This window comes from Ptychodera flava, unplaced genomic scaffold (assembly GCF_041260155.1).
Source record: "Ptychodera flava strain L36383 unplaced genomic scaffold, AS_Pfla_20210202 Scaffold_28__1_contigs__length_4768798_pilon, whole genome shotgun sequence".
Lineage (NCBI taxonomy): Eukaryota > Metazoa > Hemichordata > Enteropneusta > Ptychoderidae > Ptychodera > Ptychodera flava.
In genome coordinates, this window is record NW_027248350.1 from 1,016,179 (window position 1) to 1,130,714 (window position 114,536).

The 114,536-nt window shown below is 37.4% G+C and overlaps 3 protein-coding genes across 6 annotated transcripts; 2 read left to right on the forward strand and 1 right to left on the reverse strand.

Annotated features, from left to right (window-relative positions):
• Positions 1–25,144: 25,144 nt before the first annotated feature.
• On the reverse strand, positions 25,145–36,372 carry LOC139126951 (uncharacterized). Its single transcript, XM_070692871.1, has 4 exons — positions 36,143–36,372; positions 26,987–28,258; positions 26,012–26,068; positions 25,145–25,590 (listed from the first exon to the last, which is right to left on the reverse strand). The coding sequence occupies exons 2-4, from the start codon at positions 28,080–28,082 to the stop codon at positions 25,145–25,147; spliced, it is 1,599 nt and encodes a 532-aa protein (XP_070548972.1). The 5' UTR covers positions 28,083–28,258; positions 36,143–36,372.
• Positions 36,373–50,862: 14,490 nt separating this feature from the next.
• On the forward strand, positions 50,863–72,534 carry LOC139126952 (SID1 transmembrane family member 1-like). The gene is made up of 7 exons (XM_070692872.1): positions 50,863–51,099; positions 63,860–63,981; positions 66,799–66,948; positions 68,961–69,006; positions 71,006–71,104; positions 71,352–71,435; positions 72,460–72,534. Exons 1-7 carry the CDS (start codon positions 50,863–50,865, stop codon positions 72,532–72,534), a joined length of 813 nt encoding a protein of 270 aa, XP_070548973.1.
• On the forward strand, positions 71,352–105,929 carry LOC139127001 (SID1 transmembrane family member 1-like). 4 transcript variants are annotated; one of them, XM_070692927.1, is made up of 21 exons: positions 71,352–71,435; positions 72,460–72,591; positions 74,297–74,368; positions 74,913–75,006; positions 75,412–75,461; positions 77,007–77,018; positions 78,329–78,391; positions 79,134–79,232; positions 81,603–81,778; positions 82,550–82,690; positions 83,593–83,666; positions 84,721–84,844; positions 85,320–85,437; positions 86,039–86,175; positions 92,440–92,542; positions 93,627–93,700; positions 94,208–94,254; positions 94,980–95,085; positions 95,756–95,866; positions 102,891–103,004; positions 103,369–105,929. In XM_070692927.1, the coding sequence occupies exons 2-21, from the start codon at positions 72,570–72,572 to the stop codon at positions 103,429–103,431; spliced, it is 1,800 nt and encodes a 599-aa protein (XP_070549028.1). In that variant the 5' UTR covers positions 71,352–71,435; positions 72,460–72,569; the 3' UTR covers positions 103,432–105,929. The 4 variants fall into 4 exon arrangements, with proteins under 4 accessions (XP_070549028.1, XP_070549029.1, XP_070549030.1 ...); XM_070692928.1 differs by having other exon boundaries at positions 79,134–79,217; XM_070692929.1 differs by lacking the exons at positions 77,007–77,018; positions 78,329–78,391.
• The last annotated feature ends 8,607 nt before the right edge of the window (positions 105,930–114,536 follow it).

Here is a 114,536-nt window from a genome sequence, read left to right on the forward strand (position 1 = left end):
ACTCTCCCACCTTTTTTATAACCAGCGTTCTCGCTGGTCAAAACGAGTGACGAAGCATGGCGATAGTTGACAATTACAATCTACTTGAATAAAAAAAAATCACATTAATTGTAAGGGAGTGTGGTCTTAATACGCATAAATCACATATTTTACAAGGAAGCATATAGTGTCATCATTCGTATACGCTGAAAATTACAGACTAACATTAACGCGTCTAAAATACTAATACATAAATACATAGATACTATAAAATCACTAAATATACATCCAATTAAAAACTCAAAGTTCAACAACACTACCTAAAATACAGGAAAATCGACTAAAATCATTCGAAATTGTGCCGTATATCAATGATAATTTGCTTTTAATTTGTTTGAAAGGGGAGTTAAATGGAAGGGGGTGGACTTTGGCTGCAGACGACTCACGGAACACAGCGACCTCAGCGAAGTAAAGCCCGACAAAGTAGCAATATTAATTGATGACCAGTTGATGTACATAGACTTAAGACTGTTCCGTCGATCGACGTCGCTCCAAATTACAAGACTCTTTTCCACGAAATTTGGTGGTGTTTATTCCACTGGCTGGTGTTAAGATGCTCGTCAAAGTGTCATTAATATCCTAAATGATGCCAATAATGCAGACAGTATATCTTCATTCTTGACTTATGCTATGAACTACAGTGTAAACTAAACTATTCCCGATTTTGAGTGAACTTGAAAGCCATGTATTCTATATTTATCTTAAGTAGCTATAGATTATAAATATTTGGATGTGAATGTAACTGCATCACAAACAAAGTGGGGATAAACTGTTCAAATACATGTAGTTCTCAGCAAAATCTTCATTGTTTCCGCAAAGTTATTGGTAATACCAAGGTATATAACGTAATGGTGTTAGCAAGAACATTATAAATTATCTGTGTGTGTGCCAAGTTTGGTATGTATCTATATACATATTTTGTGTATGTGTAAAGGTTTTCCTATAAGGTAAAATACAATTAATTCAAAAAACCGATGTTACACCTACCTTATTTTGGTGTTGTATCATCCTGTTCTAGTTTGTCGGACCACACACGGTGAAATAAGCCACTGCTCAAGCTTGTAAGGCAAGACAGCTATCGCAAGGTTTGGTAATAAGGTAACATTTGATCTCTAGAGGGGAGGATATGGTCGTGGGATAAAATCTGTACATTACTTGCACAGTGTAGTGTGCAAGTCGCAATAAATATCATTTTACAATACGTAATTCTGCTATCTGGATTTTAGATAGAAAAGATAACTGGAACAAATAAATTCGAGGCTGGCCAATCAGCAGAGTGCTGTACTCTTGATCCCTCTGTGTTCCTCTCTATCCAATACAGCTGTCATAATACAGGAACAGGAAAAATATATTGCAAGAAATTATTTACAGAATGATTTATTGCTTTCAAAGCTACTTTATTGAATCCGATCACATGTTTTTGCACTAAATTAAGGTGAGTTGAAAGACATCTTGGTCACCAACATGATATTCCCATCACTTCATCAAAAGTTTGGCAATGCTTCTTGTGATTAGGCCCACGTGGGCCACGTTTATTGATCAACAATTTTGAATAATATTCCAAAGGAGATAGAGATATAAGTGTAAGACGCAGATTAAAAATGGAAATCTTCTTTTGTCACTATACTGACATGTATTTTCTTATTTTGTTTTGGCTTCAGTATATTTGTTCAATTTCTCTGATTTTTGTAAGAATTTAATTTGTTGACACCACCAAATTCATTAGCAGTTGTGTATTGCTAATTCATGGAAATTACTACTGGCGAAGTTTGACTACATTAGTTGGATCACAACTATTTTTCAACCTTTTACCCACACATTTTGCTGTTTATTTTAGTTTTCACTGTATATAAAGTGTTTTGTCTATGTTGTAGTTGTTGTATTTCATTTATTTATTGTTGGAATAAATTAAACTAAAACAAAAGAACTAAAAGCAGCACGGAGATCTGCGGCATGTTACGTACGATATTGTGTACGGCACCACCACAGATGCTGCAGACATGGATGTACATTTTGTTTTCATAGTACAGAAATTCTAACATTCAAATAAAATGACCAAAATACCTTCCAGAATCCAACAGGAAAACTCATTGTTTGACTCTACTTTAAACCTCGTGGATCGTTAGGCAATAATTTTGAAGATGTATTTCTCTTTACTTGAACGCCCACTCTGCAAGAATGCACCACAGGTGGCGCTATACAGCACTTCCGCCAAAGCAGCAGCAACAATCAAAGATTCCCTGTCGTACAGGAAACGACGATTTGAGGAATAATGACCTTTTCAGCCTCAGTTATGCCAACCAAAGCTCAAAGCTAGCCATTCTGAACTGTATCAATAACAGACTAATGAAATGCAAGTTTAATTTATTTGGCAGTTATTTTTATCACTGTTGCTGTGGCTGCTAATATCATACATCTAACTCTTGTTGCTGTATAGTGTTAAAACGGGCTTTGACAATATGGTTATTGTAATATGTACTTTTTTGCCACCGTTTTGAAGAAAGTAATGCTCTTTATCTCGTAAATTCAAAGCAAATTTTTCAGCTCTACTGTCAATGAATTTCTACTATTAACGGACTTTTAATTCTCAACGACGATTATTTGTACAGGAAACCAACTGCTTGACTTCTTTTGTATCGACTCGTATAAAGGCGTCCGCCCCTTTTCCATAATAGAAATGTTGTCTTACATATCAGCCTGTCGTTGTCACGTGGCAATTAAGACAATATTGGTGAATGTAAGACATTTGTAATCTCATGTCTTCTTGAAGTTGCTACTTTATTACTGTTGGAATGTTTAAAATTACTTTCGAATCAATCGATTCATTATTAAGTGATTCAAACTTACATTGATAATTGTACGACAGAACCCTGGGATGCGGTGATCAAGTCATTGTGTTCAGACATGCCAGCGACGTAAAATTACACTCGCTACCGCTCGATCACGACCGTGCGGTTTTTACTTCAGTGCTTCAGTGGTTTTTACTTCAGTTGTTCACGCTGTAAGGTGCCTTGCAACTTGAAAACAGTCGACAGTTCTGCGGCTGGCACCATCTAAAAGAAGTCTAACTTCATAGTAAGGTACACCAGTCACAGCTGAAATATACATACTTGTGCCTTACATAAATTTAAGTATTTGCTGATTTTGAACCAATTTTGAGAAAGGTAAAAAAATCGGGTCTTTTCACAGACCTTTAAATATTATGATCAACTGACGGCCAATTTGAGGAAAACTAACACCTACATGTTTAATGCGACGAGTATCGCTACAGGAATTAATCAAGAAATGGTTTTCAGACAGTCACATATTTCTGTACAGACTTATGCTTTTTTATGTTATTTACTTACTTAAACATCGAAACGAGAAGTTGTTGCGATAGTGATGACCGCGCCTAAGTCTCCCCGCAAAATTTCTCATGCCAAAGCTTACACGTCCTGTCTCTTCGACACATTTTAGGAACGCAATTGTATTTGTAATCGATGCAAAATCTCTGCAAATTTTTCTGTCCTTGATCTTTTCTTCCAGACGGCGTAACGAACTCTTCCGTCACCGTAAAGTTACATATTTTTAGGTCCATAATTCTCAAAAGAAATACAAAAATGAACTTTAATAGAAAGAAATGATAAATATTATTGCCCTAGCTGAACAGTAGAAAAGATAGATCGTCATCGTCACTTCCTCTGACAAGAACAACGACTTACGTATGCCGATTGGACTTTCTGTGGTGTTCTCATTATTGTACAAGGAACTTTGATTGACATATCCGAATATTCTCTCTCTCTCTCTCTCTCTCTCTCTCTCTCTCTCTCTCTCTCTCTCCCCACGCTATCGTTCATACTCGCAAGGTAAAAGTGCATTAAACAATAACCAGACATGAACTGAATATGCTCACGTGTTTTACAACAGGTTCATTACTAGAAGTACGCTTCACAGAACAATGAGATATATGTTATCACTATATGTAGCAGGTTTTTTAAAACTTCGCACAGTACTCTCAGAGTTTAATCACTAATTACAAAACTTTATTTAATATGCGAATGAGCTGTCAATTAACTTGACACTGCTCAATGCTTTATGGGACAATTAGATATCCATCAGATCAACATTTGTAGCATGTTTTATTTAATTTAATGCTGTAATTTTAGAGTAATGTCACTTATTACAAAGTTCATTAAATATGCAAATAAACCCTACATTAACTTGACACTGTTCAATGATTCATAGCACAATTAAATATTTATCAAATCAATATCTGTAGCACGTTTCACAAAATTTTAGTCCCAAATTTCAGAGTTATATACCAAATTACAAGTTTATTAAATATGCAAATGAACCCTTAATTAACTTTATACTACTAAATGCTTTACAACACAGTAAGATATCTGTTGTAACAGTATGTGCAGCAGTTTTATCAAATTTAATGCAGTTATTTCTGAGTTATATGACTAATTATAAGACTTCATTCCATATCTGTACCTAATTTCACTGACTTGGGTGCCGTAATTTCAGAGTTATATACCTAATTACAAAGTTCATTAAATATGTAAATGAACCCTTAATTAATTTAACACTACTAAATGCTTTACACTACAATTAGATATCAGTCGGATCAGTATCTGCAGCAGATTTCATCACATTTGGTGAAGTTATAAAGGAGTTATATGACTAATTACAAACCTTCATAAAATATGCAAATGAGCTATTTATTAACTTGACACTGTCTAATGCTTCAAAGTATAATTAGATATATATCAGATCAATATTTGTTGCAAGTATCATCAAGTTTGGTGCAGGAATTTCAGAGTTATCTCACTAATAACAAAAGTTCATTAAATATGCAAATGAAAAGATAATTGACATGAAACTCACAGTATCATGATAATGTTCTGAAATTGTCATCTGTGAAAGGTTTCATGAAATTTTGTGCAGTATTTCTTGATATATATCTACACTGTCATTACCGTCTCCATAGGGAAACCATTGTATGGAAAAAAAAAACGATATTGCATAACTTCATTAATATGCAAGCCACACTAACCAAAATCTAATCAGTTCTTGCAAGTAGCATATGGTACCTGTGTACCAAATCTGACTTGAATCCGTTCAGGCGTTTTTGAGTTATCGTGTAAACAGACAGACAGACACACACACACACTAACCACACACACACACACACACACACGGACAGACAGACAGACAGACATCGCTATGACAATAGCCCACGTGTTTACACACGTTAGCTAAAAAGGAGGGCGATATCGTTTTGATTGGAGCCACAAGCCTTGTGTTCCCTTCCAACTCCCACAATGTGCAATCCTATATCGATGATCTTGCTTTTTAATGGAAAATGTTCTCAATTTTATGTTCTACCTATTTGACTTAGAGAATGATATGTCGCGGGTGTTACATGTGGGGCAGGATGCGCTTACTTTTTTCGAAATACCTGACATCACCCAAACACAACACGAGGTCCATATATCTTGTTTCCCGATTCTGACTTTGTTGCGTGTACCGGTGCTGTTTAGTGTCTGTGTTTGTAACAATTGACTATGTATTGTGCATTTTGACCCAATATTATTGGATTTTGGTTGGGTATGATTGTGATTATTTTTATACCCGCAGCGGGTTACTTGCCTTGTGTAAGCACATTTTCACTCGCGCATCCTTCCTATCCGACATGGATAGTTATACAGCAATCTTATCATCAAAATTATCATGACGGTCGTCATACTAAGTAATGTTTAATTAATTCATTTTTTCCTCAAACTGATTGAGCAAATCAACATACAGATCTACGACAAAAAGACGAACAAAATGAACACAACACGTGTACGGATAAAACAGAACTATATCAACAAGATAAAATCTCCCATGAAGAGAAAAAGTACGATGAAAATACGAGGTGTACCTGATAAAACGGATATAAATCTTTACAAGGAAGGGAATAGATAATATTTCAAGAGCATTGAAAAGATTTTGTTGAAAGCTGTCATTATATCTAATAAAAGCTAGTTTCTTTTCAAATTGACTGTGCTACAGCTTGTTTGCGTGTAGACCAATCGTGAATACATAAGTTTGTAATATTGCCTAATATACAGAACAAGTTCAATTTACCAAAAAAAAAAATATACAATAAATATAATACAAAAGTCTAGTTAAGTACAGAAGATATATCAATGAAGAGTCATATATTTCAGTCGACAACGTAATATTAATATTTTCAAAAGCATAATAATAATATCACAGCATCGCTTAAATGGGGAGGCAAAAAACTACAAAACTAAATTGCTTATACCCCAAACCAAAAATACAGCTTCTATCAATAGCAAAACTAGACATATTCAACAAATCGTTATATTTTAAAAAAACAAAATATTACTATTCCTGAAAGTTGTGCCTAATTTGTTGCCATCACTTGAATCGTTTCTTTGATTTTATCAATTTCCCGAATGAATATTTGTAGTTTTATTGGTTTTTGTTACGTTACCAACTTAAGTGACAAAAAATAAGACGTCGATAAGTGACAGGGCTTTGCCCGAGTACAATAGCTGCTGTGTCGCCTAGCAACAAGCTAATCCATTGACGGTGGTGCGGTGTGGTGCAGACAATGACCTTTATGACTAATTTGAAAGAGTTCACAAACTGGCGTACGACTGTACTCTCGGTTAACACAATCTTGGGCTTGATTTTGTATTAATTGATCGATATATAAAGTATTAGCTCACTTAGCTAACATATAAAGATCGCCATTTTTTCATGTGCTCTATTTTTACGGTGGATGCAGTCCGTCGTTACGAAGAACAAACCTCACGCCAAACTTGGCATCAACCAGAGATTCGATTAAATTTTGATCTCCATGGAAATAGTGAAATTTGGATATATTTACTGACTTTAGAAGAACGATTTTCACTAATGATGGTAAAGTGTGGTAAATTTAAAAGAAACTAGAGATAAAGTTTTAACACTGTATCTATTGATTTGCGGCAAATATGACAAGATTTGACAGCGATGCTTTGATCAATGGTTTCAATGAATACAACTGTCAATGCAATCATGTATAAAATTATCAAAACACAACTTGTAAAAAATATGAAAATTTCAACCGATCGCTTTGATTTTCACTTTCTCAGCTTCATTACATTCTGACGTGAAATTCTAACCCCAACATGCCATGGAAATTTCAAGCATTTCCAAAAAAACCATGATAATGTTTACATTTTGCAATGCAATCATCTCAAACCATTGAATACAAACAATACCTTCATCAATTTTCAAAAAGATTCTTTTAAACAAATAAATTTTCAACTTATCATTAAAATTTCCACTTTTCCAAATCAATTACATCAAGACGTAAAATTCTAACCCGAACATGCCAGGCAAAATATCAACAATTCTCAGAAAAATGAGAATATTTGTATTCTTGTATTCATTACAATTGCTGTTTAACAAATCAGTACACAATTTCTTGACTAATATACAAACAATTAAAAATACAAAATTTCAACCAATGACTTCAATAATTTCTTTACGTCTTAAGTGAAATTCTAGCCCAAACTTGATTGAGAAATATTGTTCTGGCGAAAAAAAGGAATTTTCACTTTGGATGGTGTTGTTGTGTTGTAGATTTGTATTTGCTGCTATATTTGCATAAACTGTCTTCTCATATTTCTTACGTGTATATTAAACGCACAGTGTAATCAATGTCATCTGTATAAACGATTCTACCGTCTGCAAACACTGAGATGAAGGTAGGCCTTCCACCTACAGTTACATCTGTCAGGTATTCACCCCGTGCACTAAAGATCTTTACTTTATTCTTATCTGCTACATAAATATTTTCTCCAATTGCATCAACACTGACTCCATATGGATCTACTAAGTGTTCATGTCCAAATGTGTGCAATGTGTTGAGATTACTGTTGAGATCACTGTCCAAAACATGATACAATGTTCATCAGTACATGACACTATGAGTTGATATTTGCTATTCATGGTCAATACCAGGGTTTACTGAGTTGTTTACTTGAAATCATTTCACCAGCCTTGCTGAATTTTATCACACGGCCACTCCAGTCTGCTACAAAAACAGTGTTGTTTGGACCAAGACATATCTGAGGTGTGTCGACTTCACCAATATCTATTATTTGTTTCAATCTACTTTTTGCATCGCACACTAGAATGCAATTATTGCCATCGTCGGCAATGTAATACAAATTGTTTCTATACATTTTTACATCTGTTGGTCTGAAAATATTTGGCAAGCCATGAAAAGTGATTGTTGATATGATCTGTGCAGTGTCTGCTGTTGCTGTCTTCACACTGCCAGGCTGGTACTAGGTCCCTCGTCACTGACAACTACTTGTCCACTCCTGTTTAATGTCAATCCCCATGGATACCAGACTTCTCCTGGTCCATTGCCTTCCCTTGACAATATTCTGACTGTATCTTTGGGCACAAGACCTGCCATTACAAATATAGGTAAAAGGTCAAGAGTAGTAAAACAAAAAATCTTCCGGCAGAATTTCTCTTCCTTGTCAGAAAATATGCACAGTTTGGAAAAATTGATGAAACATTGAGTGAACGTCTCTGAAGCTACTATAGACATTGATTGTACAGGGGATTTAGAGAGCATAATAACAGATATAGTGAGTGCAGAGGTTCCGTGTCATATGATAACATAATTGAACCTATCGTGGTCATCAAACATACTAATACATACCCCTATATACACAGACGTTCTTCAAAAGCCTGTATGTCTAATCCTGTGCATTAGTCATGCTTGGCTTGTCCCCATGCTGTGAAAATTTACTTAATCAATTAATGACCTGACAGCTGCATGTATGTTGATTAACACAATTGGAACTAAGATAATACTGGAGTCTGTATTTTCGGTAGGGTGTCTCTTGCCACATGGAATTCATCAGTATTTTGGTTTCCTTTATGAAATATTTGCTGAAGTTGGTCCGTAACGTAAAAAAGAGTCTCACATTTTTCCTAGATCGAATAGGCACTACGAATTGATATCAAATGTGACTACAGTACTTTAAAATTTTTAAAAAAATGTCTTGCAAGGTTTGAACAAAGTTCATGGCTTGGGTCGTCCATACGGACCTGTATAACCAAATGCAAAGTTATCAGACAAGCAGTTTTGAGAAGACTTTCTCACCAATATTGGCCAAAAATTGCCTCAAAATACATTATGTCCTGAGTGTATGAAAGTATCTCACTAAGGGCGTCTTAAGGTAGCTTTCCACCTTTGCGACGACCTATTTTCAAACGTGAATTTTGCCATCAAGATGTGTACTTTTACCCAAGTATTATATATCACCTGAAAGCTATTTCTATGAATCTTTTTGTTTTATCGAGAAAATTAGTGTGCGATGAATTTTTTTTGAAAGATCTTAGTGAAAGTGTAAAGAAAATGGGTGGTCTCACGTAAAAAAGTTTAAGTCTGAGCGGATAGGGGCTATTGTTTGGGTGTTAACGGGCAATTGGTCTTCGGAATACTGGCTACAAAACCGTGTCTCAGATTTTTGAAAAGGCCTTAGTTTTTTCACATCGTTGAGTCAAAGTTTATCCACCGATTAGTCTTACAATGCCGCCTAATTAAGCAGCAATAATTCGACTTTAAAAATCTTCATAAAAAAACTGAGACACTGTTTTGGAGACAACCTACTCGACAAACGTCTGTGAAAAATTGGTGAACTTCCGTTCACGTGTTCTCGAGTTAAACTCTTTTGAACGTGCTGCAATGTGACAAAATGCCGAACTGAGAAAAAGGCGATTTAGTAAATTGGTTCGGGCTTTTCCTTTTGAATGGCAATAAACAATGTACTCAATCGACAAAACACTAAAACCAGATAGTGAAATCAAAGTGTTCAACTTCAACAGTATATTCACTCATTGAAATCAGTGTCAACGGTCGAAATGAGGCTAAAATGGGTGAATTTTGGGAGCGTTGTACTCTTTTTAGAGCGCAATCTACACAGTAGCTGATGAGTAAATAAACTTGGGGAGTGCCAGGGAAGGGATTATGCATAATCTGTTGACTGATTAGTTGTAAGGCTTAAATAGAGTATTAACTGTTCGACCTAACTGTCGGAACTGCTACGGCATCTCGATGCCGTCTACACGAGCGCTTGGACTAATTACCTCCATGACAAGCGTACACTGTAGTGTAAGTTTATGGCAGCATTCGATTCGACCTCGGAAACGACTCACGGCTGCGGAATGAAAGCGAGCCCGATGAGTGATATAGAGAAAACAATATTGGCTGACAACAAAAATATCTGCGTTTGTATGTGGATGTACATTTGCGGTGTCTGTGATCATGGAGATAAAAAGAACAGCTCCATGCTGTGATCCATTACGGTTAGAGTAACCGAGGATTCTAGTAAGCAGCCATTTTTTAGATCTTCACGCGCCTTGAAAACCGATTAACACTAATCAAACTACGAGAATTTCTGAGACAATAGTTCGTCCTCACTCTGTACAGCATTTCTGTGGGTGAAGACCGTTTCTGGAGTCATTTATGCTAAGATGAGCCAATCGCCTGTCGGCGGCATAAAAGTCAAAGGAGAGAAGTTGAGAAAACATGAACATAGAGAAAAGTACGTCATTTCATCAAGCGCAAGTTGCATGCCATAGACCGCTCGTCAAGCGTCATACGTCACAGATAGATAACTCTCTGCTGTCGTTCGTATCCAACATGAGTACCATCGATTCCAGGCGAATATGATATCAGACCCGTCTTCATTACATGTAAATTTCAGGATTAGGATGGTGTTTTGCACTGTATTCAAGTAGTTAGCCCGTAAGCGTCTCATTCAATGGTTTACCGACCAATGATGACATGTTGATGAAAACTCAGGGCGATTACGTTATTACGTTGTGACGGTCAAATTCATATTGAAATTTGTCTTCGGTCCTGCAGCATTTTGGCTACTGCCATGATACTGATAACAATGTTGTCGTGTCCATTCCCATAAAATCATTTGATTCACATTCGTCCAGTGTGCGATGAACATTTGTTAGTCGACGTATTACCTTGTCAAGGTCGGTAACGAAATTGGACAAGGAAAAACGGGACCGCGGGATTGAAACGACTTCGACATTTCAGTTCACTGCCGTTGTGCCAAAACGTCTGCAAACCAAAGCAGCTATAGTAAATTGTTTTGTGGCGCGTGATTTCTGCATTGCTGCGTATTTTGCCTTGGGAAAATTTCCTGTCCATGTCTTGAAGCCCATGCAATTTGTTTCCAGCTTGTATTTTCTAATCCCAAGTAGTTCAAGAGCCGCGGTTTCTGATATTTCATTTTTATTCATAAATTGTTCAACTCACTCAGTATTCTCATCGAACGGACAATGTCGGGTTTCTAGACCTTTTGGCGCAAAGTCGTTTCGGCCGCACAATTTCCGACGCCAAGACGTTTAGGCAACGCGACCAAAGACGTTTCGGCACTACCTGGTTGGGGGAACTCGTGCCAAATGTTACAAATCAAAACACTGAGAAGTATAGTGTCAGCATTCACATGCTTTAAAGTTTGTGAGAACATGGTGAAAAACCGTGAGGAAAGAGTTTCATATCATTTTCGATAGCAATAGCCGCCGACACTGTCAAAGTTTGAAAAGCGGCGCCTAAACGGCACTGTAAAAGTCATACTGGTCAGAACGCAAAGGTCACTCTTATGAATATGACTGGTCTGTCAGTTACTTATAAGTTTGAAGGGAAAAAAATAAATCGTAACGGGGGTGTCGAAATGTCTTGGGGCCAAAAGAAGCCGAAACTTCGGCCGAAAGAGGCCGAATGTTGCTTGAATGTTGAAGATGTGAAGGGTGTCTGTTGCGGTATTCAAGTGTTCCCGCTGTCACTGAGGCCGCCAGTGGAACGTACCATTTATGTATACGGGACAGCCTCTTCAAAGATGTTTAACATTACGAAACTTATCCACCACTCCTTGTGCTTTTACAAAAGCACGAAAATGTCCCAGATAAAACATTTAGTGTGTGGGCCATTTTTGTAATCTGAAATTGTACCGTCAACAATGTCATAAGTCTGACCTTGTCCGATTGTGTCGATAAATTATGATCTTTTGGAGCGGCCACCCCTATGAGAAAAACGGTAAGACCCACCTTTCGCCAGGTACACTCTATGGTCTTGACCCCCGCAATGAACGGTAGGTGTTAATGGGATTTTCACAGCGGATGTTGTCCAAGTGCATGTGAATACTCTGACGCTGCTTGCTTAGCGTAATCCCTTGTCAATCAAGACTTAACGGTAGTCTCAAATGCCAAAATGTACACCTGTGCCTCTCGTACATTTTTATTCCAAAATTTCACCCAAAAACAGGAACTTCACGACCAAGATATTCTACACACAAGGAAGATCAATATTATAGGAATACTTTTCAGGGATAAAAGAAAAATCGTGTTTTTATCTCAAAATACCAAAACAAAGGCAGAAAGCTACCTTAAGGGAGGCGTATACTAAATATCAAAGTTTCCTGACCAGCGATTTTAAAGAACAAGCGACCAAAAAGCTGACACAGCTCTGCTGTGTTACGTAGAGAATAATTATTTGTAATACATGTTGATGAAAAAGGTGGATATCTTTTCAGGATGGCCTGACGAAAAATGGCAAAAATAGCTGCAAAAATAGAAAAATACAAAATTGAAGATTTCACAAAAATTTCAAAATATTACATTAAGATAAACCCTAGGACATGTATAAAATTATCAAAGCTATTAGACGGGTAACTTTTCAGAAACAAACTTTTTGACCAAAAATGGCAAAAATTGACCAAATATATAAAATTGCGGATCTCATCACAATTTCAATATATCACATTTAGTGAATCCATAGGAACCTATATACCAAATGTCAAAGCTATCAGACAATTAGTATTTCCTTAACAATTTTTTTTACCAAAAATGGCAAAAATTGCCAAAAAATACAAAAGTGTAGATTTCATCATAATTTGAATATATCACATTTTGATCATCCCTATAAAGCTGTATGCCAAATATTAAACCTAGAAGACAAGTGATTTTGTGCAAAAAATACCAAGATGACACAAATTGCCTTAAAATACAAGTTTGCATATTTCTACACAATTTAACAAATCTGAAAAAGGGTCATCACTAGGAATCTATATCCCAAACATCAAAGCTCTCTGACCAGCAGTTGTGAAGAAGATTTTTTAAAGATTTCTTGATCAAAATGACAACAATTGCCTTAAATACGAACATATATTTCATCACCATTTGAACAATTCTATGATAGAGTAACCCTTGGGACCTGTATATCAAATATCAAGCTGTCAGAGGAGCGGTTACGAAGAGGAAGTTTTTTACCCAAAACAGTTTTTTGAGTTTATTTGCATATTTCCAACAATATCAAAAAACGATAAACAGACAGTCTGTCATAACCATATGTTGCACTTTCACAGAAAATATCAAGTCTGCAACTACTGCAGTTCTCAAAATATTTGAGTGGACGAACATCCTCACAAACCGACATAGATATATAAACAGATACATAGATACGTAGTATAGATAGATAGATAGATAGATAGATAGATAGATAGATAGATAGATAGATAGATAGATAGATAGATAGATAGATAGATAGATAGATAGATAGATAGATAGATACGTACGTATCTGCTGACGCCGGATACCGGACAGATACCCATCCTAATGGCCTAAAGTGTATATAAAATGTTTCAAAGATTTGAATGGCAAAGCCTCTGTTTTCATTGCAATCTGCCAATTCTTTGATAATTTTACTTTTCAATGATTATTTCAATAAGAATTGGTAATGTTGGTTTGCGGTGTAAAGTTTTTTGTTCCTGGAGTGTCGTGTTTCAATATGAATTTTCTATCGAACTTATAATTCGTATGTCATTTACATATTAAATGAATTTAACTTACTAGTTTTGTCAAAGGTTAGTAAAATGTTTCTAATATTTGATGACTTCACAAAGTAAATAAAATATATGGGCATAGTCATTACTGTTCACTTTGTTTCACTTATGTTGTGGTTGCCATGTATGAGTTCATTATGGCAACCAAATATTTTCTGATGGTGCACATGATTGAAATTTTCAAACCATCACAACAAACCCGGCATGTGACATTCTAAGTTCGTCATGTAAGGCTGTGATCATGGCAATATCAGTGCAATCATATCATATTGTTCGTTTCCCCGATAACTATGTAAGTATTTTATCTATTGGGAAACTACTGTGTCAACAAAATGTTTGAGATTGCAATTCTTTGCATCAGGTCAACTTGCAACGTTGATATGAAAATTTAAATACCTGGTAGTCATGTATCAAGTAGACTTCTCCTTTTGGTAAAGAGTCATACAGGCTGAAAGGATGATACTGTGTAGGATTGCTAAATATTCTTCTATTTGTTTACATAAACATTACAGCTGATTTTACAATGCAACCATTACAATAAAACGCTGTTGTTTACCGGATATAAAGCTAAACAGCTATCGGTGTATGAACACAAGTAATGCATGTTCAATTCTGTGGCATTAGAGTTTGTAGGGAACAGTGACAAGTTGGCCATCAGTAAGCCAAGAACAGCATTAGATTTGTTTGAAATACATGGCTGTTAGCTAATTAACTGAAACAGAAAAATGAAAATTTATACCAAATTATGTTTGGTCAAAAGTAGCTCAAAAATGTTTCTGTGAGCTCTCGCCTTTTGAACTCCCAAGGATAAGTATACTTTTGTGTTTTTAGTCACACCAACTGAGGCGCTGCTCATGAATCTCTTACATGCTTACATGCAAGTAGTATTCATCAAGTAGTATTGCTTCTTTAGGGAATGAAATTTCAGCAGTTGGATAAACTCAACAGTGCTAAATATTGAGAAGTATGCAGTAGTCAGAAACTGCTTTCATATCTTTGCAAAGACCTGCTTCTCTAAAAGACAAGTTTCTATTTCACAATATTTTGCATTGCATTTAGACACTTCATCTCATCATCATATCAACTTAAACTGACAAACAGGTAGAGTTTCCACTAGTTGTATATATGCTACAACATCACATACGGCAATTAGGGACTGGCAATCTCTTCTTCCGGGAGGGATTGGCAGTGGATTGATTGAGGCACTCATCCTGTTTTCGACTTTGGTGATGGCATCACCATGCGTATGAATTGCTCAATAAAAGGGGTCAGAGTAGTTTTCCAATAAAGATAAGGGCTCATAATTGCCTAAAATGCTATCATACCAGCTATAGTCCGTGGGCTGGAGGGACCCACCGTGCACCCCCAACATCGCGACTACATTGGTATTTTTTGGGTCTTTATGATCTGCTGAACAAGAAAAAAAGGTGTTAACATTGGATATTTTGGGATGCACCACCTCTCTGGGCTGGTTTTTGATTTGCATGTACTGCGAAAAATGACGAATATCGGGTGAGGGTAGGGTTATATATTCTCCCCTACATTAAGTAAACTAGCATGAAATAGCACAAACCTTACATTTTTGGAAAGTTCAGATACTGCTCCTAATGAGAAACATCAACTTAAGCAAAATAAATATGTGTACATAGAATAGCACGACTTTAAAATGATTTTTTGTTTTTACAATTTTGAAATGTTTTACTCAAAATACCATGTAGCAATGTGATTTACTTTTTATGAAGCAAAATTTTGACAGCGTCTTGTGTTTAAATTATTTATTGCTACAGATTAAACAAGAAAATAAGTGTTACATTATATATTTAACAATACACTACTTCTCTGGAGTCAATTTTGAATTGCGTGTATTGATATGGGGTGTACAAAAGCAAGAAGTAAGGGCAAACATTCTTTACTTAATGAAGTAAACTGACTTGAAATGCCATATACCTTATAGTTTTAGAAAGCTTAGATACTGACCTTAAAAATGCATGTTTTTAGTAAAAAAATTGACGTCATAGAATAGGATGACTTTAAATCGATTTTTCTGGTAATTGACTAATACAGTATTTTGAACCGGAAGAAAATATGACTACGGTTTCCTTCCAATGAAGCAAATCAAACAGATTTATGGATGTTATTTACTAATTGCAATGTGCTGAAGAAGAAAGTAAATGTCAAAATAGTATTACCATGCATTATTGTCTCAGGTCACTAAACTTCCACGTTTTGCTATACTGGTATATCGTGAATGAGCGTTTTATTGGTATGCAATGGACTAATGCACAGCTTTAAAAGAAAACTTTAAACAGGAACTTCCCTATAACAGCAGGCTTATCGTAATTCTATGCAAATGTAAAAACGCCACGCTACTGATCGGACATGCCGTGTTTGGTCCCATCATACAATGATTTTGCCATGTTTTAGGTGTTGTACTGATCTTGCATATGATGTTTGTGAATATATAGCAACTACTCTTCAGTTGAAAATAAACTGAACAAATGTTCCGGGTTTTTTTTGGAGAAACGCATATGTTTCAAAATGTGTTCCCTGTACAGCCATTGGACCCCTCTTTGCATATGTCCCGAAAGTGCCGGTCATGATTATTCAAATTTATCGTACGCTCAAAGTGATGCTCTGAGAATTCAAAACTCCCGCTAAGGGTATACAATTGGCTGTGTCATCAGTAATCCCCTATTGTGCGCCCACGGTCCTGTAACTTCCTGTTTAAATGTTTCCACATAGTCATATTGTTATTTTCTCCTTAAAGTTATATAAACTGTTGATGACTTCCTATTTTTATAAATTTACTTTTTTAAATATTTTTCTATAAATAATTTTGATTAGACGTATATTGAAAATTTTCTATGCCTCCTTGTCTTGCTGATACAGCAAGCATCCCTGTCAATCTATTAGGCCGTCGGCACGTGCACCCCCACCCCACTTGATAACAAACCTGTATTTTTCAGGAGCCTTGAGATCCCTAGAATAAGAATTGGAATTCTAACGGAAAAATATAGGGACTCAATAGCTGTTAAGGTCATGTTTTGAAGGGTACCGCAAAATCACGATTTGCGACCCATATGTATTTTTGTAAAACATGTCTTCTTGTAAGTCATCTGCTGAGCTTACTTTTTATCATGATTTAGCTTACGGGTTTCATTTCTGGTCTTTGATGGCATGCAATTTGTAGTATTGAATCAGGGAGTTTATACTAAAATTTACCCATACCACAATGGAGAGATAGCCCTTCACTGCACAGAATTGTGTTGGGGCACCTCATTTTTTGTTACGTTTGAAAAGCGATTTAGTTTTACTTACATACGACCGCAGCTATCTTGCCAAATATGAAGTCGTGACAGGTACATCGTAACATTTCATATTTCCGCATTGACTGTTTAAGGGTGGCTGTGTTAAACAGGCAGACGAAGAATCATTTGTTTTTGAAATTGGATAACCTGGTTGGTCAGTGTTTATGTTGAACACGTTTGTAGAGGTTTACCCAAATTATTCCAAGCAAAAATATTTTGGATCTCCTGTTGCAAATCCTCCATCGTCGATCTGTTCTTCAAAATGCAGTGAACAAAGTCTGGAACGTTTTGAGATTTTCAAGACGTCCCTAGCAAAGTCTAAATCGTTTTCTGAACGTTTAGTACTTCTACCTTCTCGACGTATTAGCCTCTTCCACCGAGCTAAAGCTAAGCGATTGTGAGGCCATTTGACCAATGTAATACCTGATATCCTTGGATGTTTGTTTAAATATTTCAGTTTCAGTGAATGAGAGCCGGCCACATTCTGCTGCTTCATATGTAAAAACCATTTTCCCGATAACGTTCACATCACACACACACAGCAGACGAACGAACAAGATGGCCGCTCATAGTCGACTTATTACCCAGAATGCATTTCTGTAACCTGTTATTGACTCCCTAGCACGAAGAGGAAGCCCATTCAAGGTGGCAAGAATTGCACATCCAGGAGACGATGCGCTCCAAATAGATGAACCTTAGGGCAATATTCTTGGGGTTCAATGTTGATGTTACCATTCTCCCATCATAAAAAACCTTAGATAAATGCCATTTATGTCTTGTACAAGGAATTGATGAAACAACTTCTTTATGTCACATGTGACTGCTATAGGATATTTCCTGAATCTGCACAATACACCGATCAAATGGTTTATCAAGTCTGGCCCTGTGAATAAATGATCATTCAAGGAAGTCCCTCCATGGCGTGCTGAACGATCAAACACTACTCTTATCTTCTCAGGTTTGTGAGGGTGGTACACACCATGGTGCAGTATGTACCAGACTAGTTCTACGGTAACTTTGGAGTGTGTTTTCTCAGCATCACCTTTCTCAAGGATCATCCATGAATCTTGAATAGTTAGCATATACTTTGAATCCTTGGTGAACTTCTTATTCCAATGTTGCAGCAAGTTGCTGCTGCTCTCTTGTTGTCTCTCTGTTACAATGGTTTTGCAGACTTAAATGCTAGTGGCATACCGTAATGGCCATCTTCTCTCTGTTGTATGCGTGATTCTAGGATATTGAGGGACTGGATATCCTCCGTGGAATAGCTTTCTTTTCATGAGCCCTTTCCTGTGAAGTCTGGTACACTTGCCACCTCCCAACTCAGCTTTGCATGACACTGCTGATACCTCTGAAGTGTCATTGGTTTCTTTGGGAGAATTTGATCCTTGGAGTCATCAAGAAGACTTGTTGACTGTCTTTTCTTACACATTCACATGTCAACTTTCGTCTACAGTCTCTTGAATTATGTCCTCTCTTGAGACAACTGAAACATACTTTCTTTTCTTGATTTTTCTTCTTATTTTCAGCGATTCTCTCTCAAATTCTGGGCATGTGCGGAATTGATGATGAGGCTTATTACAAAACAATTGTGGTTATTGTGCACGTGTTTTAGAGTCCAACGTTTGTATAACACCAGGTGATTCTTTGTTGACTTCTCTGGCCTCTATTGTGAATGCGGTACCTTTTTTTTACTACTGACTCTTCTTCACTTATCACTGGATTCTTTCTTTTCTGTAAAGCTTGATCCCTTCATGACATACAACGACGAAATTGGATTGCAAGCAATACGTGCTTCCTTTATTACAAACTTTAAGAAGTCGTCAAAGCTTGGATACTTTCCAGAACTGTCTTGTGTTTGTGTCACCTCACAATTCCGATATGAAGAAGCCCAATCTGGTAGTTTCTTTAAAATCACTGATTCTCTTCACAGTCGTTCAGAATTTTCAGTCCAGGTACGTGTGGAATTGCGTCCTTGCAAGCTCTGAGGAAATCTGCAAACTCTGTAGACCAGCTGAATCTTTGGGCCAATTTTCTGCCATTTGGAAAGTTTGTCACTGAAAGCTTTCTGTACTTTGAAGTATGGCTATACCTTTCTTCAGCAAGTTCCATGCGGCTGTGTTTGGTTCCTGAGAGCTACAGTTGAAAATTCTTCTCCTGCTTTCTGTGCTTCGCCTCCCACATACATCTTCAAATAGTACATTCTTTCTGCTGCTGTCTACCTTTGCTCCCTATAGACCCTTGAAGTCAATGTTCCATTGAATATACTGCAGTGGGTCCCTGTTGAATATAGGTGGCTCTGGCAGTGGCAATCTACTATACTGAAATGTTATTCTGTAAAATGCAGTCTAGGGAGGAAGTATCCGTTCAGTGGTGTGCAGTAAGCTGTGGTGTGCTATCATTTGTGAACACAACAGATTTATTATATTTTGTAAAAATGTCCTTCTCAATATCTTCATCTCTGTGGAAATCCTGACATAACTGGTCATACGCTCTGCACCTTGCTCTGGCCTTCTCTTTATTTTTCTCTTTCTCCATTTGCTCCATCTCTCTTTCCTTGTTCTCTTGTCGGTAATGTAGGAGTTCTTTTTATGCTCTAGTTCTTCCATCTCTGCTTGTTTAATATCTCTGACTCTTCACATTTCAAACTCTACTTCTGGGGCTGTAATTTCAGCAGCTGCCTCCGCTCGTTTCTCTACTTGAGTCAGGATAAATGCGATCATATTTTGATAGCTCTGTACTGATATGGACCTATTGCAATCATGTCGCAGCATGTCACATAGTTGCTGATCAAAGTTTTCTTCACTGGTATTGTCTTTCTTGTTTATGATCACTTGGAGTAATTGATTTGTAATAGCGATACAAGAGTCGTCTGTCGCATCATTTCTTGTTCTGGGACACAAAAGTCACGCAGAGCTTCATAATATATGTTTTGATGACTTCATCCCTTCCTGTTCAGTGACATATTAAGACTCTCAAGCGTATCTGCAGTACAATTGCTCGTTAGGGTTGCACCTGCAAATTTAGTAGCTAATTTTCAGGCTCTGTAATTTTCAGAGACGGCCTTTCTCTGTGGATTCTCTTTCTTCGCTATCTCTGTTTCCTGAAATTCTACCATCTTTGACGTGGGGTTACGAACTCTCTGTCTCCTACGAGGTTCTCTGAAACTGCTCTCAGCAAACATGCTGAGCTCTATAATTTCATCGTGAATTTCTTGCATATGTTGCAGAATTCCATCTCTTGCAGCTTCACTAGTCTCTACTTCCAAAGTGTCTTGGAGTTCCTCTAATTTGTGTTCTAGGTGGGTAATTCTTTGCTCTTTCTCCATAATTGTTTTGAGGTAACATTGCTGTTTATTTGTCTTAGTTTTCTCTGACATTTAGCTTGTACCTTCACCTTGCTATGTACCTCACCTTAGCTCACTTGGGTTGATACTCCTTACTCTGAGTACATCATCTTGGAAGGCAGAGATCTAACTGTAATTGGACAAACTAATACTCAATACTTAGCATATACAGACTTGACAGATGTGGCACATCTCTTTTATTTCTCTGCTTTACATACGCCATCACTGAACGATCTAGTAAATAGAAACACAAGCAAACTGCTAGTCTTAACAGGGTGTGCTCAATGTACAAAACTGTTCATAATGTCTCAACTGAAGTGGTGCCATCATTACAAAGGAGCGCATTCTCTGTCCGATAGTATACAACAGACATAGCTATGGTCCGAATGCTGTGATAGGGAAACTGTCCGCATATACTGCACGCTCTAGAAAAAGATATATTCAATAAATACTCTAAACTGGTTTAGCATTCAATAAACGTTTCTCATAAACTCGTGCAATACAAACTATGTGCACATATTACCTCGTGGGCCTATTTAGTTGGTACTCTAGGTGAATTATCAACGAACTTGTCTTACTGCCTTGGTTCAACCGAAACACAGAAAAAGATGGCTACTGCTGAATCCTGGGAACAATAAATTGGCGGTAAAATACTACTAAACACTAATGTTCAATGAACTGATTTGAAATAACTTTACATCGATTGATATGCAATTTCCATCTTTTACTAATAAAGCAAATATCAATAAATCTGACAAGAACTCCATGATCTGTAGTATGACCGACATCAACACTAGGGGGCGCTGTTGACTCTAAAATACTCTTCTGCATCAAGTCCATTACACACAAGAGTAACCTTTAAGTACTCCTCAAGACTATGGTGAGTAGAAATCCATATCATCCATTTGTAATTTCTGTAAGGGAGATTCAGGAGAAATGAGCCACTTTGTTGATATTTGGCTGTATTTCCCCTAACTTGCATTGTCAATAAGCTTTGAAATCATTATTTCATTCCAAAGTATAATATTGGTTTAAAAAAAGATGTAAAGTGGCTCAAGTCTCGCCATCTTCTAAATGGGATATGGATAAATCATGTTTCGTTTTTAGATCGGTTTACATGGTCTAATGTCAAGTGCTAGTATGCATGATTTGTGCATATGAAAATATAATGACATTAAATTTAAATACATGCCATGAACTGTGAAATTCAGAAAGCAAATTGATCGTTCTCAAGGCTGTAGACACATCTTTGATACATTGAAGTAGCAGGATTTATAGACACGTGATCATCGGCGATACGGTGCCACACTATGCATAAGTTAGACTAATTTGTGAATGCCAACAACAACTAAGCATTCGTGGGTATAAGTTATCTTTAGCTTATTGAAACGTTCTATATACGTTATTAATACGTATTGTATATGTCCAAATCGTTATGAATACGCTATTTATGCAGTCAAAGTATAAAATACATCGTTAGTTCATCGGGAACCAGCGTTGTAGAGAAACTTTGATATGTCGGCATACGCTGGCTAAATAGTCAAGGTGTAACAGGGCCATTAGATCAATAGCTGTGATTACATTTAAAAATTCTGTAAATGACGACAAGATACGTTAACACGTTGGAAATAATTTGGAATAATTTGATGGAGAAGTGAGATTGTTTTTACCTGCAAATGTAAGCTCATCTGCTTTTCTTTTCAAGTTACACACTTGTTTCATGAGTAATAGGCATCAAATCAGGTCCAATAATCGTTATCATTCAAGGTAACTAAGAAATTTACCAGGTCCAAGGAACATATTGAAAATGACAAAGGCAATGGGGTCATCTTGAACCACAAAATAGTGGTGGTACCAGGTGTCCGGCATTTGTAAGCGTACCCTGCCAGCCAGCCGCACCCGTCAAGATTGACCCAAAGCGACAAATCCATTGTTATTTGGTGAATTCACCAAATTACTTTTGTGAGTCAAAATTTGGTATGCTGTCACTCATCATTTGAATAGCAGACAGGTCATGTTTTGATACAACATCTCCGTATCTACCGTAGAACTTCTTAAATGATTTCACTAATCTACTTTCTGAGAATCCTTGCCTCACTAACTTAACATTCAGCTATATAGCAAGTAAAATTTTGAGTAATTTGGAAAATATGAAGATCCAATCATCAAAAATTGGTTGCGATAGTGTTAGTTCCTGATCACTACATCCTGTACCAAATGAAAATTGGTCCCACTGTAACCATTACAACTGTGTATTCTGGAGTTGTGGTGCACAGTTTGAAGAAAATAATTCTGTTTTATTGTGCGTCGTTAGTCCCATAAAATTCGTCATTATTCTTAAATCAACCATGCAAACAAAGGAGAGTGAGTGCATTTTCTCTGCACAGGGAAATAAAGTGATTGATTTTGCATTTCCATGGGGCCAAAATATCAAAATTATGAAAAACCGACAGTTTCTTTGCTACATCACCAACTCAGACTTGACCAAATTGCATTTAAAGTGTCTTGATGTTGTACTATAATATGTAATGCATAGCATTTCCCAAATCAGTGAGCATAGCACTTTATTGGCCGTACAAATTATAGCTTGAAATTAGTTTTCTAATACTGTGCATGATAACACTCTCGGCTTGGCAACAATGGTGGAAAGATAGTTTATAAGGACGGATGGATGATATCTTCGAACGAATCATGAACTCTAAGGAAAAAACGTTTTCGACAAATGTCATGTGACTCGACGACCTTTGACCTCAAAAACACATATGTCCATAATAAAGTAACCATAAGTTATATACCCTTATATTTGGTATGATGGGTGACCTAATAGTTAAGCTGCATACGTAAAGGGCAGGTCAAAGGACATTGAATAAATGTGAAAAATAATAATTTTAAAAATCTTCTTCTGAAATCGACATATCCTGTGACCTTGAAATTTTGCATGAAGGAGCCTTGCCGTATTGTTTTCAAATAGTCGTAAAACAATTTTGATTGATTAGCTTTTATGCAAATGAGATGGATTTAATATTGCATTTGAAGATGGCTGCTTGGTCATGTGACCAGTCGGTATGGTAATGAATTTTAAAATGTGCCATATTACAAGTCATTCAGTGGAACGATCAAAGGTCATCCAAGGTCATCTGAAGGTCATCTAAAGGTAAAAGGTCATTCAAGGTCATCAAAAATGGTAAAAAATTGTCTCATACTGACTCCCATAAACAAAGAACCATAGCTGTCCTTTCCAGTAGTCGCTGAGATACATTGATTTGTTAGTTATGTAAAAATATAAATTTAATTGCTTAAAAAAATCTTCTTCTCAAAAACGACACGGTCAATGACCTGAAATTTAGCATAGGGCACCCTTGTACTATGCTACAAAAACTGTTGACATTTTTTTGGTCAGTCAAGTTTTATGCAAATAAGGTAGAATGAAATATTTGAATCTAAGATGGCAATCTGATCACTTGACCCACTGATTGAAAGGGTCATGTGCACTTGGAACTCAGTGGGCTTAGTAAACCCCGCAAGTTTGAAAGTGCTGCGTGCAGCGGTTTTGGAGATCTATCTTGGCAAAAAGTTACAGAAGAAGAAGAAGAAGAAGAAGAAGAAGAAGAAGAAGAAGAGGAAGGGAGTTGAACCCCAGTTAAACCAATTGGGGCTAAAGCGCCAGAGGACTTGGACCCTACTGAAAAGGAAGTAAATACACTGGGGGCCAAAGCCCTAGAGGGCTTGGACTCCTAAATATTACCTCTCGTCACCTGGTCGAATTGTAATTGAAGCTGAGCTAGCTGTTTGTCTTTGACGTTAAGAAGGTACAACAGGTTGGTTTTCTTCTGATAAATTGTCCGATTTGTTTTGACAGATTACGATTCGTTCCCTTTATGGCATTTCTGGTCTTCCTCCCTTCTTGCACTTCCTGCGTCAGCTGAAATTTGTTGAGGAAAAGAGATTTTTCTAGAGCTTCCCTTGTAGCACTACCTTCATGATCATGAAGCTGCTTTTCACATGTCTGCTTTGTGTGAATTCTTTCTGTCTCCATTCCACGCAGAATCATTACTTTTCCCACTGACCTGTACTTTTGTTCATTTAATTGTTTATATCTCCGACAAAATACATGTACTCCAGTATTTTGCTGCAACACTGCTGACACATTTTGCACACATGCATCCCCGTAGAGCCTTGCAGTGATTGCCCTGTTATTTGCCCATGGATTTGGTCCGGAACAATCAAGGAGGTGTTCAGATACCGAGCTCCCAGCTGTTGTGGCTGGTTTCTTTGACTTGATCTCGTAGACAGATGAAATACTATTTCGACGAGGTTTCTTCTTATGAGTTTCTATTGGAAACATGCACAGATAATGTATAAGGAAACACTGTGTACATAAACATTCACTTAAAACATACATGTTACTTTGTCTATAGCTGATTTATCCTTATTCAGAAAAGTTAAAAAAAATCATGTGAACTCAACAAGATCAATTGTACTAACTGATCAAGCAATATTCTCTATTGCAATGGCACTTATCAACTTTACTTACCATTTAAGGCAAGCAGTTCGCTTCTGCAGAGCTTATATTCTTCCATGTCTATGAGCACCTGCAGTGACAGGTACAGCACTCCAATTCTTTTCATGAATTCTGGTGTCAGCAATTCCTCTTCCATCATCTTCAGCAGTCGTCCACTGCTGTACTCTGACATCAGACATTCAAGTGCTTCCAAGGATTTGCATTTCATTATAAATGAAATACTGCTGGGAGTATCATCGATGAATTCCAGGTCTTCGTGCAGTTTTTCTAATTTGGCCTCAATCTTTGCTATCTTCTTACTTGAATGTTTCCTGACTGTCTTCAACTTTGCTGTCAATGATTTGATCTTCTTCTGTATCTTCCTGCGGAAGAGGGCGCGTTCTACATCTTTGATTGATTTTCCCTTCACTGGTATAGCGCCGTTGATGCCAAGTTTAACGCTTAGTTCATCTAGGTAAAGTGAAAATAGTATGAAATGTAATCAATGCATACAGTGAAGTGTCCATAGTAACAAAATGTTAAGAATGGCTTAGCAAAGGTAGCAAATGAAATCAAACATATTTCAGAAGCTTTTTATACTTTGATATATTATAAAAGCAAAAGTGACCAAACTAACTCATGTTCACGTTGTAAAGTTTGAAAAACTAAACAATTAAGTTTTGACAATGCCAGAAAGATAAAATATATCTTATTAACATACATATGCTATAGCCGAGTATGTTGTCAGTTGTTCCTAAAGAGAAACAACAGTGGTATTTAATGTAAAAATTATAGTTTAGAGATATTTCTCAAATACACCCACATTTGTTGCGTTCCCGGCCACTCGATTCAGTAGAAGTACTTATTCGACCACTTGACTCAGTAGAATTACTTGTTTGGGAATCATCTGAATCTGAAGATGAATCTTCAGCTTCCTGAGATATGTGACCTAACAATAAAAATGTTGCACAACTGTAAGCTTAATTAAATATATATTGTTTTATTCATCTTTTGTTCCTGTAGTGACGTACCTGGTAAAAATGTTGCATCTAATGTTACATCTGTCATAAACGAACTACACGTAAAAATAATAAAAATGCAGCAGCGATGAAAATTCTCAGCTTCAAGATTCGGCAACAGACAATGTTTCCTAAAAGACTGACTCTTTCTGATATATGAACAAGTGACCCTGGGCGCCAAGATTGGTCTCGTGAGATTAGTCATGCCAGACAGTCTAAAAAATGATCTGATTTGATGATCTCTTTTTATCCTTGGATATAAGGATAACAAAGGAAATCTTTCTCACTTGAGAAATGTACGAGGACAATATGTTGAAGGAAAGTACTTTGAAATAAAGAGTGACATTATTATCACATTGCTAGCCATTACATTGATGTTCGTTAATACGAAATATTTATATTTTTGTTCTTTTAAAACAAAAAATGAAGTAAACTCTTCTTACCTGCCTCACTTATCAGACTAGGCAGCGTCGTTTTGGTCATCCAAACTGATCGCATCTAAAAAGTGTGTAAATAATTTAAATTGAGTCAGTGAAATAGTTGTTTGATGGTAAATGCCATAAAATTGAGGTCATTAAAGTATCGTGCACGAGACAAAATAAGCATGGCATGTAACTACCTTGTTTTGATTGAATTGCAAACTCTTGAGTGAAAAATATATTGATGATATACTTCTACAGCCACACTGATATTAGAATTATCTTTTTTTAATTTTCAGTATATTGTTACTTTTGCTGAATTCTGCAAATAATTCTCTCAACCTACCAGTAATAAAAATAACTCGGTATACTCAATGTGAAGATGTGTACCTCAAGTACAGATGCAATGCCAAAAATAAAAAATATTACCTGGGAGAAGAAAACGTAGGTTCTGGCAATCATATTGGCCTTGATATAACTTTTTTAGATGTTCTGCCACACATTTTGCAAACATGCGGTTGGCTTCCTGCAGTTTTGGAACAACTCCTTTCAGAATATTCTTGATTAGTTCCATTTTCCTGCATACAGCGCCGTGTTTCCTGACGGTGTAAATGATCTTCTTTCGCAATTCGGTTATGTCCCCATTCATGTCAACAACTAAGTCAGTCTCGAATTCTTCCATGAACTCCTCGACAAAATTATGACAAGGTGAACCACTTGGCGCTACCACTGGAACTCCAATAGCCATAGATGTCAGCGCGAGATCCAGAGTGTTGACAGATTTTGGCGGAAGTAGAAGTAGGTGTGAGCTTTGTAGTTCATACTCAAACTGTTTCAGCGAAGTAATAGGACAACAGGTAACTTCAAGTTTTCTATGAGTTTCGAGACGTTTTTGGATAGCACTTTCCTTAGCAGGGGGAACACCAAGTACTTTCCATTTTGGAGGTTTGCTGAACATTTTCACAAAGCATTCAGTTACTTCTGCCATCACCTTTGCCAGGTACAACAGTCCAGTGAGGTCTTCAGTTTCATGTTCCTCAAGGAAAGACAGTATGTGTACCAGACCATTCTGCTTAGCAGTCGGGGCAGATAGATTGAAGTATTTGTCGGCAGGTATGGGGAAGATCTTGAAGTGTTTCTCGTTACTAGTATTACAATTGATCAATGCTTGATGAAAATACTCAAAGGCATTCGATCCAACTGATGTCATAATGTGTGCTTCTTTGCAGTCTTTTTCAAGGAAGACAGACTGAGTTCGAAACTTTTGGACAGAATATCCAAGAGTACGTTCTGAGATTAAGTCGTGGTTCCACAGATTAACAACTTGGAACAGTGCATTTTGAAATAAGTTTTTTATTCGTCTCGCAGCCCTTGAAGTAATTAAGCCAAATCCAATTACTAACGCTACGTCATTGATCTGCTCTATGTCTGGATAAAAGTCTTTGTGTGCCTCCAACCATCTTGGATCCGGCTTCATGTTTTCATCGTAACAGTTGTAGGATGGCAAACAGAGATTAATGCCCATATCCTTTGCTTCTTTGTTTATAGTTGGATTAGTTTCCAACAGCGTACAGTAGACTAACCATTCCAATGGTTTGTAAGAGACGTGTAAGAAGTGACACTGCGCCAGCCACACCACCTTGTAAATGACATTCCCATCGATTACATATTATCAGAGCGGTAGGTTTGATCTTTGACTTCCTGTACAGAAAACACATGTATACATTGTCATGCAGGATGAAAGGGAGATCTATCTGCCCTATCTTCAACATCGGGTGCAATTTGTAAAGGTAGGAAAAGACTACAAACTCAAGCAGGACTCCATCTCTTAAAAAACAACCAGTCACAAATCTAACACTTTCATGTTTTGCCCAAAACTGTGTAATATGAAGACATGAGGTTTGTGTGTACCTTGGAACAAGTCACAGATGACCATGGCATGACTCTTGATGATTCTCAACTACAAAAATAAATGTTTACTTTTCCGGCCAGGCCTGGTCAGTCGAATTTGAGAAAGAGAAGATAAACTCTGGCATGAATTTGAGTTGGACGTGTATAACTATTTTCTCTACTGAGAGCTCAATGTGAAAAAGTGTAGCAAACATAATGTGAAGTTCGGCGACCGATTTTAAATTTTAATTAACAACGTCAATAAAGCCGACTGATGGTTGCAATCGCCTATACCGGTAAAACCTGATCGAACTGTATCGATTGTAATTTTTTCACATTACTTATATTAAAACTGGCGAAATTAAGTCAACACGTTACTTGATTCATCAGTTTGGTATACAAGTCAGATCTACGACAAGCGAATATTATCTCACTTGTTTCACAATTTTAGAGCTAGTATATCATTTGGCCGGGTGACTTTGATGACCTACATTTTTGGAGTTCATAATACTGTTACTTTGTGGCCGATTAACGGCCTTATAACTCTCACCAGGGTTTTTGAAATCACCGTGCAAATGTAGAATGATTACTGCCCACTTTAGGTCAGACACAGATTTGATCAGTGTTCCTGGGTTGAGCCATGAATATATCTGTGTGAATTCACAGTTCACTTGGTAGTTGCTGTGTACTATTTTATTGGAATATAGTACAGCCTCTTTAGACTGTACTTGCAGATCACCGACGTAAAGTGTTATCTAGTTGACTGACTATTTTGCACACCGTTTGACGCATTTATGAGAGTAATACCGGTAATAATACTGGTAGTGTAATATTAGCTAGCTTTAAACATTTTTGACAACTATGGACACTTGACCCTTGGTCACGTAATTCTCCTTTACCTGCTACATACCCATGTTCATGTGATGAAACAATACATATATCGATAAATCTTTGTCATGAATATTTTTAATGGTACATAAATTTCTAGTGTTTATGTTTCACACGCGTGTATGACATGAACAGTACATGCAATATCCTCATCCTATATTTTGAAGCTAGCTTGTACGTACACTTTCCTTGCTTTTGAATACTTTCTGGCTATGCGTACAACTTGCCCAGAATGTATTAAAACACGTTATATTCAACAAAATATTCAGTGAAAGATATTAGTTTGCCATATGGTTTGGTAAAATAATCGCAATCATACCAATCCATAATCCAATGACAGTAGGTCAGAATTCGTAAGACAATAGTTGTAAACATAGACACAAAACAGCACAGAACAGACAGTAAATAGACGGTACACAAACAAAGTCATATTCATGAAAGAAAGATATATGGACCTCTGACCAGAAGACCAAGAAGTGATGTCAGGTGTTTCGAAAATAGTAAGCGCATCCTGCCCCACATGTGGCACCCGCCATATATCAATCTATAAGTCAGATAGGTAGTGGTCACTAACTAAGGCCCAATGTCACCGATGCCATCAGTGATCATTTGTCGAAGAGAGATATTGTATTTATCTACCAGCTTGCGATACCTGCCAAAAAGCGTTTGAATGTAGAGACAAGTCTTGCTCTGGTGTAACCTTGATTTAATAGTTTGTAAGAGAGATGGCCATGTCTCTTAAAAGCCATTGTCTCTTAAAGCCATTGGAAATGGTGCTGTAACGTCACCAATTCCAGGGTCAAGTACACATTTGGTGAAATAATTTTGAATAGCATTATTAATAATTTTTTCCGATTAAAGTCTCTGTATGCCTAGACTGAGAATATGTCATCAATTAGAAGTATTGCATCAGAACCAAGATGGCCAACGATTGAGTCTCAGATTTGCAAATCACAGGTATTCGATTTTCTCACATAATGCCCACTTAGCCTTTCAAACAACTTGAATGGTTCCGTACATTAAGTGCCCCCAAATAGACTACTATGTCACACACACGTCAATATCGTCAATAAACATATGAACTTCTGATTTTATGACACAGCATACAAGTCTGCTTCTAAAATAGTAATCTTCTCGCCATTCAAGCATATTGTTCAAACTCACAATAAAACGAGAATTAGTGTACGCGTTTCACTGTAATTTTTTTAAATAGAATGACTCCGAGGTATTGATCTTGGAGTGCAAGTTATTTAAACCTCCCCGAATCCCATATTCTCTATGGTTTACGCGGTGTGTATTACTGCACATTTTGAGAACTTTGTAAGGTTTAAAAATAATAAGTAAATATCAAATTGATATGATACAACGTAATTCTTCAAGCATGCAATATTCTCTAGAAGGAAATAAGTTGAAGAGACCAGCTTTCTCCTTCCTGAGACAACTTTGTAGGCATTTTTAGCTTTTCAATGATTTGTTACTTCTCGTCAGTTGAATGGTATGGCGTTGGTACGTCGCTGGTGTTTACGATTAGCTAATGCAAAATTCCACCGCACCGTCTCTATGACGAATAACAGGAGACTCATTTTGGTGAATTACTTCACTGTCTAATAAAAGCCATCGTAAGTGATTTACAACAGAGTTTGACAATTTGAGACTTGTGAACTAAGGTCCCCAAATAACTGCGAAAGTCTGTACAAAAGTCATACAATTTGAACAAATTATCTTATTTAAATGGTGTACCCAATCAACACCGAATTCGAAACCAACACAAGTGTGATAAACATTTCGTTTATGCACAGTTTGAGGCAATGATAACTAATGTCCCAAATGGAAAATTCAATGCAAACTGGAACTTTGACTGCCCTAATATTTGTGATTGCAAGGGTAATATGTTGTGATTATAGGCTCTTTACAAAACAATCATCCATAAAATTAAATACGTCACCCAAACAACCAAGTGGCCTTGAATTTAACAGAAATTCAACATAGTCTAATGTTAGCCGTTTGTTCACGCTTCAAAACGAATTCGTTGATGATCTGTTACCTCGTAGATACCAACTTCCGTCACTCTTCTACCCGCCAAGAAGTCAAGAAATACGTTTCCTTGGCCCACATTTATTTTTCAACACTCGTAAAGCACTTCGTATGACTAATAAACGCATCCCTAAAAACCACAATATTTGCGAATAACCTACGCAAGTCCTCGCGATTGACAATTTGGAAGACTACTAGAATTATTCTGTCAAATGCACACAAACTTGACAATAATGAGAGAACAGCTAGCAACGTACGTGCTCGGACAATTTCAACATATCAGAACTTTAGTTTCTTCGCTTATTTTCAAATTTTATGGCAGCTGAGTTTTTGAACAGTAATTTTAGACTGATCTTTAAACACTAGCAATCTCCATTTCACCAGCATCGCTCCTTTGTGAGTTTGGCAAACGTAATGTCTGACCTCCGCCCTTAAAAAGGAAATATCCGAGCCCCGATTTAATGGTGTTCTTTATATCAAAGAGCAAACAATGACCTTACGACGACAATCTGATACTAGCAACCCTTGATCCATCTCAACAAACTGTTTTTCTTTATATCAAAGAGCAAACAGTGACCTTACGACGACAGTCTGATACTAGCTCAACAAATCTTATTGGCCATTGATGACCTCTGAACTTAAGTATTCAAGTGCCACATCGACTGCAGTGGATGACAACATCACGCGATGTATCGAAGCTATAAATAGTTTAGCAACAAATACCTGAAGTGACCTAGATATCTATTACTCGCGATTCATCTGTACGATCTAAACAGAATTAGATTATTCCTACTACATACATCTAAATTTTGCTTGACTTGGTAGCAGTCTCTGTTTTATTAGTTTTATTATGTTAAGCAGTTATTGTTGAAAGTACAGTAAGAAGATTTAGTGAAGATATAAATGTTTACTAATATTTATTCACAAAATTTATCGAATATATACAAGAAATCCGTAAAGCCAGCAATTTATTTCTTCCCGTAATCTTTTGATTTTCATTGTGTATGAATGCCGCATTGTAAATTCGTGAATTTTCACTGCATAAAGTAATCCCACAAACGTTTTCAATGTCCAACACATTTATGCAGTTCTTCACATGCAGACTAAACACACAAATGTCTTATTTACATTACTTAATTAGTTTTTTAAAACTGGTTCACTGATAGGTTTTTGTCACTCCCAGCGAATAATCTACACATTTAGGATGGAGCTAGTATATAGACCGTGCTTGTATCAAGTAGTTTTCCGTGATAGTTAGTGTTGTATCAATTAGCTTTCCGTTGGTAATTAGATGTTGGCCAAGTCAATTGTAGTGTTCTCATCAGTGTAAAATTTTACATATTTCGGCTTCTCAGACAAAATACACTGGGCTATGCCTACAGCCCCAGTCAAATTAAAATATCAAAATTTGATTGGCAATTGAAATAATGGAAACAGTGATGTACCCTTTCTGTTTACGGAGGAGGGACGTTTTGCATGGCTGCAATGCGTCCTCACAGTAACAACTCAGTTTTAAATAGTAGCAACAGATTTTTCCATTTCAAAAGCGTTAATGTTAACATTTCTTTAGGCCAGAGAAAAAAAAAATCTTGTTCATCGGATTTTTGGACCAAGGTCCAGGAGCGGCGAGCGAATTTTTTTTTTTATTTTTTTTTTAGGCCGAAGGTAAACGCGGTTCTCTGGCATTTTTGCACAGATGCAGAAAAGGCAAGATAATTGTTTCTCTTTTACCAGAAATATCTCAGACAAGAAACAGTGATACTGGTAACTGAATTCAAGACTATATTTCCCAACAATAACATAGGCCACTACATTCACAGTTAGTGTTTGCACTACATATTCTGAATATTTCAACATTCTCTCAGAATAAAACTGAAATGTACAGCAAATCACTGAAATCCAACATTCAGTTGTCCTTTAATATTGTCCTGGTGGGACCTAGCATCTGAGATTTTCATTTTACTTTGGCCTCATGTTTTGACCTCTTTACCACTGTCTACACTGTCTCTACACAGTTTACACAATGGTCTAACAACACTGTACTGTGATCGGAGTGAAGTTATATAGTCATCATTCAGATCGTACTTTAACATCGACGCAACCATGTGTTTTGTCATTGCCGTAATTTTTTATACTTTCGATGCAATTTTCATTCAATCGGATGCACCGTCCATCTGCTGTCACGATCTTGTTGAACAAATCGGCGAACGTAATATCAGGACAACACTGTAGAATAGCGTCTTTAGAACTAACTGTCGGCCATCACGTCGAATGTTGGCGATCAAATTAATACTTATGATGTGACATGTACTAACCCAACCAAATCGACCCACTTTGCGTCGTGATTCGCCAAATTCAGACGTCACAACGTGTTGGCGGTCAACTAAGTCCGTACAAACATGTAGGAAGTCTCATTAAAAATCCCGTGCCCGCGAAAACTCGACAAAGTGTAGGGCGCCACCAGCGGCAGTACTAAACATTTGTAATGCGGAAGTAAGAATTTGCCACGATCAAAAAAAAAAAAAATTTCCAAATATGCCAAAGTAGAAGCGGCGATTCCGATGAACAATTTATTTTTTCTTCCTGGCCTTACACTTTTAAAACTGGCTTTACTTTTCCTGTCCCTGATTTAGAAACACGCTTTACGAATGAATGATACTGGTAAATGCTTTTTTTGTTTCCTGCAATTTTGACCGATATTACCGAGAGGGATCGTACTAATTTTTGTTTTAAAGGGCTAGTTGGGAGCATATTAATTGCCAAAGACATTCGTCTAAAGTACATTTTGTGTTAGGCCTTTGGTGTTCTTCACAAAGTAGAAATATCATGGGTGGCTTGTTCTGTCAAGGTAAAGGCTGTTAATAAAAACCACTGTCTGAGCTCAGCCGAGTTTATTTAATGATTTGCAATAAATAGTTTGATTACTTACGGAGTATTGTTGGATATTAATTATCTTAAGGTAGAATGCGCTTCGGGGAAAACTATTCGGTCTATCAAACTTTTACAATACTTTTCTGATCTAACACTTGTGGGAGTTAATTTAGAGCCCTTGGGGTAAGAAAACTTTTTAACGTCTTAGGTTTTAAAAACCGAAATTTTATTTTCATTCATAGAGTTAACACAGGGATGGCGGTCATTTTGAATTTCTAATATAGGTAAATCTTGGGAGATGTGTTTCTCTAGAAGTAAAATTTGCACGTTGACCCCCGATTGGTTGAAATATTCTTTTAGGAAAAATTGAGCAAAAGTTTAAGTCTTTCACTTTCCGAGGCGAACACTATACCTTAAAGGCACGCACGTAAATCCTGCAGTGTCCGCCTATTGTGTTAGGATCAAGCGGTTTAACATTACAGTAAGTTAAAGCAAACATTTCCGATCCTCTCCTTCCGCATGATCAAATTAGAATAATTAGGCCTACAGATCAAATGTACGGCTCTAAAGCAATCAGTTCTATTTATTTTGTCATTGTTACTGTTCTTTTCATTCATTTGCATTATTGATTTTGTATTCTCAGCATGTAAACTGTACACAAGGTCTTTATGATTTTGAAACTTATAAAATGGACTAAAACAGCTAGAACACTGCGATGCTTTCTACATCAATGACTCAGAAATTAACATGAGGAAGTGCATATACAGTTATTTTGAGATTTCCAAAGACTTATAAGTGGCATCTGTAAAGCGGACCAGCTCATTGGTTTATCTACTTCAGCTTTGAACTTTTGTAATGAACTTGGAAAAATATGCTATTATAATTAACTATTTTCAAGTTTCTATTCGCCCAAGTTCATCAGTAGTATTGCTGTATTGCTCCTTTCGATCAATAAGTTTTCATGAGATGTGACATAGTAATTTCGTCCACATTACTTACACTTTATAGAAGTAAGAATGTAGTGGCTAAACCCTCACAACAATACCTGAACTCTCCCTTAATATGTAGGTCACCCGCAATATTATACTACGCAGTGGTACCAATGGCTATTCAACAGAAGCGTTTGTATAAACATGGAGGTAGCATATTAATTACCAAAGACATTCGTCCAAAGTACATTCTGGTACCTCCATGTATAAACACGCGTACGTGCTTGGCATGCAATTCTTATTTCCGCCTCCGCCTGATTCAGAACAAAACATAGTTCTCTATCATGGCTGCTCCATTGAAAACACAATGCTAAGGCACAGAATTATTGTGCAACCAAAGGAGGTACCAAGAAATTTGCCAGAAGCTGAACAAGTGTTTTAGAAACATCCGATGCCCCTTAACATCTTCCCAGAGCTGAGAAAAACGGCGAGTTTTAAACATACGAAAAATTGCTCTTTCGCCGCCATATTGTATTTTCTGGTGAAAATGATTTGATGAATGCAATTTGCAGACATTGTTTCTATGTCAACATATTTTGAAATGGGTTGGGATATAAATATATATTTGCAGACTAATGGCGACAAAAAGAATTTAAATATTCAGATGTTGGACGAAAATAATATGAATGTTGGCCCCAAAGCTAAAGGTGGGCGCGGCAGTAGCCCTGCACACAGGTAAGCTTATGTTCCAGGCAATAGGGCGTGCCTGCCATGGCGAAGTTAAAAGACGCCATGCATGTCAGACTTCGTTTACGACGCCTGTAGTTTGGGATGATGTGTACAATCTTGAGAACCCACTGTCCTATTGGCTAGGTAGAAGCTTCTTTCACAACCGAGACACCTTTTGTAACAGAATCATAACCTAGTACACTGTGGCACCCAAGTATCCAAGTCAAGCCGTAAACCTAATTACCTTAATGTTGCTCTTTCAGGTGTACGAGATGCGGCTGCTGAAGTACCAGGACAGCAGATTCGTCGAAGCCTGCGGCAGTCGCCATTGCCATCCAAGATACCAAAATCCAAAAGGAGTTTGACAGAACTAGCAGAACGATTACACAGACAGAGCGACGTCGTTTGTTTACACGCGAGAAGACTTTGAAATAAAATGGCGCCTACCCGCATAGTTGTCAGGGAACGAGCAAAATTAACAGCAGAGGGGCGAGAATGGACAACTCACGCCCACGACAAAGGAAGGGATGACAAGGACCGGTAAATGTATATATAAAGAATGGAGCTGAATTTAAGTTCAGGGTCAACCGCTTCAGCATGGGATTGTATAAAAGCATGGCTGATTTGAGAAAAAGAACAAGTGGAAATGGGGAGTTCAAATTTGACAACATCAAGTATAGTGACTGTGAACTCGCCGAAAAGTTAAATACAGTCTATGTTAGATTTGATGTCCATGATTTCCGAAATGAACACAGGAACATTGGACATAAAGTTGTTACCAATGATAGAATATTTATCGATAAAGAGAGTGTTTTTTAATCGCTGAGAATCAACAAAATTCGGAAAAGCCAGGCCCCGATAATATTAGTAGCCATGTGTTGAAAATTTGTGCAGGGCAGCTGTGTGAGATATTTCGAATTATATCATACTTGTATATTGATGGCGCAAATACAGCGATCTGATTGGTTGAGACGCGAAAAGAACCGTGGTATATTGGCGATATACCAAGGCTGACATACGCGCGAACTCTCAGCTTGAGTAAAATCTGTTTTTTCGTTCCTCGCCAGAATTTTAAAATACTGTTATGATACAATAGCAATAAATCACACCCGGCAACGGTATACCAGTTCACTCCATATGCACTCGCTATCGCTCGTGCATATATCTCGTGAACAGGTCAAAATCTCGTTGTATATCGTCGCTGGGTGTGCTTTACTGCTTAAGCATTTTCCAGCTGTCCCTTGACCTCCAAAAAGTCCCAAAGCTGTGGAAGCGGGCTGTAATTATTCCTGTTGCAAAGAAGAGTGCCCCGAAAGTTCTCAATGATTTCAGGCCAGTTGCCCTCGCTTCTCTTGCCATGGAATCGTTTGAAAAGTTAATCAAAGTCAAAATTCTGGAGAAAACCCAACTTTGCTAGACCATTTACAATTTGCATATATCGGTCAGGACGGGGAGTTGAAGACGCCACCCTTACCCTGTTAAATTTTATTTAGAAACATCTGGAGGGCAACAAAACACATGCACACATCCTTTTCGTTGACTTTTCCTCGGTATTTAACAACATTCAACCGCACCTGCAGGCCGAGAAACTCATGCCACGATTCAATTTGCATTTTAAATTAGTCGAATGGATTTTAGATTTTTTAACAAATAGATCTCAGTGTGTGAGGGTCAACAGGTGTATGTCAAAAATGCGCTTTACTTCTACGGGTTCACCTCAAGGTTCTGTTCTATTTCCCCTGCTATACATATTGTACACTGAAGACTGTAGAAGTGAATAGGCAATATTCTGAAGTTTGCCGACGACTCGGCTATTGTCAGTTTATTGAATAATGTTAGACCGGCCACGGTCCCATAGTAGATGATTTTATCGAATGGTGTAATCGATCATTTCTACAATTGAATGTTGGTAAAACAAAAGACATGTGCATTGATTCAGAAGGAGCAAATCTTCTCCGGAGCCAACAGTTATAGACGGCTCGGAAATTGAGATCGTCAGCAAGTACAATTATCTTGGTTCTACAGTGGATGATAAGTTATGCTGGGATGAAAATGTCGATGTTATTTGTAGTAAAGGTCAACAACGTGTGTTTTTCCTGAGGAAGTTGAACCAATTTAATGTAAATAAGTCTCTGATGACGTTATTTTATAAATCTTTTATTGAAAGTATTGCACTTTTTCAATGGTCTGCTGGTATGGCAATTTAAATGTTAAGAACAGAAACAGAATTAGTAAGATAGTTAAAGTTTGCAGCAAAATTATTGGAGAACAACAAGTGGGCCCACTGACTTGTACCAGAAACATGTTTTACGTAAAGGAAACTCCATCATACATTCCAAGTTTCAGCAACCTCTACAAAACGAGTTTGACATGCTACCATCCGGTTGCCGTTTCAGAGTACCGGCTTTTAAATCCAATAGAACTTAAAACTTTTTTATCAACAGAGCTATTAGACAACTGAACAGATTGAACTAGTTTTGGAATACTTTTATTAGATTGTCATGTTTATGATTAATGTATTGTGTTTGTCACTGCTGCTATGTCAATTGCCCAGTCATGGGTTAATAAAGATTGATTGATTGATTGCTTGATTGGTTTGTCAACTGGCCGTGCGCTCACACAAAACATTCAAAACTACACTCCCATATACCTAGTTGGATCACAATTTAACCATCTCCTCAAAAATCACGGCGATGAACGTGTTACTCGCATCATCTTGAAGAAATCGACAATTTTTTTAGGACAAGGGCAGCTAAACACGGTGACTGCCGACTGCTATATGGGAGTGTAGTTTTGAATATTTTGTGTGAGCGCACGGCCAGTTGACAAATCGGATGGTGTGTTTTTTGTGTGATTCTGTTGCACACCTTGTGAGTATTTAGGTTACAGTGGCGGACATATCGACTACGGGATCGATAGATAGAGCCGAAAATCGATCTATTTAGCAGACTATCCAGTTAAGGAGCGCCTTGTTTGCGCGCGCTGCAAAAAAATTCCAAATCCGGAGATTTTTTTGAAAAACATCGTCCAAACTTGGCCCCACAAATGCTCCATTTTATTTTGTGGTTGATTATGATCTTTGTACAAATCACAGTTTTCGTTTTACTAGCCGTAAAGTTACTATGTTTACGATATTATTCATATTCACGGGCATGTAAATATACTATTACTGTGTATTTGTGGGCAGTCAGGTGGTTCAGCTCGACCAATTAAAACGCAATGAACAGGGCATGGTAATATAAAGAGAGAGAGAGAGAGAGAGAGAGAGAGAGAGAGAGAGAGAGATAATATTACACGAATTGCATCAAGTACAAAGTAATATCTTTTACTTAAGTTTCATGCATACCTCAATCTTCAAACAGAAGTGAAAATTTTTAACTCTATATTCTCATTTATTTTTAGAACTAAAGCCGTTTCCCTTCTGTCTGAAGATAGTAGGATGCATGAAACTTAAGTAACAGATGTTATTACTTTGTACTTGAAGTAAATTGTGTTATTATTTATCACGCTCTGCTTTAGCACAAGGACATCTGTACAGTTTGTGTGTACAAATAAATATTTGGAAAGACTAGGATGCTGATTATACTTAATGCCGTTAAACCATTTACAAAGGACCGTTTTTAAACTAACTTGTTCTTCTTCCCGCAATTTCATATATGTTGCGTGTCTTTTTTTACATTTTGCCACACCATCGGTGCTTTTTCGCAAATCTTTATCCCCGAACTTTGCCATTTTTGTCCTTTCACTTTATCTTAATTTAATATGCCGTCACTTCAGTGGGAATTTCATTTTCTTACGTATACTTGTTGTTCTTTCTGTACTGTTCCTAAATCTTTTTTCGTTGTTCTACTAATATATAGAGTTTCTGTACAACAAAATTATTGATCAACGCTCACTTCCTATGCATTATACAATTCCAACACAAGTTTGTAAAATGCTTCGTGAATCGCCATAGCCCATTAACAGGAATGTAACCATTCATCTCATCAACCCTGTTGTGGCACTCGTGTGATAGCGGGAATACCAAAGCTTGTTCCGCAAAATCCAATGCACCCCTATAATATGAGACATTTCAACAAGAAGACGCCCTTTAGGCCTATTTCGAGAAATATAGGAAAAGCCCCATTCTTCTCAGCCCCTCCCTACGGGTAATTTTGCTCTTCCCTGACTCATAATTTATGCATGACTGCCAAGACGGCATACTACACAGTGTAGTGCCAGGGTACGTGTTTGCCAAACACTTTTTCCGATTTCGTCCTATCGAGCTGGAATTAACTCATGGGGTCTTTTAACATGGTGTGCACCTAAGTAGAATGTTATAGGAACACAGCGGATAGCCCCAGTGACGTATAAAAAACGATACCCTGTCTTGGTCACTTGTTGACCTGAACACGAGCGCGCCAGCGTCTGTGGCGTAGATGCACTGTAGTTTACAGTTCCAGGTCGTTGACCTACTTACTCCCTTAGCCCAGATACGTGTGTACGGCGCTTATCTGACAAAACGTGCTTTATCTGACAAAAACAACTAATTTACTGCTTGTAGCCTTACTCATTTGTGGAAAGTAATCCCTCACACAATACTTCGTCCTTTAGAACACACAAACTAAATCTCAATTAGAGCAGTCTAAAATTACAAACATCACAAAATAGCCATATTATAGTTAAAAAATACAGTAAATTTCATTGATTGCGTAAAATCACCGAGACGTCAATCAATCACTGTGTATACATCGCTCAACACATAAAGGCTGTCCTAACGGGTAGAGGAGAGGGCACGAGGTCACATGAGGTCGTCCGCTCTCACGATGGCGGGAGTATCAAAATCACCACAATGGCAAGCAGAGTACTTGTGTTTTTATCACCTTCCTCGATGGCTCATTTTGCCATATAAGTACATAAATTATACTCAATAAACATGCAAGTGGATGATAAGAAAAGCACCTACATGTTGCAACAACGATGCTGAAACACGGAGTTATCGCCATGGTCTCAACTACAGCGATTCCGAGCCCGGCGGATGGAAGAAAAACCACAATAAAAAGAATTAATTACGTGTCAACTTGAACAATTTTAGAAAACTTGAACAATTTACAGAAACAAAATCCTTCGTATAGCAGACTTCGTATAAACGTTAAATTGGCACACTCTGTGTACACAACATCATACGAATTACAGAGGAATTTCACTTTTAAAATACCTTCGGAAAAAATTTTACTTCCATCTTGAATGAAAGATTATCAACGTGGGCTGAAAATAATGACTTAAGGTCAGATTGTCAAGCAGGATTTAGAAAAATCACAGTACAGTTGATAATATTTTTGTCTTGCATGCAATGATACAGAAGTACTTAAGTGTTAGGGGAGGGAAATTTTACTGTTTATTCGTTGATTTTTTCAAAAGCGTTTGATAGAGTCAATCATTCTTTTCTTTTATACAAGTTAGCTTTGTTAGGTACCCGTGGGAAGATGTTTCATATCCTTAAATCAATGTATTCTAACGTTAAATCATGTGTTAAATCAGGATCCAGAATTTCACAGTATTTTGATTGTCCAGTGGGTGTGAGACAGGGATGCATGTTAAGCCCGATTCTTTTTACGTTTTTCATCGAAGAATTAAATGACATGCTTTCCAACTCCAATGTAATGGGTATTCAATTAATGCAAGAGTATTGTAATTTATTTTCTTTGTTATATGCAGATGACGTTTCAATAGTTGCAGATTCTGTTGTAAACCTACAAAAGCTAATTAATGTACTGGGTCAATTCTGTGCCAAGTGGTCCATGCGGGTTAATGTTGGTAAAACCAAAGTTATGGTTTTTCGCAGGGGAGGTCACTTGTCACGTTCAGAGCGTTGGATTTTAAATGGACAGCCTATTGAGGTTGTTAGTTATTATAAGTATTTGGGTATTTTACTTTCATCAAGAAATTGTTGGGGAAAGGCTGTGACAACGTTGGCTGATCAAGCTAGTAAAGCGTTATCAGTTCTGTACACTGCAAGTAAGAGAGTCGGTGGGCTGCCTTTTCATACACATTTTAAGTTATTTGATGCAACCGTTTTGCCTATTTTACTGTATGCCTCTGAGATATGGGGCTATCAATATTACGACAAACTTGAGCAAGTACAAAGAAGATGGTGCAGAGTATATTTGGGTCTTCCTTCATCTGCGCAAAACGAAGCTGTTATAGGTGAATGTGGTCGTGTTCCTGTTTTTGTATCAACTGTAAAGCGTTGTGTAAAATTTTGGTTAAGATTGATAGAATTACCTTCTGCTAGGTTGCCACGTCAAGCCTACGATATGCTTTTGAAACTAGATTCTTTGGGAAGACACACCTGGGTTACGTCAGTGAAACACGTTTTATTTACATATGGTTTTGGTTATGCTTGGTTTGCGCAACAAGTTGGTAATAAAAATAAATTTTTACAAGATTTCGAATTAAGAGTTAAAGATGTTTCTAAACAGAATTGGTGGGCAAATGTTTGTTGTAAACCCAAAATGCGTAATTATGTCAATTATAAAAGTGCATTGGAACCAGAGAAGTATTTACATATTAGTCTTAGTTTCAAATTTCTTCAAGTATTGGCATGTTTTCGGTGTGGCTGTCTGCCACTGAACATCGAAGAAGGTAGACGCACAGGTATCACTTCTACTGAAAGATATTGTAAAGTTTGTAATTCAAACAAAGTCGAGGATGAGTTCCACTTCCTATTAGAATGTCCCGCTTACAAAGACCTCCGTCTTATGTATATTCCAAATGAATATTCTACCCACCCGAACCAATGTAAATTTAACAACTTACTACAGTCTTCAAATGATGTAATTTTACGAAAACTCTGTATATTTCTTTATAAGGCATTTAATTTAAGAAAACAATGTCTCTCTGAATAAATTATTTTCTGTATTGTAGTGCGTACTTCATACCGCTTCAAAATTGTACAAGATTTTGAAATGTAACTCCTTGCAATGGGGCCGGAGGCCTATAAATGCAATAAATACACGAGAGTCATCTCTCGTTCATTCATTCATTGTACGCGCGCATAAAGTGCGCTGGCTAAAGCGACTCTCCAGGGTATTGCTAAAGAGAGTTTTGTCAGATAAGCACATTTTGTCGGATAGGCGCCGTACATACGTGATGTTCGCTCGTCAATGGAGGCGATATACAAAGTTAGACATGTTTTACATGAGTGGAGGACCATTTGATATCACCTGCTAATTTTAAATAATATTTTTGGACGACCTATATCCTTGCGATCTATTTGTTTTACTTAACCTACCACGTGATTATTTTTTGGCCAACGTTCCCTATTCTCTAAGTTGAAATGATGTTTTTTTCTCTCTACACTTTAAATTCCGGTGGTAGGTGGCACTCTCCCAAAATGGGTACCCCTGCCTGTTCTCAAAATCACGCAGAAGGGGAAGTTTTGTTACAAAACAAGAAATATGGAGGCACCATTTTACAAGCAGTAGAGCCACGAACTGATGACGTTAAATCGCCGTACACAATACACAGTGCCATAATTACAAAGCGTCTAGGATCTGTGTTTTGTGTACGGCGATTTCGTGTCATCAGTTTGTGGCTATACCACTTGTAAAATGCTGCCAAAATAGGTACTTCTTTGCAAATTCAAAATTTATCTGTGAAAGAATTAAAATACTTGTTTGAAATCTGGTAATTCATTTTCTTAGCCATGTCAAAGCTAAATTGACAACCAAAAATGAACTTAAAATGCTCTTATGTTTCAGTATGTACTGCAGTTTTCTGTACATTGCAACTTTTGCGGAAAGTTTACAACTTCCTTGAAATTTCTATGATCAACATCACGAACAATATCATCTTAGATTAATTTCATTATAATTATATATATATATATATATATGTTATATAATATATATATGTATATATATATATATATATATATATATACATATGTATGTATGTATGTATGTATGTATAATTATTATTTTAATTTGTGAAATTAATCTAAGATGAATATTGTTCGTGCTGTTGATCACAGAAATTTCAAGGAAATATATTATATATATATATATATATATATATATATATATATATATAGCTGAAATGGAAATACTGACGTCTAGTTGCGTATAGTAAAGTCCTTCAAACTTTACATGCCAAACTATGAAGGCTCATTAAATATGCAAATTATAAATTGACACACGCGATAATGCTAAATGTCTTTCACTACTATACGACTTTGTCAAGACCCTCCAGTTATCACTAATTTTGAAAAAAAAATCATTACATATAAGTGACAAATCAGCTTTGGTCAAGTCATTGCAGTTAAATGTGCCTAGTATATTGGAATGTTCGTAATGCAACTTATAAATTAGCTGACATGAAAATGTTATATGCAACATCGTTTTGTCATCAATATCCGCAGTAAGTTTCATAAACTTTAGTAAAGTCTTCCAAGTCGTATGTCCCCAATGAGGAAAGCGTTTTTTAAATATGCAAAGTAGTAAATAGCTAATTTAATATGCTAAACGACTTCCACTATTAAATATGATAACTATTATGCTAATTAGTAATTTGTTTTTATTAGTACGTCAGAAAGACTGTCATAAATGTTAGATGACAGCATCTTCAATGGACAGAGAAAGTTTCGTCAACTTTGATCAAGTCTATCCAGATGTACATCAATAATTAAGAAAGTTCATTAAATGTACAAATTAGCTGATCTCGACATGGTAAGAAGACTTTCAATAATGTTATAGAACGGTATTTTCAATGTAGAAAGCAAGTTTTGACATCTTAGATCCAGTCAGTTCAGATATATCCCTTATTAGGAAAAGATCATTCAATATGCAAATTCGTACACCAGCTGATCACAAAAAGCAAATCAAATATCCCTGTATTTAATATCATTCGTCAATGTCCATAACAAGTTTGGCCGGGTCAATTCATATATATATATATATATATATATATATATATATATATATATATATATATATATATATATATATATATATATATATATATATATATATAATGGCAACATTAGTCATTGTGAACTTAATCTGTAAGAACGACGACTTTTAGGTTCAGTTTAAAGTCCCAATAGTTGCGAATGTACAATAAACCGATCTAAAAATATCCTCAGTTTTCCAAGTTTTCTTTGAATAATTAGATATTATTCCCTAATATTTTTCTTCGTTCAGCGAAGGAAAATACTCGTGACGTAATGACCGTGTCACCACTCGTCTTCGACTCGTGGTGACACGGTCATTAGGCCTACGTCACTCGTATTTTCCTCGCTGAACGAAGAAAAATATTAGGGAATAATATACTTATCACATGCACAAGCCAAGAATTCGTTATTTTTTGCAAAAAAATAAGTTTTCCATGACGATTCCGCGTTTAAACTTTTGATCTACTTTAGGAATAATATCAGTACGCCGTGCACAAGTTGTCAATCATTTCCAGTCGTCCGTCGTGTGCGTTAGCGCTCACGTTCGTTAGTGTGTGGAGCAAATGACAGGTCTCGATCTACACGTAGGCTACCTTCCGCAAAGTTATACTGTATTTCAAAGATAGCATAGTCCTAGAAATTTCACACAGACGAAGATACGCTATTTTTCGGGAACAAATATCGACTGAATCTGGACGGCGCGAACACTGTAAACGTCGCGCCTGACCCTGTTTGCAATGCGTACGGAACCCACGGTATACGCGACCAGCTTCGAGTTCGTTGTTTCCGCAAATTATTCACGTAATTCCTTCGGAATGTTCAGGCGGTACACTCTTGTGTTTACATTGTTCGGATTATTAATGTCGTAGTCTGTGAAAATATCGATTTCATTACATGACTTTTGATCGTGGGAGAAACATCGGCCGCCATGTTGTTTGTTTACATATTTACGAGCACACCGAAGATCGACAAAAAAAAGGTCCGACGCACCAAAATTGATGACATAGACGCGGGTTGTCGTGACGTAGAACGACCAGAGAATAAATCCCGTATTTTTTGTTCGGAGACGACAAACTTGGCTTGTGCATGTGATAAGACCATTAAAGACTGTCAAAGTGCCATAAGTCGAAAGTGGCATGTCATATCAAAAGTTTTAAAGTTTTGTTAAAATTTCCCTGTCATTTTCAAAAGATAATCATGTGACAGAGAAAATAAAGATTATGACAACAAAACGTCGGCCATCTTGTGTGGTGCATTCATGCTCCATGATTCAAGTGAATGGCATAATGCTTGTTTCTTGGATGATCAAGATTTGTCTGTGCACGAAATACTGCATTGTTGTAGTTGTCCGTGGGAGACCCATTTTCTGGAGCGGCACCCGCAAATGTAACGTACGCGTGTTAAAACGTGTAGGCATGCATGGTCCAAATCAGCGAGCAGTGATACTTCTGTATGTTCTTCAGTTAGCACATTCAATCGAACCAACTTTGGTTTAAAAATAAAACTATGAAAATAATGCATAAAATTTGCAGCTATTGGGTAGTTAATGAATTCAGAGCGCACGTACGGAGCCTTTTACAGACAGCACAATATATGGAGGAGTTACGTAAGCGTTCAATTGGAGAACAAGAAGATTTTAGCCCTCCGATATTTAGGCGATATTTGCACATTTAAATTTTTGTTGCGATCTTGAAAGATACCTTGGAGACTGGTTAAGGCATGGAGAGATGAATTATTCAGGACGGGAATGGAATTAAAAAATGTAAGCTTCCCACAATCGCCACCCTACACATTCCATCGATAAACTGCCATATGTCACCGGCAATCAAGGTATGTCTGATGTGGACTCTTTGTTGCATTTGAAATGTAGAACGAAACCCTGGTCTGCCTAAACTCAGAAGCACAAACACAATCTCAAAAGATGATATTTCTGCTCTGCATGTGAAAATTATTAGATGTATAAGTAATATTTAGAAGACACAAAGTGGTTCCTTCAAGTAACAGCTGACAAAAATAGAAGATCTCACAGAGTTAAAGGCGCAGTTGCATTAAGAATCGCAAGGAATAAGAGAACTTGAAAAAATCAAAATCCTTAGTCTATAAACCTATAATTGCATTACTGGCGGAGTTGCAGATGGTTCATTCAAATCGGCAATAAAGAATATAAGAAATGCTATCAACGAAATAAAGAAGAAGACGATCTGGAAAATAGAAGCAGAAGAAATAATTTTGTGTTCTTTGGCGTTCTTCAAGACCGTGTCAATAAAAGTTGGGAAGAGCTAGAAGAAAAAATAAAGAGTGAGAGTACCAGCTCGAATTACACGACAAAATTGACTTCGAACGCGTCCGTCGCAGTCAAAGTGCGCCTCCTTGTCGTGACTGCAAGCCTATCGTCGCAAGCTTAAGGTTCGCCATGTGATAATTTGTCAAGAGGAGTTCGAGCTACCTGTTAAAAGTTGTGGGGTTATCGCCGCTCTAATGGCTAAAATAACGAACTATAAGCACATCTGCAGTATGATAAACTTATTGCCAAGGACACGGACTGCAAGCGCATATTCAGTGTAAAAAGCGGTACAACATAAGACATTCCTATCTAGATAGGGACCAGGGGCAAAGTTGCAAAAAGAGTAATTCCATTTCATTGTTAATGTGGAATATTCGTGGGCTCAAAAGAAAGTATGCAATGTCGAATTTGTCTCGCTTCGCCAAAGTTGTGACTGAATCTGTCTTGTTGAAACATTTTGTTTGAAGGATGACAATTTTTTTTCTGTTTCGAATTCTTTCTCTTTCCGCTCTGTAAGAATGTCACAAAGAGGTAGACCAAGTGTAGGTGTAACTGTCTATACCAAATATGCACCGTAGTGGAACTAGGAGTTCAATGTGATGTGGAAAATTGTGCGTTTCTTGGATTTCACACAAAGAATCCTTTTCTTTTGAATAATAATGTACTTTTAATTTGGGTTGCTGTTATATATGTTCTCAACATCGTTGTGAGGGGATTGAAAAATTGGAAGAATTTTTAGTGAAAGTGCAATCTGTAAACTGTAATAAGTCAGTGATACTAACAGGTAAGTTCAATGGAAGAGATGGTCATATTGATGATTGTATTGTCGGTGACACAGCAACCGTTCCGTAAGTTCTCATGACTCAGATATATTTTGTACATTGCGTTGTTCCAAGGACTCAGTTGTAACGCGAGCAGGTAAAGTGTTAATGGACATGTGTAAGACAGCTGGCATTCATATTGCCAATGGTAGAAAAAGTGGACTTAAAGATGGTACTTATACAAGCATTTCCTAAACTGGTGCGAGTGTGATTGATACGTCAATTTAGACACCGAACTATTTGACGTATTGGCCGATTTCAAAGCACTTCCTCGCGCTGAACCAGATCATATGCCGTTGTAATGTAAAAATGTGGCGGCTTGGTCAACAAATGATTGTCAAGTTCAGAGAGAATCTGAAGAAAAGCTGTACTCCAATCAAGTAATGAGTCGCCTTAGAGATTCTTCAGAATGCTCCCCAGATATTGATAAATTTATCAAAAATATGATAAAGGAGTTGGAATTAGCCGGAGAAAACATGTTCCTAAGTAGAGACTATCAGCTGTCCCCATATAGAATCACGTGTTGTGGGGACCATAATATCTATCATTACGGGAAAGTCCCATTTAAAAAAACTGTGCAAACAAAACCAGAGTTGTTCAGGCAGCAACTAGGGTTTTCCTTTTTTTTCCCTTCCTAATTAAAGCTTTTTCAGTATATGCGGTCGGAGAGAAGTGATATGAGATTGTTTAAAGAAGAGCTCGGTGCCTTAAAGGGATATAGTCGTCGGAACTGCGCTCAAAGGTCGTATGGGACCCATACGACCCATGGCAACAATGTATCCAAGGCACAATGGTGATTGATGACAGTTAAAACATGTCTGTCATAATCTATCATCGTATAATTTAAATGTTGCAGCTATGATGATGAGGTGCATCTTGATATCGTGAACGAAATACATTGTTTGTAAACAAGAAACTCGCACAGGCGCAGTTCCGACGACTATATCCCTTTAAATTATACTTTTACTCCTACAGATAACCGAACTTCTTTCAATTAGCCGGGTAAACTCTCTTCATGAAGAGAGTGTACGTTTGCATAGAGTTACATCGGGTAAAAAAATGATAGTGTTCTTGTAGAGTTTCAAATGACATCTACATTACGTTTGAAACAACCATTATATAACACAACAGTTATCTTCGCTGAATTTTATTGGTCAACAACAACAACAACAACAACAACAACCAGATTTCTTGGTTCCCTATGGGAGAAGGGGTGTTACTAAATTTTTAGGAAATACACTGAAGCATTTAGTGCATTTATGAAATGATACACTAATAGCAGAAAAGAATGACAAACGCGATAGATTATAAAATGGTGCAATTTTATAAAAACACGGTACAATTTGATATGTATTTATACCAAGTATATTAATTATTATTACTTAATGAGTATTTTTTCGGTATTTCCTAATAAAACAAAGTACCAGTAGATACCATTATTAGTGCACAGGATCTAGGACAAACTATACTCTTGTGAATTCATCCTTTATTATCACAGATACATAATTTTAATTGACCTAACCATTTTGACATTAAACCATACCGCATTATCAGGCTCTAGAAGCGGGCGGCCGGAATTGTACGGCAGGCGAGGTCATTTCTCTGGCTGCAAAATCCTCATGTTGTAAACAAACAGTGAATAGCTTAAGAAGAATATTGACAGACTGACTGTTGATTCATCAATATTGTTTACAGAAATGTAGGATTTTGCAAATGACACGATAGAATTGTAGATTTGCCGTTCCTGCATATTCTTTGATCTTCAATTTCATGCAAACTGAGAGACCTGGTTTTTACCGTGCAGGTAATGTATTGTCATTGTTTGATCGTTGAATATTGTGACTCAAGCACGTGCACTGATCATGAAAACCAATAAAGATGTCAGTGTTTAATGATAATAAAGTAATAACGATGTCAGTGTTCAATGTCATCTACAAACAGTTTCACCAAGTAAAAAATAAATTTAAGCACCTCTCAATATGAAACGTTTTACCGAGTAAAAAATAAATTGAAGCACCTCTCAATACGTACCATGCACACAAAAATTTCTTAAAATTTTCATCGCAACATCAATTTCTTAAAATTTTCATCGCAAGAGAGGGGGACACTCCCTCTGGTCTCTCTCCTCAGCCTCACGCGTGTCCCCCCCTCTACTTTCAAATTATTCCCTGTCAGATATCCTAGCGAGAAAACCCATCAATGGTTGGATAGTAATTATAGCGTGAGCTTTTATATCTATATTTTGTTGTGACTTTGAATTTTATTTTGTTGGTTTCACCTTTTCCAACTCTCATTTAACTGATGATAACCTGGCCGGGTAAACCAGGATTTGAAAGTCTACATTATTGATGTATTTTTTGTAAATCTCACAAATACATGTACTGATATTTAACCTTTCTAAGTTGCGAGGTGGGGGGGTCTGTCAAAATTTCTGTGTTACAGTGGTAGGGTGTCACTCAAATTCATCATGATTTGCAGGGGTTTTACTCGAAATTCTGTGGGTTTCCAATGAAATTCCTTCAGCGCCCCCCCCCGTAAATAATGACGGCTTCCTCAATTTGTTGGTGCTTTTCGACTTGTTTGAGTCGTCAAACTTGGCATTCTCTGTCTCCCAAGTAAGGTCATACGTGCAAAATCACATATGAGCGGTACGTTACGAAGTAAGATTATGGTTCTCCGTAGCGGAATAGGACTGCCTCCTCGAGTAGGGTCGTATGTCTTTCCCCACCGAGGGCGCTGTTTCAAGAGTAACCACGCCAACTTAGGGGGCCTCTTTTGTTATTGCGGAAGTAGATTGAAATGCTCTGCTCATTCTGCAGTACAGTACGCAAAAGCCAAAACGTCTGAGAACACGCTAATATTTTCGTTCGTGTGAAAGGATACCAGATGTCCTATGATGAATTCAAGCTACCCAAATTGCAAGTGACATGAAAGGCAGCCGTTCAAGTACGTTCTTGGTTTTGTTCCTGTCCATCGCCGTGTTTTGTATGGTCCTAACATCGCGCGGTCTGATAGCCGGGCACGAAGATGAGGATGCATACACGGCTAGAATTGAACGCCTCGATAGCGATTCTGGTCACGAATTCAACACAACGTACCATGGAAACGTGAGCCGGGGAAATGAAGTTAAGTACGTCTTTACAGTGAAAGACGGAATGAAAAAGGTTAGTTATAAGCTAAGCTCTGTATCCTTCAGAGAAACGTCTGAATAGTTGCATCAGCGGGAATTCGTATGCTGAAATGCGAAAACGAAACTTCCAAAATTGTACTTACTCTACTCGCAGTTCAAAATGCGAACATGGTATGCGTAGGAGCCCAATTAATTTTTATTAGTCGTATGAAACCCGCACAGTTTGACCATGGAGATAGCACTGCTACCTCCATGGTTTGACCTTGTCCGTAATGTCATTTACGGATCACATGTTCTACTGTTTATCTCTAATTCATTGTCACATGACACAGCGACAACCACGGTCTTTCCAGCTTAGCTGCGGTTAATCATCTAAACCGCTGACGGTGTGCAGTTCGTATTATATTACACACTGTCAAGTGATGCTTTTTGTATGGAGGTACGAGGTAACGAGCAAGGGACTGTTTGTGTCCGACGTGTGACGGACGGTCCACAGGATGTTGAGTCAGCTGATTGTGTCAGGGTATCGTGATGACGTAATAATTCAGTGGGAGTGACTTTAGCGTAAGGTAAATTTAAACCAGAGCGGTGTTTGGTGTTTGGCAGATCGTCCATGTAGCCGACACGAACACGAAGTGTGTGTTACCGGCTATCAAAAACTATGAAAATAGTAAAGAATGAGCTACCAAATCACTATCAGTTTTAAGTTGCAGGTAGAATAAGTCTGTGCCTTTGTAAAAAAATACTAAAAAAATAGTAGAAAGTGAAGAACCAGCTGAAAGTTAGTTGAGGAGACCTTGACCGCATATCATTTGCATCTCATTGTCGGCTACATGGACTGTGTGCCGGTGTTTAGGTTCCTTTCTACCTTCTCGGTCGAAGGACTGTGGTTTAACCGTCAGTACGTGCACCTGTCTGGGAAAGTTATTATACCTGGAATATAAAGTCTTTGTTCCACTTTTTAAGGTAGTATGTGCTTTAAGAGTGAAAGATGTAAAGTTTTGCTCAAACTTTCAACCATGGTCTTGCCAACTCAAGAATGAAAATCAGGGGTCACTGTGCAAAGTTTGGTACAAGAGGAACAAAGTACCTCACAATTACCAAAATTTCAAAATCAAAATGGCGGCCATCCCTGTGTTTACTCTACCGGAGCCAATAAAATTTTCTATTTTAATAAAACTAAGAGTTCAAGGAATTTTCTTACAAAAATGCATGTACTCCAAACTAACCCTTTTCCTGCCAGACAGTATCACTTCCCCATCAGCCAAGTCAGTAAAGAGCGGTATTGAGCCAAAACATGGCGTAGTTTCACCCACTTGGCTTGGTCTGTTATAGCATCTTTTGTCAAAAAAAAAAAAATCAAGTTTACAGTATTTTTGTTTTCAACAGCTTTCAAATGTACAGTATTATGTTAAAATACACCATATGGAATATGTTGTGTTTCATTAATTTTAACCATCTTGACCTGATGGTGAAATATGGACTTGGCAGGAAAAGGGTCAAAGGCATTGAAATGAGCATACTTTTCAGGTCTACCGTAGACCTGAAAAGTATTGAAAAACATTGAGTGCCTGAATGTTTGTTCCTTATACACATTCTACCTCATTTTGAGAAGTAATAAATATCCACATATAAATGTTTAACTGGTTTTGCTCTGTTAGTTCCTGGTATGTAATAGTCGTTGTCTTCTATAGTACTGTAACTCACCACATGAAAACACAGATATAGGCAGAGCCACAATACTACCATGTACATACCGGTATGGTCATTAGTACATGTACCAGTGCAGACTAACTGTATTATTAATTAAAATTAAAAGTCTGATGAAAATATTGTCGTCTTGATTTTTGTACTGCGTGTGCTTGAGGCACACCAGGAGGCCGATGTCATCACTCTATCAGTCTAGTGTGTGTCAGTCTGTCTATCAGTCCGTCTGTCGACCAAACCTGTGAACTGATTTTGTATCAAATAAGACCAGCGTTAGTTTGTGGAATGTTTAGTTGATTATCTAGACTCAGTGGAATCTCATAAATGTAGCTTGCATAAAAACTTATAATAAATAAATAAATAAATAAATAAATAAATAATAAATATATAAATAAATAAAGCAACTAGATAGAGAGGAAAATGTAGCTGTACAGAAGAATAGCGATATTACAAAGATCTATTCTTTTATTGCTCTGTGCTAGGATTAAGTACGGTACATGTAGCTTTAATGGGTCAGAATTTTGCATCATACTTGTAATTAACGTATGGAGAGAAACGTTTCATTGTCACAGTGACATATTGGGTTAACAACTTTTTTTGAAGATCATGAATTACTGGCTTTTGAGATGAAGGCGGCATTACATCTTTCCGTAAGCAGTGTGGTGAGTAGGTAAGGCAGCGGTTTAAATTTTTTAAATCATCAAATTTTAAAGCGCAGTGGTCGTCGCGCTGCGCATCCTCCTGAGGGGGTCCCCTCTGTTGTAAACAAATCCAAGAACGCCGCACATGTTACGGGTTGATTGTAATGTTTGCGATATTGCCGCTTGTTAAAATGGCGGCTGATCTGTCACAAGCATACCAACTAACCAAATGTAACACGCAATAAAAGGTCAATTAATCTAAGTTAAATATCTGCTGAATATTGAACAATAATTGCACGCTGGATTGAGATCACATTTGCTCATGATTTTCTTGAATCAGTTGAATGGGGCTCGGCTACTGTTATCGCTCGAGCCATAGAGCTAGACGTACGCATGTACGCATGTATACGCCAACAGACTATCAACGACCGGGCTCTAGTTTTCGACATCGCTAGCAAGGACGAGAGCTTTCATTTCAAGAGGCCCGACAGGTTTACAACAAGTTGTACAAAGACAACAACTCAAACTACAGAAATCTACAGCTCGCAGAGCATGCCCGCTGCAGCAAGAAGCATCTCTGCATCTGTTCCGTTCCGTGGTCTGTATGAACGTCCGTGTCAAACCGGGTATATGGCGCGCTACACTCGGCTGTGGAGAATCCAACTCAACTACAACAAAGTTTACCCCGTTTTGGGGTGCAAACGAGAATTCTGAGTACAGGTATCAAGTCAAGCGAAGGACCTTTCATAGGTCTTCTTGTTATGTGGGGGTTATCTCACTTGAAAGAGGATTCAGACCTACCCGGCAATCAGGAGGTACAACAACGAAGTTTGCCCAGCACCGGTAGGCCTACACCAGCTAGCGGTTGGATCACTGCCATGACCGTGCACAGGCCCGGGGCACAGGATCTCTCGATACGTCTATGCACGGTGTAGCCGTGCAATATTCCAGCTAAATGCCGCGAAAACCCGCTCATTTTGTCGATTGTTACCTGTCATTTTACTATTTCTTACCACGTAATACTAGGAGAAGTAAGACATGGTGATCAACAGTTGGTTGTGGGCCAAGTCGTCGCGGGCCGGCCGGTACGTTGTGGGACCGGATTCTCTATATCCGTGTACGTCAACGCGGTGACCGTCTCCCAACAACATCTCCCGTGTCCTGCTCAGGCTAGCCGATCATGGTCTTGAGTGTAATTTTTGTGTTAGGCATTGTGCTTGTTGCTGGTCTACATATATAGGCAATGTTGATCATTTTAGTTATGTATTTTCACTGTACTGTACATAGCATTGTGTATAACCAGCGTGATCGCGCGCGATCAAAGCTTTTTGTTCACTGTGTCTGCGTACAGTGAACTCAGCGACACAATGTGCTGAGTGTAGTGTCCAAATGTTCGTAGCTCTACACGAGTTTATACCACTGAAGTTCGTTTCCGATCTTAATATTTTACTATTGCATGATGTTGAGTCTTACAAAGGCCTTAACAAAGTGGGGGACTGCTCCCATCTCACTCCTATTGAAGTTGAGAAGACTTATGTTTACAAAAATTTATGTTTATCACAAAAAACCACGCAAGCGCGGCGCGACGACCACTGCGCTTTAAACTAAATGTTGCTGTTTGTGCATCTCATGGGTGAGATCATCAACATCACATTTACTTTTATTTTTATGAGAAAAAGAGAAAGTAATTAAACTGACTTTACCTTTTGAACTGTCACTATTATGAATATGTGTACACTGCAAGTGAACCATTACAGTGCTTATTATAATCACGATCCCCTCACCCAAAGAACTGCGGATAAAAATGTTTAATTAATGCATAAACTTCACAGTGTCGTCAGTGTGTTTGTAAAGAAAATACCAGTGTGTCCTGGTCATTAGAGAAATTGTTTCAATGTACAAAATGTAGGTCAACAGGTGTTGACCCATGTCCTGCTGACTTTGGCGGAAATTGCATTTATAATGGCTGCCCGACGTTGTCATTCAGAGGTCATTATTCTGCCAAGTCAGTGCAACGTAGTTTTGTGGAAACGCAAAGTATTAGCTAGCCAAGTAGGTCCAGTGACACGCATTGTGTTAGCTTGATTGTAAGGAGACTTGCTAAACTGCCAAGTGGATTTACACTATTGTTTTTTAAAAAATGCAAAGTCGGTAAAAAAATACGGTGTTGCTTTAAACGTATTTTTATATGACTTAGCGGAATGGCAGGTGATGGGCCGGGCTGGGTACCGGTATGAGTTATGGATCCTTGCATCTCTTTGCATCCAAAACAAGCATACCGGTACTACGTACGAGATACTACCTATATTGTTTGGCATGTCAGCAATTATATGTACCGGCACGTCCCAAGATACCGGTACTGAATGAATGGGTGACCATACATATATTCGACCCCTGTTTTATACACGATACATAAAACTATATCGCGATAATGAATGATGTCTCCATTGATTCATTTTCAATATGGTTTCATTTAATTGTGTCTAAAACCGGGGTCGAATATATGCATGGTCACCCATTTATTCAGTATCTTTCAACATGTCAAACAATATAATTAGTATCTTTCATCAAACAAAATTCATGAAAAAACGGCCGACTTTGTCCCTTTAAAGTGAAGCAGGACACTCTGTAAAACTAACGGCCCCAGTTGTTATAGTGGACACATAAGGCTATTAATCATAGAATTCTATTGCTACATTGTATTATTGTTGTCATTCGCAATTTGAATGAAGACATTTTCCGTGACATCAATCAGCAAATTACACGCATGTCCCAAGATTCTGATTAATGGCAAACTGTGAACTCAAAATGTCGGTCCCTGGAATGCCCTCATCACAGCTCAGACTGTGTGACCCAAAACTCGGGTAAATTGCAGAGTTATTCAGTTTCAGCTCATTAATTTCAGTGCTGAATGACTTCACGATTGGTATGTTAATTCATACTTGTAAGTGGCCCTTGAAATGACTTCTGATAGTTAGGATTCCTTAAGGTAGTATGCTACTCGAAAGTGAAAGACTTGCTCAAACTTTCCTGAATGAAACTTTCAACCATTCTCTTACCAAATCAACAATAAAAATTGGGGGTCACCGTGCAAAGTTTGGAACTAGCAAAACAAATTGCCGATAACATTTCGCAATATTTTAAATTCAAAATGGCCGCCATTCCTGTGTTAAATCTATGGGGGAAAAATAAAAATTTGATTTTCGAAAAACTAAGATAGTGAAAGTTTTTCTTTCTCCAAGAGCTTTAAAATGAGCCCTCACAAGTGGTAGATCAGAAAAGAATTGTAGAAATTTGAGAGTACGACCATCTGTCCCCGAGGCGTGTTCTACCTTAACATTTATTACTGCACAGCTACACTTTATTACTGAGGCTCAGAGCCTAACTCTTGGTGCTACAGAGAGCACGACAGCTTGCCCATTAGACGGATGGGACATTGACATTTTATTTTCAATGGCTGAAACTTTAATTGCAACAATAATAAGTGATTTCAGTACTACCTTGTCAAAGACTGAGTGAGACCCATCATCAAACAGCTCCTAAGCTGGTCTTACAACACTGTACCGGTATGTCAAATGTACATGCTCACAGATAAAGAATAAGATAGATGTAAGATCAAAGGCATATTCACAAAGTACCATTACATGAAGATACTATTAAGGTACTGTAGAATGCGCCTCGGAGACAAATATTTTGAATCTCAAACTTTTTAATTTTCTTCTGATCAACCACTTGTGCGGGTTCATTCTTAGAATTTTTGGAAAGTAAACATTTATTTTCTCTCTACAGTTAACACAATGGTGGCGGCCATTTTGAATTTAAAAATCGGTAAATTTTGTGGGTAATTTGTTTCTTGGTCAAAACTTGCCACTGATGGATATTTTTGATTTTGAAAGTGAATGGTTAAGGAAAATTTGAGCAAAAGTTTAAGTCAGACTTTTGAGGTGCATGCTACCTGAGGCATACACAGTACACTGCTGTGGAGGGTGATTTTCATGGTGGCTGCCAGTTTTTGCCAAACTTCAAGTCACCAATAAATGCTAGAATTTCAGTTACATTTTCAGCAATTCAAGTAAATTTAAAAAATGTCCCAGCCATCTAAACAGCAAGTTGCAATAATTTCTGCAGCACCACACATGATATCTTTAGCTTCTGCAGTTTCAAAAAATTTCCCCTTTTACACATCAGCACAACTGCTGTCCTGAAAAATAGTCTGCAAATTTATGTACATCACATATTGAAAGTAAACATACAATTACTTAATTGCGGAGATCTTTACTCAGCAAAATTTCCACATCTGCTGTTTTTTTCAAAACAGAATTTCATTTACAATATTGGACAGGATGTCATTAGCGGTAATGAATTGTCACTCACCCAAGAGACAGAAATGTGAATTATTTATGTCCCGGTGTGTGTGACTACAATTTAAATTAGATTCTGATTGGCTTGATAATTGATTGCCCCACAGAGAGCTGTTGGCCTAAGTGCATAGTGTACAAGGAAACTAATTCCCTGAAGTACCTTTGTGATAATTATTAATGTTAAAAAAATAAAATAACGGAATATGCCAGTGTATTGTACATGTACCAGTTTGTGTACAACTTACATGTGTCATATACCGTACTGGTGTGTTTATATATATATATATATATATATATATTATATATATATATATATATATATATATATATATATATATATATATATATATAAACAATGTTGACAGCTTGGGTGTAATAAAGAATGCCACAAAATATACATGGAACTTGTTGTCTCTGTGTATGCAAATTAATTGTTTGTGTTTTGCATGCAAAAAAATCTATAGTTGATTTCCCCTATTTTGAAGACAGATTGTAAATAACAACAACAGAAAGCAGACAGAATGAAAAAGTACTTATCAAAGACGTTCAATGACCTCCGCCTTAAAGTAACCATTGATATTACACATGATATATATATATATATATATATATACAGATTCGACTGCCAGTATCTACACAGCATGGCCATGAGTCGATATCACAAAGTATGAGTTGTCTGTAGTGCGTGAATCAAAAAAATCATTGGCATAAAAAATTGCATAACATTGCATAAATTAGCATAAATTAACTTCGCCGTTCGATTTCGCGGTGACATCCGTTTATTAGACCCCCCATATCTTTTTCGTCATCTTTGGTTCTGAAAAGGGGGTCTTAGAATCGAGGAATACGGTATATATATAGTATCTCTGTGTGTGCCTCCTTGTCATGATATGGCAAACTATTGCACAAACATGAGGGCGTTTCATCCCATAGCAACATGTAATGTTGGTCCGAGCCTCAAGGGGTAGGATAAAGACTCCACTCTTACTGAGTCTTAGCTACGAAATTAACAAACCCGATTACAATTTGTACTCATATGGTTGTGTTAAAATATTTGGTATACATAAAGTGTACGTGTACAGTGTGCTCTTTAGTTATGGGACGTCATTAACGGTAGACAATCAGAGAGTTTCTGGTTTGCTACACAGTATCTGATCCCGAATTGCCCTAAGCACTGAGCACAGTGAAGCCGTCAGATTAGTCGTAATGAATGAAACTTGGCTAACCATGTCCTGCTGATGTGCAGCCTGCTCGGAAGTTTATATCAGATTGGTCGATTGTCACTTTTCATAGCAACTTAGGGTGTCAATTTGTATTATTCAAATGTAACGGTAAGATTCAGCCACCCCATTGGATAACAGCTTCCGAGATGCTGCACATTAGCCAGCCATGTCTGCTGCCGGTTCCCAGCACTGTGTTAATTATCAACCGCCAAAGGATGGCCACAGTGCACAACCCATGATGGTGCTGCTTAACCTAAAATAGAATTTGTCCCATCAAACTACATGATATTTAATATCCAAATGCATTGTGGGTAAAAAGTTAATTTATCACACAGATAGTGATCTTATAAATACTTATAACACAAATTCAAAACATTTTGTTTGATCGTGAAACTAAAACTCGTCAATACACGTCAAATCTTTTCACAACCTAAAACTTCTAACTACATAATCCTCTGTGTTTTTACCTGTAGAAATCTGCCATATTGAAAGTAATGTTGACCGCCTGAGACTTTTACGACTCAGTTAGGTAGTAAAATTGTACTTAGGTTACTGAGAATTATGCAAAAAAACCAGGGCAAGAGGGTGAAAGTAAGAACTTTAAAAAATTTCTGTTTAATCTTGTCAGTTTATTTTAAATCAAGCATGTTGCATTATGTCATGCAAATACAAATTTTTCAAATAAATGAAAACAATATCGACAGAGAGGGTCCTTTTATGTTAAGAAATTTTCTGTTAATGTTTCTCTGAATGCACTTCCAGAACACTATGTAATTGTTATCGCTTTCCAAGATACAGCGATGGCAAGGTGATAAATGCAAGGCCACTGTACCGTGTGACAGTATATCTCCCAAGGGCTTTGCAGACTGAATTGACAGACATAGATATTTACAACACTTGGGTATCGGACATTCACAGCTGAATGGATCCCATGAAACATGATTCTTATCGAGTATTTGGTTGCAAAAAAAGAAAGCCTGAAAATTTATCAACATGACAACTTGTCTCTTGGACAACTTACCTCAGGGGAAGGTACAATGTAAATAATTTGATGCTCGAAAAAATTCAGTATGCATGTGGTGTACGGTGTGATTAAGCTTGTGTCTCTTTTCACTGTGGTTATTTTATACACGATACATGAAACCATCGCAAAAATGAATTAATGATCATGACCATTAATTCATTTTCGCAATGGTTTCATTTAATTTGTCTAAAACCGGGGTTGAATATATGCATGGTCACCCATTCATTTAGTATTTTTCAACATGTCAAACAATATAAGAGAGTATCTTGCATCAAACAAAATTCATGAAAATGGTTGACTTTGTCCCATTAAGGTAGCATGCTCCTTAAGATTGAAAGACTTCAACTTTTGCTTGGACTTTCTGTTTGGAAACTTTAAAACATTCTCTTTTGAAATGAGTAATAAAAATCATCCATCACTGTGCATAATTTTTCACCAGAGAAAGAAATTACCCAGTATATGGACATGTATTTACCAACGCATGAAATTAAAAATGGCTGCCATCCTGGTGTTAATTAAAATTTTTACAGAATTGAAACAGTGACGACTTTGTTTACTTGATTAGATTGAAAATGAGTCACCTCAAGTGGTAGGCAGTAAGTACCGGTATATAGAAAATGTTTTAGAAGCTGTTTGAGAGAAATCTGTCTCAAAGACAAATTGTACCATAAAGATCCATTAGCTGTTACTCTTGATTTGTTTCACCTGTTTTATTTTCTGCCACTGTAATACAGGTTATTTTTCTTCTCTCATAACTACTCTCCACATGGTTTCAAAATCTCCTCTGCTCAGCTTGTCAGCTGGTATTTGTGTATTTATGCCAAGTATTATTGTTGATGTAAATTTGAACTGGAATTTTTGTCAGCACTAGAAGTCATTAATCAGCAATGGTGTAACATGCTTAAAAAAAAAACAAACTGATACAATGCATCGTGTCTTGTAAGACTGATCCAGGAAGATGGATACAAGTGCAACTGTTTTATGGAAAATAATAGGAAATATCGAAAACCAGAGCTATTGCACCTTTAAATACTGACATGCAGGAACTTCTTAACCCTCCTTACCCTCTCCCCTCGCCATTTTCCTCTGTAGCAGTTCATCGACAAAACTGCAATCGGACTTGTCCATATGTACCCATATGGACAGTAAGTATCTTATCCATATCCCTTTGTTTTAAGGTAGAACACGCCTCAGGGACAGATATTTGGACTCTCAAACTTTAACACTTCTTTTCTTATCTACACGTACCACTTGTTACGGCTCATGTTAAAGCTCTTGGTGTAAAAAGATTTTTCGCCATCTTAATTTTTCGAAAATCCAAAATTTTATTTTTCTCCTTTTGTAGGGGTGCCTGGCGGCCATTTTGAATTTCAAATATTTGTAGCTATTCAGTAAATTGTTTCTCTAGTTCCAAAATTTGCACAGTGAGCCCTGACTTTTATTCTTTGATTTTGAAAGCGAATGTTGAAAGATTCCTTGGGAAAAGTTTGAGCAAAAGTTTGTCTTTCATTTTTACTAAGGCACTACTACCTTAAGGACAGGTAACATGCTCTGAGAAGCAAAAAGTGACAAGCAGAATTTATTTAGGATACCACTCCATGGGGATGCTTGCCTTTCTAAAAGCATATAACCCTACTGGCAAGGTTTCTCTGTGGCTTTGTACAGAAGCTGATCATGGGAGTGTGAAAGCTAGAGAATCACTTGCTGAATATAAAGTGATGCCAACTCACTGAATTCCTACACACAGTTAAAGTGACATGAATGTGAGAGCTTAGCCAAGAAGAGTGCTAGTTCATATTAGAAATTTCCGTTGTGATATTGAACATTCACTGATGTGTTGGAAGGCAAAGGCTGCAACCATAGTATAGCAGTACATGGTCTTTTCAAGCGTGTACATGTACCGGTACAACATGAACTGCATGTATGGGTGCACCAAATTACTAACTTAATGTCTCTCCCAAGTACGGTATGTAAATGAAATAACATCATTTTCTTACACTTTTGAACCAGATTACCATGTATATGTAGCAATATGGTTTAAAAGTGTACCAGTATTCTGTATTTGTACATTTAGTTCTACTCGTGCAGAGGATTTGATACTTGTTCACTTTCTTTCCTCGACACATGTCAACAGCAGTGGCCATACCGGTATCTACTGCCAATGGTCAATTGAGATTCTTTCAGAAAAGATTCTTTCAAATTGGGATATGGCACAAAACAGTAATGTATGTTTGAAAAGTAGCTCTTTTTTAAACTTTAAAAGTTAAAGAAATTGCCTCTTATTACTGTACATGTATCCAGGGTTTCTGGTGTGTTACATATCAGTAGTATTTCTATGAATGTTCTGTCGGTACTGTATTGATGCATTGAGGGCCAAAGAAAAAAATATGAGGGTTTTTGGTAACCCTACTTGCCCTCAAACCATAAACTGTTTTTTATCACATTCTTAAAAATATCACTGGGTTATGCGATATTAAAAATTAAAAATAATTTCACGACCAACCTATCCTATTTCCTTAGGCACCCCAAACGGAAACAAAAATAATCTTTTTTGGTCTAATCTATGTTGGAGTGAATTTGTGCGGATAGATTGAAACGTTGTAAGTGTAAATTTGCACCAATTCTGCTGGTCAAGGTTTTTGTATGTCTGGGGTTTACCATTATTGAAATACTTCAAATTTAGCAGGAAAGATGAGTCTTGTATCGGTCTCTGCCAACTCTAACCCAAACAACGACTGAAGGCGCATTGTTGAACAGATATCCTTCCTCCAACAAGATCTTATTGGAACCAACGTTCATACAGTTGAATTTGTACTAATAATAACAATACTAGATATTGCTTTCTTGTAAGCAAAAGATTTACATTAAATTTTATAGTAGTAAAAGTGGTATATAAGTTACCTTCAATAAGTAGACTAAATTTAACGAGGGTTACACTGTTAGCTCACACTAATCTTTCCATGCCAACAGCCCTTGAAAACATTACAAGCACAAAAAAGCATACAATAACAAAACAGGACACTGTTACAAGACAATCAATGAAAAAAAAATCTGACACAGACAAAACCTTTCTCTAAAAATGTCTCTTAAAAATGTTACATGTATGTAGGTCTTGCAGTGAAGAGTATGTGTTCACATTTCTTCTGTAGAATAGCTCCGTAAAAATTAATTAAAAAGTGACAATTTTTCTAATAAAACAAGATGAATATGATAATAGTGAGAATAATAATTATAAAAATATCTCAGTATTTTGTAGTGTAGCTAACCAGTATGTACGGTAATTAAAAAAATATAGTGTAAGTTAATTGACATCTCTTGTTAGTCAGCAGAAAAATGGGAGTTGAATTTTGTTCAGAAATTAACAGCTCCAAAGATGAATACTCTCCAAACTTGCTGTTAGAAAACAAGATACTATAAATAGTACCAAAATTTGGTGGTGAAGTCATCAATCCAAAGCAAATCCTGTCATGGCATTGTTTTGGGACACAAGCACACACGAAAATATTTTATTGTGGCCTGAATGGGCATTTCTGAAAAGCATGAAATTCTGATTCATTTGTCCATGTCGAAAATGATGTTGTATGACTACATATAAACAGATTACATGTCTTAGCCCTGTTTACCACAATGGTTTGACCCAATCCTATTGTTTTCTCTCGAAACGTTGGACCTTCACACAGGGACGTGGGAGATGATAGGGTAAAAAGGAAGGATGTCAATGAGGGTATACCTGATGACTACTTCCTACAGTGCACAACCTTAATCTAATATATGATGATACAGAGTTTGTGAAAAATATATCATATCCTTCTTATAATATTTTCTGTTTTCATTGCAGTCGTCAGCAATCCGAGTCCACGTCAACAGCAGCAATGCCCAGGGAATGTATCCAGTACTGTTTGTGGTCAGACAGCAACGCGGCATCATGTCATGGCCGATACCCATGTACATATTGTCCCTGTAAGTATCAGCCAAGTACAATCTGGGTTATTGACAAAACACAGCCATGTACAGGGGTTTTGGAGATACATGTTTTATGTTTGTGTGTGAAGTTAGATACCTGTGTTTATCAGAAATAAAAATTTTGTTCAAAGTAACTGACGAACTGAATTCTCATACATGCACTGACTGTAGTTTTGCATGGCTTGTATAGGTGAGGCAGAAAGTGGTAGACATTTTGGATTTGTCCTTGAACGTGGCTGTATTTGTCAAAGGTATACTGTCACCTGTTCCAAGTTTGCCACAGTTACCATGGAAAGAGAAAATCTAACCAATCACAGATTTTAAGCGGACGACCGCTTTTTAAAAGCAGCACCCTCATATGGGCATTTGCATACCAAGGAACGTCCCTTGGACAAAAATGTTCTCCACCCCCCTAAATTCCGAAGCAATTTAGGACAAACTTCTATCAAATTTGTTGGTACTGTAGTATGGAACAGCATTGCAGAGGATCTTAAAAAACATCACTTCCAGACTTAGATTCAAACGAGAGCTTAAAAATTATTTACTGGAATTGTAGTTTTGTTGATTTTGTAACTCAGACCGTTTTCTCTCACAGTTACCTTTCTATTTTTTGCTGTAGTTTTGTGTTTTCATGTATTTTTTCCAAGGCTTCATGCCTAGTACATTAACTTTCTGTAATATCTGTCACTGTGATATATCGGAACAGTCGCCATATTTAAAAAAACTGTACATCAATCTTTCTTGAGTTTGGGGCTGAACCCGATTAGTGCCTAGAGCAACTATTTTTCAGTCCTTTTCTCATTGTAACGCTTCAATGTGTACAAATTATTGTCTTTTTTCAAAAGAATATGAGAAATAAAATTATTATTATTATTATTATTATTATTATTATTATATATGGGCATATTTAGATTACAGGTGACTGCATACCTTTAATAATCCTGAATGTAGCTCCAATTACTGAATGTTCACCAAGCACCCCCGGCCCAGAGTCTGAGGGGATGAATGTAGCGTAGCAGTAAGCTTTCCATTTCACAGCTGTTTATCACTTTGGTTTCAACAGAGAACTGAAATTGAAATTGCGACAGAGTGATTTGTACTTTCACATTAAAGAGTGATGTGAGTATCAGACACCCACCGATATACTATTTTAATTGTTACGTGTGCAAGTACCAAGGGAAGGAGGAAAATGTGCGTGATTTTCCATGCATTCCAGAACTTTGTAACTACTGTGGTAAATATGGATGTGTAAATATACCGGTATGTACAAGACAGGTTGATGAACAGAACAGCCTGCGTACTACAATAATTATAGATCAACATACTGGTAATTCTACTGGTTCCATATCTGTCAACTCTGCTATTAAGGTAGAACGCACCTTGGGGACAGATATTCGGACTCTCAAATTTTTTACTTTTATTCTTGTCTCAAACTTGTACAATTCTCTTCTGATATACCGCATGTGGGGATTCATTTTGAAGCTCTTGGTGAAAGAAAACTTTTCACTGGCCTAGTTTTTTCGAAATTCGAAATTTTTTATTTTTCTCCATAGAGTTAACACAGGGATGGCGGCCATTTTGAATTTCTAATATCAGTAATCTTGGGTAATTTGTTTCTCTAGTACCAAAATTTGCACGTGACCCCCTATTTTTCGTCTTGATTTTGAAAGAGAATGATTGAAAGATTCCTTGAGGAAAGTTAGAGTAAAAGTTTAAGTCTTTCACTTTTGAGGTGCATACTACCTTGTTAATAATGTGAAGTGTATTAGGGTGATTGTTGGTATGTAGTTATCTGACTCTGGGCAACATTCTTCTGGCAAGTATTGGTTTGCAGAAGAATTTGTCACAAAGTTTGCCAAATAGTTTTGATGTATGCACAAACACCTGCCCAGAATATTGAAATTCAGAATTGTCAAAATTAACATAAAACTTGCATATACATGTACATTACATACCGTACATACCCCTGTAAATACATGTATGTCAATTTTATAGAACTGTTTGCTGTTTTTCCCATTTTTCCTCAAAAAACTCTGAAAGGAAATCCAAGAAGTCAGAAAGCTTCACTGTATTTGCATATTCATATTGGCATATTCTCAAACTTGAACTCCTTCAGAGCTGTTCCAATAATGAAGAATTGTGCATTGTGCATATGCCACCTTTCTTTTGGTGTCAATTTTCACTTTTTTTTCTGAGATCAATTTTGTTGAGGAATCATCAGTAATCTGTGTCAACAGTCTTTCTATTTGTTTTACACATACTATTCACAGATTAATTTTTTTCTGGATGACATATTCATCGTTACACTTCTGCCGTACGTTCACATTCAAACTGCTGATGTGCAGCATGTGAATAAGGTTATCTCTGATTGGTCCATTGTCATTAATCACAGCGACTTAGGGAGTCTATTTGCATTGTTTTAATTATATTGGTAAGATTCAGCTACCTAATTGGATAACAGCTTATTCAGTGCTGCACACTAGTCCCTTTCAAATGCTTGATAGTCAGTGTTCTGTAAATCACTGTCAATTACAAAAAAAATAAATTTGCGTAGTTGTCGTCTTTGACACACAGCAGCAGAGCTACATGTACATGTACGGTATGTCAGGAATGAGGCCACTGGTGGATTTTAGGAGGACCCCAAGTAAACCTTATTGTTTTTGCTGGAAAGATCCTAGTGTTTTTCACGTCTACCAATACAGCACATACAGTGTATTTCTTCACCCATCACGCTGGTTTATCATATTTCTTTTGTAGTATCACTTCTTGTACCTACATGTATGTAGTTTTCAATTTTTCTATTCTGTATTTCAGATACGAATATGATGCAGTCGCCAGGACACTGTGCCCGATGGATTTTGGTGACATTTCTGTCAACGACGTCTTCATTGACGTTTCATGCTCGTCGCCCAATGCTACGTACTTCAGTCTCATCGTAACTGTTGTCCATGATTTTGAAATGAAGTGAGTGATTTTATTGTTTTCTCGCTTACGGTACACGTACCAGTAGGAGGCGCCTCAAAACTGACAGACTTTTTGTCAAACTTTCCTAAGGAAGCTGAACACCATACTATTACTCTAACCAAATCAAGAATAAAAATCATAGGTCACCATTGAAATATCGGTAGCAGATAAACAAATTAACCAACATTTACTGATATTATAATTCAAACTGGCCGCAGTCCTGTGTTGACACAGTGTTGAAAAAAAACATTGATTTTCACAAAACTGAGATGATGAATACGTTTCTTACTCCAAGAGCTACAAAATGAGCTCCCATAAGTGGTAGGTCAGAAAAGCATGAGAAATTTGAGAGTCCAAATATCTCTCCCCAAAGCGCATTCTGCCCTAAAGCTCTGATCCAGTGTGTCAGTTCATAGTTTTCACTATTCCTACCACTCACTGGTCATCCAGCATAGTTGTGAAACAGGCACTGTAGCCAAAACCTACTTTCACCTTCTTGGAAGGGCTCACTCATAAAGAATGTAGAATGGTTTTGCTGAGTTCAGCAGTTTGAACCCCTTAAAAAAATCCATGTGAGCATGTTGTGTGTCAGATATACCGGTACATGTACCTGGCTGGCATTTACCGGTACACATGACTGTCAGTAGGATGACAACCCCCCCCCCCCCCCCCCAACCCACCTCATCCCATCCTCCATCCTCATCCGTGAATGCTAGCTTACAGGCATCAAGAAAAGAAATGCAATAACCTCTGACTCGGCAGATTGGAGTCCCTCCTCCCATCACCTCCAAAACTGGTCACTTTCATAACTTGGTGTGAAAATTGTCATCCCCATTAATGGCACCACACAGTACCGGTATATGTACTGGTAGTTGCAAGCAATCAAAATATTTTCTGACAATCTTGACCTGACAAAAAAAGCACATAAATCCATGAAGAGTTGGAAATAGTTCAGGAGTTATTTCACCATTGGTCCATGGTATGTATGTGCATGTACTGTACCAGTATGTACCGGTATGTCTACCACAGCCCATGACTGGCTATTTATTGTACGTGTCACAAGGCCTCTGACTCAGTTTGTTTGTCTCTTCATGAGATCTAATCTATGCTAATGAATGTCTTACAGACATGTTAACAAGCTACTTAAAAGCATAGCGATGAACGACGTCATACGTCATTGGCTCATTCACTGCATACATTACGCAGTTTGTAAAGTACACATGCACTCACTAATTCACTGACAAAGTACAGAGTAACCTGGAATACAATTCAGACTTTGAAAATTGGCTGGTTGTTGTGTGTGATGCCAATTAAATATTGATAAACCATGACAGGATAATGGTATGACTATAATGACTAAAACATTCTCACCATACCTTGTGTAACATCTCTCTTGCTGAGATGGACCAGAGGTTGGTTTGGGATGGGGAAGGCATTTCTGAGAGTTCAATGTACCGTATACCGGTACTGGCACCGGTAATCATCAACAACTCATGCAATCAATATTACAGCACCACCATGTTATGACCATGTCTGCCTGAAACTCTAGCCTATCATACACTATTGTGCCACAACTGCATCAGGAATCTGCAGTCAAACATTTGACTGTGTATGTGAACTTGGGAATGAAGTGTTCATTGCCTTATTAAGTGCAACACCGATGTCCCGGTGTTTGCATGCATCAGAAATTATTTATGAATCAGACTGAATTTGCTGACAATTGTTGTGTAGAGACTCAGTTTAATGTTCATGAAGTACCGGTACGTTTATTTGTTTCTTCAAAGGTGAAGGAAGCTTCAAACTGATGTTGTCAGATTGTTCCTAGTTATTTTCATAATGAATGCCGCAATACCGTTATACGGTAGTATGCGGTGTAAAATTTTACCTTCGTGTCAGTACTCTCTCCTTTTTCTGTTGTCTTTGCTCACATGCTTTTGTCTGCCACACGGTATACCGGTATGTAGATGTCCAAAACATATACATACTAAATATTTCATTATTTTATATTTCAGAATGGTATCGCCGCTGGCATTGACAGTGTCTCCGTCAAGGCCAAAGGTATGTCTTACGTTAGAAAGTAGTCTGTGAATTCAGCAGTGTTCAGATAATTTTCAGTTCTGAAGTCTTATTAGACAAGGAGCTGTGAAATTTATTAACAATGTAGATTTCACTTTTTTCCGTCACCCTCTGTTGAATGTCATAGAGGTGAATCCAAGGGTGTTGTCTATGTGTAGCTATTAGCTGAAGTCTGAGAGAATGCTTTCAAAAGTTTGGAGAGCGTTCGAGCCTTTTTCAAAAGTACACTTAGCCTTGCCAGCGTCAATGTGTAGCTAGATGTACCCGAGCGAACTTTGTACCTACATTCTTTGTATTAGCACAGTTTTCATGTTGCCCTGTTTGTCACATCAATCATGGTCAATTTAGCCTCTCAGTTAGGATTCTAACTTAGTCCCCCCCTCCCTTCCAGTACAATGCAATATTTTAGCTTGTTTTGCATTTATTGAACATGATACAATTTATTGGCATCCTTCTGAAAGGCACTCCGAGCACTCGGATCAGGTTTTTGCATAAATTTACTGTAGCACAAAAATATGTCACCAGTCTGTTAATTTTCTTCATAATATTATTTTTTTTTACGTAAACATTTTATCATGAAATGTACAGTCATTGTACTGCTGTATTGTTATGAGAATTCACTATCCTTTGTAGCCATAGGTCTTTATCTCATTTGGAGCATTTTAGACCCAGGAATCCACACAGTTACAAAAACTGTAAACTGTGCTAAATTTCCCCTCTCATAAGACAATGTCTCTTATCATTATTATAAAAGTGACTCATAAAGCTATGGAAAAATACTTAGGATTGGTTCATCTACCATTAGGTTTTGAATAATCTAGTTTAGTTTGTTTTGCAAGCACAGCCTTTTCTAAGTGTATACGTTACATGGGTATCATACAAATGAAATAAACAGTTGTCAACCAATCCATGTGTGATTTTGCAATTTCATGTTCAGATGCATGAATAATTGAACAGTGAATTTGATCTCATATTCATGTCATGCATTGTCAGAAATGTTGAATGGACGTTGTACTCTGGGGACCGAATTTCATTTGCACATTTTGAGTATTGAAAGCTTTCACCCTAATATCGTGTCTTCAGTCCAACTTGGCAGCAGAGAACAATGAGACCCACTGAAGCTCAGTGGTAGACAGGTCAAACTGCACTGTGGTCTGGACTGTGTTAGTTTAAAGGGCTGATAGCTGTAACATTTTAAGATATTTTCGTTATTTTTGTTTTTAATGTCAACCCACAGTTTCAAAGCATATTGAGATAGGCAGTATCGGGTTGTTGCCTCAGCCTGTACAAGTGTAAACTCAATTGGGGAATGAATTCTAGTCCGGACTAGAATTCAAACATAAGCAATAACAGATCATTTCGCATGATAAACATTGTTTTGACAGACTAAATAGTTGGTGCGTCAGCATGCTTGGGGAAAAGACTACTTACTTATTATTGTCATACAAAACAAAAATATTGAAAAAAAAAATCATTAAAAAGAACATGTAGAGTTGAGATACAAACAAAAACAGTGAAAAGGTCATCAAAGCTAATAGCCAAATGGCTTTTTAATTCCTATTATCAGCAAAAATGTTCCTTTGGATGGAGAAGAATTTGTCATTGGCATGATTAATGGGGAGTACATTGATTAAAAGTACCAATTAATATGGCGTAGTAATATTGATAATCATTTTCTGCTCAAGTAAACCTTTGAGTGCTGTAATTTTTTCCAAACAAAAAAATTCAGTGCAACATTTTACCAATTTTTATGAATTTTTCTACAATTTTTTGATAATTTTGGACCAAATGGACATCACATTTCGTTGGCTAAAGCCTTTTATCAAAATTTTGGCAGAAATCTGAAAAAAATTGACAGGGGTATATTTTTTAAAGACGACGAAAATTGACTTTGGTGCTCAAAGGGTTAATCGTGTTCAGACATGTAGGAAAACACATCAGTCTCTCTTGATCATATTTGTCATTCCTGTCTCTGTTGCAGTACTACTACTTCAAGTTTCCAGATGGTGTTGAGGCCGTACAGGTCAAAGGTCATGCCAACGATGGAATCTGCGCTACCATTTCAGTGCAAGAAACAACAGTAAGTGAACAGATTTTACCTTTTTGTAGCAAATTTGCAAACAATAAAATTCTAGAAAATTTAATAAAACATTTTACTGTGCATGGTCTCAGACTACCATTGGAAGTCACAGTTGATTGATTTTCAAAGCTATGAAACAATTAATTTATGATATGAATTATTCACTTTCAGAAAAAATACACCAAGATGTCAAAAACTGCTACTTTCCCTTATATTCTCATTTACGGTTTGTTCATTTGCATTTCAGTGTCCTGTCTTTGACTTGAACCGTAATGTGGAGTTCACTGGCATCTATCAGACACAGACAACACAATCATCCATCACGGTTCAGGTATGTGCCGGGGTACCTATGCTTTGCAAGTAGAGTCTACGTGTAGCTTCAAGATTTGTTTTATCAATGTGTTCACTGAGTCCAGCGTACAACACTTCTGAACTCTGTGAGCCGAACTGAAATTCATCTGAGTCATATACCAGTACACGCAACATGTGTAGCATTAGGAAGTTTGTAGCCATTTGGTTTACTGAATATCATTGGCTTCTGAATCATTGGATACTTTCAAGCAGCCAATCAGCTCCACCATAGCCGCAGTTTTGGACTCCTCAAGTAGCTGTAAATAATTAAAAACCACCGGTGGGCTCCAATTGTTAGAGCTGTTGCATGTAGGCCTTGAAAGTTTTGTGAATCAAAGATACTTTTACCTAGTCGGTTCTAGTCAAAGATTCTGAAAAACTGCATTGTAGGAAAAGCATAGAAAGTCTTGTTAGTTACAACATGTGCACATTTTATGAGCCCATTAACACTTTTACACTGCACCCTTGGTATTCACTCACTGTCATTGGATAGCCTGATCTACTACTGGTACACTGAGTAAAGAGGTTTGGGTTTTGACAGGTTGCATCCCATCATTTATCACACCAGTCTATATGGTGATCTCTGTGATGTACTGTAATATTTGAAGTTTTCAGTAATCTGAGATGGTCTGGAAGAAAACATGAATTATGACAAGATCAGTTGTATACCGCTTTGCCCAACTTTACATAATAATTAGGAGAGACTGATATCTGTTTTGAACATTCATCACACAACACTGTGAGTGGAAACAACAATTTTAATGAACATTAACATTAAACATGAATGCAATATGCCTACATGTATGTCCCTGCCAGTACATCTCCTTCCAATAATCACTCTACAACACTAACAAATGCACCAAGCAAGGAACAAACAATACATGTGACTTAAGGTCACATGATAGCACCCTCTTTTGTTGTGTGACTACAAATTCTGTCCACTCGGTTAAAAATTGATCAGTACTTTTTCTCATAAATATTTTTATTGTCTCCTTTATTTACAGGATAATGATTTCACAACAAAGAGTTCTTTATCGTGGTGGTTGTACACCCTGATGATTCTGACTGTAATGGATTGACTAAACTAACACCAGCCTTACCGAGTAAGAACCTCATGAATATTCATGATATAGATGGTAAGGTCATATTTTTTATCCAATTAGAGTCCAACCTTTTGCGATATACAGTAGCAAATTAAGAATATGGACCAAGTGGCGTTGACTTTTTGTAGAATATTTGAAACATGGTCTTTTATTACCAAAAGTTGACATTTGACGTTGCACTTACCAGAATTGATAGAATTCTGAAAAAAATTTTGGAGAAGTTAAATGCAGCATTTAAGTAATGCAGTAAATTTTGAATTCAGTTGACTGAATTTAGGCTTTTTTTAGGCTAGGTTTAATATGAACAAGTTGTACACACAGATAGAGCAGGGGAGTGGCACACACCTTGCTCCTTGAGAACTCTCAGTTGTATCAGTCAGTCTGCTATCGAAGACTGTTGTATGGTGTCAACTCAAAATTTGAAACAGTTATCAGATGTTGGATTCTGATGGTCCTGCCTTGAAACCATTTTTCCATCTCTATTTCTCATAATGTGACCATATTTGAAGGGATACACACTGACTGTCAGCATGAAAAACATTGTGTATGAATAAGTTTACAAAAGGACATCGCTGGTTCAGATGTCACCATCAATGAAGTTGTTCTTTCCACTGTCTTTCCATCATCTTTCATAATCAAAAATTAAAACAGGGGGTTGGCAAACAATGTTTGAGATGAACATTTATACTGCCAAGTTCATATACCTGCATGGGGTCAAGTTGAGGCATAACATACCGGTACATCTCCTATTGTAGTTTTTAATAGACGAGAATATTTTAAGGGACCCAAACACAGAAATACTGTAAAAATGATTTTTACTACCTAAACCTGCAATAACATGACATGTACCAAGCCATGTGGGTGAATACAGAGATGTGTTTCGACTCAATAACACACCTTACTGCTTTGACAGATGGGAAAGTGAAACTGACTGGCAGGGTAGGGGTTAAACTGTGCAAGTTTAAATTTACATAAAAAATTACTTGACTTTATACCTACATTGTAGTTTCCATGTGATTGCAAGTTGTTATCTTTTGGAATCCAAATACCATCCCTATGTAGCTTTCATAAAAACGACTGATGATTGTCAAGCTCTTGCACAAGTGACCAGTAATTATATAGAGCAATCTGTGACATGATTATACATGTACTTAGAAGTAATTTTGAAGTGTGCTGTGTTGGTGTTGTTAAAAAATATGTCAGTTTTGACCAACACCCACAAGCATGCAATGTCTATCTGTTTTGTTATGACAGTAAAGTAATGTACATATACTGTGGCAGCATGCTTCGGTCCAAATGTAAATTGCAGAATATACCGCTACTTGTGTGTACAGTAAATGTAGATCTTCATTTGTCATGTTCATTGCATGGTATAACTGTGTGAACTGATATGAATATGTTGGTGTATCGTACATGTTGCTGTTGTTTTGAAACAATTCAGGGGAATCACAGCTGACTATTTGACAACCCATCAATAAAAAACTTACTAAAATGGATTTGATATCTGAATGAAGTGGACTTGATTCCAAGCACACTGCAATGTACTAGTGTACATGCTCAGCACTTCCATCAATATCAGTGGTGAAGGCACTGTGACAAATACTTTGATGCTTGACTTGACATTTAAATTTCAGAAGTGGTGGACAATTTCTGTCGATGAGAAACACGTTTTCAGCTCTGATTCCTTTAATTTCTGGTTCATTTCAGTAAATGCCATTTTGTCTTGTCTTATCTATAGGTTCTGCAAGTCTTGGTTCACCTTTAAACAGGATTAAAAACATCACCATTACAATACAGCCAACGATATCAAGTAAGTGAGAGGAATGTATCAATACTGTCAATGACGACCATAACAAAATGATGTCTCACATCAGTGAGAAATCATCTCAGCTAAGAATTGAAATTAATCCTCTCTCTCCCAAGTGGTATTTATTTCTATAGTTTGTCCATGGGACCTGGTAGAAAGTAGATAAGTAAGAAAAGGAAGAAACACAACAATGTGGAAAAGGTGTTCTTGCCAAAATAAGAGGCACCATGGCTTGCCAATAGCATCAATATTATGCCAAATCTCAATGAGATGGAGTCAGTCATGTGGAAGGGTATTTCCAATTATCCTGTATTTTCGATAAATATTTCATGTACATGTAGACAAGAGAATATTAACATCAGTAGTATTACGTACTGTACATGTATCATCTGTGATAGTGTCTATTTCTTTGTAGTGCATTTATTTCTGAACAGTTCACACCAGTAAAATGTATGGCGATGACGAGACGTTGAGTTGATTAATTCATCTGTCACCAGATGTGATGTGTTTCGCATTCAAATCAACATATCTTTCTGTCCAATTGCAGAGAACCAATACTGGAGGGCCATCTTGAGTGTCGTTGCCTTTTTTCTGTCATTCTATCTCTTCTGTCTAACAGTCGTCATCATACAGTGGTACAGGTATGGTACAATGTATGAGTCTTTGTGTTTATGTACTGTAGTAGCCATATTGGTATGCTTTGTTCAAGAGCAACTTCCTGTACATTTTGATCTTATTTCACTAGTTTTGTTTTGTATGTCAACTGCAAGTTCTTGTTCTACACCCCCGAGCATACAACACGAACTATCTAGCCAGTCAAGAAGTTTCTGCAGCAGTGGCTGTGAAGTCCAGTGACATTGGTGTACTGTCCAATAACCATAGAAAATATTGGATGCTTTTTTAGATGAAATTAGGGAAATATTTTGAAGTTTGAAATAGTAAAAATAATTACATTTTGCTATTTTTTATTCTGTAAAATTATAATGTATGTTGCTTTCAATAGATTCACCGTCTACAAGAGTTTCCTTTCTGTGTCATCTTTTCAGGAACAGAGAGAAAGCTGCTGATGATGTGGAGAATAGCCGGGGAGAAACTGGTAATGTAGACTGAAACTGACACAGTTATACATTGTGTTGTGTTAAAGAGCAGTGAATGTGTCATTGTATCAAGACTCATTATCCAACCATTGCCTGTGTAAATTCAAAATAATATCCTCATAAAAAAGAGTGTTATTTAAGATTACTAGGGTAGTAAAATGAGAGACATTTTCTGAAAATTATTTATGGGTAATGAATTATAGAATTTTTATAACATAATTTGTAAGCCATCATATTTCTAAAATAATTATTGTAGAAAACCTGAAGTCCAAAAATAATCTCTTTCTTCAATCTACTGGTATAGCAAGACTTGGATTTGGATTGGTCTAAATTACAGTAATCTAAGCATGCAATGCCATTGAACTTGAAACCATTTCACAATTGCTGGCTTACAGTATCTTTATAAAGTCCGATACAGTTACAACATACCAAAAGTTTTGACAGGCCAGCGTTCTTACAAATTCAAAAAAAGTCTTTTCATTTTCTAATGCTGTTGGAAAACTTACCATAAACTTTCTCTTCAAACTGACAGAGGGCATACTCCATTTTCAGCTCTGTTATTACCGTGACTGCTTTCTTTCATATCAAAATATATAAGTATTATCAACCTTCAAAATGTTTGACTCAGAAAGAAAAAAACCCAAGGTTTTTGACACTTGAAATTCAAAGTGGCTGCCATTCTCTATGTTCAAATAAATTCAATTAAAATACACGTTAAATGTGCATTTTTCACCAAAAAAGATGGTGAAAACATTCACAAATTTTCATCTGAATTTAAAATCAATCTGCCATCAAAAGAAACCAATTTATTTAGTTGGGAGTGTTAATATCAGTCCCAAGATGCATTTGGACGTAACTAAAAAATAGGTCACTTTCATAAATACACAGATTCAGCCACTCTCCAGTTTCCAAACTTCTTCTCTATGTCTTGCCACAGAAATTCAAACAACTATCAGAAACATCCACATTCACAATTACTCTTGTACGGCAAAATACAAATCTTTCAATCATGGATGTTCAGGATGCATTTAGTGCTATTTCTGTCCTTTGGAATGATATGCCAACCAAATTTTACTCCCTGATGTATCTACATTGGCCAGTCAGCTCATTGGAAATAAATTTTCCTGACAAAATTTTAACAATTGGTCAATCATAGCACTCCTTGACTTTTGATGCTGCTACATGTACCAAATGTTTTGTCCCATTGTGTTGATATGATCGATGTAGTGTTGACTTTTCCTTTCGTATTCAGATTTTTATTGATAATTTGAAATACACTGAGTTTTGTAATATTATAATTTTGTTACGTGTAGAGTGTGTTATATTATGTTCACTGACCGATTGCTGATGCAATATATGATACGATTTCTGTTACTTTCAGATCACCGTTTGTGTTTACAATCACAAAGTAGTTCATTCGTAGTGCCTGTGGCTATCATACTTTCTACTAATTATTTTCTTTGTTCTTTTTTTTCTTTTCTTTTTTTATTTACCGATTATTAACTCTTGTATGCCGGCATGTTTAATTATGGTCTACGACACAGAACCACTTCTAGGTACAGTACACAGACACTTGTCACTGTCGATGCTCTTCAGCTCTCAACCAGACATTTGGATTTGCCCTTGCAAAAAAAAATTGCAGAACATTTCACTGTGCTCTAGCAAAACAAATTTGCTTGTAATATTTTTAAGCATCCTGCATTCATGTGATTTTGCTTGATGCATCATACAGTCTCATGATGTTGCTTGATGCTGAAAAGTACATTGATGTATCTGTAGATCAATAATGAAAATGTTCAGTTGTTGTTTCTGACTCGTGATCCCGACAAACAAAAAACCCCAGAAAAGTGTGGTTAATTAGGTAATTGATCACTTGCTGGCACAGAGGTGATCCCCTACCACTTTGTCCCACCAGAATTATTTCTCACTGCTTGCACAACGAGATTGTGCTAAGAACTGCAGAGCAAAGAAGATTAACAGTGACAGGTACAAGCTATAGTTGTGTGATTGGCTGTCATCAAAGTAGTGCAATGCCCTGCAACATTTTTCAGACATTTACAGAAGTTTTAGAGGCACTGTAAAAAATGTTGTGTAGACACATCTCAACAGTAGTCACATACCTGAAATATAAAAGACAACTGTCCCCTTTTCACCAAAAGCTTGTATGAAAGGAGAAACTTAAAATATCAAAACATTTTATGATATCATTGTATTACAGTCGAAGATGTATCATTATTAGAGTCAGAGGGCTCTGTAGAGCGCCCTCTAGAGCTGTTGATTATATTCATATACGTTGTATTAATATGCTATTTATAAAGTCTAAAAAAACTAATTAAAATCGATGGAAGTCAGAGAGTAGAGACTCTACCAATAGCCTGTTTAACCACTGTACATGAGACATGAGGGGACAATAGAAATATATTTCAGGTTTTAATCTTTGACTTTGACTGGCTTTGTATCAACTACCTATTACGAGGGAGCCAAACTGAGTTCATCAACTTGTCCATATATGGGTTGCACTGTACTTTTGGTATAAGGTGTATGTACTCTAACGCCCTAATAACAATTAATGCTAATGTATTGGTGTTTAATGTTGATTGTGTTTTAAAGTAGGGTGGTACTACCGGTGTTAATCCTGCAATGATAATATAGTTGCACGATAAAAGTATGATAATAACACCTCCATTACTAAAACTGTCACTTCAGCTGGTGTTCATGAACTTGACTGTGTCTCCGTAACTGGTGTTTTAGGGCTAAATTGGGTTTTATTGGTGGTAGAATATAGTTCTTTTCTTCTTTTGTATCTCTTGGGATGATTATTGCGGACTAACAACTATAAAATGCTCTTCAAATCTTTCCTCACTAGGGCATGTACCTATGCATGTTTTGGCGAAAAAGTCTCTTCCTATGATTAACCAAAATACAGAGGGTGAATATTCCATCAAGACCTACATACTTTAGACCTACCGTAAATAAAATACTTTATAAGTTCTAATTAATGCCTGATGTAATATGGGTCATAAAGGTGATGGTGTAAGATTTGCAATCAAATATACTCAAAGAAATCCTGTCTTTTAAAAACTACTGCAATTTTTTTCCCCAGCCGCTGTTATGAATTTAGCAAGTAACCAGTACAAATACTGGTCACACTGTTTGGAGTTGAAAAGGAAAGTGAAAAGGCTGTGAATAATCAGATTATGTGATCAGTAACTTGACTGCGTGCACAGCAATGTGTGTGGTACCAAAAGCCAATTTGAATAAAACTGTTGCAATGAAAGCTAGATCTTGTCAAACAAAGTGGATTGAAGCAGTCACATGGTTGATGTGCAGAACATATTAATAATAATAATATTAATAATAATTATAGTAATAATGGTAATATTAGGGTAACAATACTTTATGGTTGTAACCCTTATCCCACCTATGCTATGGTCCTGCCACACCCTTAATGATGAAGCTGAAATTTATATTTGTGGCAATGGGTGACAAGTATAGTTTCGTTAAACTTAACTCTGAAGTTGAAGCTGAGGGTAGCAATAATAAAAATGGTGTTGAAGTTAGTAGGATTGTAAACTGAAATGATAGGACTTCACAGTTCTTGAATCAAAGATGCCCAAAGCTGTCGCGGGTTTGAATTTCTCATTGCAATTCTCTCTTTTTTCTCCTTGCAGCTGGTGACAGCACAGAAGATCCATCAGCGCCCATAGGGACTTCACATCAACCGAGCTACGGCTCTGCGGAGATGAGACACGCCAGTGAGCTATCCCGTAGTGAGTCTCTCATCAAAGGACACTTTGGAAATTTTCACCATGCCTGCTTACTCTCCTCCATGCCTCTCCTCAGCAACTAACTTTCAGTTATAAAAAAAAAGTTGCTTAGTCATCACAGTGTATCTCTTTTTTTGAGCTTCTAACGGCGGAAGTTTTCATAATGCAATTGATAATTCAGATATTTTGTATTGACAATGGGAGTTAGAGCTCTTTAACAAGTTGATTCACTGTGATTTTGGCTTTCCTAAAATCCGAATTGACAAAACAGTGTGGCTTGCATGTTTTGTCTCTCCCCTTGGCTTGTAGTGTGCTCAAACAGAGTTGTAAGTTCAGAATCTTGTCATTTCCTCAATGTTGGTATTACAGCTTACACGAGACATTCAGGTCCAGTTTAAAGTATGCCAGTCACGTATTTCAGACAGTCATCTGCTAATTGCAGTAGTTTTTGTGGTATTCTTTAACTCAGGAAAAATGAAAGTATTACTAAATATAACAACATTCAGAAATGAGACAAAATTTGTAGATTTTTAGCATCTTTCCATTTCAGTCAAATTTGATTCGTGTTAAAGTGATCACATGATCCTGGTGACATAAACATACTTTGTCACTGACCAGCACAACACTTCTATCTCACTGCTCATTGATATGCATGTAAATGTGTTGTGACGTCATTCTGGTTCACACTGTAAATTGTATTGATGAAATACTTATTGGCCATGTCGGGGATGCAAGTATAGTCAGCGACTTGGCATATTTTAAACACCAACATAATTATCACACTGAACAGAAATTAACTGAAACAGAGCTGGAGAGAGCTGCTCTGTCATTTTAGCGAAGTGAAGTCGACGACAAAAATGGAAATGCTTCATTTCAAGAATCAGAGGAGTTGACAAGTAGTCGCATGTGAATATTTTCAAAGTAGAGAGTCTCACTCTTACCATTTACTTCCTTATTTCCCCCTTGCTTTTATATATAGTCAACTGCAGTATTAACCCTTTGAGCACCAAAGTCAAGTTTTGTCGTCTTTACAGAATATATCTCAGTCAAATTTTTTGAGATTTTTGCCAAAATTTTGATAAAGAACTGTAGCCAAGGAAATGTGATTTCCATTTGGTCCAAAATTATAAAAAAATTAGAGAAAAATTCATAAAAATTTGGTAAAATGTTGCACTAAAATTTTAGTCGGAAAAATTACAGCACTCAAAGGGTTAAAGCAGGATTAAATCACATTCAAGCAATAACATAGAAGAATGCAACCAATGTAGATTAATTAACTCTTACAGTGCTGTACTTGTTCCCCCAATGTTGTAATGCAACATTATTTTTTGTGAATTTGTTGGTTTTTTTGGATAATTTTGAATCAAGTGGACATGATTTTCATTGAATACAGTTTTTAATCAAAGTGTGGCAAGAACCTGAAAAAAAATTGTCTTGATCTTAAAAAATTGTCTGCATGATATGGTATGAAGACAACAAACATTAACCCTTTGAGCACCAAAGTCAATTTTTGTGGCCCTTAAAAAAATATACCTCAGTCAATTTTTGTCAGATTTTTGCCAAAATTTTGATAAAAAATTGTGGCCAATATATATGATGTGTTCATTTGGTCCAAAAATTATCAAAAATATTACAGAAAAGTTCATAAAAATTGGTAAAATGTTGCACTAAAATTTTGGTGGGAAAAAATACAGCACTCATAGGGTTAACTTTGGCACTCAAAGGGTTAACCCTTGCCTCAATTCAAAGAATTAAAACTGTGTACTTGTGAGGTTGTGAACAACTGTGACAGACCGGTGGGTATTACCCCAATATGTGATGATCAATTCAATATGTATTATTGTTAATATGTACAGTGTAATCTCAACATTAGCAGTACATATTGGATAAATAAAAACATATTAGGGTAACACACAGTTGGCCCGTTTGTACAAAGTTAGGTATTTTCCATTGTTTTTATCTCATTATCACTGCCTGTGTATGTGATATGACACTACTGATGTTGGTGTAGGAAAGTACAGACTACAATTCAAGTTACGTCAAGTGCCTTTCACAAGTTTCATTTGATAAGTCATTCATTTGGTATTCACAAAAAAACTCTGAGTACAGATGTTTGATTTCTAGAATATCAAAATTACACTTTACTGTGATTGTTAAAAATCCTTAAAGTAAATTCGTTCTACATACATGTATCTTCAGAATTGTCAAAGCCAGAAAGCAAAGACTCTGAGCGTGATATAAAGCATAGAGGAACAGAAGCAAAATCAGCTACACCAGAATACCATGTACTTTGTTGTGGAATACATTTTTTTCCCAAAAAATCATCTCAGAACAAACTTTTCAAGATCTTGAACATGATTTTTTTTTTCTCAGATACAGAGACCATACCAGCCAATGGTGACACACTCACCCAGCATAGAGAGCATCAACACTACGCCAGACGTCGACGCCATTCAAGTGACAGTTCAGCTGACAATATTTCCCTGGACGATAGTGATATAGATATGCTCAATGATATAGAAGAAGAAAAAGATATATATCGGACCAAGGTATGCCATCAATAAAGATATATATCGGACCAAGGTATGCGATCAATAAAGATATATATTGGACCAAGGTATGCAATTAATAAAGATATATATCGGACCAAGGTATGCGATCAATAAAGATATATATCGGACCAAGGTATGCGATCAATAAAGATATATATCGGACAAGGTATGCAATTAATAAAGATATATATCGGACCAAGGTATGCAATTAATAATGATATATATCAGACCAAGGTATGCAATTAATAAGATATATATCGGACAAGGTATGCGATTAATAAATGGAAAGATAAGTGCAAATTGCAAGACCAATATCCTGTGTTTGTTTTTTGTGCTGGACTAAGAGGGTCTGAAAATAGTATGTGCCTCGAAAGTTAAAGATTTAAACTGTAGCTTAAACTTTTCTCAGTGAACCTTTCAACCATTCTCCTACCCAATGAAGAATACAAATCAGGGGTCACGGTACAAAGTTTGGTACTGACACAAATTATCTACCATTTACTGATATTTGAAATCCAAAATGCCTGCCATCCCTGTGTTAATTAAATCATCAATGACAGAAAAAAAAGATTTTGATTTTCGAAAAACTAAGATGATGATTTTGTTTACATCTAGAGCTTAATAACGAGCCCTCACATGTGGTAGATCAGATAATATTTGTACAATTTCAAGAGTTGGATTATCTTTCCCTATGGCGAGTTCAACCTTGAACCTATATTTTGCAAGGTGTGGATGCTAGCATTGAACACACTTCCTCCTCCATTTCAGACATTCCTGTATGTGAGTGATCTCTCCAGGAAAGATCGGAAGACTCTGAGGAAGAAGTATAAACGTATCCACTGGAACTTGCTTCCCATTGCTGTGTTCTACGCATTGCCGGTTATACAGCTTGTCATCACATACCAAACAGTAAGTTTTCTATAGCTGTGTTCTACGCATTGCCAGTGATACAGCTTGTCATCACATACCAAACAGTAAGTTTTCCTATAGCTGTGTTCTATGCCTTGCTGGTGACACAGCTTGTCATCACATACCAACAGTAAGTTTTCCTATAGCTGTGTTCTACGCATTGCCGTGTATACAGCTTGTCATCACATACCAAACAGTAAGTTTTCCTATAGCTGTGTTTCTACGCATTGCCAGTTATACAGCTTGTCATCACATACCAAACTGAAAGTTTTCCTATAGCTGTGTTCTACGCATTGCGGGTTATACAGCTTGTCATCACATACCAAACTGTAAGTTTTTCAGAATTAGAATTTGTGTGATTCAAAAGATATTGCTAGCTGAGCCAATTCCATAATTCTATGTTCAGAAATTGAATATCCAAGGCTAAAAACTTTGATACGAAAGACTTGGATGAGAAATCACTTGTCCAGGGCTTTCACCACAGGCTTCACCAACAAAAACAAAACACAAAACAAACAAAAACTTAATAAATGCCATATTCTTGTAGTAACAAACCTATAGTGATTGAGGCATATTGTTGATTAAGCAAACACAAGTCAAAAAATCATATTGCTTTCAGTTTTGTTACTGTGATCTGGTGTCGGATGAAGAGAATGCAATGCATACGCACAGCTTCATTTGGCTGAAGATAACCTCTCTGGATGTTCATTTGAAATTATCCATTCCAAAACGCTGCTACAGCCTGGAGAAAATGTCTGACCTCTGAAAATGGGATTCATTGAGAGCAGAGAACGAGTGAAAAATGCTGGAATAAACTCAAAATTGAACTTGTTGAAAGCAATCTCTTTGTCATTTTGTGATTGCCACAATAAGTTGTTTCCCTCTGTTGTGTATTTTTGCAGATATTTAACAAAAGTGGCAATGAAGATATCTGTTATTATAATTTCCTGTGTGCAAATCCTCTTGGTGTCATAAGGTAGGTAACAGCCAATCCTGTGCTGCAATTTATGCCATGTGACCGTGCATTTGCATTTATCAACTTTTGACCAATCAAAAACACCACCTTAGGAAGTAAAATGACATAACAAAAACTGAACCAATGTTTCACATTTGAAACTACACTTTTCTCTTTCTGGATCAATGTTCTGAAGCAAAACTGTTTTCAAAATTCAGAGTTCTTTACATCCAGTGTGTTTCTCAGGGTTACTCCCTTCAGGTGTGAATGGCTCCATCTGCTTGATGGTAGTGGGGGTGGGGGTGGGGGGGGTGGAGATTTGGTTGTAAGTAGATTTCCCTGCAAGACTAGCTGATGCCGACCAGGCCTTTAAAGTCAAGTATCAAATTACAGACAGTCTCCTGTTTCTGTTTGTTATCTGTGTACAAAATGTTGATTGTATTTGAAGCTTACATGTATCATTCACATTTCATCCATACCAGTTCAAACACAGTTATGTAATCTTGGGACAAAGTCTGCATGATAGATTTATTGTCTTTCAGCTGAAGGACATCTTTCTGCAGATAGGAAGCTAGTTATCTCACTCTTAGCAAGTCTGTACAGATACAGAAAGTTAAATCTAAATATTACATCAGGGCCAGTGATCATGTGCAGAATACGGCTATCAATAGTCTGTGCATATCAATGTCTCAACATCTCACTGTTGAGGAGGGACATGGCGAGCATTTGGGTGTTTTTAACCCTTTCAGGCCTGACTTTAGGCCTTGATTTTAGTGCAGCATTTTACCAGTTTTTATGAATTTTTCAGTAATTTTTTTGATAATTTTGGACCAAACGGGTTTCACATTTCATTTACTACAGTTTGTCATCAAAATTTTGGTATAATTCTGAAAAATTGACTTTGGGTACATTTTATAACGGTAGAGAAAAATTACTTTGGGCTTAAAGGGTTAAATAGGCAGGGATTCAAAAGGTGAATTGCCAAGACAAGCATCAACATGAATATATATCAGAAATTTCTTCAATGTTAATGTTATGAAATAAAGAGATTGTTTTCTTGATATTCCTTTGACAGTGCTTTCAACAACATCTTTAGTAACATTGGATACATTTTACTGGGTGTACTGTTTCTCTTTGTGATTTGGAGAGAAGATCTTATGCATAAACAAGAACTTGAGAGAAACCATGGAAACGAAAAGGTATGGGATCCGGGAAATGTCGATTTTTATAATAAATCAAATTTGAGGTGTGAGAGATACAAAGTTAATAACAGGGACAAAGAAAATTTTTCTGTCAGAAAGTTTATCTGATGCTTACAATATTATCAAAAACACATTCTGGTTTGAAATCACTGTAATCAGTGTAGGATATCAGAGTATGGACATCAACTAATCTCCAAAGATGGTATTTTTATCAGGACTGTAATGTTGAAGGGTTTGAGTGGAAAAAAGTTGCACTTCCAATTGCAATTGTTTCAAATGGTCATGACCATTAATTCATTTTCGCCATGGTTTCGTTTAATTTTTCTAAAACCAGGGTCGAATATATGCATGGTCACCCATTCATTCAGTATCGTTAAACACGCCAAACAATATAAGTAGTATCTTGTATCAAACAAAATTCATGAAAAATGGCTGACATTGTCCCTCTAATAGATTATCTTTTTCATTTCAGATGACTGGTATTCCAAAACATTTTGGTTTATTTTATGCCATTGGAATGGCACTAGTCATGGAAGGCATCCTTAGTGGTTGCTATCATGTTTGTCCCACCTATTCTAATTTCCAGTTCGGTAAGTTAAGCCTTGGGATGTAGAGGGCGCTGTTTCCCATCTGACACTTGGAATATGGGAGTACTTTCTACAAAGTCTTCTGTGTGAGAAATGATCATAAGGCAATGACTCACGTTTACAGAGATGCTCATATTTTTGTGAACTTCAATATCATAGGCTTAGATGTGTCAATATAAATGCATATTAAAGTATATATGACAGTTTAATATTCTTTGAAAATCGCACTTCATGAACATGTTACAAAGATTTCTCTTCCCTTCTTGGTGGAAAGTTAATGGTCATGACCATTAATTCATTTTTGCGATGGTTTCATGTATTGTGTCTTAAACTGGGGTTGAAGATATGCATGGTCACCCATTCATTCAGTATCTTTCAACATGTCAAACAATACCGTAAAATTGTATCTCGTATCAAAGAAAATTCATGAAAAATGCCGATTCTGTCCCTTTAATGGACTCAGAGGTGGTCAAGAAGAGTAAATATATGATCAGTATACATTGAGTCCATTCCTTCTATGAAAAATTTGTCTGCGTAAATTTACAAAATGACGCTTGTTTGATGCATATGATTCACATTTACATAATCGCATTTTGTACCGCAGACACATCCTTCATGTACATCATAGCAGGGCTTGGTATGTTAAAGCTGTACCAAACTAGACACCCAGACATCAATGCCAATGCTTACATCGCATATGCCTGTTTTGCCCTGGTCATCTTCCTAGCTGTCCTTGGAGTGGTAAGTAACATACATGTATTTTCATCTATAGAGGTCCAATTTTCCAGTATAATCTATTGGGTTTTATCAAAGCTATTGGATTGTGGAGGGATCATGGCACTAGTGTCTACCAAAGCACTGAATATTTCCCACCTATGATGAAAATTGAAATTTCTGTTTGCATGATAAGTGCAATCAGTTCAAATGCTTGTAACCCTGATAGTATTCATCATTGTTCATTGGCATTGTTCATTGGAAATTCCTACCATTGCTATATCATGCAAGTACGAAGCCCCCTTGCGCAGTTGTTTTTATCAGCATATGTTTGGATTAAAACTTGGACTTTAAGAAGGCAGCTATTTATTTCTAATTATCATCAGAAAAACTCATTGTTATTATAGTAGAGCATGATGTGCGTGTACACACACACATACACACACCGTGGCAACTAACAGTTTATACACAAACAGAGAGAATACAATGTAGTTTGTCATTATTCCTGGTATATGTTCAAGGTTCTATGCAGGAACCATCATTAAAAAGTCGCCATGCACTTTACGGCATGTCTAAACTGATCAAATTGTCCTCAATTGAGGAGTATCTGTAATTAGTAGGGTATGATGTTGACGTGTTGTTAAACCAACAAAAGTGAATGTGAGTTTCCGCAGACGGGAACATGCATTTGGTGACTGCAGGTACATACATGTACATGTACCATACGAAGTAGATGACTCATACTAAGATTTAGTAAACCTCTACATGTTTCATACTCTATACATACATTCTCACTGATCCAGTAAAATGGATTAAATTGACATGCTTTGGCATATACAGATGCATTTTAAATTGTACATGAATCTTACGTGACGATTTTCAGAAATATTAAAAAAGCTACTTTTACAAAATCTGCTCAGGTCATGGGTCACCAGGGGTCAGAATTCAAAGGGTTAATTGAGGTAGACATCATGGGTCACCAAGGGTCAGGGTTCAAAGGGTACATGGAGGCTCAGGTCATGGGTCACCAGGGGTCAAGGTGAAAGGTTGTATGGAGGTTTAGTGATTCCACTATCCTCTTCTTGAAGCCCACTGAGAATAGTTGCAGAAGAAATCGCCTTTAGTCGTTAATCATGTGATATTTTTAGGCAGAAAGTAGACATTTTCAAAGTTGAATTCATTCTGTGCATTTGAATGCGGTGGTGTAGTGCTGCGCTTTGGTATGTTGTCGTCACAGCTTTGTGGGCGCTTCCGAAAACTGTCAAGAGTGTTGGTATTATTACCGTCAGTCAGATCCATCTGCTGAGTCATCGGGATGTTCTCTGAGATGTTCACGGGACTCGGCATCGGCCGCTGTGGTGTTTCTGGTGGAGTGGTTATGTTGTACGAGAATTCGTTGATGTTGTGTCTACGGACAGTCTTGAATGGAATTCTGTACCTTCGGTTCTTCCTCCATTGTCTGAATTGGATACAGAAGATGACCAAGAGGAACAAGAACACTGTCCCTGCCAAGATGTACAGGGCAGTCTTCAAGTCAATGGTGGTCAGCGCCTCACTCGCAGTGGTCACCTCAATACACTGATCGCGCATCACCGCGCATCGCGTTGGTATTCTGTTCTCTGTTGTCGCACAGACACAAACTGTGTACTGGTTGTTTGATAGCAGGTCCCTAACAGTGAAGATATTTACTGTCTGGTGCAGAATCATGCTGTGCTTTACATCGTCATCGCCGAATCTGTAATATTGAACAACAAATCCGGTGATTTGCGAACCTTTCTGCAGTGGATGCTGCCACGTCACGGTGATAGAGTGCTCGGTCGTGTGATGTGCTGTCACATTCCTTGGGAAAGGCTGCAACTTGTCGCACGTCACGCCGGTGTAGATTGGTGCACAGGTACATTTGATCGTCTGTCTGTTCCTTTCGACGCATGTACCACCATTTTGACATGGATGGTCGGAACAGGAAATCAGATCACCAGATGTCTGTGATGTCGTTCGTGCAGTGAGTTTTGTACTTATCAAAGGTGGTGTGTCATTCGTCTCGTCTATCGTCGTATCAACTTTCGCTTTGCTTGGCGTTGACCGCATGCTGCTGGTAACCATAGTGACTCTCTCCGCTGTTGTTGATGGATGATGGCCAGGTAGTATTTTCGTGGTCTTTTGTGTGAAGGATGTCCCAGTCGGGATTGGAGTCCGAGTCACAGAGTTCAAAACATGACTTTCGTTGGACATTTGTCGCTCAGCCGCTGTCGCAGTGACATACCGTGGTGGCTGCATTGTGGATGTCAAGGGCACTGCTGCATCAGTGTCGGTAACGTCTACCTTTGTCGTCACACTGTTTCCATGTAGACCAGTGTCTACCTGTTTGCTACTCAAGTACATGTATGTCCTCTTCGTAGAGATTGCTTCATTCAACAAATTTGGTACTGTTGTCATCAGTCTGGTTTTAAACGGATCATCTCTCATCGTTACGTAATTTTCATGATGTGCGGTGCTTGTATATTCTGTTGTTCTAGGTGATTGAATATTGTGTAAGACACTGCTGTCTCTATCGGCAGTAGTATAAACCTCATAATTTTGGCTCACAGTTTTAATCACGCTAGATATTTCCCTCTTGCTCGATGCTACTCTGGTAGACGTTTTCTCATCCGATTCTACCTTTCCAGTGAGCGCAGGATCTGGATGGTGCAACTTGGTCTGTTGTCTGGTATGTGGGGTTTTTATCCCGTGATCCGGTTCCATTGTTGTTGACAATGTGCTGTTCCCTAGCAGTTGATGAGTTTCTTTCGCATAGCGGTAGGTGTAAGCCATAGTGGTATCAGGCTTAGTGGTATCAGGCTTAGTGGTATCAGGCTTAGTGGTATCAGGCTTAGTGGTATCAGGCTTAGTGGTATCAGGCTTAGTGGTATCAGGCTTAGTGGTATCAGGCTTAGTGGTATCAGGCTTAGTGGTATCAGGCTTAGTGGTATCAGGCTTAGTGGTATCAGGCTCCATGGAGACAGAGGCTCTATGGTCACTGATCAGTGCTTGTGTATCATCCACTTCACTTGTACTAACTCTAGACTCTGCATACGGTTTCTTTGAGTTGTTGAACATGTTTGCTTCAGTATATGCTGAGTCAGCATTTGTGTGTATCATCACTGTCTCTGTCAACTTCAAATTTGGAAAACCCGGCCCATCATCTGTTCGTGTTTGATGTGATCTCATCAATGTTGCAGCCGAAGGTGATGAAAGTGAAGTAAGCTTGTATTTCTGACTTATCAATCCCCGATTTGTTTCTTGATACGTTTTTGCAGTAGTGTCAGGGTTTGGCATCATTGTCCTCATCAGTCTCCCAGTCTGTGACTTTGTCTTTGCATATTTGCCGTATTTTCCAGCCTGATCCAAAGACCTGACCTCAGTGGTTACGGAATCAATCCGTGTCCTGTCATTTGATACGGTTGCAATTTCCGGCGTCATGACACTTCTCCTCAGAAAAGAGGTCAGTTGTGTTTTGTTGTCAGTAATTGCTGTCACTGACAGACTGAGAGCAAATTTGGATTTATCAGCTGGCTCTGTCTTTGAACTGACATTCAAGATGTTGCCATGTGTGCTTGCCTCATCAGGCTTGTCTCCGGAACTCATTTTTTCCGTCATTTTGATGAACAGCTGTTTGACAATGTCCTTTTCCATGGAACTTACAGGTGGCTTTTCTGTCAAATTTGATTTCATTGTTGCGAAGGATTTTTCTTTTGTAATGAGTTTCTCTTGTGAATCAACTCTTTTTATCTGCTGAAAAGTCCACGCAGAATAATTACTGGTATTTTCAATATTCTTCAAGCTGACTGAATAATTATGGTTTTTCAGTGTAAGCAGACTCTTTGTAGAAATGAGGTTTTTAACTGAGATGTGTTTTGCAGTTGTACCACTCATCTCGGTTGAAATGTTGAGTTGCTCTCTGGAATCACTGTTCAATGTAGAATTGTCAAGGCTTGTAAAATTACGATTTCCATTAGAATGAAGCTCTTTTTCAAAATAAAGTCCTGCTGTTGAATTAAGACTTTCAGTTGAAGTGAAGTTTATCGATGGATTTGGACTCAATTCAAAATTATTATCCTGTGTCCAATTATCATCGATTTCAGAATTGAGGTTGACTGTACGATTTGCCAACTGTGGTATATGTACGGCTTTCAGTTGAGTGGCGATTCTCACCGGTGCGTTCGCTAGATGTCAAGCCCCTGTGGGAGAGAAGCTCCCTGTTAAATTGAAAGTCTCGGTAGAGTTCAGAATTTTCACAGAAGTGACATTGTCAGCTTGCACTGATGGCCGACTAAGACTGTCAAAATTGGACTGACCTTGTGTTGAGATCTCAGCATCAGAAATGGCAGATTTCATTATCATTGTCATCACAGTGATCGTCTTCTCCTGTGACACATGTCCCTGTAGCTGAGATGTCTCATCAGTTTTTGTCTCATTGACTAGTTTTCCCATGCCAAGAATCTGCCCTGCACTCAGTGCAAATGTTCCCAAGGTCAAGAGCTGGCAAAATACCGTAATCTCCATGGCAACTGTTATCAAACAACCCAGTCACGGTTCCACCCGAGATATCCTACAGTCCAATCACATATTCAAGACAAATATCAGCACGGTGTGAACTTCAGTACACAGATTCCATTGAAGACATTGCATTTACTATAAGTGTGTGTACAAACACAGCAGAATTGTGCAGCCTGTCAGAGTGTAGCCCTATCAGTTATGACACTCTTTCAATCCAGCAGTTTGTATGTACCAGTACACATGCACCTGTACACATCTCATGTTACACACAATTAGCCGTAAATAAAACCAGACAGGAAACACTGTTACAAGCATGGCCTACTGTGATTAGGGAAATCTGTAGTCATGAGGATGTTCCCACCCAGCTCTAAGCTGTTTGATTTTCTTCGTGTATTGCAATATAAGTATCAGCCTTGCCCACACAACACAACATATGGTATTATGCAGTGAGACTGTACAAAAGAATTTTGGTCTTTTTCTATGAATTAACTACAATTATTTGCTCGTAATACATATACTACAGGCTATCTTGACAACTTTAACTTTGTGAACAGTTTGATATGATATGTATAATCTGGAAGTACATTTTACAACCAGAACTGAAATACGAGAAAAATTAATCAAAAGTATGTTGGAGCTACTGAGAAGCTTTAATGCATGAACACCAAAAGGAAATTGTTTGATGGCAGTCAGTGACAATCTTCAAATGTTACCTTTTACTCCAATGTGCATTTGTTGTACTATAATGTGCTTAGATGATTCAACAAAACTTACAGTTGACACACAGAATTTTATGTTAATTGTTTGTAACCTAGGGAGTCCACTCATACCATAACGTATTATTTCAAGCCCCTGAGAAAATCCGTTTTAGTTCGCAACCAAAGGTGTGTGTCAACTTATCTCCAGTCATCCAAATAATTCCCAAACCTTGCTATATTTGAAAGGAAAACTGAAAGTAAAATTGCAAAACCGCATCGGGAAAATTGTTTTGATAAAACAAGATAAAAAGTATTTAATCAGCTTTGCATCATCGCTTGGCCCAGTATCAGGTGATATATCCCACTGGCATTTCTCTGAGCAGAGAAATTCACCTGAACCTTTTCACCCCTATTTCTTGTGAATAGGTCCACACCCACCATTGATAACAATGGATACGGGCTATACCATGTCAGTGTATGGGTTAGCAAGACAGGATACAATTTATCATGATGACCCACTTTCATTTCCCCTGGCGATGCCTGGTTCAGTGTGATTAGATAAAACATTTACCGTACCCCAGAGTTTTTTATTTGGCTTCACGACACTAACATTTGACAGCACGTTGACAGGAAATTTAGAATGCATTAGAACGCAGAAAGTTGGAATTGTGTAGTGTAGCTATTTGAAATCCTACAACCAGACCATCAAAGACAAATCCAGTCTGGGTATATGAAATAAAAAATAGGGGAATGTTATCTTTCTGAGTATTCTTTTACTTCTTCACAGGAAAAGTTTCTTTTGTTGTTTGTACAATATGACATTCCCTCGCAGGAACAGCTTGATCAAATATTCATTCATTCATTCATTTTACCAATTCATTCATTCATTCAGTCAGTCAGTGTCTGTCATTTTATCATTTCATTCATTGATTCATTGATTCATTCATTTATTGATTCATTTATTCAATCATTCATTCCACATTTGCTGTACAAATCTTTCATGCAGTGTATTGCACAGACAAAACTGACAAAACTGCATTATCTGATATTTCTACAGATATTTGGCACCCTGTATTTCTGGATAGTCTTTGCCGTGCTTCACATCGTAACATGTTGCATACTGACTGCCCAGCTGTACTACATGGGCAGATGGAAATTAGGTGAGTAAGGACCCACCCTTACTGAACTTCAGGAACCTAAGGAGACATCCTTCAATCGGACAGTACATGGTTCATTTGATTGGTTGACAATAAAGAAGACTCCCTAAGTAACCTTTCTTAAGCCACATGGAGATCAGAAGTAAACTTGTCATCAGGTCATTGGATCGAGAAACTCACTTTTTGCTCAATAAAGGAGAGGACATATTATGTTGTAATCACCATGGTTAATGCTTCCTCTTCAGATTTCAGATTTCAGATTTATTTATTTCGATACAAGGCCTCGGCCCATCAGTAAATCAGTAATCCCTAGCTCTCATCTCTGTACGGTGCAAAGCCTCTATACATATTATTTTTAACCCTCTGAATCCTGATTTGCTATAAATCACTGCATGATTTTAGAGGTCACAGGGGTCAGGGTTAAGAGGTCGTCTTCAAAGATTTACATGTACCACTCATCCAATGAGACTATTAAACTTAGTAATAATAATAGTAATTTATTTTATTTTATTTTATTTTCTAGAGCGATTTCCATCAATAAAATATCGAACCACTTTACAATAAAAATACAGAGATCATAAAAATACAATGAAAAAGTATAAGTACAGTAAAAATATTGTAAAAGTACAGTAATAAAAATGCACTGATACAATGGCAAACTTGACAATGCAACATGATAAAATAATTTTTTAAAAATAATGTAAGAACAACGGAACTTAGGTCATCATACTTACTTTAGAAAGGCAGAAATTTCCCCATCTGGTCTCAAATTGTAATATTGATTGTCTAAGAAATGTGACACTTCTCTATAGTGCTCACTGAACACTCCCGCAGGCACATGATACTTCTACAAATGAATTTCACCCCAAAATAAGGAATGATGTCCCAGTGATTCCTTTTGTCTTAGCAAGTACTATGAATGGAATGTACAGATAGGTCATGATTTGAGTCAGTGTCAACACATCTTAATGATCATGAGAGCAAAATTTGTACTTCAAATTTCTTTTCTCTGTATCTGTAATATGGTCAGCATTGAATGCTATATGATGATCATTGTTCATGCTTTATATATTGTGATCTTCCGCAGATCTTGGTCTCTTCAAAAGAGTTTACTTGGTTTTAAAAACAGACTGTTTGAAGTGCGCCAGGCCCATGTACACAGTAAGTAGAATGCCAGCTTGTTTGACTGAAATAGTGAACTCACACTAGACTTTATTGCGTCAGTTACAATGTTGGCAAATGTTCTCATTTTTTCAGTTTAGAAGAAAAATTGAGTGGTAACATCCAATGCCAAAAAGCTTTCAACAAGATTTTTGACTTTGTTTAAAATTATTCAGCTTATATGATATTCTGTATTAAGTAAAACTGCTGTAAAATTTGCCATTCATGCAAGTTTTAGTCTGATTAGACTCTCAAGCTAGGGTCTACTGATATCTGGCTAAACCTCAGATTCTTTACTCTTTCGATGCAACTGTTCCAGTGTTGTGGTTTCTAAGTGCTCATTTTGTGTCCAAACACATGATTGCAACAAACTCCTTTCTGTAATTCTGAACGCACTGCACGAGAAATACTGGGTCATAATGTGTCATTTCGAGCTCTAAGTCAGTTCCTAAAAGCTGTAATGAGTATCAAAATGAACTTGACCAAAATTGTTTGTTATGTTGACAGGATAGAATGATACTACTCATCTGTGGAAATGCCATTAATTGGTCTCTGTAAGTACAAAAGATACATTTACCAATGCGATACTAAAATGCTTGTTCAATTCCTATCTTATTTGTAGATCATCTAATTCACAGTGTTTCAAGTTAATGCTGTTGATATTAAAGCTCCAAATCTTTTGCTATTTTTTCAAAACTTTTGTTTTGTGGTTTCCCTACACTATCTACATTGAATCCCTAACTGTAATTTAATGCCAAGTATTTAGCATATCAACACAACCTATATGAGTATAATCTCCATTGTTATTGTTGAAATTTGTATTCAAGTCCGGACTACGGTAGAATTCATTTGTCAACAAAAAACAATGATCACTACACACATACAAGCTGTGTTAACAAAAGGAATACTTGAAATTTCAGCATGACAAACCGATTAGGGTCAGACACGGTAGTTGATATACAGAAGCAGAGAAAACTGAAAAACTTACCACAAGTTACAGCTTATGTCCCTTTAATATCTTTAAATGGTACAAAAGGGTTGTATTGACTTAAACTTTAGTTGAAGAGTAAAAATTCTCTATTGATCATCTTATTGCTCTTTCAGTTCCTCCAATTGATATCAAATTGTATTCACAAGAAAGATAACACCATGATATCTATTTGTTGATGCCTATGAGACAACTAAATAGCTGAAGAAGTAAAGAACACACACTCTCTCTCAGTGTGCATAAATACTTTGCCAATATTAGAGGTTCCGTCTCTCTATTTTTCTGTTTCAGTGCAATATACGGTGTCATCACACAGCCCCATGACTTTGCGTCTTATCTGCTGGCAATATTCATCCTTAACTCCATGTTGTATCTAGCGTTCTACATCATAATGAAGGTATATTGCCGGATTTATTTTGAATTTTCCTACACATCTTGCACAATCTAATACTGAACTGATCCTAGTGATGTTGACACAAAGACAATCATGTTATGTTGGTTGTGTTGTTATTGTATCCAATACCGACAACAAAGAAACAATATTGGAAGAGACAACTAAAGACAATGACCAGAGTGACAGGAACACTGTGAATGGCAAGCTATTAAAATAGATAATCAAACTTCAGAAGAGTAAGATTTTGATCTGATTTTTTCATTCTTGTTCATTCCTCTTCATGTAATTGCATCTGCACATGCCATTAATGAAGCATTTGTTTTGAGAGCTACATTTACTGTAACATCACGTTTCACTGGTCAATTTCATACAATAAACTCATTGCGAGTCTGGCAAATGTGGATATAATCACAGGTTGTGAAATACCGGTAAACGTGTGGCAAATGAGCAGACGACACCTATTCTACTTCACAGAGATGCGTTATTTTCCATTGAAAAATGTCGAAACATGATGACAAAGTCTGTTACATATAATATATAGCTTGTGCAGCGTGCTCAAGTTCAAAGAGAACCAATTCCAGGTTACAGTGACAATCATAAACATTGCTACAGTGATCAGCTCATGTAAGGAAAATGTCAGCGTTCTAATAAACATGCCTCTCTCTGTTTTCAGCTGCGATTCGGTGAGAGAATTGTGTTGAGGGCGTTTGTTTTTATTTTACTGACTGTTGGGTTGTGGGCAGCAGCTTTGTTTTTCTTCCTACAAGGATTGGCACAGTGGGATGTAAGTATATGTTGCTATGGAGACAACTCCGAGAAGGAGTACTCCAGTTCATCATTATTGTCAGCTATGTCAAGATGAGGAATCCTCCAAAACGAGGCCATGTGCCTCCCCTAGTCCTGGCACTGAGGGCGCCACTCATTTCCCATATGGACATCTAACTACTAATGATTACATAAATGAAAGTGGTGCACCTCATTAGAGAAATATTTTTCAACCTTTCTGAACATCTTAATATCGTCAAAGTGTTTTTCCTTTTTCTGCATTCACCAGATTTGATGAACTTTCAGTTTTGGCAATAAACAGTTGATCAATATTTGCGATGTAGTGTGGAGGTTACTACATGCAAACCAAACTGAACCTCAAAATAGCCCCCAAATTCCCCAAATCCACAACAGGAATTTGCACTGACCTCTTGTAGCTCCAGGTGCATTCCCAGCTTCAGCTGCTCTGATTATATTTTATTAAACAATATAGTAAGGTTTACTGTCTATATTTGTCAATACAACATACCGGTACACATTGCCAGCAGACAAATCTCCTAGCATAATGTATAAATGCTTGTGAAGATACTGCTAAATCCTTTGAGTCGTATTTACTTGTGTTTAAATCTACTTTTGCAATTTAGGAACTTGTGAAAGTCAAATAAAAAAAATTCCGTTCCTGGTCAGAGCAAGCACAATATTTCTCTGTTCATATTAAGGACTATTGACAATTGTCTTTCTGCATTAGTACTTTTATTTGCCATCCACACTGTCAAATTCAAGTACCCGGTATATGTGTTGTTTTGCTCTGTTTTTATTAGTCCCACGGACACCGTCCGGGGGGACTTATAGGTTTGGTCATGTCCGTGCGTGCGTGCCTGCGTGCGTGCGTCGGTGTGTGCGTCCGTCCGTGCGTCCGTCCGTCCGTGTCCGTTCACGCAGATATCTCAGAGATGCCAGGAGCGATTTCATTCAAACTTGGTACAAGGATACTTCATATGTCATACAGATGCACGTCGATTTGTTTTGTGATACAATCCAATATGGCCGCCAGGCGGCCATTTTATTACGATTTTTAGCTCCCATAGCCATATGTATATATGGCAATGGAAGCTATTCTTATAGGCTAGGGAAATGTCTGTATGTATGTATGTCTGTATGTCTGTATGTCTGTATGTCTGTGTGTCTGTATGTCTGTATGTCTGTATGTCTGTATGTCTGTCCGTCAACATCAAAAACTCCAAAACCGCTGTACATTTCATCTTGATATTTGGTGTGTACATGGATGATGGGCTGTAGATGAGATTTTGTTCAAATGAAGTTGTCATTGCCAAAAATATGCAAATTAAGTGAAAAAATGTAAAAACAGTCAAAATTGAAAAAACTCAATAACCACTGAGCAGATTACATGAAAAATTAGCATGTAAGTACTTTGGGCTGACATGAAATGATTGTGCACATCTTGGGTCAGTATCTTGGACTTGCTATTTTTCATGAATTTTTTGTAATTTTCTCCCATTTTTGGTCAAAAAATCTCCTGCTCTGAAACCACAAGTCCGATTGATTTGAAACTTGGTATGGAAGTGCATAGGAGTGACCTTTCCCAAATTTGGGCAAATCGTGGTGAAATTTGCATATTTTTAGTTTACACGTCCATAGACTCCCATGTATTAGGCAGATCTCCATAGACATCCATGTATAAGGCCACGAAAAATAAAAATTTAGTTTCTCATCGTATTCATATTGCAAAAAGGATGCAGTGACACAATTGAAGTCCAGTGAGCTTATAGATTGGGTCATGTCCGTCTGTTCGTCCATCCGTGAGTCCATCCGTTCACGCAGATATCTCGGATATTTGACAAAATGTCATGTGACCTTGATGACCTTTGATCTCAAATATACATATTTGTCCATAACTCAGTAACCACAAGTGCTACCACCCTTCATATATGGTATGATGGGACAGCTTATGACGCCACATATTGTACCTCATTAATTATGGCAATATCTAATTTTGAGCGAGCCAATAGAGCTAGAGGTCTGATTTTTGGTATATAGGGATAACTTAGCAATACAATTTTTTTGACAAAATGTCACGTGACCTCGGTGACCTTTGACCTCAAATATACATATTTGTCCATAACTCAGTAACCACAAGTGCTACAGCCTTCATGTATGGTATGATGGGACAGCTTATGATGCCACATATTGTACCTCATTAATTATGCACATATCTAATTTTGAGCGAGCCAATAGAGCTAGAGGTCTGATTTTTGGTATATTGGGATAACTTAGCAATACAATTTTTTTGACAAAATGTCACGTGACCTCGGTGACCTTTGACCTCAAATATACATATTTGTCCATAACTCAGTAACCACAAGTGCTACACCCTTCATGTATGGTATGATGGGACAGCTTATGACGCCACATATTGTACCTCATTAATTATGCACATATCTAATTTTGAGCGAGCCAATAGAGCTAGAGGTCTGATTTTTGGTATATAGGGATAACTTAGCAAAACAATTTTTTTGACAAAATGTCACGTGACCTCGGTGACCTTTGACCTCAAATATACATATTTTTCCATAACTCAGTAACCACAAGTGCTACAGCCTTCATGTATGGTATGATAGGACAGCTTATGACGCCACATATTGTACCTCATTAATTATGCACATATCTAATTTTGAGCGAGCCAATAGAGCTAGAGGTCTGATTTTGGTATATAGGGATAACTTAGCAATACAATTTTTTGACAAAATGTCACGTGACCTCGGTGACCTTTGACCTCAAATATACATATTTGTCCATAACTCAGTAACCACAAGTGCTACACCCTTCATGTATGGTATGATGGGACAGCTTATGACGCCACATATTGTACCTCATTAATTATGCACATATCTAATTTGAGCGAGCCAATAGAGCTAGAGGTCTGATTTTTGGTATATAGGGATAACTTAGCAAAACATTTTTTTGACAAAATGTCACGTAACCTACGTGACCTTTGACCTCAAATATACATATTTTTCCATAACTCGGTAACCACAAGTGCTACACCCTTCATGTTTGGTATGATTGGACACCTTATGACGCCACATACTGTACCTCAATAATTATGTGCATATATCATTCTGAACGAGCCAATAGAGCTGGATGTCTGATTTTTGGTATATAGGGATAACTATAGGAGAGAAATTTTTTGACCAAATGTCATGTGACCTCGATGACCTTTTACCTAAAATATATGTTTATGTCAATAAATAAGTAACCACAAGTGCTATGTCCTTTGTATTTAGTAGGATGGGAGACCTTATGACAACACACGCTTTACCTCATTAATTATGTACACATCTAATTCTGGGCAAGCGAAAAGAGCTAGAGATCTGATTTTTTGGCATATAGGGATTAATTAGCAATATAATTTTTTTTTCAAATGTCATGTGACCTCGATGACCTTTGACCTTGATTATATATATATGCATATTTCAGTAACCACAAGTTCTATACCCTCCAATTTTGATAGGATATTAGACCTTAAGATGTCACATCTTGTACCTCATTTATAATGCGCATATGTATTTCTTGGCTGGCCAATACTGCTAGAGGTCTGATCTTTTTTCCCGATTTAGAACCATAACTTAGACATGCCTCATGGTTTCAAATTGGGAACAACGACATAGACCTATGTGCCCATAGATCTCAACATATACACTCCAGTGATACTTTTTAATGACCACATTTTCCTGCCCATCAAGACTAATACTCCTATTACAAGTGGGGACTATGTCATTGTAAATGACTTGTTGAGTTAATGGTTGTATCCAGGGTTTTACATGACGCGCATTTCTGCGTCCTTTACGCATAAAACCGGATGCAGGACCCCTCAAAACTAAACTACGCGTCCCTTCGGACGCAGAAATATCTGTTGCTAGTGTACATGGTGTATATCTCGCGAAGCTGCTGAACATGTAAAACACATCCCAGTAAACCTTACCGACCCCATACTTTAATGGAATGCTCCGTAGTGCATTGGCCCCACTGTTTGATGACCAATGGTACCCGCGGAAACAAATTTTATTACCGTAAAAAGTGACTTTGAAAATGAAAACTGATTCTTAATTGGTCGATTTCTTGTTTGCGTCGATTAACACATGTTTATGCATCATGGCGGGTCGTGTCAAACACCCAAAACAGGCCGATCTGCGAAAGTTTTTCGGCGGCCGCAGCAACCAGCACGATGCAGGTTTGGTCGAGGCCGAAACAGCAGCTACACCATGCGATACTGATACATCAGGTCCCCTGGCCAAGTCAGCAAAATTACGATCATTCAACAGAGTTGGCTAGTAGATTTAAATGGCTTCGATATTCTGAAGAGCGAAACGTCATTGAATGCGATGTATGTTTGAAAGCGAATGTCACATGCCTGTTCAAGGAAGGTTGTTCCAATTTTCAACATTCAACTCTCACTCGTCATCAGGACTCGAAAAGTCATCTCACAAGTGTTAAAATCCTAAGCTTGAGGTCGCAATTTACTACTGCTTGCAAATCTGCAGAGGACCGGCAGTTGCAGGGTAAGAGTAACGAACTCGAGGCGTACGCAGCACAATTACGTACTGTTTACCTGATCGCTAAACGTGACATTCCGTGCGATGTATTCACTGACATCATGCATCTACACTACAGAATCTGAACGGCTTAGACATTGAATATTACAAACGTCCTCAGATAGTTATGGAGTTTGAAGAGTGTATTCAACGTGTGATCGAGAAGTCCCTGATTGATAGTATACATGCAAGTGACTTCATCGGTATAATGTTGGATGAGACTTGTGACATTACCGTTCATAAGAAACTTGCTATATATGTTCGATATATTCAGAATGGCGAGGCGAATGTTTCTTTCCTCGGTAACCAGCAAATTACAGATGCCACTGCTGCAGGGTCGAAACGCCTTGATTGAATTTTTGATTAGGAAAGAAATCTGTGACGCGGCCGTAGACAAAATATACGGACTAGGAACAGATGGGGCTGCCGTAATGACCGGTCGTTTGAACGGGTTGGGTGCAAAATTAAAAGCCAGAAATCCCAACCTTGTTCAAGTGCATTGTGTTGCACATCGATTGAATCTTGCTGCTTCTCAAGCAGGCAGAGATATTGAATATTGCAAAGAATATCTTAATATAATCCATTTATTGTATAAATACTTCAATGACTCTAGTGTGAGATATGACAAACTTAGAGAAATTCAAAGTGTTGAATGGGAAGGCAAAACAAATTACTGAGCCTACATCTGTTCGTTGGTTGTCGGTTGAATCAGCTGTCAAGATGATTTTCATCAGTTTTGAGCCAATTGCCTTGGCACTGGCAAGTGACAAAAAAGGGGGTAAGGCTGATGGAGCTGCTGGCAGAGTGTGAACTCAAACCTACTGGACTTGGAATTACTTACCTTCTTGTCAATTTGCCAAATTTGAATACTTGTTCAAATTTCACAACGTTGTGAACTTGTCATTAAAGTTATGAGATAATTTCAATCATGGATAGTGTTCTTTGACTTGATCAATGAGGGCCCTCAGTATGAACTAGAATTTTCATGTAAGAGTTATTTTAAGAAATGTGCAACCATTTGCCGTGTTTTAATACTAATTGAACACAGTGAAGACCATGGCATGGATAAACAATAAAATATTTTTGTGAAATAAATTGGGACCCCCATATTTTGATGTAGGACTCACATTTTCTAACACCAGGGGTCCAGGGACTCTCAAAAGTAAAAAGTGATGTAAAACCCTGTTGTATCACAGTATTCGATATATCTATTCTGTATTTTTTCCATTTTATATTCTGAATAATTACATTAAACATATTTCACTGTACATTTCATTTAAGTATTTTCACTTCATGCACTTTATCCCTTTCATACATGTTCAAATATCTGACCAGAGAACAAACACTAAATAGTCCAGGATGGGAGCTACAGTGTCATTGACGCTATTTTTTAATGCACAGAGCCATAACTCAGGCATGTTCCAACCGATTTTATTCAAAGTTGGTACAAGGACATTGACCAATGTCATAGATATGCACGTCAATTTGTTTTGTGATACGATCCAAAATGGCCGCCAGGCGACCATTTATTACGATTTTTCATGTACAGAGCCATAACTCAGGCATATCTCAACCAATTTTATTCAAAGTTGGTACAAGGACATTGACCTATGTCATACATATGCACGTCAATCTGTTTTGTGATACGATCCAATATGGCCGCCAGGCGGCCATTTTATTACGATTTTTTTCATGTACAGAGCCATTTCTCAGGCATATCTGCATGTTTCAACCGATTTTATTCAAAGTTGGTACAAGGACATCGACCAATGTCATAGCTATGCACATCAATTTGTTTTGTGATGCGATCCAATATGGCCACTGTGCGGCCATTTTGTTACGATTTTTTCATGTCCTGAACCATAACTCAGACATGTATCAAGCGAATTCATTCAAAAGTATTTTTATCACAGACCTAATGAAGAGGACTTTATCCTCTCTGAGGACCTGTAATCAAAATACCCATTAACAAGTGGGGACTGTGTCATCAACGATGACTTGTTTACATCAACTTACATTTATTACTACAGAAAAGGCGGATACAGTCGGCAATTATTGTCTGAAAAAAATTTCTTAAAACTGCTGACTAAAACTAGGGGTTAAAGTTCGAAATTGATAAGAAGTTATGAAACAGCTTACAGATAATAGTACGTGCCTGAGTTATTGCAACTCCTGTAAACAGTCTGTGAATGAAACCAGTTGAACCTCTTAGTCAAGACTGACAGTCTGTCTGTACATCAAAATCACTTTCTGACTAATGGTTCAAGTGAAGTTCAATTCAGGTCTCACAAATTCAAATTTCAGTGCTAAAAATAAACTACTCCTTGCTTCCATATTCTATTGCAATCTTCTGATGTGATTATTGAGGGACAATGACTCATGGTCACCTGGGTTTCTCCATTCTCTAACAGTTTTAATTTCTCTCTGCAGAAAACGCCGGCAGTCTCACGTGAGGGTAATCGTGACTGTATATTGTTTGATTTCTACGACCACCATGATATCTGGCATTTCCTGTCAGCCTGTGCTATGTTCTTCTCCTTTATGGTGAGTAAATGCTCATATTTGTGTGGTAGAGTGCATCAGCTGGACAGATATTTGAATTAAATTTTTTTTCACTACTTTTCTGCTTGTGTGGATTCATTTGAAACTTATGGCATTAATGAACTTGAAAAGTGAAAACATTTTCTTGGCAAGCTTGAAGAGTCTTCACAAGTAGCAAATCAGAAAAAGTACTGAAAATGTGTGTCTCTAAAAACTCCTCATTCAGAATGTACACAGCTACAACATTACTTGGTGCAAGAAGGATACAATAGACTATCTTTTATTTGCATTTGGATAAAAAACATAATGAGTTGAAATATGACACGAATCTTGCAAGAAGTAAATTGTTCTTCTTTTTCATTTTCAGACATTACTCACTCTTGATGATGATCTTGATGAGACGCCGAGGACCAAGATTCCTGTGTTCTAGTTTTCCATTGGCTAATTGCTATGTACCGAGGCATTTTATTGGTCGACGCTATGTTTCGTATGAGTACTATTTGAGTGTTAAGCGCTGTCAACTCTTCGCATGCTTAATCACCACGCTGGTCTTCTCATGACTCAATGGCCATTTCAAGACGATTTTTGAGATCTGATTGGTGACTTACCAAGTGTTAGGAATCCTAACAACCAAACAATGACAGTTAGAATCTTGAAATACTTGAAACAATATATTCCTTCCGGCTGTAATTTCTGATTTATGCAGGTGTTTGTCAAACAGACTATCAGGAAATGTTACCTTTTTCCGTCACTTCTGCTTCCTCTCAAGAATTGCCAGTTTACTTCAAAAACGCATTAATGTTGTTTTTTGTTCAGTTCAGGAATAATGGAACTTTTCAACTTGATTCAAAAGAGAAAAAAAAACTTGATTAATTACTGATTTCTTTAATGTGTGAGAATGTTGTAAATAATATGGCTGTACATATGAATTCAGATCTTAGCAAACTGAAATATTTTATAATGAAAGGAAATTTAATGCACAAAAAAATTAAAATCTACCACTTCTTGCTGAGCATTCTTCAACTTTCTGCATGGTGTTACATCAGTATACGTCCAGAGTAGATACTTTTTATCTCCAATGTAGTCAGTACATTACATGCTTCACATATAGCATATAGAAGTTACATGTAGTATAGATATTTGGAAAATACAAGACAAAAAACTTAGACCTACGTAAGGCTCTCATGTTTTCAGATACGACTAGTCAATATTTACTTATTATAAAAACCTGTTTTCTGTAGCATTTTCACTCGCATTTTACATTTACCGAAATTTTCTCACAAAAACCAGGCTATAGCACAACACAGATGAGTAGATGAAAATTACATTGGGCTCATCAAAGAACCGGTACTTCATTTGTCTGTGGTGCCATGCTTCCCTGCAGCAAAGTGAAGTGTACCAACTTGACACATCAGTGACTACATTATTTGAGTTTGAATTGAATACTGAAATTCACTTTTTGCAAATAATACTTATCAAGGGCATGAGTAATTTTTCAGAAGTGAAATATGATTGTTAAATCAGGTTTGCCAACACAGAATATTCGTTATTGAATGCACTATCTACCTGAAAAGAATTGCTTCCTTAATCCCACTTAGTGACATCCACGTTTTGGACCCAGTGGTTACTGCTTTACACAGCTTTACTGTACATGCAGAACGTGACAAATGAGAGACAAAGTGGGAGACACTCAATACCTATAACTTTTGGTAATAGACAGGTTTAGCTACATGTTTTACGTGAATGTGAATGCGTAGAATCCGTGCAAAAATCCGTTTGGCTACGCGTTATGCCACCCGTTTGCGTGGCACGTGCAAGGAATTATTCGGCTCGGCTTGGGTCTCCGTAGTCTGTTTCGGCATCACAGGGATAACGCTACGGTTATCCGGTATGCCACGAATCAACGAAGAAATTTCACACAAAAATGATGAAAATGAATATCTTTGAGGATGTCACTATCATATATCCAACTAACAATGTGCATGATACCTAAAGATGAGAACAAACCTACATGTTTACAAATTACATGAAAACAGCTGTCTCCACGTAAATACACAGCGTCGGCTCCATGTACATTTAGAAGTATGCTCAAGTCGATGACATCATCACAGAAATTGTTGATGTTACACGTTCTTCACGTAAAACGTGTAGCCAAACCTGTCTATTATCTACATTAGTTTTCATCGTTTTTCATCATCAGTTATCATTATAGGAGTAGAACAAGGAATTATAGTTACAAACCAAGTTAAAACAAATGTATTAGAATTAATTATCAATTTTTGTAAGCCATTATTGATTTTGGCCTCTGCATCAGTTACTTGAGGAGTATAAGAATGAGAAATTGCCTGGTGTTTGCGACTTAAAAAATTTGTCAGCAATGAGTGTACCAACATAAAGAATGAAGTATGCACTGAGTGTCAAGTTCCTGGTAATTTTAAAGAATGTGCATGAGATTTAAACATTTAAAGTCAGGAACAGGTTAAACGCAAATAATTACATTAAATCGTGCGAATTTTGTTAGAAATCTAGCTCATTGTACTCAGGTTTTAACGTCTTTCCTTTTATATTTGGTTGTACCAGGTGGTTCCACAGAAAGTGCAAAGATACGTAAATGCTAATTGTCTTTCTCAGATCCAATTCTCTCTTTCCTGTGTATACTGAATACTGCAGAGTTACATTTTATTCAAGGAAGTCTTTCTGTCAGCTAAACCTTGTTTGCTGTGATACATACTTTTATTGAAGATTTTGATTATTTGACATTTACTTATTGTGGGCAGAGAAATTTCCAATATTTACGGCATTATTTGTAATAGCAAAAATTGTTGGAACTTGCTGTTTTAATGACCAAGACATTTGAAATTACCATGACTACCAGTGACATCCAGCCATATTGAAATTCACAGCCTCTATTAAAATTCACTTCTTCTACACTCGGGTCATGCCTCCATGTATTGCTTGTACTAACACTGGCCATAGCTGGTTCAGTTCAACTTAAATCTACAGTTTCCAATCATAGATGGTTTCTCTATGCTACGAATATGTATGAGAAGAGTACTGTATGAGATCATACTGCTTCAGGTGTAGAATATTACTTCAGCTATTACTTTGAAGTAGTTGGTCTGTACACGATCTGGAATTTTAAAGGTATACTGTCAGCTGTTCCAATTTGCCACAGTGACCATGGAAAGAGAAAATCTAACCTATCATAGATTTTAAGCGGGTGGCTGCTTTTTAAAAACAGCGCCCTCACATGGGCATTTTGAATACCAAGGAACGCCCCTTTGACCATGTATGCGCATATTTAGATTACAGGTGACTGTATACCTTAAAAGTTGATTTAAAAGTTTGCCCCACGCTTTCAATTTTGTCAGCATCTACAATCTTTACTGCCCCAATACAAGTTTTGCAGGCCGAAAGTGTATGACAGAATTGCAAGCGCATGCAAAGGCCTGTATGCCGCACAAATGAGGTACGAAAACTCGTATCAGGGTCGGAAAAGATTTTATCATATACCTTATGGACTGTGAGTGTGAATAATATGTAGTTCAAATATTCTGTAAAGTTTTGGAGATAAAATACCAGTGATATCAACAACTTGTGACAGCTTTTTTGATGCAAAAGCAAAAGGCTGCACCTAATTGCAGATTTATGTACATTTAAGGTAGTATGCGCCTCGAAAGTGAAAGACTTAAATTTTTGTTCAAACTTTCCTCAAGAGACCTTGAAATGTTCATTTTCAAAATCAAGAATACAAATCGGGGTCACCAATAAACTAGAGAAACAAATTACTGAACATTTACCGATATTTGATATTCAAGATGGCCGCCATCAAATTTTCAACCACGCAGCTCCTTCCAAATCATGAATAAAAATCGGCGTCACTAACATTTTCTGATTAAGTTCAAATGGACACAATTGCTGAGTTAACTCTATGAAGAAAGTTTTCCAATTTTCATAAAACTATTGACAGTGAAAATGTTTCTCACTCAAAAAGCTTTAAAATGAGCCCCAACAAGTGGTATAGTGGGAAAGAATTGTAAAAATGATATAGTCAGAATATCTGTCCCTGAGGTGCTTACTGGAAAACCCGACCCGACCCCCCTAAGTCAATAATAGTAAGTCCAATTTCGATAATCTAGTCCCCTGACCTATTTCTACCGCTGGATGTGCAGCCCCCCCCCCCCCAAAAAAAACACAGGGCCAGTATGGGATATTGTAAGCATTGCTGTCATTGGTCAATAGTACGAGGGCAGTGATTGGATTGACTAGCTACCACCACCTCTTCTATGCGATAAGCACGCCACAGACTGACCAGCCCAGAGTAGTATGCAGTACTGCATTTGCGCTTGTAGTTTCCTGTTAAGCTTTTTGACATGCACTATTTGTGTGATACAATCTTTTGTGTAATATTGCAATGGACTGAACTCTCTTCAGTATTTTTTGTAAATGTGGGACCATTAGGGCGCAAAGAGAGATACTGATCATCACCATAAGGGGCCTTGGGTCTGCTCGTCTCCCCAGCTCGTCTCGGGTCGGTTTTTTTGGTATACCCGTCCCTGAGGCGCATTTTACCTTAAAGTGCCATAGGGTTGAGTAGCCTATTTTCCCCAAAAAAACAGAGATAGAATCTTGGTTGGTATGGCACCTTCCATACCAGTTTAATCTGTCTACAGTTGTTTTCAGACTCAATATTAAACATCTACAACATTAATTATTGGCTTACTGCAACTGCTTTGGTGACTAGTCTTTTGGAGTGACAGGTGAGTGATAAAGCCTTATGGTTCCTAATAAATAGGATACTTTGAACGTATGGTTACCCTGGCACTGATCTTGCATGTCACTGTGCAGATATAACACTTGCTGCAAAAAGCAAAATTATATCGAGCGAAACGTATGGGTGAAATTCCAGGGTTCTGAGTATAAGTAGGCTATTCTTTCAGTGCTATCAGATCTACACAATATTCAAAAGTATCACTTTGATTTACTTTCGATTGTGCCCCTAAATGTCATATTATGTTCTGATTTTTTTTCAGTTGGATGAGGCGCTCAAGGGGTTTTCCACGTTGGCTTTCTCTGGTGTCTTTCCGGTACAGGGCATTAATCATTAGCGCATACAAATGAATAATTACTAAGAGACCTTGAAAGCTAGATTATTTTGTAAAATATATCAAACTTTATTCCAAAGGGTTTAGATGTACATTGGCATATTTTTAGTTACTGTTAGTTAATGCGTAAAAGCGTAAAAATATTTCAAACTATGTATCTCAAGTGCCGTTTCATCAGGGTGTGTGCTACATTGATTATTATATATGTGTATATAGTGTATGTATAGAGAATCGAGAGGGAGAGACGGAGAGAAACAGAGGTACAGAGAACGTATGTCAGTCTTGATAAGATTGTCTCTCTTTCTCGTCGCTGCATTTTGTTTCGTGTTATCAATGACGACTGATTTCCTGCCTGGACAATAAGTAGTTGTATAAGGGTAAATTCTGTTCATGGGCTAATTTTCGAACACTCAAATTTCCCCAATCCTCATCGGGTAGGCTTGTGATATGCTTGTTTCGCTTCATTTCGTTTCGACGTCTCTTGGGTATGTTTAGGGAGCGTTCAGTTTTTACGGCCTGGGGGGCGGGGCGGCAAAATCTTGTCGCCGGTGTTCAAAAAAATATAGACCCCCCTGCATTTTCGTGAAAAAAAGATGACCCCCCCCCTTTGTCAGATGAAAAAATTTGATGACCCCCCCCCCCCCGCTGAAAAATAACCAAAACCCATATGTCAAATTTACCCGCATGGTTTGGATTTGAACTCCGGTACGCGGCACACTTTATTCGTGTAGCAGAGATGCCAGTGCACAAACTTCTCAGCCACATCAATTGAAACGTCTGTTAATTAGGACGACTGTAAGGCAATTTTTAACTTCATTTCCATAGACAACTTATGTCCATGGACATTGTATAAAGTAAACTTTATTGGAGTGGTTCGCCAAAGGCAGCCCTCCGGTTAAGAGGGTCATGGGCCATTACGTAAAGTCAACTTTATTCTAGTGGGCCATCAAAGGTGGCCCGCCGGTAAAGAGGGTCGATCATGGCCATTGCATAAAGTAAACTTTACTGGACAGGGCCGCTGAAGGCGTGCGGCCATTAAGATTGCCGTGGGGTATTACATAAAGTCAATTTATTGTAGTGGGCCGCCGGTGAAGAGGGTTGATCATGGCCATCGCATGAAGTAAACCTAATTGGAGTGGGCCGCCAAAGGCGTCTGTCCGTTAAGAGGGTCATGGGTAATACATAATGTATATTTATTGTAGTGGGCCGCCGAAGGCGGCCCGCCGGTAAAGAGGGTCGATCATGGCCATGGCATAAAGTGAACTTTATTGTTGGTATTATGTTTTTGAAAATGTGGTGACCCCCCTTTCCTACCAGTGAAAAAGCGATGACCCCCCCCCCTTTGTGGATTCCAAAATTACGATGACCCCCCCCCGGCCGTATTAACTGCCACGGTCCCTTAGTTGTCACCGTACATCTTGTTTCTGTGGAAACCATAAATCGATAGCTAATGTGTCCCAATTGAGTAAATCCAGGGTGTAAGTAACCAGTTGTAGGAAGACCGAAGTGCGATTCTTAATGGCGGGCTTGCAACGTGAATACGGAGAGTATTACCTGACAGTGAATTATCGCCAAGATTCGGCATGTATCAGTTAAATGCAGTTAGGCTGCCTTCACAAATAACGATTGGGGGTGGGGGGCTGGAGGAATCGCGATTGACATCTATTTTTTTCAGATCCCCCCTCAATACCTAAAAAAAAATCTAATGTCCCCCCTCTATATGATCAAAATTTTTCAAAAAAAAACTATCACAAGCCCGCATACTTGTAAAGGATGTACGTGCAGAAAAAAATAAATACGAATTGCGCCGTTCCGCTCGCATATGTTCAACGCTACCTGTTATTAGCAGTTTGTAAAGTAATATTCCTATTAAGGCAAGTTCTTAAATTGATTCATTTTAAACGCATCGGTGAAGTTTTTGGATTTATTGGTCCAAGCCAACTTGAGTTAATCCAACTCTGGCCAGGTCAATCGCTCCTGCAGGCGAAGAGCACACAAAATGGCGATCGTGAGAGAGTAGGCAAATTGTGAATTCTGGCTAATTGCCATATTGTAAAAAACTAAGCACAGTGACCTGCCAAAAATTTGTTTCTAAAGTACAAGACATATGAATTAGATGCTACTCAAAATTGACAATACTGGAACAAGGTTAAAGTATTCCATTAGATAAATGTTTTAATCCCTGAAATTTTGGGTGTAATAATGGCAAATTAGAGACATATTTTTTCATTTATTCTTTAATATTCATCAAAGTTTTACTTTTGTATTATTTTAAGACAAGAATCACCATCTTTTACTTTAATATTTGATTATTCTCATATGCCGGAATTCCCGATAATTTTTCAAGTCTCCTTGTCTTCCATGTGTTACTCTCTGGCCTGATCTTGTGTACAAGTATGTTTCACTGTCATGAGCGTCATTTGACCCAAACTCTTTCTTCAACTACCATGTACATTAGGGTCAGAGCTATCTCTGTCACTGCTCAGGTATGCAGTGACAGTGACACTGCAGTAGCAGGGCGGTACCTGATAGTGACACTGCCCGTAGGGAGAAGCTGTATTAACTTTGATAATTTTGGCAATTTTTTTTCCATTTGATACGAATGTGTTCTTGTTTTACTCCCTATAGAATGTTGAAATGTCCAGTATTCAGCTTGCTATCACAGCCTGTGTGTACCATGCATTTGTGTCACTGACAACTGACTGTCAGTCTGGACTCTAATTAAATTATCACCGAAGACATACAGGCTTTGTCGACAAACTAAATATTGTGTTTTCGTCGAGCATGCTGTAGGGAGACAGCTAGAAACTGTAGTTAATAGATTGCATAGAAAAATTGCAAAAATCATCAACAGTTGCAGCTTCTGCCCTGTTACTACCCACAAGTTTGTTTTTTCAACAAATCACACATGATTAGATTTTTTCACGATTAAAGTAATGAAATGTGGCTGAATGGTCCTAAATTTTTAAAATTATTACTAACATTACAACTATTGGATGACATATAAAAATGGTATTCATTTTTCCTTGAATTACCTACAAAAAGCCTTGGAATTGGAAATTGTGAAATATAAAAGGGAACCCAAAAAATGTACAAGTCTCCCTACAGGTAAAGCAAAATTTTCAATTTCCCCTTTACTACCCCAAATATTTTCGAAGTCCCCCCTGAATTCCCCAGCCCCCCTAACCATATTTGTGAACGCAGCCTTACCAAAGTAAAGATTTAAACTTTTACGGTATTTTAGACAGGTCCAAGTAATTTTGTGGATCAATATGTTATTTCGTTGTTCACTTTAGACTTCTCGTCGATTTTGCATGTTGGACCTTCCTTTTTCGTAAGTTACAATCACACCTCATCACCACTGCACCTACAGTCTTCGATCGACTTTGCAACACTGCACAGTCACCTGTGGTCTATTCCGCTCTGCGTCTATGCTCCCCATAGACGTGTGTACATATGCCTGAAAAGAACCATATATACACACGTCTGCGGGGCGCACAGACGCAGAGCGGAATAGACCACAGGTGACTGTGGACACTGCAAACACCTGTGGACCCGCGCTGGCTGCGAACTGTATCGTCAATCGGCAACTTGTGACGACAAGTAAGTCTATACCTCCGGCTGGGGGAAATTCAAGCTGCTATTTGCTGACTGTATACCTGAAAGGTTAAAGTTCATAAGACAATAATTGGGAAGTGAAACATGTGAAAGGGGGAATTCGAGCCATTTCTTACGAACTGGCCTCATCAAGTACTCCGGACAAATTCGTACATACGGACTCCAAGTTTGTACAGACGTAACTCTCAGCTTTTTGATAGAGGGAAGGTTTTGTGGAGGGACCGCGAGGAAACACGACAAATGGTAAGTAAATTTCCCGAGCGCTGTTTGTATTTCTGTGGCATGGGTATTTGCAGTCTCAACATATGATTAGATGCCAGTGCAAGGGTAGAAACATGGTGCTGTTTGTCAATTATAACTATTACGGCTTTGTAATGAGCTCAGCCTTAATTGGTGTCGTCCACGTTTCGTCTTCATGACACGCCTATTCCTCCGTAAAAACTCTCAACTCATTTTGTATGATTTGCGATCATTGTAGTAGTAGTAGTAGTAGTAGTAGTAGTAGTAGTAGTAAATTTATTCACCTGTGGTCTATTCCGCTCTGCGTCTATATATGCATGCCATAGACGTGTGTACATATGCCTGAGAAGAAGGCATATGTACACACGTCTATGGGGCGTATATAGACGCTGGGTGGAATGGACCACAGGCACGTGACTGTGATCTGATGTCTGTACTCAGAAGGAATTTTCAAAGTACATACAGTAAACATTCGAAAATTGGCATCAGCTTGTTTATTCCCAAGTCATACTAAACACAGGCAGGTTTTCTATGTACAAGGAACGCCAGTGCGGCGTTAGAGGATTAAAAACTTTATAGATTTACAAGAAAGCGCGTACCAAGGTCAGGTCGATATTCACAAAAGGGCTAGCCCAGTCTACTTTTAAGTTCTGCGAGTGACTGCAGAATTATGGCTTTGAAAACAAGTGACCCGGATCTAGAAAAAAAGCGGTTCGGAGCGATTAGGTGCAAACCAGTAGACTGTGATGTTTGCTCTCATGTACGGAGAGATAAGCCTGTTCTTAGACAAGCTATGTCAGGCATCGGCTTCTCCAGGCATATTACGCACTTTTCAAGGTCACAGTATTTTAAAGACAGTTCCCGTAGCATCGTTAAAATAGAGGTCCGATCTTCGGTAGAAATGGGGGATGGTTGGAGCTCCCCCTTGAATTCTTCGCATTCTCTCCATATACAAATTTATCGAAATCACCCAAATCCTAGCTAAGATAGGTTATACCCCCCCCCGGCAATTTGCTCAAGCTTCGGCCCCGTATTGAAAACAGGGTGTCTTTCACAATAAGTACCTATAAAATAGCCGTTACATATAGAGATGAATAGTCATACGACTTGAATACGCAGAAAATCTAAACGAGGACAGACAGTTACCGTATGTAGGAATCTATTTTTAGAGCCTCTCTTAATTCCGTCCTGTGCAAGATGGAAGTTTTCTGACAAAAGGTAGTAGGCCTACAGGTAGACAAAGCGAGAATTTTCTTCAACTTGGCAGAGTTAAATTTGGGACCAGCGTGCAAGCTAATTCTGTAACCGTCGAATGAAAGCGAATTCCCCGTACATAAAGGGAAAACGAAAGTAACAATTTCCATTAACTGATTAGGCGAATTTTTCTGAGTAAATGTTTGTAGGTCATCGTATTGAAAACTGGATGTCTTTCACAATAAGTACCTATAAAATAGCCGTTATATAGAGAGACGAATAGCCATACGGCTTCGCAGAAAATCTAAACGAGGGCAGACAGTTATGAAGGAATCTATTTTTAGAGCCTATCTTATTCCGTCCTGTGCAAGATGGAAGTTTTCTGACAAAAGGTGTAGGCCTACAAGTAGACAAAGCGAGAATTTCTTAAACTTGGCAGAGTTATATTATAGGACCAGTGTGCAAGCTAATTCTGTGTCATCGAATGGAAGCGAATTCCCCGTACATAAAGAGAAAACGAAAGTAACAATTTCCACGAACTGATTATGCGAATCCTTCTGAGTAAATGTTTGTAGGTCATCGGAAGTCGGACGGAAACGTTTTTTTTATTCGCACACATCAAAATCAGTCGTCCGCATCAGAAATAGAGAGATATGTAAGATTCAGTATGTTTGTGATAAAAACAATACATTGGATATAATAATGAATTTAATTCTTGAGTAGAATGAATTGAAAGCGCATTTGCTGACATGTTCACAAACAAGGGACACAGAAACGTAGATTGTGTCTTAGTAATACGCCTGTGCGTGGCTATTAAAATTCACACATGCACGGAAGAACAGTCTACTTAGAGTTACAGAGAAGCGAATTCAGCCTTTTCAAACATATGTCCTTTAGGGGGTTATAAAGGCCAAGCGAGGGTACGCGGTTGCTGATATGAGATATCTGTGGGGTTAAAATTAGCATATTTGGTGGGAAATGATCAGCGTGCGTAGTGAATTCGTAAGCTGTAGACCTGTAGCACATAATGGCGCGTTGAGCTCTCAAGCCGCAAATTTGCGCGAGCTTCCAAATATTATATACGCAGGTCTCCTTGTTGAGAATATAAATTCTGGCTCCTGCCAATCAGATAAATTTGAGCGAAGCACATTCCAGTTCAGCATATCTTCAAAACATTTGTTCAAAAGTTTTGGTTCAAAACTTTAGGGATATTGTTTGTTCTCTCCAGAGAATCACGCGATATTTAGGAAAATACTGAAACAACATGGAAAATTCATTTTATAGATCTAAATCTTTTTCTTTCATTTATGCCACATTGGAGTATTCATGGCAAGTCTCAACGCTAAATTATCCTTGTCAAGTGAAATTTACCCTAATT

Bases quoted from the DNA above. Each gene is read 5' to 3' on its own strand.
- LOC139126951 (XM_070692871.1), bottom strand. From the start codon at position 28,082: ATGGGCATTAATCTCTGTTTGCCATCCTACAACTGTTACGATGAAAAC. The intron at 26,069-26,986 runs GTAATATTTTTT...TTTTATTGTTAG, and splicing joins CCTACGTTTTCTTCTCCCAG to GTCACATATCTCAGGAAGCT. The intron at 25,591-26,011 runs GTAATTCTACTG...CACTTTACCTAG, and splicing joins TTCAGATGATTCCCAAACAA to ATGAACTAAGCGTTAAACTT.
- LOC139126952 (XM_070692872.1), top strand. From the start codon at position 50,863: ATGAAAGGCAGCCGTTCAAGTACGTTCTTGGTTTTGTTCCTGTCCATC. The intron at 63,982-66,798 runs GTAAGTATCAGC...TCTGTATTTCAG, and splicing joins CCCATGTACATATTGTCCCT to ATACGAATATGATGCAGTCG. The intron at 66,949-68,960 runs GTGAGTGATTTT...TTTATATTTCAG, and splicing joins GTCCATGATTTTGAAATGAA to AATGGTATCGCCGCTGGCAT.
- LOC139127001 (XM_070692927.1), top strand. From the start codon at position 72,570: ATGAATATTCATGATATAGATG. The intron at 82,691-83,592 runs GTAAGTTTTCTA...GTATTTTTGCAG, and splicing joins TTGTCATCACATACCAAACA to ATATTTAACAAAAGTGGCAA. The intron at 86,176-92,439 runs GTAAGTAACATA...ATATTTCTACAG, and splicing joins TCCTAGCTGTCCTTGGAGTG to ATATTTGGCACCCTGTATTT.